We start from the raw sequence: 144,179 nt of genomic DNA on the forward strand, positions 1-144,179 counted from the left end.
ATAAGAAGAAATAATTTGTGAGATGCTTCTCCACAAGCTAAAGAATGCACTCATTTCAGGATGATAAGGTGAACTACAGTTTAACCTGTTCTATGTTTGCCTACATTGGCAATACCTATACACCATTCTCACATGACAGATCAAGGGATACATACTGTATGTTACTGTCCCATGGACTGCTTTCAGGCTATACACTTTTCTTTAACAAAGATGGAAAAGGTCTACATGGGAAGTTAGTTTTGTGGAAGTGCAGGATAAAGAGTTCAGTTTGCGTTTAGAAAAACATTCTACCAGAAAGATAACTAATATATTTCCCAGTGTTGTGCTGCTGAAATGTAAAACATTCTGTTCATGTTATGAGCAGTAGATTTTCTAAAGAGAAACAACATAACTGGTGAAGTGGTTAGCAGAAAGACCAAACCTGGAATTCTGTAAATTATTCCAGCCATTAGCCATAACAATGAGAAACAAAAGTTAACTTGTGATGACAAAACAGGGCATAAGAAACAAAAATAAATGTTTGCCAATAAAATAACTTTCTGGAATAGTTGTTGGCCTTCTGTCAGAATTCAGCATTTATTTTATACAAAAACAATGGGTCGGAAATTAAATTATAATTATGATAGCATAACAAATCCCTGTAAGTTATTTCTTGTAGAAATCTTATGAAAAGTATGGACCTTATTAAAATGTTATGCAATATACAACAAGAAAAATATCTTAAAAAATCAACAGTTACTTTGCATTAGTAACAGTTTAACCAAAAAGATGCACATTCATAGGTTCATAGGTTTATACTAGGCTATCTGCCCTAAGGCATTTATAGGCCTAGCCCAAATTTTTGTGGCTTACGCCACCCCTTATATGAAAAAATACTGTGCCTATTAGTTTGTTGTGCCTCTGTCCAGCAGTGAGACAGAGATGATTCTCGGGGTAAACCTACGATCTCCCATCCACAGCTCAAGATTTCTCTTGAACAGAGCCAGCGAGGTGCTCTGCCTCGCATGGACCGGGATATATATATATATATATATATATATATATATATATATATATATATATATATTCATATTATATATACATATGTAAAATACATATGTATATATAATATGAATATATATACATATGTAAAATACATATGTATATATCTTCATATTATATATACATATGTATTTTACATCATGGCAGGATTCAGAAAGCCTTAAATAAAATAATGCAACTTATTCTAAAGTTTATGGGGACTGGAGAAATTCTGCATATTTTCTGTCTGTTTGCAAATCTACTTAAGGAGTCTTATAACTGGAAATGCAGTGTTAGTCCCCCCCCCCCCCCCCCGGTTCCATATGACAACAATGAATATCATTCTGGGTATTCATTAACAAATTAAGATGACCAGTTTTCAGGTTAAACTTGAGCCAAATAATAAAAAAATATTTTTTTTACAAACATCTACTTGTGTGCCATGATAAATAGAGCTCACTATTATATAACCACACAAACTTTTATTCACTTAAACAAGCTTACAACTTTTGCAAATGCTTTCTCGAGTTTTTAAAGGATAATTTAAATCAATAAAATGCTTATATAAGCTATATAACATCATATGACTAAAAAGACTTCACTAAAAAATTCATATGAATAAAAAAATCCTTAATGAGTTAAATACTAAAGTGCCTTGTTTTTAACACTGGTTTTAATGTGATGGCAGAATTCAGATCCAGGTATTTATTAAGCTTAAATACATTTATCTATTTATATTCTTTATTTTCTAATAGTAACTTTGTATCACCACCTTTTATTCTTTTGTGTAGTACTTCTAATACAGCAAATTAAAATGTATGCTATTTATTATTATCTCTGTCTATAGAAGGCATTGCTTGTATTTTGCCTTCTAATATCTGATAAATTATCACCTATATGTTATTTTAACTTATATGTAGTCATACCAATGTAGAGTACTAGATACTGATCTGCAAAGATGTGGCCAATGGTCCCACTTCAGTGGGACACAGGTGGGAAGGTAATACATGCCAGTGTCACAATCACTGCAATGAACTCATATCATTAATACTATAAGCCAGGAAACCATTCGCAAGTAATAGAAGGCACTGACATTACTTTCAGTCTGCTACAAACACTTACTGAGTTGCACTAATGCTAGGTTTATTTGTGTGACCTATGGCATGGTATTAGTGCATGCGTAATTATTTTTTGAGTTTTAGGACTTATAATGGGAAAAAGCTGTGGTCTGTGCTACTCCATGGCAAGTACTGCACAAATAATAAGTGCATTCATTAAGATATGTTTGATTCTGAGCCAGTTCAGAACTTGTATATATTGTGTTAGAACAGTAACGTTCATGATAATTTTTGGAGGTGTCTTTTGATTTGCCAAAGTATGTTATGTTCTATACAGCCTCAAAAATTATGTTAAAAGCACCAGCATCCACTCAAAACCAAAGTCCAAGGTGCCCAAGGAAGCAGGAAACAAGCACTTTTAAAACACAATTTATTGCACGAAACCACAGCACATAGAAATCCCAATACACATTAACGTTTCTGAAATCTCAGCCTATACATTTTTGTTTGGTTTACTTCATCAGGTGTGGATTCCTTAGATAGTGACCTCCTTCGGAATTTGCAGGTTATCCAACCAATGTCAAGAATGTGCCAGGGGTAGTGACGACATATGCAGCTGCGCACAAAGCAGCCTGCTATGCTTGTTAGGGTTTTTTCTGTTATCATACAGGGTTAGCAGTTGCAATGTTTTGACTTATGTTCTATACAAATACTGCTTACATATTTATTTTAGAATGCTTCAGTTTTGTAAAATGGGTGCTGTCTACAGTTTGCAAAGTTGTATTTGTCATGAACATATAACAGTTGTTATAGCTCTGCTCTTTTATTTTTAACTTATGGCTTTCTGACAACATTCTTAGGATGTTGACACATCTGACATGTGAAGCTTGTGTATGTTAAAGTTAAATTATGCTGTTCTATATCTGTGACATATGTTTTTGTTCCATTTTTTAGTTGCTCTTGCCAATGAGGAGAGGGAAATATGAAGAATAATATCAGTCTTGCATAGATCATATTCAGTTATGCTATTATCATTTTAATGGTGATACCTGAATAATTCTTTTTTTGTTGCCCAGTGTTAGATCAGCTTGAATGTCCCAGCCCCTATTGTATGTTGTGTCTGATCTAGTTCTTTTTTATTTCACTACAGGGATAATGCACCTAAACCAATAAAGAAGGTGTCAATCCCACACAAACCTCTATTCTCAGATGCTGAGAATGAGCAAATTGTCCAGGCTCTCCATCTTTGTGAGGCATGGATCTGAGATTATCACTCAGCTGGCAAGCTCTTCTGTGATAGTGTCTGGTGGCAAGTGGTCAATGCTGTGGGTGGTCATGGGCATGGCTACAATGTTTTTAGACATAGGGCCAGTGATATGATCAAGAATGTTATCAACAGAGCCAAGGCTGCGGCACAGGAACAATGAGTTAGTGGGTGTGGGCCTGCTACCGAACCACTGCTCACTGAAAAGGAGGAGTTCCTGTCAACTGTAAGGGATCCAGGCAGATCAGAGTAGTTACCCAGGGTTGTCATAGATGTGGGGGCAAAAGTGGAAGACAGCCCTAGGGTGTCCACTACCAGTGCTCCACGTATGCCATTCACATATATCCAGCAGACATTGTTCACATTCAGGTAGCACCCTAACTTCTAGCCAGGGTCATGGAACTAGCAGTGCAACTCCTAGAAGAGGTAGTTTTCATGGTCATTGGCAGCAAAGATGAACTGAATCATCTACCATGCACAGCTCACACCTGTTTAGGATACCAGGGCATAGTGCTAGCACAAATGCTTTGCTTCTGTTCCTTCAGACCCACAGACAGCACATCTTACATTTCCTATGCCACCACACACACACACACACACACACACACACACACACACACACACACACACACACACACACACACACTCTTCTTTTTTGTCAGGTCTGCCCTTCTGTAACAGCTCCACCCTGTGCAAGTGATAATGACTGTGCTCTGCCCATTGCTCATTTATGTGACTTAAGGTTGCCTGTGACTGATGCACAGAGTGGACAGCTAGTAATTGCTTGGTTAAATGCTGGTTTTCATCAGTATAAGTACTGAGTTTCAGTTTGTTTTAGTCTGCTTAAGCTCAACAATGTTATTAGTTGTAGTATTCATACTTGCAATAGTATTAGTAATGGTACTAGTAGTAGTAGTAGCTGTAGCAATGGAAGTGGTTGTAGTAGTGGTAATGGTGGTAATAGTAGTAGCAGTGGTAGTGGAGGTAGTAGCGGTAGTGGTAGTTGTGGTAGTAATGGTAGTGGTAGTAGCAGTGGTAGTGGTGGTAGTAGTGGTAGTGGTGGTAGTAATGGTAGTGGTTGTAGCAGTGGTAGTGGTGGTAATAGTGGTAGTGGTGGTAGTAATGGTAATGGTTGCATCAGTGGTAGTGGTTGTAGTAATGGTAGTGGTAGTAGCAGTGGTAGTGGTGGTAGTAGTGATAGTTGCAGTAGCACAGATTATTACTTACGTATTACTGCTTGTTCAATCCCTTGTGCAGATAATGCTGAGATTGTCTTGATCCCTGTTGGGGTATCTGATTGGGCTACTTATGTCTGATGCACAATAGTGAGTAGGCTAAGCATGTCTTGGTGAAAAACTCTTCATTTGTGTTAAATAATTTTTTTTTGTAGTTGTGGAACTCTGTAATTATGCTCGATCAACTCCCTATGTGGATGATGGTGACACTGCCCTACATAGTTTGAGTTTGTTTTACATGGGGCTAGTTTGGCATGAAACACAGGTTATAATAAACATATGCAGAAAACATACTTTTGCTTCATTTAAAAGCGTCATAGAGGTTTGGTCTGTATGTTGCATATATCACTCATATATAATGACATTCCTGTATAATAGTCTGCTGTTACTGATGTGCTGTACATAATTAAAAGGTAAACATTTATCTGTTCATTACAGGTTCATCACTCACCTTTGTTACTGCTGCTGAGAATGTTGTTGTCTGGGGCTGCCTTAAGTCTGATGCTCCCAGTAACCAGCTAGTACATGAGGGATAAGTAAAGGCTGGCAGGTTTGCATGTACGGTATTTCTGTTGTTTGTATCTGCTTAGCTCTTTGTTTAATTGCACAGTGAGTGTGTGTGCAATTTGCTGCCTCTTAGCCAGTATCATAGAATATTGTACATGCCTCTGTCTGCTATTGTCATCCCCAGATGTGGCTTCCTCTTCTGACCCCTCATCTGTATCTGCTGGCCCAGACTGTGTGCTTAAATCTGCTGTCTCTGTATTGAGGGTCACTGCTACAACTGTTTTCTGAGTATGATGTTATGTAAGATGGCAAAGATGATCTGTATTTTGGCAGAGGTAGCATGGTCATACTGCAGGGCATCTCTAGATGTGTCTAGATACCAGAAACATGATTTGGTTAGGGCAAATGCATGCGCTGTGATATTTCTAGTCTGTGCATGTACATTGTTGTAATCTTGTTCAGTAGGGTTGTGTGGGTCTGTAATGAGAGTCATGAACCACAGTTTCAGTACATATTGTGCATCCCCATTAGATGTCTTTGTGGAAAGTCTCCCCTTGAAAACCTTAGGCATAGGTCACAGTTGTGCCATATGTGGGAGCTGTGAAAATTGCCAGGGTACCTGCACACATATTATAGATGAAGCCTTGTGGAAAGAAGACCACCTGACAGTTAATGGAGTGTTAGTCTTTCTTGTTTATGTACCTCCTTCCAGTTCGGCAGGTGAAGTTTTTATTCAGTGTTATGGCTCATAGAATATCAAGAAAATGTGACATGATATAAAAAATTTGCATGGTGGTAGCTCTCTTTTCTTTGCTTGGGTACATGGAAACCAAATATGCTCCCCCAAATGTTGCAACATTGCATTGAGAAATTGGTGGAGTATTCTAGAGGCCTGTGACACCCCCAACTTTATCTCTTGTGGGTGTTTGAGAAGTCTTTATAACAATTATATGTAATGCTACACATACCTTAGTTTCCAATGGGATGTGCTCTCCATGATTCCCGTGGGGCCTCAGGTAAGGATGAGAGATGTTCACTATTTGTTCTACATTATCCCTATCTACCCTATAATACTTATTGTCTATTTCATAAAGTCTATGGTAGGTCAAACATAGTCTGAACACCGTATGCCTTCTACGCCAAGGTCTAGCAGCAGCAGCAATACCACGTTGTATTAGAGCCTTTTGCACATACAGATTTATAATGGTTTAAGCAATCCCTAACATTTTTAAAGTTTCCTTGTGGCTGTACTCCAACATGTCTTGGAATTCAGGGCTAAAGCAAGCATGACATATAGGTTCCCATTTTATGCATTTTTGAATCAATCCACTAGAATTATTTGCTTCATTAGCATACATTTCAGCACTTTACTCATTGGCATATTCAGCCACTAACCCTTGTCTTACAGGTGGTAATGATATATGTTTCTGTTTGCTAAATCTTAAACAGCTTTCTCATCATGCAGAGTGGCTTAGCGGAATGTCTGGGCATTCATGAATCCAGCTCCATGTTTCTGAACATGCCTTCATTGAACCCAGCCAAATAAAACAAAAACTATCATAACCAATCTGTGTAAAGCAGCCTTTTCAAAGGTGTTTTTATTTCCCCTTATCAGCTGACCATCTGAGGGAATGTTGGATCAATGCCCTTTCATTCCCCATCCAGGCAAGAGAATTAATACATAATGCCCATCACCCAGACAGCCATTAGAAGTTTTCTCCTAGGGGTTTACCATTTCCTCTCTTCATGCTCCAGTAGTTCTCAAGAGGTGGGACTATAATGTGATGCATGAGAATGGTTAGCTACAGGTCATATATATTCATGTAGTTATATCTTTTTAAGTACTCAGTACCCATAAGGCTGAGTGCTTGCAGTGTGTCATGTGGCCTTCCATCTTTGGCAGCTGATTCTTCTGTGTGTCTTTATTATAATACCTCCATAATTGTCAGCTTTTATACAGAAAAGAAGCAACAGATATTGAGTGGTGTACAGCAGGGGATGAAGTAAAGCTCATGGCATTCAGAAGTGGTTCAGTTTAGACTGGAGCCAGTGACAGTGTTCTATATGGCTCTACTTTACTTGCAAAATGACCAAATATTGATGTGAAAGTGTTGCAACAGCTGGTGATGCTACACATTTGCAATCAACAAAAAGGAATCAGGATGAAAGTGTAACTTATAAGTGCCCCCAAACCACAAGGTGTAATTCAGGAAAGAATGATTTACATCAAAATTCAATGTGATGCTATCAAACAGTGTGAAGACAGCAGTAAATGAGCAGAAACATTTTTCAAAATACCATTTGTATGCTTAGTAACCACCAGAAACTACTCAGTAATAATGCTATTATCCAATTAATTTTATAGTTGTGATTGTGTTTTCAAGCAAATAATGCAAAACATGCCATTGCACTTCAAAACAGTAGACTGTCTTCATTATGGCAGCTGTTCTACCACCAAATTTACCAATGCCCTTGATACTTGATGGAAATTTGTATGAAAACTGGAAACAATAGCTGTAGAAATCAAAACTCTTGTGTGCTGCATCTGGCGTAACTGAGAAAAGCAAAGTAACTTAATTTCTGCATCTTGCTAGAGACGACGCATTAAAGGTATTTATCACATTTAATCTTACTAAAGATCAGCAAACTGACTTAGTGGTCATAAAAGGAAGATAAGGCACATATTAACAGTACCATGACTCTATGAAAAATGTGCTATAAATTTGTCATTTATTATTTACCCATGGCAAAAAATGAACTAAAATAAGCAAAAAGAGTTATAATTTGAAAGTATGTAAATTGCACGGTGTTAAAAAGATGTAATAGGAAACCAGTCCATGATGGTGCAGTTGAAAATAAAAGATTTGGACTAGGATATGTGACAGTGCTCCAAGTATGATTATAAGTACAGGGTAAGTCCTGCCCTACTTTGAATAAAAGTAGAAAGTGTAGTTTATTGAACTACTTTGAGTGTCCAAATCAATGAAAATGAAAGATACCCTCCAAAAAAATTGCAAATGATTGATGCAAATATAAGGTCAGTTTGTTTAGGTGTTAAGTCAGAAGCAGAGAGGGTTACTTGTTAATGTCATAGGTGTGTGTATGTGTGTGTGTGTGTGTATGCTTGTGTGCATTTGTGTATAGTAAATACGTCAGAAAAGTCAGAAAAACAGGAATGCTGTTATAAAAGGAGTCAGTGGAGAAAGAAACCATAGTAACAGCAAAAATGTTTATATTTTAAACCTGATTCTGGTGTAGGGCATAATATTTATTTATTAAAAATCTACATAGAGCTCAGAGTGTCAGAATTAAAAGGTAGCATGCTGTCAGTGAAGGCAAATATTTTAAATGTGTGAAACCAGTTTCATATTTGTGTAGTACAAAAATATCATGCTCAAGAAAATGTTTGCATAGTCAAGCATGATTTGATTCAACATTATTGGAAGATCAGATGATTCATATATTTATGAAACATGCAAGTTGTACATGGGCAGAACCGTTACAATGCAATTAGTTGCATAAAGCATAATGCAGGCAGCCAAAAGGAAAGAATAGTGCAGACAGAAATCTGTAATTTGAAGACACAACTTACGGTTTTAAAAGTTATGATGATTTAGTCTTTGTTGCATACCAGGTCATTATAGCATTAAATGAACCTGCTAGATTTTGCTGTCATTACAAGCACCAAGGGGAGTTTCTGTGACGTTAAAATAAGGAACTGAGAAGCAAGAATGGAATGGAACTGTTCGATGTGCTTGCAAAACAAGCAAACTTGGACTTAGTCAAAAGGTGAACAGTATGGTGACTATAGTTAAACCAGACAAGATTATATTCTGTATTGATCTGCAAGATCTGAACCGAGTAATTGTAATGGAGCATTACTCACTTACAACTCTTAAAGAGGTCTTATCTATATTGCCTAAGGCTAAATATTTTTCAATGTTTGATATCATGGACTCTGGCAAATTAAATTGTATCTGGACAGTTCAAAGTTATGTGCATGCAGCACACTCTTGAGAAAATACAGATTTCTGAGGATACCATTTGGTATTTTTTTTTGGCACTCAAGATATGTGAGCGCTGTTGCACAGATTAGTGAGAATATAGACGATATAAACATCACTGATAACAGTGGTTTGAGGTGAAGCCAAAGCAGAACATTGATAAAATAATGAGAAAATTGCTGGAAGGGCCATGACACAGCAATATCAGGCTGAACAAGACAAATGCCAGATATGTGTGACTAACATCAAATATACCGGACTTGTCTTGATGCATTAAGGTCATGGTGGAAAGACACTGGGAGAAAGAACAACAGAAATTTTTCACATTGCTAAAAATCAGTGATAAAATCTCCATTCCCATCTTGCTGTTATCGTGATATGACAAAGCCAGTTAATTTGCAAATGGATACCAGTCAATCTTGTATAGAAACAGTAGTACTGTAGGAAGATCAGCCAATCAGCTATGGTTTCAGAACAATGACTGTGGAATAGCCTAGATATGCCCAGACTGAAAAGGAGCTTCTAGCTATTAATATGTTATATTCTGTTGTAGGGAACATACCAGATTTTCCTGATTGCTTGCAGTAAGGCTAGGGTGAGCCCACTCCATTTGCCCTCGCTACACTCAGGCTCACTCTGCTCCACTACCCTACCCCCATTCCTACCCACACCCTCTTTTCCTAACTTTATACCTCACTGAACTCCTCCCTAACTTAATTACCCAATCAACAGCTCGTACTACCTACCTGTCCAACTGCTCACCGACTATTAGTAACCACTCTTTCCCAAGTTAGGCTTCACCGCAACTCCTACCTAAGTAATCTGGAACCTCCCTTTTTATTCCACCCAAAATTTCCATACCATCTCAATTAACTTAAAAGTCATCATGCTGGTAATAGCTCTCTTACCATTATTAGGCATTTTAACTCAAGCCATATCACTTACATGCCAGGTGCCTCCTTTTGGCATAAAAACCTCTACTCAATCCCTACTACAACAAACCCACAGTTAGTTTTTCTAATATTGCATCCTCCCCATTCAACCTTACCAATACACACTTTGCAAAAATTCAATTCTTACCCTACACCAGCAAACACGAGCTAACAATCCACATAGTTCCTAAGTATATCACTAAATCCAATCATTTCCCTCTTCTCTTAGATCTTCTCCTAAAATTATCCAAGTGCGGGGATATTCATCCCAACCAAGGACCTGTTCATCCATAAACCTCCCTCTGATCCCCCTCAACAAAAGAACTACTATTTATTACATTAAATACATATAGTATCTGCAACAATATTACTGAATTTCATGCATGGGTTTCACAATACTCCCCTGATATAATAGCTGTAAAAGAAACCTGGTTAAAACCTCATATTCTAGATACTAAAATGATTCTCCCAGGGTACAATATTTTATGAACTGATAGAAAACATAAAAGGTGGCAGCGTAGCTTTAATCTACCATAACCATTTAACAATAATCCTTACCTCTAAATCTGACCCATCTTTTAAAAATACAGAACTAATCATAGCAACCTTACAAATAAACAACTCTAAACAATTAAACATTGTAGCTCTGCATATTCCACCAGGCCACATCATCCTTATATTAGAAGACATTCTTTCCTGGACAGCCCAAAATTTAACCAAAGAAACTATCATTGTAGGTGATACTAACATTAACTGGATAGAGCTAATTTCTGACTCCCCTACAAATAGCATAAATCTGCATGGCTACACACAGCTTACCTCCATTCCTACACAAATGCAAAATAACCAACGCTGCTCAACCTTAGACTGGATCCTAGTCACAGACCCACATAAATATTCGGACACTGGTATCCTCCCTAACACCCTAAGTGATCATTCACCAGTATATACCTACAGAGCCCCCATTCATGAGATAAAACCTCATACTTACAAAATATCCAGAAATCTAGCTAACTTTAACAAACAAATATTCAATAATATACATGAACTGGACCCCACTAAAAACATTGCCTTTGAAAGAAGCAGTTAATTACTTTATTAAAGTCTTCTTAGATACCCATAACAGCCTAGTCCCCATCTGAATCAAAAGGGCTAAGTTAAACCATGCCCCTTAAAGCCAGTAAAGAACTACTATTCTCCAGAGACCAAGCCTGGAAAAATGGTACAAAAATAAAAATAAAGCCAATGAATATATTCAACTATGGAACATAGCTAAAAAACACAAAAACTTGCTACTCTCAAAATCTATCCAACCAAGCAAATTTTGGAAATCCGTCTCCTCACTCCTTAATCCTGGAACCTCTGAAAACCCATCACCAGTTGCAGACAAAGAACCACATGAAAAAGCTCAAATGTTTAATGCCCATTTCATGAACAGTATTCTAAACCTTATAAATTGCTCTCCACCTAATGCCCAACCTAGCCTCATAGACAATTCAAACCTTATAGATGTAGCAAAGGCAAACTTCCCTACAAACAACCCCCCTCCTACAGGAATCTCAAAAAACAATCCTACAGCCTCCTCTTTTCTCCCTACATGCAGTACCCACCTCACTAGTGCATAAACTTCTCAAAAAACTAAAACCCTGCTCCTTATCAGCAGAATATCTCAGGCTTGCTGCTGACGCAATAGCCTTCCCTGTCAGCATCCTCATAAATAGGTCCATCATAGAATCCAAAATTCACAAACTTTGGAAAAAGTCTATCAAAACTCCATTACACAAAGGTGGCAAAACCAAATAACTAACCAACTATTGACCTATCTCCATCATCTCCCCACTGTCTAAGCTACTGGAGAGATGTATTCACATATAACTAATAAAATATCTCAGCAAAAATAACCTCCTTGCATCAACACAACATGGTTTTTGTTCAGCATATAGCACCATCACTCATCTTCTCTCTTTCACAGACATTGTGAGCAAAGCCTTGGATTCTGGACTACTAACATCAGTAATTCTATTAGACCTATCAAGGGCTTTCGACACAGTATCACATCCCAAATTACTTCAGCAACTATCATTAGTAAGATGCTCTCAATCCACCCTCAAATGGTTCTCTAACTACTTTACCAACAGCAGTAATGTATCAGATAGCAAGGTAGCCTATCTGAATATCTAGCCAATAAAACAAGACTTCCTCAATGGTCTATTCTTGGGCCTCTCTTCTTTAATATTTTTATAAATAATCTGCATACACCTCCCTTTAAAGTATGCTCATCCAATATGCAGATGACTCCACCATCATCTCCTCCTCCAATAATCTCCAAAACCTACTAAGTATGACACACAATGCCTTTACACCCATAGACACCTGGTTAAATGAAGTACAACTTCTACTTAATCCTAAAAATCTAAGCTGTTGTTATTCTCAACTAAACCAGTCTTACAAGACTTCAGCATATAGTCACAAGGGGGTGGAGCCTAGATGGCCAACTGAGAGCAGTGAATTTTGAGAGCTCCATAAACTAGTATAATAACACAGGAAAATTTTATTATTTTCAAGTTTAAAATGTCAGAAACCTATAGATAATCTACTAAACTACATAAATATCAATCTTGGTGGAGATATACAAATTTTTTCCTGTCAAGTAACTTGGAGATATACTGAATCACTGAATATGAACAACTCAAGGAATTCTCATCCAGATGCTGCTTTGAAAAAAAGAACTGCAATCGATGACATTTACCTTACAGGAACTATCTTCGCAGATGGGTGGCTTTAAAAATGACTTAGCAAACTTCAAATTAAATTCTCAAAAACAGATTGATAGTCTTAAGGAGCTATTACATCAACACCATACAAAAATAACAAATATAGAGACTTCTCTAAATGACATTGAAGGGAGACTCAAAGAGGAAGAATTCCAAAAAGATTTTCTGCTTAAACAGAATACATGGCTGCTTAACAAAATAGATGACTTAGAAAACAGGGAAAGGAGAAACAACATAAGGATCTTTGGTCTGCCTGAAAACACTGAAAGAGAAGACATTACTTCATTCTTAACAACCTGGATTCCTGAATTTTTAGACTTGAAAGAGGGACTTTCATTTGGAATTGAAAGGGCACATACAACATGAGGAAACCTGCTTCTAACTCAACAAATACTCCACATAGATCCATAGTTATAACATTTCTTTCATTTCTGGACAAGGGACTAATATTAAAATCTGCTTGGAGAAAATCACCCTTAGAATACAATCAAAGCTTGATAAGGTTTGACACTGATTATTCTTCCAGAATACTAGAACAAAGGAAAAAAGTCTGGCCAATAATAACAACTTTTGAAATAAGACAACATTAAAGCACAGCTGGCCTTTCCAGCCAAGATAAAAATACTTTTTACCAATGAGATGCAAACCTTTAATGACTTAGAAGAAGCTACTGTATTTTCAAAAACAACACATAGTGTCTATCCCAGATGAAATGGAATGGATGGCCCCTACTCTTAAAAGAATAAAAGAAACAAATTATTGGACTGATGCTAGAAAGAAGAAACAAAAAACTGATTCCAAGATAGCGGTCCAAAAAAATAACTCCTACAACTACATCTCTCAAAGTATCAACTGATATGGTACATCACTTTTCATCTGTTTTTATTTTAAAAAAGGAGGGATTCTTAAACAACTGAGAAACAGTAATGATTTATTCAAAAGGTTCAAAGAGTCCAATAATTCTTCACAAACAAACGTAGGCCAAGATGGGTTACTATTTACATTATATATATAAGCCAAACAAAGCAACATATAATGCAAATATAGAAGTTTCTATTCCCCTACTTGAACTCAATGAATACTTATCTTGTTCATTTTTCATTGATTTTACTTATAATAATTTAAGTAATTAATTAACTAATTCAACAAGGTACCATTCATCAGTGTTCAGACTCAAATGTAACAAATTAACATCATATATAATAGCAGTAACAGTAGTGTGTAGTGTGTTTTGAAAAGAAAATGCTGTCATGGAGACTAATGCCTTCTTCAGTTAAAGTATGATTTAGAAATGTCATGTATATCCTGGTTAAATAACAGTAGCAAGCTCTTAGTACAAATGTCATCATTATTCTGTCTAAATATAGTTAATATCAATTATGGCAGGTATCACAGCTACGAGTGCTGTTTGATCAATCCTGATGTGGTGTGCATGGATGCAGCTATGTCTGGCAACTAGTACAGATTTCATTATTATTCTGTCTAAACATAGTTAATATCAATTGTGGCAGGTATCATAGCTTTGAGTGCTGTTTGATCAATCCTGATATGGTGTGTGTGGATGCAGTAAAAGCTGAAAAAAATCAAAATCATTTGGAGAAGAAAAAGAAAGGAGAAATATTAAATAATAACTACAACAAAATTCTAAGACATAAATTTAGTTTAGCTTTAGAAAAACTGAAAATGAATACATTGGCCACTTCTCCCAAATATCTACATAATTTATCCACAAAAATCAAAATGCAATCAAAAGCTAATAACATTAAAATTATCTTCCATGAACAGAAAGGGAAAAATGTCTCAGATATAGATGACATTCTTGATGCCTATAGAAATCACTATATGGAACATTTCCAAAAGAGAATATACATATTGATCAATTAAATCTAGATGAAAATGCTCTAATATAAAAAAAAATACCAGAAAAATTAAAACTAGATCTGCAAGCACCCATATCCTGCAAAGAAATTACAGATACAATAAAAGAGGGTAAAATAATAAAGCTCCAGATATAAATGGCATAATTATGAAAATATATAAACTTTTTCCTTCAAAGATACTATCCCTCTTCCATAAAACTCTATTAGAAATTCAGTCACAAGCTTTAATATCACCCTCTTGGAGATATTCCTTAATCACACCAATACTAAAGGAAAACAAATCCCCATACCTCTGTACCTCATATAGACCTATATCATTATTAAATAATGACTATAAAATATTTATGACAATATTAACTAACAGAATGAAAACACCACTATCCAAAACAATAAATAATGATCAAACTGGATTTATATATCATAGACACACACATGACAATATTAAAAGGATAATTTCTCTTATCGATTATGTTAATAAAGAAAATAAAGAAACACTTATAATTGGCTTAGATATAGAGAAAGCCTTTGATTCCCTAAATTGGAACTATATATTCAAAATTCTGGTGTTATTTTAATTTCCTCCTTCCTTTGTTCATCTACTAAAGTATATATATATATATATGGTTCCCATTCAGAAGCCTGAAACATCATAAGCCTGAAAATCAAAATCCTGAAACCAAAAGCCTGAAAATTCAGAATCCTGAAAACTCAAAATCCTGAAAGCCCAAAATCCTGAAAGACCAAAATCCTGAAACTCAAAATCCTGAAAACACAAAATAGACATACTGATGTCATTGTGGCTTTGCTATTGTTAGCCCTGTGGTGTTAGGTCATGCGTTGGGGTCAGGTAAGTGTGCGGTTGGTTTTATTTTAGGGTTAGGGGCGGTTTAAGTGAGTTAGGGTTAGGGCTGAGGTTAGGCATGTATGCAATAGTGACAAATATTGGGGTTAGGGGCGGTTTAAGTGAGTTAGGGTTAGGCGGGTCAGGTGAGTGTGCGATAGTGACGGACCTTAGGGTTAGGGTTAGGGTCAGGGTCAGTTGGTAGATATTAGTGTCTTTATAGTGACATATTAGCATTATTTGTCTTTTCAGGATTTTGAGTTTCAGGATTTTGGTCTTTCAGGATTTTGGGCTTTCAGGATTTTGAGTTTTCAGGATTCTGAATTTTCAGGCTTTTGGTTTCAGGATTTTGATTTTCAGGCTTATGATGTTTCAGGCTTCTGAATGGGAACCATATATATATATATATATATATATATATATATATATATATATATATATATATATGTATATACATACAAATAATTTAGCATATGTTAAGCTAGGTCCTTTCACCTCTGAATCTATACATCTAACAAAGGGTACTAAACAAGGATGTCCCATGTCACCGATTCTATTTGCTTTGCCTATTGAAATATTGGCAGATTAAATATATAACAATACAAAAATCAAAGGAGTAGATATTTATAAAAAATACAATTCTAAAGTAATGCTCTTTGGTGATATATTATTAACATTATCCGATACAAAAGAGACATTAAAAGAATTAGATATTTTAATTGACACATTTTACAGGACTTCAGGAATCAATTTCAATAAATCAAAATCAACATTTTTATTTTTAAATAAAACAAAAGAATTGCAAACAAAAGGGAATCACATTACAGGGAAACAAGAATCTACCTTAAAATATCTAGGAATTGAGTTATGCAAGGATAATAATGAATTAGTCTCAAAAACTACAATAATATCATCAATACAATTAAAATCTCTTTGGAAAAGTGGAGCAAAATACTATTGACATTTGAAGATAGACTAGAGTTAATAAAAATGGTTTTACTACCCAATATTCTATATATAGCTTTGGCAATACAACTGTTACCAGAAAGAAATATACTCAAAGAAATGAACTCATGCCTAATAACATGTTTATGGTTTCCCAAAATAAACAGAATAGCTTTAATACATCATATCAGACCATGGAAATAGGGAGGATAAAATTTCCCTGATATACAAACATATATAAAAGCATCAGTGTCTAAAACAATCTGAGATTGGATAAGTCCAAATTATTCTGCAAATTGGAAATAATTGCTAACTGTAATATCAATAAATGAATATGATTTACAAAAAAAATTAAAATAGATAAAAACAATTTACCATGGTGCATATTATGTATTAGTATGCAATATAACATAACTAAGCCCACTAAAACTTGTATGATTAATTATTACATTGACTTATTTATGAACGTTATTAATGCAAATATAGATTTAAAAATCTGGTTTGATGTTTTAACACCATTCATAGTTACAAAGAGCTATCCACATAAAATCTACAGAGAAATAATTAATTCCTGGGAACAGAAAGGATTTGTTTGTTGGTTTCAGTGTATCAAAGATCTAAATGTTCTGGATATGCAAACAACAGAAACAACATACAAAACTCCACAACAAGATTGGCTAACTATGCAAAGCATTCTGACGTATTTGCAAGATTTATGCAGAATAATTAGTAATTTGTCATTTAAAGACGTACCTAAACTTATGAAATACCTCTATGAAATCATATATAATGATTATGACATGGGAAATAGTATTTGAAATTTTACAAGATATTGATAAATTATAAAACAACACCCAAATCCTCATGTTGGAATTATATAACGAAAGGACACTCATTACAGCTAACTAAAGAAATAAAATCAAGTATTTTATTATCAATAAAACATACATCCTTTACACAATACTGGAAAGTTTTTAATTGGAAATGCTTGGACAGAACATTCTTAATTCCAGATAGAATTACTAAAATTAATTCTTCTACAAAGGGACTATGTTGGAGGTGTGAGCAAATACACAATGCAGATTGGAATAACATTTTTTTCGACTGTGTTAAAATTAAGCCATTTTGGAATGGTATTAAAACTTTTTACAAGCTTTATTTAATGAATCATTTAACTTATCTAAATCTCTAGTATTATTAAATGTGTATGAAGGTCCTCATTTGAATGAGTCAAATATGTATCTAGTATGGACAATACTTGCAATCCCAAGGGAGTGTATAACAAGAAGATGGAATATAAACACAATATCAACTTTGGAAGACTTCTACAGCCTACTGAAGACCACAGCACTGTTTAAAATTAAAATTAAAGAATTAAGGATTCATCTTAAGCCACTTATTAACAATCCAAGGGAAAAAGTCTTATCATTGATTGACACTTTTCAATAACTGAACATATACACTCTGATAACTGGATTGTTATACCTATAAAGTAATTGTATATATTGAGCTCAAATATTATGGAATTTATTTAACTGTATTTGAAAAATAAAAAAAAAATTGAGGGGAACATATAGTCACAAGAAAACACAAACATTGAAATAGTAACACACATACCAAACTATTAGGCATTACCATAGACAATAAACTTACCTTTGAACAACACATACTTAGTACAATAAAAACAACAGATGTTAAACTTGGCAAACTCTATAGACATAAACTCTACATGGATAAGCCCACCAAAAAGACACTTGCCAATAGTCTCCTGCTCCCATGCCTCTTATATGGGCCCCCCATTTTCATCGACCTCCACCAGTCTCTTAAAAATAAACTCCAGTTGTGGTACCATAAAAGTGCCAAATTTACAACTGCCATACCTTACCGATCACACCACTGTCAAGCCCTTGAGATATTAAACTGGCTTGAATTCCAGCACTACATTGATTCCACCTAACTCTAACTCATAAAATAATGGTTAAGAACAGACACCGCTGAGCAAAACAATGGAGGATTGCAGTCTCATTTAAATCACAAGTAGCTCCTAAATCCAATAGCCAATGATGTAAATAATCCAAGTGCAGGCGAAGTATGTAAAAAGCAGGTTTATTAATAAAAGGAGGTGAGCGCTTTCGCATAAGCTTCTTCAGACCTATACAACTAAACTGTCTATAAACATCAGTTTAAAAAGCCAAAATGGCACCAAAATCCTGTCCATTATTTAAAGGCACATAGCTCATTAAAAATATCAAGTAAAAAGTCATATATAAAATGCCTATACATCATTATAAAACAGGACGGCATTTCAAGACAAAACCATGTTTTATAATGATGTATAGGCATTTTATATATGACTTTTTACTTGATATTTTTAATGAGCTATGTGCCTTTAAATAATGGACAGGATTTTGCCATTTTGGCTTTTTAAACTGATGTTTATAGACAGTTTAGTTGTATAGGTCTGAAGAAGCTTATGCGAAAGCGCTCACCTCCTTTTATTAATAAACCTGCTTTTTACATACTTCGCCTGCACTTGGATTATTTACATCATTGGCTATTGGATTTAGGAGCTACTTGTGATTTAAATGAGACTGCAATCCTCCATTGTTTTGCTCAGCGGTGTCTGTTCTTAACCATTATCTTTGAGCTTGTTGTTCCGTTGAGCATTCACTCCACTGGTCCTCTTTATTCATTATTAACTCATAAAATAGTTTACAAACCAGAAAGCTGCCCGTCCCTACAGCATATCCTACAACCATATTCCCCATCCTGTAATCTGTGATCCACTAATAAATAGCTTTTAACTACTATCAATCCTAACAAAAGAGATAGTCAGAATCTTTACTCCTATGTCATTGATAGGATATGGAATGCCCTTCCCCCAGATATCACCCTCCTAGATTTATTAAAAATATTCAAACTATCCTTGAAGAAATACTTCCTCAACAATCAGATCTGTTCCTGTGCCCAAAACTATAGGCCACCATAAATTATCTTATATGTTTCTTCTTTTCTTCCTATCCCCTATTTTCTTTCTCTGTCTTCTTACCAACCTAATCACTAAATAATATACTTCCTCTCTCTCTCTCTTTTTACTTTACCGCTATACTAATATTACTTTTCTTTTCCTCACACTACATTCCCATTTTATATTTTTACCTTTTCTTACCTTCTATGCCCAATACCAAAATGTCTTAACATTCCCTTACTTTTATTTTCCTGTTTTACTGTTGTGCCACTACCTCCCACTGCTTTCTCTTAAACCTTTACAGTTCAATTGTTCCTATCTACTTTATCAACTCAAAAGTTCCTTTGAATCCACCATAATAAATCATATGATAATTTTATGCATATTGTGCCTAGTATATGTATTATATGTACATAGAAAGTCTGTCAATTGCCGATATATGTATATGTATATACAAATTCTGTTAATTTAATTAAGACCTGTTATACTAATTATCCTATATAATTTGGCTTTGTTAAAATGTTAATACCTCGAATTATGTATATCTTTAGTAGTGGAGCTTCTCTCCCTGGGCATCCAATAAAAATTGGTTCCTGACCCAGTGGACTTTCCCGGTCAACAAATGTCAATAAATAAATAAATATGATTGTGAGTTCTGTGAGTGTTTATGCTAGACAAGTCTGTGTTGAGACAGAACATAAGCCACTTAAGTGCATTTTTGCTAAAGATTCTACATAAAGCATGATTATTTCTACAGAGACTGCTGTTATATAAAAAACCAAGACGAGTGATTCACACTGCATATACATTGAACAAAACTTATCTGAGAAGACAAAAGCAGGAACAATTTAAACATGACTTCCAAGTTATTAAAATTGCTGTCTGCCTACCAACACTTGAGGAAAAATGTAAGAGTTAGATAGGTGTACAGAGCTTGTTAGAGAAATCAAACTGCTGAGAGACATAGCAATGTCAAAGATGAACGGATGAAAGAAAAATGTAGTGCAAGTACAAATGTAATACACATTTTGTGATAAGATCAGCTATGTGCAAGTTCTGTTGATTTAAATCTTGTACAATAATAGATTTAACTAGCTGTAGACCAAATTCTTGAGAGATGACATGAATTATATCTTGGTATTGTAAAGTATGAGGAAACAACATGAGACATTATGTTTTGGCTGGGCATGTCTTATCAGATCAAGATGATGGTAATGAAATGACAAGTATGAAGCATACTACAAAGAGAATTCCTTGTGAAAATATGAAAAGACCATATAGCAATCTTGCTACTGACTTTTTTCACTTTAAAGACTGTCATTATCTGATTTGTGTGGATTGCTATTCAAAGTATCCAGAAGTCATTAAAATGAGAAACACTTCATCCGAATCATTCACTGTGTTACTTTAGGCAATATTCTCTGAACAAGGAATTACAGACATCCTTATCTCAGACAATGGGTCTTAAGTGAATAGCTGTACATGTTTGCACAAAAGTTTGAGTTTATACATATTATTAGCAGTATGAGATCTGTACAGTTTTATGGTCAGTCACCTAAACTGTTAAAACCACCATGTGAAAGCATACTGCTAGAGCAAGCCAAGACTGTTTTCTTACTACTAGTGTAAAGAAAAACTCTGCTGCAACCTGTTGGGCTATCACTTTCTTAACTGCTGATGGGAGAAGACTTGTGGTGAAATTGTGTGTGTTTCCCTTGTTTTCAGTGTTAATCCCACAAGAAATGTACAAGAAATTTGACAAAACTAAAAAATATTGACAATTTACAGTGACAAAGAAGTAGAAGTCTTCTGCTCTTTGTCTAAGAAATATCGAGAGCGCAAAATCATATAAGCATTCAAAGGAGCAAGTCGCTATAGCTATTAGACCAGATATAACTCCTTGATCTTATATTGCTAAGACTAAAGTGGTCTTCTTACTTAATGTAAATGAAGGCATTTATAAAAAACTTCATTTCAAAGCCACAACAATTCAAACAGACTTGTAAATGTGGCAGAGCAATTCCAGGGGATGACCCTAGTACCAGATAAGACCATACTGGATTTGTAAATTATTCCGAATATGACTGAACTGGATTTTTCCTACCAAGACTGTTCAGATCATGACATTTTAACACCCAATAAGAACTCAAACCATTGTGAGTGTCACTAGCAGGCATAATACTAAAATCAATTGGATTTTGGAAACTAGTAAACACTCTAAAAATGCTATAATTTCATAACTTGCTTTGATGGTAAAAATTATAAAATGTTTTTCAGTTTCAAAATGTTATGATTTTGAAATTGTCTACCATAGGAAATATATAGCATAACATGGTTAATCTTAATGTAGGCTACAAATTTTAAGATTAAAGGAAGAGAAATAATTTAATATATATATATATATATATATATATATATATATATATATATATATATATATACATATATATATATATAGATATATATATATATAAATATATATATATATATATATATATATATATATATACACACACACATATGTATGTCTTTTGGCTTTTCCCGGTTAGGTCTGCTAATGATTGGCAGTGAATTTTTACAGTTCCAGATTGCCAGACCAATGCCCAACCTTCAAAGAAGGCACACCCATTGACACACACACCTACCTGCATATCTTTAAATATCACTTGACCATGGGGAGGACATGCAGACTCCACACAGAAGGCGCTCCAGCCGAGAATCAAACGGGAGAACCTCTTGCTATGAGGCAACAACGCTAACCAACCACTGCAACACCATGGCCCTTATATGTATGTCTATATATATATATATATATATATATATATATATATATATATATATATATATATGTGTGTGTGTGTGTGTGTGTGTGTGTGTGTGTGTGTGTGTGTGCGTATAGGTAGTATTATTTTAAGCACTCATTACCCATAAGGCTAAGTATATGCAATGTGTCAAGGGATCTTCCAACATCAGGCAGTTCTGTGCTGTGTCAGTAAACATTTCCGATATATTCGTATTGCTCTTCTGTATGTCTTTATTTTAACACCAAAAAACTAGATAGATTACAGAAGTAAATACATTTTATTTATTTATTTATTTATTTAACATTTGTTAACTGGGAAAGTCCGACTTGGAATGAAGCCAATTTTCAGAGGAGGCCCATGGAGAAAGGCTCCAGATGCATGTCTTTGTAATGCATGTAAAAGTACCTTTAAAAAGAGATATCATATTCTGATACTTTGAGTGGTGTAACCTCAAGAAGCCCTGCCTTCCTTGGGAAGCAGATGCAGCTGTACTATTCCCAGGCTGCACTGGTGACCAAGATGGGACATGTGCCCCTGGACTGTATATCCCCAGCTATGAGCATGTAAAAATTAGTCTTACTCCTCATCATTTCTGTCCTTAGAATGGTTCATCCAGTCCTGGCCCACTATCTATTTCTAAGTTAGCTGGGTCTCAGTCCAGACTTCTTCCCTCTGTGCTATGGACCCAGCAGAGTAAAAGTGGTCTTATTATAAGCAAGACTGCTTTTCAACAAAAGACAATGGATATCAATGTTTTTTTTTTTTAGGGGGGAGGGCAAAGCCCTTACACCACACATGTAGGGATATGCATTCCCCTACAGCCTACATAATCTAATCTGTTATATGACTGCAGTGGTGAGACTTAACTTCTCACAAGTCCCTCTCATCAAAAGTACTCAAAATCCTTCATGAATATGTATAACTCATGTAAGAGGTAAATCCATCCTTGGGAAGAAACATATTTCTTTAAAAAAAAGAATGTATACCTATATTAGCTCTGTAAAATGTGCTTTCTAATATTTCTTTATGTGGTGATAAATAAAACTCAGAAGAATGGTCTTGCAAATCTCTGCTGCAAAACAAAGTAAACAAGACAAAGAGATAGTGCTACTATTATTTATTCTAGGTGGAGTTCCTGTGATAAAAAACATTCAGTATTACTAAATAACAGAGTAACTGTTTTGCATTTATTTCAGTTGTAGCTCCTATGACAAACAAGGATTATATATTACTGAAAGGAAAAAAATAAAAGCAAATTAAGTAATTGATAGCAACACAAATTTTAGTCTTATAGCTTAATAATAGATAATAAAGAAAATAAAAGAAAACTAGGTCTAATAGTCTTGGTAGCTTTTATTTATCATTCACATCATCCTTTAGCTACACATTGGAAGATGCTATTATAATTAAAAAATGTGGATTTTGCGGGCTGGAATAGAGTCTAAAATAGATAACTCTGTAATTCTGCAAACATACCTCCACCATAACTATCCCTAACCAGAACAAAATACATTGTCCACTTATGTCATCAGCTGACCTGAAGCAGAGTGAAAACTGGTGTATGCATAGTAACACCCACAGGCATTTAGATTCCCCACAGTTTTCTGCTGTTCTGTTATGTAAAGTAGAATGAACAGTCTGCATTTTGGGATGCTAACTTCTTCCACTTTACACTTTCCATGGAGATCCAGTGGTTTTAAAGGAGTGTCATGCTTCTTTGATAACTCCTCTAATCCAAATAAAATAATTCAAATTCTGTAATAGCTGGTGGTGTTTGGGGCATCCTACACTGCCTTTGGCTCAGATCACCGACTCTGTGGTTTCCGATTCTCATTTTGCTCAAGCATATGATAATCATAAAGTCGATGTACAGTTCAAACGGGGTGAACATATCGGTTTCAGCAAGTTGTTGACCTTATTCAAACTGTGTGAACTAATAATGTTCAACCATTTTGGTGGGAAATTATAGAGATATTTGCAAACCTGGTTAATATTTTCCTCATAAATAGTTCCTTTGTTAGGAAAAGAAACTGCGGAAGAAGACAGATGATTATATCCGGGGGGTGTTATATAGTTTATTATTACATAGGGAATCATGGGGTTTTGCTATATAACATCACTGGTAGCTGATTCAATGAAGATGGTTACCTGGGTACAGCAGCTATAACTCATCACAGGATAACCTGCATGTCCCAGACCTATTGCTGAAGGTAGAACCACAAATAAAATGCTCACAATAACCACCAGACACAGCCAATTCTTCTTGCTGACATGTGTGCTGATGCAGAATGCCACTAAGAAGGTGTGTCAAAATTAATGTTTCAAAGAGGAAGAAACTCATATGAAAGGGCTCTAATGGCTACCAAATGAAAAAAGAACAAAGATATGTCTGGCAAGTTAGTAATTTATTTTCTTCAGTGCCTAAGACTGAAGGTGATGCCCTCAACATATAAGTTATAGGTACAAAGCTAGCATGTCAACTTTTGTTGTGGATGTGAGGTGTGAATGTTACACTGTGGTTGTGAGAAGTGTGAAAGTTACCTATAACATGAAGTATTTTTTTCAGTAAAAACAATGCAAACGTGTTAAACATTAACATTTGTACAGAACAAATAATTGTTTAATGTAAAATGCAACATGAAAAGTATACAGACTATGTAATTGTTTTACTGTACAGGAGGTTGAAGAGGCTGAAAGGATAAAAGTACTTGAGGTGCGGGGGGGGGGGGGAGATATGAGAAGAATTAGTACAAAGAGAAGCTCACCCTCTGCCCAGCGCTTGTGAGTATCAGAGGTGAAAGCCCAGCCCTGCAGGCCAAGCTCAGCACTAAATTGTTTTCTCAGTATAAAGAGGATGTGGATTTTGATTTATTTTGTAAACTGAAAGGATGTGTAAGCAGCAATGGTGAGGCTTTATCCTCTTTGTTAATTGATAAGTCAATAGGTTCATAGGTAGCAGTTACTAGACTTACAGTCCAGGGGACCCTTGAGGAGTCTAGCCCAGATTGCCAGTTTCCTCCCAGCACTGTCTGGTTAAGTGTATTGTTCAAGGTAACACAGTAGGCAAATGAAGACTTGAGGGAATCACACACTGTACCACAAGAACTATAGTTTACAGCCTCAACTACCTGTGCTAACTGCCAAACTAAAATTAATCAATGCATAGTGTTAGCAAAGCAAAGGAGGCTTATTGTTTTATTACCTAAATTTAAGCACGTTTTGCACGAACATTATAAATTAACATCTGGAGATGATAAGTAGAAGACAGTGGCAGTGAATTCACTGTAGAACTAAGCAACTATTTTAATAAATGGGTCAGTGAATGTCAAATTATTCTCTTTTAAATGTTGGAAGATGTTATGATAATGGAGTAAAACACTCAGTACTTTACCTGAGTATATGAGAATCTGGTTGATAGACTGGAAACATAACATAGCTGAAATGATGGGTAGAAAATGTTATTTCTATATAAACGTCAGAGCATAACTGAAGAGGAGGGGCTTACCTAGCACTACATATGAGTATAAGGGGATGCACAGGGGAATGTAAATAATCACAGCAGATTCCACTGGCAAAGGGGAAGCCACTTGTGTCTAGGATTTGGGGTTGAATGATTTTCATGTAACTAAGTAGGGCATAAATGTTCACACTGACAAGGTAAGGAACAAAACTCACACATGATGGGGCACCACTGTAATGGTAGGTTGTTTGGAGACATCTGATGCTCTAAATTACTGTAAGGGTATGCATTTTATCCTAATAATGGGGAAAGAGCGCTATAGCATTAGATCTATCTATTGTTAAGCTTGCAGTTGTTAAAAAGGAGCAGTACTTGCTTGGGCATGCCTGTCCAGCTGGTGTCATGGGGGCACTTTCCCAGGTAACACTAGCCAGACTACATTTGGATTTGAAGAGGGAGGCAAGAGAACATGCCAGAGAATGTATAGGATATCCCCACAGATGTTTTAATAGATTCAAAGATTCAAAAATTCAAAGAAAACTTTATTGCCACTTAGGAAACACAAGCGTAACCTAAATGAAATTTTGGGTATCAGCTCGTCATCAGAGTACAGAGGGAAATTAAGCATAAAAAGAATAAGACATGACGTATACACAACTATTCTAATGACTAATACACATACAAAATGCTCCTTCTAACCTATTTCTAGTCAGGTAAAACTACCCATACATATAAACCTAAACGTATGAACAAATAGTACTGTACACAGAAAAAGAGAGGAAAAGACAGTTTGTTAATATTGCACATGAGGAATTATTGCAATTGTACTTTTAAGAGAAAGATATTGCACTTCTGTAAAAATATATTAACTATAGTGGATTAAATAATGTATCACTTTCAGTGAAATATTACTAGTAAGATCACATTTGTAGGTAGGAGATGTCCAAGTTGATGTCAGAGTTTATGAGCTTTATTACTGTCGGATAGAAGCTGTTCAAGAACCTGGAGGTCCTACAGCAGATGCTGTGGTACCTCTTGCTAGATAAAGGTCTAGTAAACCAGCCAAATGCCGGATGTGATGTGTCTAACTATTTTGTATGCCCTCTTTATGCTTCTGGCTGTAAAAACTTCTTGCATGGTTGGAAGATTTGTGTCCATTTTCTTCTCCGCAATCCTCACCACTCTAAAGTTGCAGGTGAGAATACTTTTAATAGCTCCTTTACAGAAAGTGGATAGAGTATTCAGAGCAAGCTTTGCTCTGCTGAGCCTTCTCAGGAAATGCAGGAGTTGGTGAGCTTTATTAATTATCTGGCCTGTGTTCATGGCCCTAGAGATGTCTTCTGAGATGTGTACTCCCAAGAATTTTGTAGATGTACTCTCTCTACCACCTCACCATTGATCTCAAGTGGTGAGTGAATGGCTGGCCTTTTTCTGAAGTCAAGGATAATTTCTTTGATTTTGTTGATATTCGGATCCAAGTTGTCATTTTTGCACCATTTGATCAGACAACTGACTTCTTTCCTGTATTCCCTCATGTCATCATCCCTTATGAGACCCACTACAGTGGTATCATCTGCAAATTTTATGATATATTTATTGGGAAATTTTGCAGAGCAGTCATGGGTAAGGATGGTTAAAAGCAGAGGACTAAGTACACCCCCTTGAGGCGTACCAGTGTTGAGTGTAATGATATCTGAAGTGTTGTTACCAGCACGCCTTCTGTGGTCTTCCAATCAAGAAGTCAATGATCCAGTTGCAGAGGCTCTTGTTGATGCCAAGGTTAATTAATATGCCTGTGAGTTGCATCAGAACCACTGTGTTGAATGCCGAGCTAAAGTCAATGAACAAGAGCCTGACATAGTTGTTCCTCTCTTCAAGATGTTCCAAAGAGAGGTGCAGGGCCACTGAAATAGCATCTGCAGTGGATCTGTTTGGCCAATAGGCAACCTGTAGAGGGTTGAAGGTCAGCAGCAGAGCTTCTGACAGATGCTTTCGAAGCATTTCATGACATTTGAGGTTACTGGCACCCGTATGTAGTCATTTAAGCAAATAGCATTGGCTTTTTTCGGCAGCAGTATTATATTAGTTACCTTGAAGCATGCTGGCAAGTTTTCAAGAGCCAGGGAGGTATTGAAAATAGATTAGGTACAGCTGGTCTGCGCATTCTCTTAATACTTTGCCAAGAATGTTATCAGGGCCTGCAGCCTTCCTGGGGTTCACTTTCTCAAGTTGTTTTTTCACTCCTCCAGGATTAAGTTTGAGTACTGTCTCATTCTGACCAGTGGGTAGCTTTGTAGCCTCCAGGTTGTTCTTCCCCTCAAATCTGCCATAGAATGAGTTCAGCTTGTCCAGAAATTCTGTGCTGTTATCACATTGAACTGATTTAGTCTTGTAGTCAGTTAGATGCTGAATGCCTTGCCAGAGCCTCCTGTTATCCCTCATGTCCTCGAAGCAACATTGTACCTTTCTTCCATACTCCCTTTTGGCTTCTTTGATGCCCCTTTTTAGGTTAGCCCTTGCTTCACTAAGACCCACCTTGTCCTTGGCCCAGAATATCTAATTCCTTGCTGTCAGAAGCTCATGCACTCTACTGGTTAGCTAATGTTTTTCATTGGCTCTGATCATGGTCTTCTTGGTTGTAGATACATCCTCCACACATTTTGGAAAAAACTGATAGTTGGGGTCCTGACTTCATGTCAGACATGCTGACTTGTTTGTGGAAGTGTTTTTTTTTGTGTGTGAGGGGGTTATCTGTCTTTGCTTCATTCTGATAGCCATTCCAATGTCTTACATCCAACACTGAGTCTACTGGTCACTTCAAGTCCATCCCAGGACTTATACCAAATTTACAGCAAGGGTCAATGTGAAACATAAAGGCATCTGGGAGGGGTGCTGCCTACCATATGTGGGAGATTTTACTTTAAGTTGTATCCCTTTTCATCCCCCTACCTCCCTTACAGTTATGTGGATACGTTATGGGGATGTACATGCAATAGGAATATGTGGCATCTTGCTCCCACCTTTATGGAAGGCTCAACCAAGTTCCTACTCTAATTCCTCATAGACAACTCCCTCCCTTGCCCAATTCAGCCTCCATCAGGGATGTCCTGGAAAATGCCTACATAAATGTCCTCTCCCTTGTGATGGGCACACCCCCATCCCTCCCTGCCACTCCATCAGTTGGCCAAGCTCCTAATCAAACCCAGTTTGGCAGTGTTGTAATCAGGACTTTTATTCCTCCATTCCACTGGAGCAGTCCTTTGTTAAAGTGTTGGAGGTGAAAGCACCGATAGATGACCCTCTACCATCCACAAACAAAGGGTCTGCTGGAGAGGTTTTACTCTGCTCTTAAAACTGTGTAAAAAGCATTTGCAGATCAGTGTAAGTGGAATAAATATTTGCCCTGTCTCCTCTTTGCATATAGACAGGTATGCAAGAATTCAGAAATTTTTGCCATCTGAGCTACTGTATGGTTTTCAGATGATTTAATTTGTGATGAGTCTGTGGTAGAATGGGATTCCTACAATGAGTCTGTTGTAGAATACATCCTAAGTTTCAGGACTAGGCTTAGTGAATTGAATATGATGGCATAAGAAAACCTAGCCCAAGCACAACAGCAGCAACAAGTCTACTATGACCAGACAGTCTCATAGTATAGTGTTGGGCAAAAGGTAATGATGATTATACCTGTTTATGACAGAATATGCTGCAGGCAGAATAATATGGTCCTTTACCTGCTGTGTGGAAGATAAGTGATGTTGATTATGCAATGAAGTTGTCAGACAGGAGGAAGAAATGCACATTCTGCCACATTATCATAATAAAGTCGTATCACGAGAGAGAGAGAAACAGTGGTACTCCATATCTGTGTGAGCTGTCAGGAGGAATACAAGGGGGATCCTGAGAAAGATCTTGTCAGACTGGCTTAGTCTGGCACCTCAGTAAATGAGGTAGTATTTATTACAGGACATAACTTTTACTCAGGTTCAAAACATGATCCAAATTGACCCCAGATAGTTAGTTGGATAGCAAAGTGGTTGAAGGATAGAATCAATGTAGTCAGGGTGGTAGGTACTTTCTCAGAAAACATGAAAGTGACCAGTGGTGTTCCGCAGGACTATGTGTTGGGACCCCTACTATGGGGCATGTGCTTCACAGATCGCCAGAATTACCAGTGAGGATGACTGCAAACTTGGATTCATTCTGAAGTCTCACTCTAGTACACAGACACTCCAAATGGAAATCACACATGTCAACAACTGGTTAATGCTAAAGCATCATCACATTTGCTAAACAGTCCTTTTTCATTCATATTATAATGTAGACAACATCCTGCTCCAAAACTAAAATGTGCTATGAGATCTTGGAACATGCCTAGATGGTTCCATTGCCTTTGACCAGGATGTTGCACCAGTGGTTATGAATCCTTTTTTACATGGTGCAGTTGATTTCAAAAGGTATATTATCTAGAGCCAAGTACTTACCTCTCTGTGTTCTGCATTGATTAGACCTGTTATCAAATACAACATCCCTTTTGGGTGCATTTTATTAGGCATATCAAGCAAGCAGAAAGAGCCTGGAGCTGCCTAACTAAAAAATATCATAAGCTTTAATGACAAAAACTACTAGGATAGGCTGGAACCAATGTCCGTTTATTCAGTGTCCTGTAGACACATTATGGGCATGTTTTGCCTTGCCTTTGGGCCAATAAGGGCCCAGTAGCCCAAGACCTCTTATTGTTCCAAATATCAAACAGTACCGCTAAAATTAGAATCAGGGATCTAAACCTGCTTCAGCAGATAAACAAAACACTGTGGAGAGACAGATTTGTCATACAATGCTTATTCCTTCTTTGGAAAAGAAGAAAACTTCTTCTCCAAATTAAGCAATGTGACAAACTTTCTTCCTTCAAAATGGAGATAGACAACTGGATGGGTATCACCCCACAAATTCACCCCTGGTATGACTGATCTTTTTGCGCTTGAAAAAGGAGATATGGTCACAGTGGGTAACAGCAAGGTGTAAATGACCCTAGAGCCAGACTGCATTGAATTTTCAAAGATTTTCTATGATTCTATGAGCTAAAATCATTTGCTAATAAGTATAACACTCATTTATTTTTGAAAACTGCCGAATTTCTGCCAACAGGATAAATAGGAGCTTTGATAGATATAACAGGAACTAGTTAAAGAAGAAACTTGTTAATTTGTACTCAGTCTGGCTGCATGGCACAGAGAGATAAAGATCTTACTTTACCTATAGATGACCCAGGTTGACTAGCATTATGGGTGCTGGGGGGGGGGGGGGACCAGACTGGAGAGAGTAGCTGACCCCAGCTTGCCCATCTTGGGGGCAGGGTCAGAGTTGGATCAAAGTCAAATGGGGCCCTAGGCAGGATATGGATTGCCCCCCGCAGCATTCCAGTGTCCCATTACTTTGCTATTTCTCCCCAGTTACCATAAACACTGTTTAAACCCCTCAGTGTACACACTATTTTCTTCTTTACTTCTACAATGATTACAGATATTTGGATTTAATTTAAAATTTTATTTCAAATTTTATAGAACAAACACCAATAGACATTTGCTAAACAAAATAATACAGTCTCACAATGAAAACAGACTTAGCAGTAAAACTTCTCTGTCCTTGAAACTCACATTCACTGAAACATCATTGAAACCCACATTTAAAGAAAATGCATCTGGCCAATGGTGGATTAAGTTTACCTTTGGGCTGTTTTCAAATCATAGGCCCCTTGCACACATTTTTAGAATCATGTAAACATGTAAGAGTTCTTTGATTCACCTTCCTGGTTGTTTTAAATTATATTCCTTATATAATACAGCACCATTTGTTAGAGCGTGTTTTAAATGGTTTACCATCAAAATCTCAAATACCTTTATGTGAACTCTGATTGCCGAAAGGCAGTTTTCAAAGTTATCATAATGGTGATTCGAAATATGTCGAACCCGCAGCAGTGAATTCTAGTGTGCATTTGCTGTTGTGAGATCAACATTTTGACTGGAGATCACACTACAATGGGGAATGGGAACTTTGCCCTTTTCCTCACTGTAGTGCAATCTCAGAGTTGTAATATACAATTTTTAGGGGATGTGGGGAGCATGGGGGCTTGCCTCCCTGCAAAACATGTGCAGACTATCACTGGAAGTCAAGATATGTTGCGGAAATGTCAACAATGTTGACATCGAATAGTTGGCATTTTGAATGTGTCGTAAATGTGACTGTTCGATGTCATTTTACAACATTTTAATTTGCGTAAATAATCACTTGAAATCTTATTGACATTTTGATAGTAAACCATTTTAAATTTATAGTTTTGAACATTTTTTCCGGTAAACAATGAAATAAAATGTATGAACCAATGATGATAAAACTTCCCAGTTCAGAACATTTCAACCATAAAAGTCCACTCAGACTTCTGTCATTACAATTCACCAATGTCAGTCAATATGCACAAACTGCAGAAGTAAGTCATCTGAATACTTCCACATTAAATAATGTTGCTTAAGTTATATGATATATAGCAATATATGTGAAGCATAATGTTTGTTAATTTTAACTCGTTAATAGAGTTTGATTACTTTTATAAATGTAAATGTACTGATGTTCAATAAAGGTGTTTAAAAAAAAAAAGTTCTATAACTAGTGAAGACATTGCTGCTAGCAAACAACTTTATATTTCATTGTTTCATTTACCAATGCAGTGCCTGCTGCCCTTGAATAATAAATTATCTATGCTACATTAAAAAAATTGGAAAGCTGGTAATATTGCAATAGGGAATGGATGGCAAACTGAAAACAGGTTCATAGTTACTCGGCATCTCATCCAAAGGAGGACATACTCAGGGCTGCAGCAACAGACCCCCATAACACAGTATCAGCAATCCATCTACATGCTCTGGGAGTACAACCCGCAGCCTTCTGCATGAAAAGCAGGCAGCTGTTGTGTTACTAATACTGCTTTTAAATTCTATACCACGATAGTAATACCATTTGCTAAACAAAACAGTTGCACATTATAAACAGATTTAGCATAGCAGCAGTAAACTTATCTTCCCTTGAAGTTCACAATCCTTGAAAATGCACTTGAAACTCAGTTCCTTGAAAAATGCAACTGAAATTCAATTATTTTTGAAAAATGCAGCTTAGTAGTTGAGGTAGAGGATTCAGGGTCATTTCCTGTAACTAAGATAGAGGGTTTGAGCCTAAAAAATTTCTAACCACCTCCTGTCCCTAAGTAGTGTATTTCACTTTTACACACAGACACCTCAACCTCTTAGTGCAAGAAATCAGGACAAAGTGTAAAATAGATAGGGGCAGATTATAAATATTGCTCTCGTGAACTAAGAAAATTGCTAGAAAAACAGACTTTGTGTTAGTATGCATGTTTTCTAAAACACATGAAGTCTGAAACTCTGTCATTATTTAGTAATTCATTCCTTGTTATGAGGAACATAAAAATATGGGGCATTGCTTGTTCCAAGATGGTCGCCGGCTAGACTGCACTCTATTCACTGTGCTCCTCACTGCTCTACATTTACCGTTTTTTTAATCATCTTTCTAGAGAACTTTTTCCACAATTTTTTTCTTAGAAAGTTTGTAGAGCTTATTTACTTTAGTTTGATCTTATTTATTTTTGGAATTTCTACAAATTATTGACTAATTTACCACAACTATTTTTGGCCTCAACATTATCCTGTCACGTGCATCCAAGAAGTCTCCTCCTGTGACAAGTATCCTGATTTCACACCTTTTTCCTGGGCATGGCTGGCTACTCTGACTCCATGGAAACACAGTCTACAAAGGCCAAATTTTCTTCTATGCTTTCTCCTGAAAAGGAAACTGGCTCCAAAGACTAAGAACCACCAAACAAACTAATGAAAGCATCAAAGTAAGTACCAAAGATAAAAATGACTTTAATTTTCATCTTGAAGACTTAAAAACTGCTTTACAACCTATTCAAAGTGCTATTCAAAGTTTTTCTGAACAATTCATTGAGTTTGGCAAAACACTCAAGCATATTAATGATAGAATGGATTCACTGGAAAGCAATAATATAGCCATAGAACTAAAAATAGATTCAGTAGAAAAAAATCTAAAATCTAAAGATTCACTTATTGCTGAGCTACAAACCAAAGTTCTGGATTTAGAGGCAAGAAGTCGCAGAAATAATGTAATAATTAGAGGGCTACCTGAATCTTATGATAATCAAAATTTACTATCTGTTACTAAACAAATATTTGGAGCGCTTCTTGATTGTGAACTAAAGACAGATACCCTTATTATAGAAAGGGCGCACAGAGCCCTGAGAGCCCGACAAGATACTGCTTTACCAAGGCTTATTTATACAAGATTACTAAACTTTCAGGACACTCATAATATCCTGGAGGCTGCTAAAAGCAAAAAGCACCTAATTTGGAACAAACATAAACTTACATTTTCACAGGATTTACCCCTGCAAATAAAGCAAAATAGACAGAAACTGTCACCATATTGTTCGGAGCTGATTAAGCGCGAAATTAGGTTTCGTATGAGATACCCAAATACATTATCCTTTAACTACAATGACAGAAGATACACTGCATCTAATCCACAAGAGGCTAAAGATATTTTCCTGAACTTATTTAAAACTCTCCCAGTGTCAGACACACAAAAATAATGCAACCATATCAAGATACAGTCAGTCATAGATGTCGGACTTATACCACTCAACAAATAAACCAAATATAATTAAACCAATATTAAATTACGTCAAAAGGAAAGATCTCTAAACACAGTGTAACACAGAAGAAGTTATTTATTCTTTATTTCCAATTTTTTAACCCCAGGTTTGCCTCAGAAATGGTCTTTTTATCCATCAAAGTCCATTTACAAATACAAGAATACGTGTGGAACTATTTTCTCAAGTGTTTTACAAGAACTATGCCAGGTTGAGAAATCATCTTGTGAATGCAAATACTATGTATTATAACAACATCCCTGGTTAGCGACTGTACTTAAAAATAGAGTTTAATATATACTAACTTCATGAAGTTTTAGTTCTTCATGTTGTCATTAATCCTGGTGGGTTAATGGCATGCTTGGTTTGATAGAATTTTGTGCAGTTCGGAATGTCAGAGTTAAAACGTCCGTATGCAGCGATGGCATTGTTTACACTGCGGCTTCGTTTTGTGCTCCCTCAGATTCCCGCCTTCCAGTTACTAAGTTATCCTGTGAAAGTATGGCTTCTCTTCAGGATTGAGGTTGAAACACAGCGATGAGTTCTTATTCTTGATGGAGCGGAAAGTCGGGGCTGTGATATACAGTCACATGCCGTGATGTGAACGGAGGTATGGTTCTCTTTCCCTGATTCCTCTGTGGTTTGGGTTCCTGATATATGGCTTTCCTGGGGCCATATAGATTCATCTTGAGACTGAAGATTTATCTCTGCGATGGAGTCCTCGTTGTTATCAAGGTATTGGTGCTTACATGGCTGTTTCTTGGCTTTTAGACTGAAATTCAATTTGAGAGTGCTGCGCGATGTGTTACAGATGGAGGCTTGATAAACATTCACTCATAGATAAGGAAATCCGTGTATCTGATGCACGTTGGATGTTCTTTTATTTCAGTGAACTTTTCACAGTTAAATACTGTTGTACAGAAATGTCCTATGAATATACAGAATGTATTATTTTCTTTTCATGAAATGTTATACACAATCATATGCACACGTTTATGACTTAGATTATTATATTTAAAATGTATGGAATATTTATGTTCCTACTAAACAAAATACACTGAATAACTTAGTGGTTTGAAGATATTCAACTGAGCAAGGTGTGGACTCTTAGCATTTATTTTAAACAAAGCTGCATGGTCAGGTGGGGCTCACTAAAATGTTATAATGTGTAGGTTTTCTTTATATTAGCATACACCATTACTAATAAATATCACAATATCTACAAATGTTTAGGATAATTCCTGCTTAGTATTGATGCAATATACATCTATACATGTGTTAATTTAAGTCATACATTATATTACTTTATAATTTTACCCCCAATTTCTTAATAATTAGTGGGGCTGGTTTAATTCTATGGCTACTGTAACATATTAAACTGTATCAACTAAAGTTTTTTTTAGGATTGTCAAAATGTTACTCCTTTACTTTATAAAGGGTATTATGATATCTACCAGGAAGGACGGCCATACACTTATGTGAGCATATTATTAACTACACATTATTAAATGATATTTTGTAAGCTGGCATAGATTAAGCACTTTTATCATGCCATATCCTTCCGGGCTCAACACAAAAACTGATTTTTTAAAGATGAGAAGCAATATTTTACATCGGAGTTGTAATACTTGGTATATATTTATATGTCAGTTATAGATCCATATATTTCATGGCCAATACTATAACAGGTTAGAAAATTGTCAATTTTGTTAATAGATGCTTATATACCTGAGTTATACAAATCTTTTTGACAAGGATATGGATGTACAGAATACAGTAGACAGTTTGATTGTATAAATATTGTAAGACGATTGAATCTTAAATCTACGTGTAATTAGGTTAATTTACATAGTTATCCTAGGTGAGTTAACTAGACATATATTTTAAAAATGAAGACATACACACTTTTGTAATACAAGTTTTTATAGTAAGTTTGTTTGTACAGTGGCATTTAAATTTGTTATGTCATTCATTATACACAAAGGAGCGGTGGGGACTGAAGTGAATGGGGATTAAGTATGTCGGTCATCTTGTTTTTTGATAGTTTTATATATATGTTTAGATTTGTTAAATATGTTTTAGTCCTTTTTAGGACTTCACTTAAGATATTTTTACTTTTGTTGGATATATTGGTAACCAAGATTTCACATAGTTCATGCTATGACCTTTTTATTCCTTCTTTAGTTAAGGTAGGGTGGGTAGGCACTGGGGTTGGAAGGAAGGAATATCACGATAATACACGCAAATTTATCTTGAATGTTAGTGTTACACAAAACTACATTTTTTATAGGACCAAACTCTTTATTCCCATTTATATATCTATAATTAAAGAACATAGCCCATTCTTCTGATTTTTTTTTGAAGACTAATGACACATTTTTTAAATATTGACTCTTAGAATGTAAGGGGAATCCAGAACAAAGCCAAAAAATCTTTATTATTTCATTTAATTTTTAAATCTCAAGCGGAGATATGCTTTTTACAGGAGACTCATATTCCCAGAGATGATTGGCACAAAGAATTTAACAAAAAATGGATAAAAAAAATAATAGCATCTGGTGACATCTCTAACTCGAGAGGGGCTGCAATCATAATCAAACAAAAATTTCAAGGGACCATAATTGAAGAAAAATATGACACTAATGGCAGATGGTGTTACTTTACCACCATTTTACATAACATCGACAAACCTCTTCTTATATTTAACCTATATGCACCCTGCAATCATCAACATATCTTTATTTTCCAAATATATAATATTCTTTCTTCCTTCAAAGATCATTATATCATTATCAGAGGAGATTGGAATGCCGTTATTAACCCTGAGGTTGATCATTCTAGGAACACATCTTCTTATAATTATCAAGCATCCATAGCTTTAGAAGAGTTTATATTAGATCATAATCTTATAGACCCTATACAACTTACTAAATATACCAATAAAAAAGATAGATTTACTTATTATTCAAAATGTTATAACTCATGGTCTAGATTAGACTTTTTTCTTATATCTGCCCCTCTTTCATATAGGGTATTAGACTTTACTGTTGAACCCAGGTTTCTTTCTGATCATTCTAGAATTTTTCTAAAAATAGATCTGAACTTAAACTCTGGATATTCATATAAACAGAATACGTGGACAATGAATAATAACTTACTTAATCATAAGGAAATTACTAATTTAATTGGGGAAATAATACAGGAAATGGAGGGAGACCTGGACTCAACAGATATTCCATATGATATACAATGGGCTGCATGCAAGGCAAGACTGAGGGGTATGCTCATCAATAAAGCTTCCTATCATAAAAAAATATATAAGAATAAGGAATGCCTTTTAAAACTAAAGATTCAGACTCTTGAAGATAGATATAGATTAACTTCAGATCCTTTAACCTATAAGCAAATTTTGGAATCCCAAAAAGAACTTCTTCTCTTACATCAAAATAATCTCTCCATACTCGAACAAAGGCTGCTAGCTACTTATTCTGAATGGGCTCAAGTGCCCTCAAAAATTTTAGCAAGAATTATTAAACAAAATTTCGCCAGGCCTAAAATATCACCCATACAATATAAAAACCAGATTTATAACACTGATAATGATGTAATGCAACTATTTACCTTATTATATATGGATCTTTATTCTAAAACCTCGAATTCTATGACCAATTCATATATAAATGGATTTCTAAACCCTTTAATATTCCGTACTCTAAGTGATCAACAACAAAACATTCTTTCAGCTCCATTAAGCATTCAAGAAATTTCTGACTCTATTGATAGACTCAAGCCTAGTAAATCTCCTGGGCCAGATGGATTCACACCGGAATTTTTTAAATCCTTTAAAACAATACTTGCTCCCTTTCTTCTTAAAGTTTATAATTACATTAAAATAAATGGTATAACCGATCTTTACTGGAGCACCTCAAAAACTATATTTATTTTAAAAAATAACAAAAACAAATCAGATCCCTATAACTATAGACCCATCTCGCTAATCAACATAGATATTAAAATTTTATTCTTGCCAATAGACTTAAGAAGGTTTTACCATCAATAATTTCTCCAGACCAAGCAGGGTTTATGTCTGATAGGCATGTTTGGGACAACACTTTGACTTTAGAATCCATTATACACCTCTCCAAAAATGATAATAATCCATTATATGCACTAATCTTGGATGCATCAAAAGCGTTTGATCGTGTGAATTGGGATTTCCTTTTTCGAACCATGGTTTGTTTTAATATTCCTGATACATTTATAGATTTAATTAAAACTTTATATAAAGACTCCTATACCAAATTGTATATTAACAGTTTTACGTTGCTTCCTATAAAGATTACTAATGGCACAAGACAGGGATGTCCTTTATCTCCATTTCTTTTCAACTGATATATAGAACCACTACTTCTATATATTGCACAAAACACCTTACATAGAATTCCCAAGGTCTTGAACACTAATTTGCTTCTGTCAGCATTTGCGGATGATTTGGTCTTATTCTTTCAAACACTGAATACAGATCTTAGAAAATTGGTCAGTTCTATAGAGAAATTCTCACTTGCCTCAGACTATCATATTAACACCCAAAAAACATACATTTTCCTTTAAATCATTTGGCTCACAAACCACATCTATTCCCTGACTCTTCCTTTCATATTACTTATGAGGTTAAATATTTGGGCATCAATGCTGAACATAACAGTCTCTCCCCATTTCAAAATAATCTAAACAGGGTTTGGGCATCAATATTGCTAGATATGCGTAGATGGGAATTACTCAATTTATCACTTTTATCTAAAGCAGCAATAATTAAAATGAACATTTTACCCAAATTTCTTTTCCAGTTCAACTCCGCAGATCAAATTGTTTCAAAATCCTTCTTTGTAGAGTTAATAAAGAATTAGCCAATTTTTTGTGGTTTTCTAAATCTGTTAGGCTTTCATATTCCAACTTATCAACCCCTAAAGATAAGGGTGGATTGGGCCTGCCAAATTTTTATCTTTACTACTTAATAACCGAGGCTAATAAATTGTTATATATCTCTAAATTGAATAATTCCAATTATAATAAATATCCTACTTGGATCAGGTTTTGGCATCAACATATTGTAACCAAAAACATTAATTGTATTGCCATTCCATTTCTTTCCCTGGATATCATAAATACTCTTAAACTATCAAATTCCCTAAAGCAAAAGGTTAAATAATTTCATGAGTTATTACATTTGGTCAATCTAGAAAATATTTCCTATCTATTACAGCCTCTTCATTTAAATCCCAACATTAAGTTGAATGATATACAATTTAATCTTACAAATTATCCTCTAATTAAAAATTTGAATGTATGGGATTTATTGAAATATAAAGATGATTCCTGGGCTGATCTTCGGAACATTTTAAAAGTCAACAGCAAGTATACCACAATCTTACGTCAATTAAGGGAAATAATTAATGCCAAATTTGCGCATATTAAGCCAACAAAACAAGATATAAATAACTTAGACACGATATTGAAAACCTTGCTACTCCCAGAGAAAATGTTATCAAAAGCATATAACCTACTAAACAAATTAATACAAGACTCAAAGTGTCTTTTTTCCAACTTTTGGGATAAACACAATGCTCAATTAACTATGAATCAAAAACTGGCTGCTATCAAGATTACTCTAGAGCATTCCCCCTTCAAGAAATTATTTTATACCCAATTAATGATAAATAATAATGCTTATTGCACACCTTCCAAACTTAATAAATTCAATGCTAACAAATCCCCCTCTTGCTCGTGTTGCTCCTGTCCTAATGCTGACCTTTTACATATTTTTTGGTACTGTAATCACTCACACAAACTCTGGACTTCCTTGAAAATACGTTTACAAAAAATGGGTTACCACAAATCCACCCTATCCTGGGAAACAGCAATCTTACACATACCTATGATACATCTTTCTAAAATAGACATGAGGGTGATTATATATATTTGTTCTCTTATTAAATTCTACATTTCCAAAAATTGGCTAGATCACACTAAAATGAATTGGAATGGGTTTAGGTCTCTGGCATATAAGTATATCTCTGCACAAAAAACTTTGCTGAAAAGTCCTAAAAAATGGCTTTCAATAATAAAGCTTTAGAGAAGGTCATTTACATTATTAACAATGATTAATACTTGTCTTATTTTTGTCTTGTTAGAATATATGATGTATTTATTGAAATTTATCACTAGATTATATGTTTACATCTGATTAAGCTAACTGTTCCTTGGTTACCTTTTGTATATAGTGTATATAGTGTTGCATATCCTCATTTTCATGAGTAATGTTTTATGTTTCTTTTACAACCTGTGTAATTTACCTAATTCCTATATCTAGATGTTCAAAGGTCAATGTTACTATTGATATGTCATATTCTTTAAATTTAATATTCAATAAAGAGATTTTTGAGAAAAAAAAATATGGGGCAAAATATGGACATTTTGCAAACATCTGGACAGTTGAGAGGTGTACTACCTACCTACCTCTTACATACACTCACACACACATGCACCTACCTCCCTCTTACACACACACACACACACACACACACACACACACACACACACACACACACACACACACACACACACACACACACAACATACCTCTCAACCTCTTAGCACAAAAAAAATCTGGGCAAATCCAAAAATAAGAGGGGGACAAAGCCCCAAAAATATGAACAAACTTAAATATTGCTCTCACAAACTTATACAGTTGCTGGAATATAAGGTATTGTATTTTTGTTAATTTTCTGAAGGATATGAAGTCTGAAACTGAAATGCTTGCCATTTTTTAGTGAAATCTGTCCTTAGTGATTTGCCAGAATAAACCCAGAAAACCACACATTTTATAAGGCACAGACTAAAAATATGAGGCAAAAATCTGGACATTCTACAAAAATCCAGACAGTTGAGAGGCACCACCCTCCCTCTTTTACACACACACACACACACACACACGCACACACACACACACACACACACACACACACACACACACACACACACACACACACACACACACACACGCACCCCTACCTACCTAGCACACACATCTACTTCTCACCTGGCTGTTTGTGGGCCACATTTCAAATGTCTTCTGGCATTCAAATTCCATGTGCATGTGGAAGATGAAGACATAAACAACAGGTTGCACAGACGCAGAAGATGAAAACAAGTTGCACACACCTGTCATGGCTGTGTGACCGGACACAAAGGGTGCCATGCGAGTTCTTCTTAAAGAAGAATGCCCTCAAAAAAAAATTTTAATTAAAAAAAAAAAAAATCTCCTGCCAGCAGCCCCCTCCCAGCCAGAGGGGGTCCTCTCCCAGCCAGTGGGCCCTAGGTGCCTGCCTTGGTCACATTGTGCTGGATCTGGCTCTAGGCAGGGTAGCTTCATAGCCTTGTTGCAATAAAAACTATAAAAGTTGTACTCTGAGCAGAATACCTCTTGTTCAGGAGTGTATGCATGCAGTTCTCATAGGCAGCAATTGTGGAATTCACAAGGCTACCATAGGGTAGTTGAGGGTTAGGGGATACTGCCCAGAAGCATTATGATGCTTCACCAGTGTCCTTGATCTCCACAAGATCCCTGGACATGAGTTGCTGCGTTGAGCCTATGAAAATCTTACATGTGTCTAGTAGAGTAAGTGAATGAGAACAGGAGCTGATGACAGCTGATGGTCAGCTGCAAGGAGGGTGATTGAGAAAAAGACTTAATATGTACTCTCTGTGCAAACTAATAATTTCATTAAGTTTCATGTATGTGACAAAGAAGCAGCAAATCCAGACCATTTTAGAGTAGTTGCAATTTTCTTTTAAATAAACTTGTATTTCTTCTCTCTTTTTACTACACATTGACTTAATTGTTCATTTGATTGTTCATTTGTTGTAGTCCCTAGCCTGTGGTTCAGTTACCTTAATGCTTTGAAGTTATACTGAGGATATGTTATTACTGCCTGATGTGTTCTATTCTGATAACTTTCTGTTTTAAGTCCATACCCTCTCCATGCCATGAACAGCATAATGCTTATCATCTACTGTAAGTCCATACACTCCCCGTGCCATGCACAGCATAATGCTTATCATCCCCTGTAAGTCCATACACTCTCCATGCCATGCATAGCATAATGCTTATCCTGACACCTGCTCTCTATGTAGAGTTTCAATGTTAGCTCAAGTCCATCATTTTACTCATAGCCTTGGTTCTTCCAGGAGCTAGAACAGTGATTCATTTTACCATAGTTTTTCCTTATGTTCCAATATATCCTTCTCTTGTTACTGATTATCCTTAAGCAGAATATGTTAATGATTACTATTGGTGCAGACTTTACTTTCTCATCATTCATTCACCTCCTCCTTCTTGTTTATTTAAATGTATTTATTTATTTGCATCTTTTCCTGGAATAGAATACTTATCCAGCAATGACCAATTACAGACTCAGCCCAGGTTACATCATAATATAACAAAACTATGTACAGTACATAAATAATGGTTTATATTTGAGTAAGAATAGAAAATCCAACAAACAGTATATACACAGGAGATCTAATGCACCAAATATAGGTACAGGTATATAACAGGAAGAGAAACAAGAGAACAGTTAAAGTAGAAGTAGAAGAGATATGGGTTGCTAGGTTAGGAAAGCTAATAGAGACTCAAAGATGAAAGACGAGTGTTACTATGTGAGGTATTGCCAGCCATGCCAGGAGAAGTAGGGCAGTGGATGTGTAACAAATGCCAACATAGCTGGCTGGAATTTTGTAAAGAATTATATGTCATTTGTATATCAAACTGATTTGTACAGATGCTTGTGTTAAAAATGTATCAACAGTGTGTCCTGCTGGACAGAAGAAGAAATATACATGTATTATTTTAACTATTGAAATGTATGTATTGTAACAAAGGATACTGGAAGAGACGGGGTTAATCTCAGTCCTGCTAACTTTGAAAACAGTTTGAAATTAAAGTACCTGGCTTAGGCCATAAAGATTGTATCTTGTAGTTCTCAATGCAGCCAGAGACAAAAATTCTGTACTAGGAAGCTTTCTGTATTGCCCTTGGGATGAATTAATTGCTACGCTGGAAGGGTGGAGGTTTAAAATTGTTTTATGACTTCCAGAAGCTGCAATAGATCTTAGCAAGCTCTACGTGTATATATTATTGACACATACGTGCTAAATCCTGGCAGCATCTAGCCAAGGGGTTAGCATGGGAACAGTTTACTATTGTTTCTTTGAACGGAAAAACATTTTCCGTTCGGAAAAACGAATAGTAATACCGAAATGAAAAACAACGAATGGTGACAATGCCAAACCAAATGCTTGAAGCATTTGACTCGACATTGTTGTCAAAACCACAGCTGATGTAAATCAGACTCATATACAACAAATCACATTTTTGCAGGGGGCAAGCCCCCCCTGCACCCCCTACTTATATATTCTAACTCTGAGATTGCAATACAGTGGGGATGTGGATGAATTTCCACTCCCCACTGTAACACGATCTCCGTGCAGATAGTTGACTATCTGGTTCACAAATGTTTGTGCGCTTGACATTCTGATTTTTGGCACATTGCAGCCAACAGAATGTCATTCGCACAAACGTATGTAAACCCATGGGAACCAGAAATCAGATGACCAAATGTACATGATGTCATTCTGTAATCCATCGCTAAAATTATATTTTAATATTAGGTGAGACTTAAGTCTCAGAGTAGTCTGTTTTTGTAACCTGACAAAGAAGGATCTCTCACCTACTGCATCTTGCCTTGCTCTAGTAAGTAACCGGGGAATAATAATTTTTTAGATCACTCAGAAAAATATAGTGAGATTAGTTAAGTATTGTTTTTCTGTAACTGTGTGAACCAGTCCACCTGTGTTATTTTTAATATTTCTTGTCACTGAAACTCTGGTATTTATTGTAAATAGATATTTCATATTTTCATTTTCTTTTATTATTTATTATTAAATATATTTAAACTTTTCATTGTGGCTGGTTCTTTAGAGAATATTTAACCTTTGAGAGTACTCTTATCTATTTGGTGACTCTGTGGCCACTCCTGAAAGCCTTACTGCACTGGTCAAACACAATCATTTGGATTAATATTAATTTCACTCAGTATAATTGGGTACCCTTGTAAGAGCCTTACAGAAGCTGGCATTGGAGGCAGTGTAACTACCTTATAGTCTAGGCGGAAGGGGGCATAGCTAGTAAATCTTTGCCAGCCTTTCCCAGGAGTGTGTGTGTGTGTGTGTGTGTGTGTGTGTGTGTGTGTGTGTGTGTGTGTGTGTGTGTGTGTGTGTGTGTGTGTGTGTGTGTGTGTGCAGGTAAGTCAAATCTCAAAGAGTGTGTTTATGTTAGGTGCTTGCAGCAGGGCCACAGAGCACTGGTTTCATAGAGAGAGTGGTGGAGGACTTGGCATGGACACTTGGCTGAGGAGTCAACTCTACAGCTGTACCGGTGGGGAGTCTTACTGGGGACCTGGAGAGGGAGACAGAAACCCAGACCCCAGACTGAGTGTGTTCCCTGTGTGCTCTTAAGGGAAATTTTGCTTGATGCAGAGAGCTGCATCTGGAAATACAGTGTGTATCTATTTTTCTTCCATGTGAACATCCCTCTCCAGTCATAGTGGTGAGGATTATGGCTTCTTGATTACTGGCCCAGAAAGGGGATATCACAAGATAATTAGATTATGTGTAGGTGGTTTAGAGCAGTAATGTTGTGGTAAGCCGAATCACAATTTAGGATGACTGAGTTAATCAGGTGGATCAGGTATACTAAGAGTAAGAAACTAAGAGTAATGCTACTCAACGCCAGAAGTCTAAACCTCAAGATACACGCACTCAAAACTCTCCTTAGCATGGAGAACATCAATATCTGTGCAGTAACAGAAACCTGGTTCAAGGCTCCCGAGAGCACCCCAGCACTACCAGGTTATATCTCATACCATGCTTTTCGGCCCCAAAACTTGGACCGAACCACAAAAGGAGGGGGAGTATCAATATTCGTCAAAGATACCCACACCTCCAGGTTGGTGGCACAGCACGAAGCATCAGAGACTATCCATGTGCAACTAACTGTGGGTAAAACTGCCTTCCATTTTATAGCCTGCTACAGACCACTCTCCCAAACACAGGAACCCCACTCAGCCTTCCTGAGAATACTGGAAAATATGAAGGTCTCTCCAAACACCATTATATTGGGTGACTTCAACTACCCAAACATAGACTGAGAGCATTACTCTAGCTCCAACACCCTAGACCAAAGGTTCCTAGAATTTATAAACTCAAATGCTATGGAACAACTTGTTACCACTCCCACAAGAGGGGAAAACATACTGGACCTGATCATCACCAACATGGGGACACTATGCTCCAGACCAGAAGTGTATCCCTCACTGGTAAGATCAGACCATAAACTAATCTCACTGGATATTCACATCCCGACCCCACCCCTGCCCAGAAAACCACAGTGAAAAACTTCTCTAAAGCAAATTTCACATGCCTCAAAACCGAGGCGAAATCCTTCAAAGCCCCGGGCCTGTGGAAAATCTGGCCCAGACCAGAATCCTTTATAAGCATTCTATGAACACCTTCAGGAATGCATGGATCGTCAATCCCAAATAAAGCCAAGACCCAATCCTCCAAAGGCAGGCGTCCTGTCTGGTGGACCCCAGCCATAAACAAACTATACAATAGAAGGAGGAAGCTACTACATGATAGAGCAAAATCCCAAAAGGGAAGGCATCTCTGATCAGTATTAGCAAAAACTACGGGCACTCATAAAATCGTCTAAGGCCAGCTTGAGAGAAAAATTGCACAGGACACTAAGGATAATCACAAGGCTTTCTTTAGTTATGTTAGGAACCTGGGTGGGAATTCCCAGATATGCTCAGAATTAGTCCAAAATGACAAAAAATACACCGAGCCCACAAACATTGTCAACATCCTAGCTGACAGGTTCAGTGCAAACTTCTCCCCACCAAAGGGCAAATATCTATCCCAACAGAGTGCTGCCCCTGACATCTCAGATGCTCAGGTAAGAGCCGCCCTCTCCAAAGCAAAAAACACAGCATCAATGGGACCAGATGGTGTCCCGGGCTGCGTCCTACATGAACTCCAAGAAGAGCTAAACCCAAACATAAAACTACTGTTCAATCTTAGCCTTATTACAGGATATGTACCCAAAGAGTGGCGTACAGCAACAGTGGTCCCTCTCCACAAAGGTGGTGCCTCAACGGATCCTGGAAACTATCGCCCCATAAGCCTGACTAGCTTGGTCTGCAAAGCTATGGAAAGGATCATCATGGACCTCATAAATAAAGATATTGGGGACCTACAAACACTGGACCCTACCCAGTTTGGCTTTGTTAAGGGCAGATCCTACCTCTTAAACCTGGTCGATTTCTTTGAAACAGTCACCAAGGCCATTGACGAGGGGAAGGTGGTCCACACAGCCTACCTGGACCTCGCAAAAGCCTTCGATACAATACCCCACTCGGGCATTATAGATAAGCTCACCAGCTTAAATATAACCCCTATGTCACTAGATGGGTTGCAAACTGGCTCAAGGACAGAACCCACATGGTTAGAATTGCTGGAGCCATGTCAGACTCCAAACCAGTTACAAGTGGCGTCCCACAAGGCTCAGTCCTGGGACTTCTCTTGTTCGGTATATATTTTTTGGTACAGGCCAACACGGAAGGACTGTGGCTGACCAAGTTCGCAGATGACTGCAAACTGGGCGTCATAATCAACTCTCCAGCCGACACAAGCATCCTCCAAAAGGGCCTCATAGAAACAGACAACTGGTGCCAGAGCCATGGCCTCAAGCTAAACACCAAAAGTGTATAGTCATCCCCTTTGGCAAAAACAAAGTGCCCACAAATTACCACATAGGTGGTAATCCATTAAGTACAGAAGAAGTCATTAAGGACCTGGGGACCCAAGTTGATAGCAATCTCTCATTTGACAACCACGTGGCCAAAGTGGTTAGAAAAACATTTTATATAGCCCACCTAATCATGAAGGGATTCACATCTAGATCAGGGGAGGTCATCGTGCCTCTTTACTCATCCCTCATCAGGCCCATAATTGAGTACAATGCCCTTTTGGGATGTACCTTACCAGACACCTGCAGCAACTGGAAAGACCCCAAAAGTACCTCACCAAGAGGATCAAAGGGCTCAAACAGATGCCATATGCTGCCGGTTAAAGAAACTCCAGCTCTACTCAGTGGCATACCGCCTGCTCAGAGGCGATCTATGCCTGATGTATAAAGCCATGTCCAACCCGGAATTAATGGACATGCTGCACCTCAGAAAATCCAAATCCCATCGAGCTCGTGCTCGAGACTTGAACCTCAGCACTGAAACAAATAGGACATGCTGGAGGGACAGATTCATAACCCAGAGGCTCCCTTCACTCTGGAATAAAATCCCAGTCCAGGTTAGGCAGAGTCCCTCATTGACTCTCTTCAAGAGGAATCTTGATGAGTGGATGGGAGATCGTAGGTTTACCCCTGGTATCACTTCTGTGTCACTGTTAGACAGAGGCACAGTATACTAACCTCGAAAAAGGGCATAGCAAAATTAATTTAAAATGGGTGGTGAAAGCCAAACACACTCTGGCTAGGCTTATAAATGCCCTAGGGCAGATAGCCTAGTATGAAAATATGAACCTATGAACCTATATGAGAGGTAAAGTACTACACAGTTGGAGGTAGCTTATGTGACATGTCTTTTATATGGACAGTTACATTCAAATTGTTTTAGTAAGTATTGTTTGAACAGTGGCCTGAAGAGGGAGTAGTTTGTGTGATCATTTACATCAATATTAAGTGCCTGCCATAGGTATGGAGCCAGTACAGAGAAGTATTGGCTAGTAGCTGCATTTTGTGAGAACATGTTTGTGAAGAGGGACCAGATATGGATTCCCTTCTTAGGTTTTATGTTTAAGTGTCAGTAAAAAGTATGGAAGAAAGAGATGGGAGGGGTTATCTTTTTTGAGTATTTTGAAAAGTAATGAAAAGAGAAGAATTGATCTGGCCTGTACTGGAAGCCACTTAACATTTGAAAGGGTAAGGCAGTGGTGTTTATTCCATGGTGAGTTAACTATAAATCGACATAGTTCATTGGAGAGGGTTTGAAGGGTAGCAGTGTTTTTAACAGAGGCAGATACAAACAAGGGGAGACCATACTAAAGCTAAGCAAGGAGAATGCCTTTTCCTACAGCAGCTCTCTGGATGTGAGAGGAACTGAGATTTTGTTGGTCCAGAAGAGTAGACTGTTGATATTGGCTCTCAACTTTTCGTTGTACTCCTGGAAGTTTAGTAATTGGTTTTACCAGATCCCCAAACATCTAAAGGAGGTACTAGGTTCAATAGTATTGTTATCACAGACAAGTATAAGAAAGGACTGGTGGAATTTGGATAAGCTTTCATGGACATGGAATAACATGGAATTTGTTTTCTTTTACATTGATCTGCAGTTTCCTGGTGTTTAGCTAGTGCTGTAGATGAAGATGGTTCTTTTAAAGTTGAGTTTTATTTGTATGAAGTGAGGGGGTAGACCTAAACTATATCATCTGCATAATGAAGTGGTAAATGGTTCAGGTATGGTGAAAGTTTTTTTGATGAAGACTGAGAACAGAAGAGATCCTAGAATGGGGCCTTGTGGGACTCCAGAGTGAATGAAGGAACTGATAGAGTGACTAGGACCTATCTTTACCTGCAATTAACAGTTGGATAGTCTTTGAATCATGTGTTGTCTTCAGGGCTGATCCCAATATGTTGCAGATGGAGAAGAAGACTTGGGTGACTGCCCGTGTCAAAAGCATAAGTGAAGTCAATGAACAAATTTCCATCAATATTTCTCTTAACTATAATAGTTTATTTTATTTATTTTTTTATTCAAATAATTTTATTCAGAAAAACTTTTTTTAAAAACAATAAATAATAAATATAACAGATTAAATAAGAGTGAATTGAATGAACTATTTACAGAATATACAATGGCCTCAGGTCAGACAAAGTCAAAAGGAATACAATCATAGATACACAGACAAATAATAAATATTATTGTACAAGCATTAACAAATTGTAACTTGCATTCTTGCTTCCTCTTTTCTTATGAAGATAAAATTGTGTCCATTTTAAGAGTGTCTATTAGGGAGAAAACTTTCTCCCAAGGATTATTAGTCCATTTCTTCAGAAAGATCCTCATTTCCTTGACTTTAATTTCCAGCAGTGCTACTTTTTTCAATAGAGTGAGAAAATCATCAATTGTTGGGATGATAAAGGAGTTCCATTTCCTGGTGATGCATTTTTTTGAGACAGCCATTATAGTCCAAAGAAGATAAAGATCCTTCTTTTTCATAGTAGTGGTTTCAATTTTATTCAGAAGAATTAATGACTTTGACAAAATGAAAGAATCAGTAAAAATAGCTTGCTGAAATTCACCAATATCCTCCCAATTTTTTTTAATATGAATACAGTCAAATATAATATGTGACCAATCAGCATTACATTTTAGATTACATCTCCAGCATATTGCATCATTAGTATTTTTAAATCTAGCTATTTTATTAGGGGTGTAAAAGGCTCTATGCAAGAATTTCCATGCAAAGATTCTCCAACTTTGCATATTTGAAGTTAACTTAATAGAATATAGTATGTTTATTTTTGACTCCTTAGATAACAACAATGAACAATCTTTATTGATAAAATTCCAGAATTTCTGGATAGACTCTGTTTTGTAACTAATAATAATTTTATATAAATTTGAAGTTAAATTTGTCCAGTTAAAGTCTCTGTGTAATACTTCATATAGATAAAATATAAATTTAGGTATGGAGTTAAATGAAGAATTTTCTATTTTTCTACACATATCTTGCACATATGGTACCAGACTATTAAGAACCAACCAGTCACTACTTGATAGATTGAATGTATTAATTATCTGACTGACATTCATGACTGTCAGATTTTCTATACATTGATACCAACATGAGAAATTATTTCCTTTCCTTGAGTTAAGAGTATTTATGGAAATGTTATTAACAAAGTTTTTGTAATATTAAAATGAGTTAATAACTAAAACCATAATTTAATTTCAATATTATTGTTTATGAAGTTCCGGAAAGTGTTATAAATGTAATTTATATAATTTAGATTAGTAGCTTTGGTGAAATTGTATTGTAAGTTGATAGAGATGATATTCCAGAGTACATTGTTCTGTCCAAGCAGTTGTATATTTTTGCTAATTTATTTTCTTTCTGAAAAATACCAGTATGCAATGTTTTCCAAGCAGAAGAACTTTCTGGATCTATCCAATTTATAACTGTTTTAAGAAGAGATGCTTTAATGTAAGATTCTAAATCAGGAAAGTTTATGCCCCCCCCCCATTTCCCAGGGTCTAATATGGCTTAGGAAAGCAATCCTATTTTTTTGGGATACTAAAAGAATCTTAAAAGGATTCTATTTAATTATTTTAAAACTTTTTTACTAGGCATAATAGGTATTGCTAAAGCAATGTAGTTTACCTTTGGGAGAAGTACCATCTTTATTAACTGCAATCTGTCTTCAAATGTTAGAAACAATTTATTCCATTTCACTATTAATGATTTAAGTGTACCCAGAATATTATTATGATTTGTAGATAGAGTTAATTCTAACGTTTCACATAAAACAATTCCTAAGTAATGTAGAGAAGAAATCTTTTCAATGTCTAATGTTACTATTAAAGCTTCAGCTTTGTCTCTATTTAAGACATCTATAATGGTTAAAATTCTTTGTAGGTTGTCTTGAGTGTGTCTATTGTGAATAAACCCCTTTGATTCTCATTAATGACTTGAGTTGGAGATTTTTTAATCCTGTTAACCAGAATAGACATACAATTTTATAATCATTATTTAGAAGTGAAATAGGCCTGTATGAGCTACACAAGTTGAGATCTTTATTTTCTTTTAAAATAGGTGTAATCAATGTGTATCTCCATGAAGGTGGAATAATGCCTTGTAGATAAATTTCATTTAATGCCCTCTGAAGTACTCTTATGACTGATGATGAAAATAATTTATAAATTTCTATAATGATTCCGTCTATGCCTGGAGCTTTATTATTTTTGCCTTCCTTAAATTTTCTCTTTAATTTCTTTAAATGTTATTTGTTTCCAAATATTTATGTTTAAACTCTCTGGTATTTTATTTAAATTTGTATAATCTAGTCCTATATCTATATTGTTATGAGGAGAATCATTAATATTATAATGCTTTGTAAAATGGAATTTGAAGGCATCTAATATATCACCTATATCTGATACATTTTTCTTGTTTTCCCCTTCATGAATTATATTTGTAATATTGTTTGTATTGGAATGCCTTTTTAATCTCATTGCTAGGCTATGCATATATTTTGGTGAAACAGCGTATGAATTTAATTTTCATTTTTCCAATGCCAGATTGGTTTTATGCATTATAATGTCATTGTATTTTTTATTTAATTCTCCAATTTTTTTTTTGACCAAGTTCTCCACATCCTTAAGGTTAATTTCTATAATGCATTTTTGAATATTAACTAATTCAGACTCCCATTCTTTTACTTTATTCTTACAACAGGAAATTATTTTACCATAAAGATATGCTTTTAGTGAATTACATAAAATAACTACATTTACATCACCAGTATTATTCGCATCTAAATAATATTTTATTTCCAAATCTAACCAAGTCTTAAACTCATTTAATTTAGTAAAATATGCAGGAATTCTTTTAGTAAGTGTTAGTTTCTTAAAGTTCATTTGAATTCTAAGAATGAATGAATTGTGATCAGATATGGGGCAGGGAATTATGGAAGAATGTGATATTTTCATTTTTAAATCTTGGGATACATATAATTTATCAATTCTTGTTTGGGTATTGAATCTATAATCACTATGAGAAAATTGTAATGAATTTTCATTTTTAAGACTAAAGGAATGTAATAACTGTATGCTGTCTAACCATTTCTTAAGAGTTCGTCCTGTAGATGTTAAATGAAATGGCCGTCTACTTGTAGTCTCCTGACTATCTAAGATACAATTAAAATCCCCTCCTACAATTAGACTACATTTTAAGGTCTTAGTAATACGTTCTATGTGCTTCTTAATTGTTCCAACTCCTATACCTGGAATCCAATAAAGATTCACCAATGTCCAAATTCTATTACTATATCTTATTATTACTATTGATAAAAGGCCATCTTTGTCTTCATAATTATATATTATTTGAGGATTGGTAACACTTTTCCTCCACAATGTTAATACTCCTCTGTTTTTTTACTGTATGAAGAGCTAGAAAGCTTTAAGAAATCATTTGGATTCCAAATGAAATTATCATTAGCCTTAAAGTGAGTTTCTTGTAGAAATATTATTTGTGCTTTGTTTACTTTTAGATATTTAAGTAGGCTAGATCTTTTCCTTGGAATATTTAAACCATTCACATTTAGTGAGACAAATTCTATACTCATCCAGTTAATTTATTTATTGAAGAGTTCTGATAGGAAAAAATAACAAGTTATTTTGTTACTTATTTGCTGCATATCTTCCATACATATATTAATAATGTAGTAAACCTTATTTCCTTTTGATTTGTATAATATATATAGTGGAAGAGGCCAAAAGGTAAGACTAACAAGAGTACAATAGTTAATTTTATACACATGTATAAACAAATATTTAAAATTAACTTTTAACAAACATGGAATGAATATCATTCCTAATCTGAAAGAACTAAAATGTTCAGTCAGATTAACCCTCATTACTAACAATAAATCAAATAACAATGAGAAGTTAGAGGCTCCATTATATGTTATTCTGGAGATAATGAATAAGCAACTCCATCATATACTTCTAGTTTGATCCATGCACATAAGTATGCATTTATTATAAAATTAACTTAATATAAAATTTAGGCGATAACTTGAACAAATTTACTTTATGCTTAGTGAATCAAATATGTATATCAATCAAAATCAAATATTCATAAAATGTAAGTAAAAATGTCAAAACATATTTACTACACCAGTTAACTTTCAACTTTCATGAGTTTCTGTAAAGTGACCCATTCATTTAGTAATTATCTTATATGATATACTATGACCAACCTTGTAAGACTTAACTACAATAGTATTAACAATCTAGTGAGTCATAGTAAATCCACAAACCACCTTTTCTCTGATGCATTGGTTGTAGAATTCAAATTGTATCGTTCTAGACATGTAGTGTTTCAATACATATATAAATACTGCTCCAAACAGTACTATACATAGAAATTTAATGTAATAGAGCTCAATATCGTATTTGTACATTACTCTAAACTTCAGCAAAGAGCTCCTTTGTTACTCTTAATATAGAGCATTAAAATAGAGTAGATTATAAGTGATTGTTCACAGTTATACCTCATTATTAAACACTCAATACCATTCTAGGCATTATAAATTTAATTGAACAGCTACCATAAATGCTAAATAAATGATGCCAAATCTTAAAAATATAGGTAAGATAATCAATCTGTCAGGTTTTTGAAATAATACCTTCACAATCCTGAGCCTTTTCAGCAGTAAATTATTTTTGAATGCTATTAATAATTAGAATGATTACCTAGATGAATGAGCATGCACAAATTGCTCTTTGCATTCTGTCACTACTATATCAAGTAAGAAGTAATGTTACAGATATGGAGCTTCCGATAATATATACCTTTGTAAAGATCAAGTATCAGATAAGACCTCACACTTTCTTTTCCTCTTCTAATTGTGAAGTCAATTCCCAATTTTAAACTATCTTCTCTCAAAACACCACAAAATATGCAATCTACAGGTGCCTTAGAGTCTTGTTATTATTTATTCATTCAATAAAGAATGCAAGTTCATGAGTAATTTTGAAAAAACAAAGGTAGTAAAATGAGTCAAATGAAAAATGCTTCAACTACCCTCTCTATGTTTTAATGATTCCATATGCATATATCTTGCCGTTATATTTCATTTACCTCCCTTTTTTTAAATTTTGAGCAATGTTTAACGATTACCTTTTCCCTTCTTTTTTCATATGTGTCAGTACAGACCTGTACACAATCCTTCATGTTAACAGATTTCAAGAGTAGAATTAGAATGAATTTGTGCAAGTCTCAATTTATTACTGTAAGTGTGTGTCAACTAATACATTGCATGTATTGTCACCTGTTTAAAGTTCTACTAATCAAGGAATTTCAGGCCTCATCAGCATATATTCAGTGAACTTGCAGAATATGTTCTGTTAGTGTGCTTTTCCCATTATTACAGTTGCAAGACCAGAACTCACTTCCTTGTGTCTCATACTATAATGCTAATATGAAACTTTAAATAATGAACCATCCAACTTGCATCTATTGAATATAAACATTATGCAACTTACATATTCCTGCAGCTCACCTGTAAGTAGTTTACCTGCTATTTTCACTAGACAAACAGTCCACATTTTGTCCATCTTTAAAATAATTGTAAATGTGGTACAGAATCAGTATAAACTGATATTAGTACTAATTTCTACCATCATTGTTCTTAGAATTCTTTACTTGGATGAGCCCTGTCCACAGATATACCATTATAGGTGCAATCATTATGGGTGTACCTAAAATTATTCTTATGACATCAGTGCACCATAGAAATAAATAAATCAGGGTAAATTTTTGCATAGATGAATGAGAATGCACAAATTGCTCTTTGTTTGTATTCTGCCACTACTATATCAAGTGAGAAGCAGTGTTACAGATCTGGAGTTTACGATAATATGTAGCTTTGTAAAGATCAAGTATCAGATAAGACCTCATACTTTCTCTTCCTCTACTAATTGTGAAGTCAATATCACACTATTCCTCTGTTTAAAAACGGATCTCTCATACTTGTTGTTTGTGAATGCCATGTTTGTTTGCCAGCTATTGTTGTTTTTGAAAAGAAAGCATGAGCCCACTTCACACTATACAATTGCTATGCATTAGTATTGCTTTTGCGTTAATTGTCCCTAGAGTGTTTGTAGTAGGAAGTTGTGTGGTCAATGGGGCATGTGTAATTTAATTCACCTGCTCTAGGGCCACTTGCGAGTTAATATGTTCTGCAAACCTTGGTGTCTCACTGCTGTATCCATTTAAGAAACTGTATTTGCTGCCATTTGTAGTGTGTTACATGCTCCCCAAAGTGCCTCCCATATAGAAAAACAACCACGACCATGACCAAACATCGTTTGATGTCTGCACATGTGTCCCTGCTCCTCCACTGATACACTGCCCAAAGTCCCCTCCATACTCGCCATCGATGAGAAACACCCAGCCCTCCGGATGGGCAAGCCAGCCACACAAACACACACCCAGTAGCTCACATGCACCATTCCCAAGTGTAATCAAAAAATCCACTCAACTGCACAACTAGACTAGAATGGGAAAACCCTCCCACTAGACCATAAATGGCTGGGGACAATGAAGAGAGCCCCGCACTGAGCAACCACCACACATCAGCACCGAGACACAGTTGTCAAATACGAGAGGGCTGGCAGGAAACCAAATATGTTCTAACGGATGACAGATTGTTTCTCCACAGCATTCTTGCAATGCTCCTTAATGTCAACAACAAAGAAAAGAACTGGTCTGTACAGACATCACTGGGTGTTTTGGGAATAGTTTTTGCTCAGAACTAGAGGATTTTATGTTCTTCATCTGTGGGGAACAGGAATATCTATTAAAAACTGCAGTGCTGTTATGCTAGATCACTCTCGCATTTCTCTCTTGTGATTCCAGTAAACTCCCTATGAACCAAATCAAGCCCAGTTTGGGATTTTCCGTGTCTGTTATACTTTAGTATGTGAACTATGTGATTTTCTTCTAGTGAATACATAAATATTATTATTTTTTTTTTATTATTTTGAGACAAATGCGAGAAAATCTTTACAAAAAGTCAGAAGGAGTGACTTACATGCAAGTCAAAAATCTATGCAAGTTGTCATTGGCCACAAGGAACATACACTTCATATAAATGTCAACAACAACATTCTGTGTCAACTCTGACCCAAGCAAAGACAAAACAGGCTACTTTTAATATTCCTCCACTTTATACTATGGTGTTCGATAAGAAGACAAAATGAGATTCCAATCAGTGTAACGCTTAACAATTCAAGGCTTTTTAACTCCTCAAAACAAAAAAAAAGGAGGAGAAACATCCAAATAAACATTTAAATGTATTGAAAATAAATTCTAAGTGATTGAACTAGCTAGAAGGGTAAAGTGGTATTCATTTAATGTGTAGGATTTATAGACAGTTCGCAAATGTACTGCCAGGCTTGCGTAAAGGGAACTGAAGATTTCCCTGCAAGCCTCGTGCATTTAAAGATCTTCACTTCTTCGTTTTTAAAATAAATGTTCAACTGAAATCATGAACTTGTTAGCTATAATAACCTCCAGTGAATATACAAAGTCTTTGTATAAATTGATCATAAAACCATATCAATGACTGAGATTAGTCATAAAATACAACTAAACCCCACCCATTAACTAGCACCTAATATTAAGAAAATTAAATTAAATTAACTAAAGCATAGCTCTTATTGTACTAGAAAGTACAATGTATATTTAGCATTTCTTACTCAGTAAATCATTTCCTTTCCCCCATAAAATACTGTCATGAACAAAAGTAAACTAATAGAGTCAATTAAATTATTGACGTTAATATGTCACTTATGAACTAAACTTTAACTCTAAAGTATGCAATAGGTGTATTATAAGTTTATAACATAGAATTTACAACATGTTTAAAAGAAAGGACAAACAATATTAAATTGTTACCTATAGCATATATTTTTAGTTTTAGTTGATACTTTGAGAGAAGTAGTGGAAGAGATACTTTTTGAGTCAGTTCTTTGTTTTTATTTTTACATCAATCCAATTATTCTTTTCCAGAGATCTTTTCAGTGATGTAGTTAAAGCCCAGTCCATTTCCTCCAGAACTGTAGCTATATTAATGTTTTTGACAAAGGTTACTGCTTCTTCAATGTCATTAAAAGTTTTTATTTAATTTGAAGTAAAAATACTTATTTTGCAGGGTATGCCAGTTGTGCCTTTATTTTATTTTGTTTAAGTAATTTTACAAGTGGCCAGGCTTTCTTTCTTATTTCCAAAACTCTAGAGGAAAAGTCATTGTCAAATCTAATTATATTTTGCTTGTATTTCAGTGGGGATTTTCTCCAAGCACATTTAAGGACAAGTTCTTTATCAAGATAAGAGAGAAATTTAACCACTACTGACCTGGGAATGGATGATGATGATGAAGGGATAGGTTTCTCAATGGCTCTATGAGTTCTTTCTATACCATAAGAGAATCCTTCTTTTAGATCTAGGATTTTGGGTAACCATGAATTAAGAAAGGAAATAATATCATCTCCTTCAGATTTTTCTGGTAGACCAAAAATTCTGACATTAGTCCTACTTTCTCTATTTTCCATGTCATCCAACTTGATAATCCATTTATTTTGCTGCTGAAGGACATCTCATAGGTTCATAGGTAGGTACTAGGCTATTGGCCCTAGGGCCTATACACGCCTAACCAAAAATGTACCCTGGCTTTTGCCACCCAAGAACATTATTTTCCTGTGCCCCTGTCAAGCAGAACCACAGAAGTGATCCCCGGGGTGAATTTCCTATTACCCATTCAATCATCAAGATTTTTCTTGAAGAGTGCTAATGAGGAGCTCTGTTTGACATAGATAGGTAGTCTGTTCCAGAGTATGGGAAGTCTCTGGGACAGGAATCTATCCCTCCAGCATGTTCTGTTTATTGTGGTGACAAGGTTTAGGTCCCTAGAGCATGTAGCTCGGCGGGATTGGGATTTCTTTAAGTGCCGCATGTCCAACAGCTCTGGGTTTGACATAGCTTTGTATGTTAGGCAGAGATTGCCTCTGAGTAGGCGATATGCAACAGAGTAAAGCTGGAGTTTTTTGAGACGGTCTGCGTAAGGCATCTCTTTGAGGCCAGTAATCCTCTTTGTGAGGTATTTTTGCAGCCTTTCCAGTTGTTGTAGATGTCTTGTGAGGTACATACCAAAAGGGACGTTGTACTCTATAGTCTCCCTGGATTTCTTCCTCTTTGAGCCTTCCATCTATATCAGATAAAGACTCTTCAATCCTTAATATTTTAGTTTGATGCTGTTGAAGTAACTCTTTAAAAGATTCAGTTTGTTTATGACAGCTTTCTCTCAAGTTTTCTAAGTTGTTATTGAAGCTGTCCATTTTAATAGATAGTTCTTGTAAAGTAGAAGACATCAACTGAATTTCTTTCTTCAAAGTAAGTTCTGCAGGTAAGTTCTTTGAGCCACCCATCTTCAGAGAGCAGTTTTAAACTCCAGATATTTCTGACAGGAAATTTTTGAAGAATATATTCCAAACTCGATATAATGATAGCATAAATGTTAAAGAACAATAATTAACTGTGTTTTCTGTAAAAACAAAAAACAAAAAAAAAAAAAAACGATTATTTCCTGTTATTTGAAGTATTTTTGAGGAGCTCTAAAAAAGTGCTGCTTTCAGAGTGCCATCTAGGCTCCGCCCCCAACTATAATAGTTTAGATGTTATTGGTCAGTATCCATGAGCAGTCATTGTTCTCCTACCAGCCCAGAATCAGTACTATTTGATGGAGAGCAAGTGGTACTTTTTTGGGTAAGAGGCAGGTTTGTTACATATGATTTTTCAAGAATTTTACCAAGGGTGGTGTAGATCAATATGTATGTATGCCATTAAGAAGCTTTCTAGGGACTTGCAAAAGTGTATAAATACTGAGCACTTGTGAGACTGACTGCCTTTTTGTAGTAAGCTGCTGAGATGTAAGCATGTATGTCTGTGTAGTCTGTCAGCTAATCAGTTTTGCTTATATTTTGTACTGCTGCAATCCACCCTGATGTGTTTCTATGTAATAAAGCATATAAATGAACTACCCTGCCTGTTCATCATCTATACTAGACAGAGACAAGTGACATGGTGCCAGAATGGATACAGATTCTCTAGATTCGAGACCGAGAGGCACTCAGTTAAGACTGGAGGAACATACAGGAATGAATCATCCCTACTGCACGTATAACTTGCAAAACAGGTCAGAAACAAATTTTGGGTATTAAAACTTGCTCATAGGTAGGTACTAGACTATCTGCCCAAAGGCATTTATAAGCCCAGCCAGAATGTACTGGCTTTCGTCACCCCCTTAAATTAGTTCCCTGTGCCTCTGTCCAGCAGAGCCATTGAAGTGATCCCCAGGGTAAACTTTCTGTTTCCCATCCACTCATTCAAGGTTTCTCTTGAAGAGGGTTAGCGAGGAGCTCTGCCTAATGTACAGTGGCATCTTGTTCCAGAGCGTGGGAAGTCTCTGGGACAGGAATCTATCCCTCCAGCCTGTCCTATTTATTGTTGTGGTGAGGTTTAGATGTGGCTCGAGGGGATATGGTTTTCTTTAGGTGGAGCATGTCCATCAATTCTGGGTTGGACATGGCCTTGTATGTACAGCTGGAGTTTCTTCAGTTGAGCTGCATAGGGCATCTCTTTGAGGCCAGTGATCCTCTTGGTGAGGTACTTCTGTGGTCTTTCCAGCTGTTGCAGGTGTCTTGTAAGGTACATACCAAATGGGATGTTGTACTCTATGATGGGTGTGATGAGTGATGCGTAGAGGGGCACAATGACCTCTTTTGATCTGGATGCAAACCTTTTTGTGATTAGGTGGGCCACATAGAAGGATTTCCTAACTACTCTGGCAATGTTATTATCAAAGGAGAGGTTACTATCTACCTTGGGTTCCCAGATCCCTTATTACGTATTCTGTATTTAGGGGGCTACCACCTATGTGTTAGTTTGTGGGTACTTTGTTATTTCCAAGGGGGATGACTATGCAATTTTTGGCATTTAGCTTGCGGCCATGGTTTTGACACCAGGTATCTGTCTCAGTGAGACCCATTTGGAGGATGTCTGTGTCTGCGGGAGAGTCAGTTATAGCCCCTAGTTTGCAGTTGTCTGTGAACGTGATCAGCCACAGTCCTTCTGTGCTTGCCTGTACCTCTGAGAAGTATATGCCAAACAGGAGGGGTCCTGGGACTGATCCCTGGGGAATGCCACATGTAACCAGTTTAGAGTCAGACCTAGCTCCCGCAACTCTTACCATGTGGGTTCTGTCCGTGAGCCAGTTGACAATCCATCTCATGACACAGGGGTTTATGTTCAGGCTGGTGAGCTTGTCTATAATACCTGAATGGGAAATGGTGTCAAGGGCCTTTGTGAGGTCTAGGTAGGCTGTGTGTACCACCTTTCCCTCATCTATAGCCTTGGTAACTGTCTCAAAGAAGTCCACCAGGTTTAGGAGGCATGATCTGCCCTTGACAAAGCTGAACTGGGTAGGGTCCAGTGTTTGGAGGTTCCCAATGTCTCTGTTTATGAGATCCATGATGATGCATTCCATAGCCTTGCAGACCAAGCTAGTCAGGCTTATAGGGCTATAGTTCCCAGAGTCTGTTGTGGCTCCACCTTTGTGGAGCAGAATAACCATTGCTGTGTGCCACTCTATGGGCACACAGCCTGTGGAGAGGCTGAGTCTGAACAGTGTGTTTAGGTGAGGGGTTAGTTCATCTTTGAGCTCGTGTAGGATGCAGCCTGGGACACTCTCTGGTCCCAATGATGCTGTGTTTTTGGCTTTGGAGAGGGCTGTTTTAACCTGAGTATCTGTGATTTCAGGGGCACTACATACTTCTGGTATGATTATGGGCCCTTTTGGGGGTGAGAGGAGGGTGAAGTTTGCACTGAACCTGTCTGCCAGGATGTTGGCGATATCATTCGGTTCAGTGTATTTTGTGCCACTCTCCACTAACTCCAAGCAGATCTGAGAATTGCCACTTAGATTCTTGATGTAGCTAATGAATGCCTTCTGGTTATTTTTGGAGTCCTTGACAATTTTTCTTTTGAAGCTAGCCTTATATGATTTTATGAGGGATTGTAGTTTCTTGCTGACACTGATCAGGGATGTCTTCCCTTCTTGGGATTTTACTCTTTTCTGTACTAGTTTCATCCTTCTATTGTATAGCTTGATTATGGCAGGGGTCCACCAGACTGGTTTCCTTTTCCTGGAGGATTTAGTCTTGGTTTTGTTTGGGATAGCATGATCCATGCATTTTTGTAGGTGCCCGTAGAGTGCATTAATAAAGGATTTTGCAGCTTGGACAGCATTATCCTTTGGCATGGGGGTTTTGAAATTTTCCACCTCGGTCTTATGTAACGTGAAGTTTGCTTTTGAAAAGTTTTTCATGGTGGTTTCTTTGACCAGGGGTGGGGGTGGAATGTGGATATCCAGAGTGATTAGTTTATGGTCAGATATAACTAGCAAGGGGTTGACCTCCGGTGTGGAACATTAGTCACCCATGTTGGTGATGACCAGGTCCAATATGTTGTTACCTCTGGTAGGGGTGTTGACCAGTTGATCCAGGGGATTTGATTTTATAAATTCTAGGAAATTTTGGGCAAGGGAGTTAGTACTTGAGTAGTTCTCCCAGTTAATGTTTGGGTAATTGAAATCACCCAATATGTTTCCCAGTGTTTACAGAAATGTGGAATGGGGGTCCTGGGATATGGTGGGTGATCTGTAGCAAGCTACAATTTGAATTGCAGTTTTTCCCATTGTTAGTTGCACGTGGATGATCTCTGAAGCATCGTGCTTTGCCACTAACCTGGAGGTGTGGGTATCCTTGATGAATATGGATACACCCCTGCCTTTTGTATTTCGGTCTGGGTTTTGTGGTCAAAATGTGAGGTATGAGTTGTAGCCCGGTAGTGCTGGGGGTGCTGTCTGGAGCCTTAAACCAGGTTTCTGTTACTGTACATATATCGATTTTCTCCATACTGAGGAGTGCCTTGAGTGCGTGCATTTTGAGGTTTAGACTTCTGGCATTGAGTAGCATTACCCACAGTTTTTTGTTACTTGTGCTATTTATGGTGGTGGGTTTGTCTTTTGAGCCTTGCCTAAGAAAGGCACTATGGGGGTGGCAAGCACCTTGGCCAGTATTTGAAAGCCTATGGGTGACAGGTGAAAGCTGTCTCTAGCAAAGCAGCATGGCTTGTCAAGCATGTCATCCCAGGCTGACAGACACTGGATCCCCTTTGAATGACACCAGAAGCTTAGCCAATTGTTGAAATTGATAATTTTTTCTTTATACCGTGGTATCATTCTTGGTGAGGGCAGGATGCTATTCAGGGTCAGGGTCATACTGGCCTGGGCTCCTACATGTCTCTTTTCATGTAGTCCAGGGAGGTACGGCTCAGGTCATTCACACCAACATGGACAATGACAGAGTCATATTTGTACTTGTTCTGGAGTAACCTGAGTTCTTGTGTTATGTGGCAGATCTTGGCACCCGACAGGCAGCTAACAGTAACCTTCTCCTTGTTCAGCCTAGTGACTGGGACATCAGTGTGCCTGACTATAGAGTCACCTATTACTAGTGTGCTGGGTATGTTATTTTGTCTTATAGGTTCATAGGTTCATAGGTAGGTACTAGGCTATCTGCCCAAGGGCATTTATAAGCCTAGCCAGAGTGTGTCGGCTTTTGCCACCCCATTGATTAATTAACTGATCCTCTGTCAAGCAGAGCCAATGAAGTGATCCCAGGGGTGTATTTTCTGTTACCCATCCACTCATCAAGGTTTCTCTTGAAGAGTGTTAGTGAGGGGCTCTGCCTAATGTAATTTGGAATTTTGTTCCAAAGCATGGGGAGTCTCTGTGACAGGAATCTATCCCTCCAGCATGTTCTATTTATTGTTGTGATGAGGTTTACCTCACTAGAGTGCATGGCTCACAGTGGCTTGGATTTCTTTAGGTGGCGCATGTCCATCAATTCTTAGTTGGACATGGCTTTGTAAGTCAGGCAGAGATCACCTCTGAGTAAGCGATTTACCACTGAGTACAGCCGGAGTTTTTTCAGTTGGGCTGCATAGGACATATGTTTGAGGCCAGTAATCCTCTTGGTGAGGTACTTTTGTGGTCTTACCAGCTGTTGGAAGTGTCTTGTGAGGTACATCCCAAATGGGGCATTGTACTCTATGATGGGTCTGATGAGTGATGAGCAGAGGGACTCTATAACCTCTTTATTTCCAGATACGAACCCTTTAGTAATTAGATGGGCCACATAGAAGGCTTTTCTAACTACTTTGGCAATATGAATTTTCAAAGGAGAGATTACTATCTACCTGGGTCCCCAGATCTCTTATTGCCTCTTCTGTATTAAGGGGGCTGCCACCTATGTGGTAATTCATGTGTGTTTTGTTTTTCCCAAATGGGATGACTATGCATTTTTTGGCATTTAGCTTGAGGCCATGACTTGAACACCAGGTGTCCATCTCAGTAAGGCCCTTTTGGAGGATGTCTGTGTCAGCCGGAGAGTAAATTATGGCTCCCAGTTTGCAGTCATCTGTGGACTTGGTTAGCCATAGTCCTTCTGTGCTTGCCTGTACTTCTGAGAAGTATATGCCGAACAGTAGGGGTCCCAGGACTGAGCCTTGCGGGACACCATTTGTGACTGGTTTAGAGTCGGACCTGGAGCCCACTATTCTTACTGTGTGAGTATTGTCTGTAAGCCAGTTGGCAACCCATCCCGTGATGTAGGGGTTTATGTCCAGGCTGGTGAGTTTTTCTGTAATACCCGAGTGGGGAATGGTGTCAAAAGCCTTTGTGAGGTCAAGATAGGCTGTGTGAACCATGTTTCCCTCATCTATGGCCTTGGTGACTGTCTCGAGGAAGTCAACCAGGTTTAGTAGGCATGATCTGCCCTTAACAAAGCTAAACTGGGTCAGGTCAAGGGTTTGGAGGTTCCCAATGTCTTTGTTAATGAGTTCCATGATGATGCGCTCCATAGCCTTGCAGACCAGGCTAGTCAGGCTTATGGGGCAATAGTTACTAGGGTCAGTATTGGCCCCTCTTTTGTGGAGAGGAATAACCGTTGCTGTGCACCATTCTATGGGCACATAGCCTGTGCAGAGACTGAGGTTGAACAGAGTGTTTAGGTGGGGGTTTAGTTCATTCTGTAGTTCATGCAAGACGCAGCCTGGGACACCATCTGGCCACATTGATGCTGTGTTTTTGGCTTTTGAAAGGGCTGTTTTCACTTGTGCGTCTGTGATTTCTGGGACACTACACTTTTCTGGTATTGTTGTGGGCCTTTTTGGGGGTGAGAGGGGGTTGATGTTTGCACTGAATCTATCTGCCAGGATGTTAGCAATATCAGTAAGTTCAGTATATTTTGTGTTATTTTGCACTAGTTCAGTGCATATCTGCGAGTTGCCACTTAGATTCTTAACATAGCTAAAGAAGGCTTTGTGGTTATCTTTTGAATCCTTGGCTATTTTTCTTTCGAAGTTAGCCTTGGATGATTTTATGAGGGACCTTAGTTTCTTACTGATACTGATCAGGGATGTCTTTCCTTCTTGGGATTTGCTTTTTTTCTGAACTAGTTTCCTCCTTCGATTGTATAGCCTGTTTATGGCAGGGGTCCACCAAACTGGTTTCCTTCTCTTATAGGAGTTAGTCTTAGTTTTGCTAGGGATGGCATGATCCATAAATCCTTGTAGGTGCTCATAGAGTGCATTTGTAAAGGTTTCTGCATATTGGGCAGCGTTATCCTTTAGCATGGGGGCTGTGAAACTTACCACCTCTGTCTTAAGTAAGGTGAAGTTTGCTTTAGAAATGTTTTTTACTGTGGTTTCCTTAGTTGGGGGTGGTGGTGGGGTGTGGAAATCCAGAGTGATTAGATTATGGTCTGATCTAATCAGTGATAGGTTGACCTCCGGTGTGAAACACCTGTTGCCCATGTTGGTGATCACCAGGTCCAATATGTTTTCACCTCTGGAAGGGAAGTTTACCAGCTGATCTAGGGTGTTTGAGCTGATGAATTCCAGGAAGCGCTGGGCCTGGGAGTTTGTACTTGAGTAGTTTTCCCAGTTAATGGTAGGGTAATTGAAATCTCCCAATATCAGGGTGTTCAGTAGGACCTTCATGTTTTCCAGTGTCTCCAGAAAGGTGGAGTGGTGGTCCTAGGTCATGGAGGGTGATCTGTAGCAGGCCACAATTTGCATTGCAGATTTGCCCGATGTTAGTTGCACATGGATGATCTCAGAGGTATCATGCTGTGCCACTAACCTGGAGATGTAGGTATCCCTGATGAATATGGATACCCCCCTCCTTTTGTGTTTCGGTCCGTGTTCTGTGGCCGAAACGTGTGGTATGAGTTGTAGCCCAGTAGTGCTGGGGTGCTCCCTGGAGCCTTGAACCAGGTTTCAGTTACTGCACAGATGTCGACGTTCTCCATACTGAGGAGTGCTTCGAGCGCTTGCATTTTGAGATTTAAACTCCTGTCACTGAGTAGCATAACCCTCAGTTTTTTGTTAAATGTACTGTTTACGGAGGTGGGTTTGACTTTTGAGCCTTGCCTAAAAAAGGCACTATGGGGGCAGCAAGAGCTTTGGCTAGTATTAGAAAGCCTAGGGCTGACAGGTGCAAGCCATCTCTTGCGAAGAAATGTGGCTTGCTGAGCATGTCATCCCAGGCTGACAGACACTGGATCCCCTTTGAATAACACCAGAAGCTTAGCCAATTGTTGAAACTGATAATTTTTTTCTTTATACTGAGGTATCATTCTTGGTGAGGGCAGGATGCTACTCAGGGTCAGGGTCATACCAGCCTGGACTACATGATCAGAGAGCTCTTCCATGTCACTTTCCATGTAGTCCAGGGAGGTACGTCTCAGGTCATTCACACCAACATGAACAATGACAGAGTCATATTTGTACTTGTTCTGGAGTGACCTGAGTGCTTGTGTTATGTGGCAGATTCTGGCTCCAGACAGGTAGCTAACAGTAACCTTCTGCTTGTACAGCCCAGTGAGTGGGACGTCAGTGTGCCTGACTATAGAGTCACCTATTACTAGTGTGTTAGGTATGTTATTTTGCCTTAAGGGCTGTGATTGTGCGGCACACTGATTTTGTGTTTTATGTATTGTCTGATTTGTGACAGGAGGTGCAGGTTGTTTGGGTGTCTGCTTTGGAGGTCTCTGATGCTTTTGCAGATTTTTATTTAGAGCCTCCGAGTATGATTTTGTGTATTTATGTGAATTTTTGCCAGTGATGTTTAGTAGGTCTATGTGTCGCTGGATGTGTGGTGCAAGCATTAACCTTCTCCTCTTGACTGTCTGTTCCAGTCTTGGGTGGAGACAGCTTAGCCTCCAGTTTGGCTGTATAATTGAATCTGTCGCATATGTTAGTGTTTTGTGGTAGTAGGAGAGGGTTGTCTGTGTACATTAGGCAGTTGTAACATTGCCTCAGGATGCCCAGATTCACCAGCTGGACTGGAGAGTACACCTGAAATTTTCCTTTGGTCATGCCTGAATAGTAGGGTGAACTGCTTAGTCACTTGGTTGGTGAGGGGTGAATAAAGAGCCTTGCCCTGCTGGGCAATCAAGTGTCTGGGTAAATTAGTGCTTGCTATTAGGTCTGAGCAAGGATGCTTTTTGAGTGCTTAGATTGAGAGTTAGACTAGTTTCAAGGGAAAAACTGAAGAGAAGACTTAGTGGAGCCGGGAATAATTTAACCGCAGCTAACCGGCACTGCCTGGCGCGTAAAACCTTAAGGGCTGTGATTGCGTGACACACTGGTTTTGTGAAGTATGTGCTTCATGGTTTGTGTTCGGGGGTGGAGGTTGCTTGGATGTCTGCTTTGGAGGTCTCTGTTGCTTTTGCAGATTTTTATTTGGAGCCTCCGAGTATGTTTTTGTGTATTTATGTGTGTTTTTTGCCAGTGCTGGTTTCATAGGTCTATGTGAGACTCGTGGTGTGATTCAAGCAATTCCCTTCTCCTCTTGACTGTCTGGTCCAGTCTTGAGTTGAGAGAGCTTAGCCTCCAGTTTGGCTGTATAATTGCATCTCTTGCATGTATTAGTGTTTGGTGGTAGGAGGAGAGGGTTGTCTGTGTATATGAGGCAGTTGTAACATTGCCTCAAAATGCTCAAATTCACCAGTTGGACCAGAGAGTACACCTGAAACTGCCCTTTGGGCATGCCTGGATAGGTACAGTGAACTATTTTACTGATTGGCTGGTAAGGTCGAATAGAGAGCCTTGTCCTTCTCTACAGTATAGGGGGGTCTAGTGCTAAGGTTTATTAGTGCTTGCTATGAGTTTTGAGCAAGAGCCGAGCTGAAAAATGAATGGTTTGAGTGCTTAAGTTGAAAGTTTGTCTAGTTCCAAGGGAAAAATTGAAGAGTAGACTTTGTGGAGCCGGAAATAGTTATACCCTAGCTAACCGGCACTGCCCGACATGCAAAACCACGCAAATGCGGGTTTTATAGCAGGGAAATGAGATAGAAATTAGCCCAAAAAAAACAATAAACTACTAATTTCTGGGCTGAAACCACTCCTCCAGGGACAGATAGGCTGCTCAAAGCTCCCCTCTCTCACAGGTAAACAGAGAAACTTCCTTCTATCCAAGTAAGGTATGGGCAAACACAGAAACTTGTAACACAGCCCTGAATTAAGCACTAACCTGAAAACTGGACTATACTAGCTTAGAAAGGTGGGAAAACAAGTATTTTTGTCAGAAAATAAAGCAGATACAATCAAAAAAACACTTTAAATGCACAGAAATGGCTATCACACTTGAGTGTGTAGCCTACAACAGTTAAACAGGTAATTTAAACACAAAAATGACTTTGTTAAAATGCAGGCAGTAAAATAAGTACAATATGTAGCTGAAACAAGCTTTTTAAATCACAGAAACTTTAAAACAATTGGCGTTTTAGGCGGAATTAGCTAAAGGCAGTAAGAAAATGCAGAAAATTCATACTTAATCACTCCAAAGTCTCTCTTTTGTCTCTCTGCTGCTGTAGAACTCTTCAGGGCACCAGGTAGGAGCTTGCTGAGCTGTGTACAAGTGCAAACACCTCACAAATGTGGGTTTTATAGCAGGGAAATGAAAGAGATAGAAATTAGCCCAAGAATGGCCAATAAACTACTAATTTCTGGGCTGAAACCACTCCTCCAGGGACAGATAGGCTGCTAAAAACTTCCCTCTCTCACAGGTGAAAAGAGAAACTTCTTTCTATCCATGTAAGGTGTGGGCAAACACAGAAACTTGTAACACAGCCCTGAATTCAGCACTATCCTGAAATCTGGACTATACTAGCTTAGAAAGGCGGGAAAACAAGTATTTTTTTTGTTTTTTACAGAAAATAAAGCAGATACAATCAAAAAAACACCTTAAATGCACAAAAATGGTTATCACACTTGAGTGTGCAGCCTACGACAGTTAAACAGGTAATGTAAACACAACAAAGACTTTGTTAAAGTTCAGGCAGTAAAATAAGTACAATATGTAGCTGAAATAAGCTTTTTAAATCACAGAAACTCTAACAAAATCAGCATTTTAGGTGGAATTAGCTAAAGGCAGCAAGAACATGCAGAAAATGATACTTAATCACTCCAAAGTCTCTCTTTTGTCTCTCTGCTGCTGTAGAACTCTGCAGGGCACCAGGCAAGAGCTTGCTGAGCTCTGTACAAGCGCCAAAACCTCACAAATGTGGGTTTTATAGCAGAGAAATGAAAGAGATAGAAATTAGCCTAAAATGGCCAATAAACTACTAATTTCTGGGCTGAAACCACTCCTCCAGGGACAGATAGGCTGCTCAAAGCTCCCCTCTCTCACAGGTGAACAGAGAAACTTCCTTCTATCCAAGTAAGGTATGGGCAAACACAGAAGCTTGTAACACAGCCCTGAATTCAGCACTAACCTGAAAACTGGACTATACTAGCTTAGAAAGTTGGGAAAATAAGTTTTTTTTTTTTTTTTCAGAAAATAAAGCAGATACAATCAAAAAAACACTTTAAATGCACAGAAATGGCTATCACACTTGAATGTGTAGCTTACAACAGTTAAACAGGTAATTTAAACACAAAAATGACTTTGTTAAAGTGCAGGCAGTAAAATAAGTACAATATGTAGCGGAAACAAGCTTTTTAAATCACAGAAACTATTGGCGTTTTAGGCGGAACTAGCTAAAGGCAGCAAGAAAATGCAGAAAAATTATACTTAATCACTTCAAAGTCTCTCTTTTGTCTCTCTGCTGCTGTAGAACTCTGCAGGACACCAGGCAGGAGTTTGCTGATCTGTATACAAGTGCAAAAACCTCGCAAATGCGGGTTTTATAGCAGGGAAGTGAAAGAGATAGAAATTAGCCCAAAAATGGCCAATAAACTACTAATTTCTGGGCTGAAACCACTCCTCCAGGGACAGATAGGCTGCTCAAAGCTTTCCTCTCTCACAGGTGAACAGAGAAACTTCCTTCTATCCAAGTAAGGTATGGGTAAACACAAAAATTTGTAACACAGCCCTGAATTCAGCACTAACCTAAAAACTGGACTATACTAGATTAGAAAGGTGGGACAACAAATATATGTTTTGTTTTTTTGTTTTTTTACAGAAAATAAAGCTGATACAATCAAAAAACACTTTAAATGCACAGAAATGGCTATCACACTTGAGTGTGTAGCCTACAACAATTAAACAGGTAATTTAAACAGAAAAATTACTTTGTTAAAGTGCAGGCAGTAAAATAAGTACAATATGTAGCTGAAACAAGCTTTTTAAATCACAGAAGCTCAAAAAAAATGTGTTTTTTTTTGGTGGAATTAGCTAAAGGCAGCAAGAAAATGCAGACAAAATATACTTAATCACTCTAAAGTCTCTCTTTTGTCTCTCTGCTGCTGTAGAATTCTGCAGGGCACCAGGAAGGAGCTTGCTGAGCTCTATACAAGTGCAAAAGCCTCACAAATGCAGGTTTTATAGCAGGGAAATGAAAGAGATAGAAATTAGCCCAAAATGGCCAATAAACTACTAATTTCTGGGCTGAAACCCTCCAGGGACAGATAGGCTGCTCAAAGCTCCCCTCTCTCACAGGTGAACAGAGAAACTTCATTCTATCCAAGTAAGGTATGGGCAAACACAGAAACTTGTAACACAGCCCTGAATTCAGCACTAACCTGAAAACTGGACTATACTAGCTTAGAAAGGCGGGAAAACAAGTTTTTTTTTTTTTTTTTTTTCAGATAATAAAGCAGATACTATCAAAAAAACACTTTAAATGCACAGAAATGGCTATCACACTTGAGAGTGTAGTCTACAACAGTTAAACAAGTCATTTAAACACAAAAAGTATTTCTTATTCACAAAATATGAAACAAGGCATTCAGAACTCTCTAAACAAATTTCTGAGTAACAGAAATATCTAAAACTGAGACATATTAATAGAAATATTTGAAATAACTACGGAAAATGTTTGAAATAAAGTCCAAATTGCATAAAATGTATAAAATACGGGAAACAGCCACATGTTTTCGCTAAGCACTACTTTTTTGTATTAATCAAAGCTATTTGAGTTGTCCGAAAGGTATAAAGTGTTTGCATGTTTGTGCAGTATTACAGTACAGTTATTTCACAAAATACAGTCATTTCAAAGCATATTTCCCAAAGTATAGTATTTCAAAGATTTTATTGTGCATCTGAATGTTATTACAGGCAAACATAACAGGCTTGTTCATATATAATTACAAGGGCCATATTATTACAGTGTATATGGGCATAATTTGTTGGCATGGCAGACGGATTTCGAAAACCAGGTCTATTTGTGTTTGACAATAACATTACAGAGAATTGGAGATTGAGCAAGAGTACAATATTTTCATACAAGCTGCATTTTCTGATAAAGATGACCATACAAAGCCATTTATTCTGCTTAATTTAACTGTGTCAGAAGCCATAGAAAGAGAGCATTCATTTGTATATGCACCTGCTGTCTTTGCAGGAGAGAGGAAAAAACATCATATAGTTGTACAGACTGAATCAAGGGAAGACCCTGAATACTTAAAATATAAATTTAGAGAAATGTGTAATCCCCAAATTAATATTACAGTGGAAAGGCACTTATTTTACACAAGGGATCAAAAGTCTTATGAATCTTTTGCAGCATATATAACTGATTTGAGAAACAAAGCTAAAACATGTAGATTTGGTGATTTAAGGGACGAGTTGATAAAAGACAGACTTGTGTGTGGTATTAAAGATGATACTGTGAGAGACTTTGCTTCATGACAGTGATTTAACTTTGTATAAGGCCGTTGAGATTTGTCAGATATATGAGCTTACAGAAAAGCACACAAATATGCTCACAAATGAGTGACACATGCTTCCAGTAACGTCTAAGGCCAATGTTGATAGTATGCAGCATGTGGTAAAAAGAAACAGGCCCAAGCACATGGCAGCAACTATAAACCCTGTAATACTCACTGGGAACCCCTGTAGCTTTTTAGCAAATTCCAGAGTATGCACAGTCTCAGTGAAGCATAAGAGTGAGTCAGCAAACTCAAGGAATGGGCCCCCACCCAGTTTTATTGCCAACTGTCATAATTGTGGTGGAAATCATAAGCGTAAAAGGGAAAAATGTTTAGCTTTTAATCAGGAATGTCACAAATGCAATAAGTGGAATAATTTCAAATGGTTTTGTAAATCAAAAGGGGCACATTCTTTTATTAAAAGGTAACATTCAAAGAGACAAGTCGATCAATTAGAAAGCAGTGACCCTACTTTTTATGTTGATGGTGTGTCTGTGCTTCATGAAATAGTCAATGCAGTAGATTTATGAGCAAAGAATGAAGTATTTTGTACTGTCCGGATAAATGGAAGACCCATAGAGCTCACAGCTGACAGAGATTCAAAGTGCAATGTTATGTCTGCAGAAACATTTTTCCAGAGTATGTGCTGGTGAGAAGCTTGATTTGGTAAAGTGTGAGAAGCTTCTTGCTTATGGTGATGAAGAAATTCATACTGAAAGCTCAGTAGTACTTTCATGTTGCTCTGCTGGGAGAAGCTACAACTTGTTATTTTATGTGGTCAAAAGGCATGCACAGTCATTATTAGGGCTCAGAGACAGTCTGAAAATGGGACTCCTTTCATTTAATAAGGAAGTCCATCATGTTAGTTTAAAAGACCACTGTTCTAATTTCACCCAGTATATTTTCTCTACCTATGCTGATCTTTTCGAAGACAAACCGTGGCAAGCTTCCAGTTGTATACTCCATGAAGTTAGACCCAGAGGTCAGCCAAGTTGTCAGGCCAGCCCGGAAAGTTCTAGTAGCTATGCAGAACAGAGTGACAGCTGAGCTAGACAAAATGGTGCAACAAGGTGTAATTTGTCTAGTTGAAGAACCAACTCAGTGGGTAGCTTCCATGGTGGTAGCTCATAAGAAAAGCTCAGATGATATCAGAATATGTATTGATCCACAGGATTTGAACTATCTAGGCAAGTTCATTCCAGATTTGAGCCAACTAACAGCATCGCTTAGAGAGCTGACACAAAAAGATGTATCCTGGTCATGGCTGGAACAACACCAAAGAGCATTTGATGCCCTGAAACAGAGAATTGCCAGTCCACCAACTCTCAGATACTATGATGTTTACTAACCGGTTATGCTTTCCTGTGATGTTTCAAAATTTGGTCTTGGTGCAGTCATTTTTCAAGAGGGTCAGCCTGTTGCCTATACATCCAGAACTCTAACCCAAACTGAAATGCAGTATGCTCAGATATAGAATGAGCTCTTGGCAATTGTATTTGCATGTTCAAAGTTCCATGATTATATTTATGGTCGACCTATCCAGATCAAAACTGATCACCAACCTCTAGTCACTATTTTGAGAAAGCCTATGCATATAACTCCAGCCAGATTACAATATATGATGTTGAAATTGCAAAAGTATAATTTCAATCTTGTCTTCACAAAAGGCAAACTTGTTTATCTTGCTGATACATTATCAGATCGTAGAAATACCATCAAACAGCATGAGAATGAACAACTTAATTTTGAAGTCATGAAAGTGAGAAATGTTTCTTCCATGTCTTGATGAGCTTAGAAGTCATACAGCCTCAGATCCAGTTCTTCAGAAGCTCAACCACTTTATCAGTCGAGGATGGCCATCAAAGCAATCTAATTTACCTCAAGAAGTGTGGCCTTATTTTCCTTTTTTTTCATCAAAAAGCCTCCAAGTAAGGTATGGGCAAATACAGAAGCTTGTAACACAGCCCTGAATTCAGCACTAACCTGAAAACTGGACTATACTAGCTTAGAAAGGCGGGAAAATAAGTTTTTTTTTTTTTTCAGAAAATAAAGCAGATACAATCAAAAAAACACTTTAAATGCACAGAAATGGCTATCACACTTGAATGTGTAGCTTACAACAGTTAAACAGGTAATTTAAACACAAAAATGACTTTGTTAAAGTGCAGGCAGTAAAATAAGTACAATATGTAGCGGAAACAAGCTTTTTAAATCACAGAAACTATTGGCGTTTTAGGCGGAACTAGCTAAAGGCAGCAAGAAAATGCAGAAAAATTATACTTAATCACTTCAAAGTCTCTCTTTTGTCTCTCTGCTGCTGTAGAACTCTGCAGGACACCAGGCAGGAGTTTGCTGATCTGTATACAAGTGCAAAAACCTCGCAAATGCGGGTTTTATAGCAGGGAAGTGAAAGAGATAGAAATTAGCCCAAAAATGGCCAATAAACTACTAATTTCTGGGCTGAAACCACTCCTCCAGGGACAGATAGGCTGCTCAAAGCTTTCCTCTCTCACAGGTGAACAGAGAAACTTCCTTCTATCCAAGTAAGGTATGGGTAAACACAAAAATTTGTAACACAGCCCTGAATTCAGCACTAACCTAAAACTGGACTATACTAGATTAGAAAGGTGGGACAACAAATATATGTTTTGTTTTTTTGTTTTTTTACAGAAAATAAAGCTGATACAATCAAAAAACACTTTAAATGCACAGAAATGGCTATCACACTTGAGTGTGTAGCCTACAACAATTAAACAGGTAATTTAAACAGAAAAATTACTTTGTTAAAGTGCAGGCAGTAAAATAAGTACAATATGTAGCTGAAACAAGCTTTTTAAATCACAGAAGCTCAAAAAAAATGTGTTTTTTTTTGGTGGAATTAGCTAAAGGCAGCAAGAAAATGCAGACAAAATATACTTAATCACTCTAAAGTCTCTCTTTTGTCTCTCTGCTGCTGTAGAATTCTGCAGGGCACCAGGAAGGAGCTTGCTGAGCTCTATACAAGTGCAAAAGCCTCACAAATGCAGGTTTTATAGCAGGGAAATGAAAGAGATAGAAATTAGCCCAAAATGGCCAATAAACTACTAATTTCTGGGCTGAAACCCTCCAGGGACAGATAGGCTGCTCAAAGCTCCCCTCTCTCACAGGTGAACAGAGAAACTTCATTCTATCCAAGTAAGGTATGGGCAAACACAGAAACTTGTAACACAGCCCTGAATTCAGCACTAACCTGAAAACTGGACTATACTAGCTTAGAAAGGCGGGAAAACAAGTTTTTTTTTTTTTTTTTTTTCAGATAATAAAGCAGATACTATCAAAAAAACACTTTAAATGCACAGAAATGGCTATCACACTTGAGAGTGTAGTCTACAACAGTTAAACAAGTCATTTAAACACAAAAAGTATTTCTTATTCACAAAATATGAAACAAGGCATTCAGAACTCTCTAAACAAATTTCTGAGTAACAGAAATATCTAAAACTGAGACATATTAATAGAAATATTTGAAATAACTACGGAAAATGTTTGAAATAAAGTCCAAATTGCATAAAATGTATAAAATACGGGAAACAGCCACATGTTTTCGCTAAGCACTACTTTTTTGTATTAATCAAAGCTATTTGAGTTGTCCGAAAGGTATAAAGTGTTTGCATGTTTGTGCAGTATTACAGTACAGTTATTTCACAAAATACAGTCATTTCAAAGCATATTTCCCAAAGTATAGTATTTCAAAGATTTTATTGTGCATCTGAATGTTATTACAGGCAAACATAACAGGCTTGTTCATATATAATTACAAGGGCCATATTATTACAGTGTATATGGGCATAATTTGTTGGCATGGCAGACGGATTTCGAAAACCAGGTCTATTTGTGTTTGACAATAACATTACAGAGAATTGGAGATTGAGCAAGAGTACAATATTTTCATACAAGCTGCATTTTCTGATAAAGATGACCATACAAAGCCATTTATTCTGCTTAATTTAACTGTGTCAGAAGCCATAGAAAGAGAGCATTCATTTGTATATGCACCTGCTGTCTTTGCAGGAGAGAGGAAAAAACATCATATAGTTGTACAGACTGAATCAAGGGAAGACCCTGAATACTTAAAATATAAATTTAGAGAAATGTGTAATCCCCAAATTAATATTACAGTGGAAAGGCACTTATTTTACACAAGGGATCAAAAGTCTTATGAATCTTTTGCAGCATATATAACTGATTTGAGAAACAAAGCTAAAACATGTAGATTTGGTGATTTAAGGGACGAGTTGATAAAAGACAGACTTGTGTGTGGTATTAAAGATGATACTGTGAGAGACTTTGCTTCATGACAGTGATTTAACTTTGTATAAGGCCGTTGAGATTTGTCAGATATATGAGCTTACAGAAAAGCACACAAATATGCTCACAAATGAGTGACACATGCTTCCAGTAACGTCTAAGGCCAATGTTGATAGTATGCAGCATGTGGTAAAAAGAAACAGGCCCAAGCACATGGCAGCAACTATAAACCCTGTAATACTCACTGGGAACCCCTGTAGCTTTTTAGCAAATTCCAGAGTATGCACAGTCTCAGTGAAGCATAAGAGTGAGTCAGCAAACTCAAGGAATGGGCCCCCACCCAGTTTTATTGCCAACTGTCATAATTGTGGTGGAAATCATAAGCGTAAAAGGGAAAAATGTTTAGCTTTTAATCAGGAATGTCACAAATGCAATAAGTGGAATAATTTCAAATGGTTTTGTAAATCAAAAGGGGCACATTCTTTTATTAAAAGGTAACATTCAAAGAGACAAGTCGATCAATTAGAAAGCAGTGACCCTACTTTTTATGTTGATGGTGTGTCTGTGCTTCATGAAATAGTCAATGCAGTAGATTTATGAGCAAAGAATGAAGTATTTTGTACTGTCCGGATAAATGGAAGACCCATAGAGCTCACAGCTGACAGAGATTCAAAGTGCAATGTTATGTCTGCAGAAACATTTTTCCAGAGTATGTGCTGGTGAGAAGCTTGATTTGGTAAAGTGTGAGAAGCTTCTTGCTTATGGTGATGAAGAAATTCATACTGAAAGCTCAGTAGTACTTTCATGTTGCTCTGCTGGGAGAAGCTACAACTTGTTATTTTATGTGGTCAAAAGGCATGCACAGTCATTATTAGGGCTCAGAGACAGTCTGAAAATGGGACTCCTTTCATTTAATAAGGAAGTCCATCATGTTAGTTTAAAAGACCACTGTTCTAATTTCACCCAGTATATTTTCTCTACCTATGCTGATCTTTTCGAAGACAAACCGTGGCAAGCTTCCAGTTGTATACTCCATGAAGTTAGACCCAGAGGTCAGCCAAGTTGTCAGGCCAGCCCGGAAAGTTCTAGTAGCTATGCAGAACAGAGTGACAGCTGAGCTAGACAAAATGGTGCAACAAGGTGTAATTTGTCTAGTTGAAGAACCAACTCAGTGGGTAGCTTCCATGGTGGTAGCTCATAAGAAAAGCTCAGATGATATCAGAATATGTATTGATCCACAGGATTTGAACTATCTAGGCAAGTTCATTCCAGATTTGAGCCAACTAACAGCATCGCTTAGAGAGCTGACACAAAAAGATGTATCCTGGTCATGGCTGGAACAACACCAAAGAGCATTTGATGCCCTGAAACAGAGAATTGCCAGTCCACCAACTCTCAGATACTATGATGTTTACTAACCGGTTATGCTTTCCTGTGATGTTTCAAAATTTGGTCTTGGTGCAGTCATTTTTCAAGAGGGTCAGCCTGTTGCCTATACATCCAGAACTCTAACCCAAACTGAAATGCAGTATGCTCAGATATAGAATGAGCTCTTGGCAATTGTATTTGCATGTTCAAAGTTCCATGATTATATTTATGGTCGACCTATCCAGATCAAAACTGATCACCAACCTCTAGTCACTATTTTGAGAAAGCCTATGCATATAACTCCAGCCAGATTACAATATATGATGTTGAAATTGCAAAAGTATAATTTCAATCTTGTCTTCACAAAAGGCAAACTTGTTTATCTTGCTGATACATTATCCAGATCGCCCAGAAATACCATCAAACAGCATGAGAATGAACAACTTAATTTTGAAGTCATGAAAGTGAGAAATGTTTCTTCCATGTCTTGATGAGCTTAGAAGTCATACAGCCTCAGATCCAGTTCTTCAGAAGCTCAACCACTTTATCAGTCGAGGATGGCCATCAAAGCAATCTAATTTACCTCAAGAAGTGTGGCCTTATTTTCCTTATAGAGATGAGATTTTGTTTAATAATGGTATCATAATGAAAGGTCCAAAAGTAATTGTAAAAAAGTCCTTGCAACCTGATTATATTACTATCTTGCATTGTGGCCACCCAGGAACTGATTCTACCAAAAGAAGGGTGAGAGAACTAGTATTTTGGCCTTCTATGTCACAAGATTCTGAGAGAGTACTTTCCTCTTGTTCTGTATGTAAAAGTAAAAAGCCACATCAATAGAAGGAACCACTTCAGCTAAACCAGATTCCTGAACTATTTTGGTCGACAGTATCCACTGACATTTTCGAATGGAATGGTCAACATTACTTGGTGTTAGTAGACTCTTATTCCAATTGGTTAAAGATTGACCTACTTCCTAATCTAGCATCCAGTACTGTAATTACTAAGATGAAGCATAATTTTGCAGTCCATGGTAGTCTGCACAAAATTATTTCTGACAATGGTACAAAGTTTACTAGCCAGAAATTCAAAAGATTTGCCAAAGAGTGGGACTTTATCCATGTTACAAGTAGTTCTGAGTACCCACAGTCAAATGGTTTGGCAGAACATGTAATTCAAAGTGCAAAACAGTTACTAGAGAAGTTGAAATGAGACAATAGTGATGTTTTCCTGAATCTCTTGAATCTCAGAAATGTTTCTTGAGATGAACATCTTGGCACACCTGCACAGAGAATTCTGTTGAGACAAACCAGAACCACATTACCAATCAGCAGTATTTTTTTGGTTCCAAGTGCTAAGAATAACAATCAGCGAAAGCCCATCTGTTAAAAAAGTGCCTATTCCAGAAGTCTTCTTATGACAAGTCCAGCAAACTGCTCAATCCATTATTTGAAGGAGAGACAGTGAGAATGCAAATGTGCAAAGGTTATGATCAGATTAGAGTCATGAAGAGTATTTGCCCATAACTGAGACCATTTTATTTATTTATTTTTATTTTTTATTTAACATTTGTTGACGGGGAAAGTCCGACTAGGTTCCACAGATCCTGTTTTCAGTGGAGGCCCGGGGAGAAATGCTCCAGAAGCATGTCTTTAGAATGTGAGAGGAAACCGGAGTACCCGGAGGAAACCCACGCGAATGCAAGGAGAACATGCAAACTCCACACAGAAGGCACTCCAGCCGAGAATCGAACCGGAGAACCTCTTGCTGGGAGGCAACAGCATTAACCGCTGCACCACTGCGCCGCCCATTCAATCCAATCATCCAATCGTACATTGTGGAATCACACGGAGTAGAGTTTAGGTGGAATTGGAAACATCTGATGCCAGTGTCCAAGCCTGTACTGCAGCATTAAGCTTGTGAGAAAGACTGTTTATCTCAGAGTGAGTTGTCCAGCATTCCAGTTCCAGAGGAATGTTCTAGTAAATATCCCTGCTCCTGAAATGAATCCTGAAATTCCTGATATGAGTTGTTCACCAAAGACTGTCCCTGTTGCGAAACCCAGCTCTGATTACTATATTACTAGATCAGGTCACATTTCCAGACCATGTTACAGATACACAGCGACTTGTACATGAACATTGTGTTTTTTTCTCTAATGTCTATATTATTGCATATCTTATTCCAGTGTAATTTCATTGAGGGCAATATATCTAAGAGGGAGGATGTAGATCAATATGTATGTATGCCTTTAAGAAGCTTTCTAGGGGCTTGCACAAGTGTATAAATACTGAGCATGGGTGAGCCTGACTGCCATTTTGTAGTAAGCTGCTGAGATGTAAGCATGTATGTCTGTGTAGTCTGTCAGTTAATCAGTTTGTTTATATTTTGTACTGCTGCTACCCATCCTGATGTGTTTCTATGTAATAAAGCATATAAACAAACTACCCTGCCTGTCAAGGTTACCATTTTGTTACAGGACCTAAACTGAGACACTTGAGGGCCGCCCCCGGGAAGCCAGGTCTGCAATCCCATTCTCCCAGCCCCCAGGGAGTGGAGATAGGGCAGCCATATCATCTCGCACTGGGCAGGCAGGTTGGCCATCCATCCTTCACCAGGCACTGTGGGGATGCCACTCTGTGAATAGCACCACCCAGGAGGCAAGAGGCCACATGCCAGGAGGCTTGAAGAATGCACATTCATCGGCACCTGGCACCGTAGGGATGAGAGACTGACGTGTGCTGCAAAAAGTGCAGAGATGGGGGGATCCAGGGCCATTTCCCCTGTGAGTTTGAAAGCCCTAGGTGCAAGGCAAAGTGGAGAACCAGTGTCATGGAAGTCTGGATGAGGGACTGTTTGGGGTTTCATGGCCCAGCAGAGTTTCATGAGGCTAGGAAGATCCCCTGAGAGGCTCCAAGAGCATGCATGACACTGCATAATTTGGCAGCAATTAGGAGATATGTAACCCTGGAAAGGAGCTCTCTCTCCCAGGTAGAATTGGAACCCTAGAAGGGGTCAGTCCTGATGGAAGTCTGGAAGGGAGAGAGAGAGGTGGAAAGTGACTGGTACAGGGAAGCTCTCACCTGGGTGAGGGGCTACAGACCATGCCCCCTCTGGGACAGAAGGCTGGAAGGGGGAGAGATGCAGATAGTGGCAAGTCTGGGTGAGCTTCTGCCTGGGTGAGAGGGGTCAGGTAGAGCTCCCCACAATTAAAGTCCTTAAGGGAGCATTAGGGCAGGCAGAATTGGGGCTTGGAGAGCTCCTGCCTGGGTGAGCGGGATCAGGCACAGCCCCCTCATGACTAGAAGTCCTTAAGGGAGCAACTGGTGGACAGTGGTGGGCCTGGAGAGCTCCTGCCTGGGTGTGTGGGGTCAGGCAGAGCGCCCCATGATGGAAGTCCTTGAGGAAGTGCCAGACTGAGCAGACAGGATCAGAAGGAAGCTTCCCTGACTGGGTCCGAGGCCATGAGTGATCCGGAATGATTTGGCAGCCTGCAGGAGACCTGCAGGTGGTGAAGTCTCCTGACAGGGGGGGGGGGGGCACAGCTGGGGAAGGTCTCTTGGCCAGGGCGAAGGGGAGGACTATGGGGTTTGGCCCTGACAGAAGTCAGTACAGGAGTGCCAGGCAGATGGGTTTAGGCCCTGGAGAGCTCTTGCCTGGGTGATTTATTTCAGGCAGAACCCTCCATGATGGAAGCCCTTGAGGGAGTGAATGACTGATGGCAGCAGGGCCTGGAAGGCTCCTGCCAAGGTGAAGGCATCTGACCTTAACCCATACCCAATCGCATCCCCGAAAAATCACAAAGTCCCCAGAGTTGCTTAGGATGGGAAAGCAGGGTGACTGGCCACCCTGGGAAGCTAAGTCATCATTCAGACTGAGCGGTCTAAACTGGGACATTTCTGTGTCCCAAAGGCAATGTTTGGGATTCCGGGACAGAGATTTCCAAACTGGGACTGTCCTGGAAAAACTGGGACCATTGGTCACCTTGCTGCCTTTTTGTCATCTATACTAGAGAGAGATGAGAGACAGGTGGGTAGGATAGAGATAAGGTGGAAGTGTCTGCAGGAAGAGAGCTTTGGTTCTTTTGGTATTGGTCTGACAAAAGACAATTTTTCTTGACTTCGGCTGAAGTACAATCCTGGATTTTGGACAAACTCCATAGGAGAGGGATACCTTAATAATATTTCCAAAATTATACTGTTCCTCCTGCTTGACAATGTCCATCCAGCCTTGGTCAACTGACATCTTTTGGGAGCATATGTTTATGAAATGTCATTGAATGTTTTTATGAGTTCCCTGAATGATACTACTTTGGCTGACCTCAAGAGTGTGATTCTTCATTCACAATAGCAACAGGAGTGTGCATTGTACAATGTCTAGTCTATAAGCAGTTCACTTCATTTAATAAGCTGACTTCCTAGGTCTAGTTGATACCCAATTTAAACTGGTCTATATCACACCGTCAAATTCTTTAAATGTTGAATGCCTCTTCATCGAACCCTATGTGTCGAAACTTCATCCATCGAATAGCCGTTTCAGGTAAACTGTTTTCCACAGTAAGTAAAAAGTTGGCCAACCTACTGACCATAACATAAATGGCATTTTTAAAACCCACCCTGGTGGGGGTCTGCACCCCGCACCCCCTAACTAAGTTTACCAACTCTGAAATCGCACTACAATGAGGAAAAGGGCAAACTCCCAATAATGGCTTATTGGCTACTTACCATGGGTAAAAGTTCACTGAAATGATCGTTCGACAGATGAAGACTGACAAATAGGGTTAATTGAAAAGGTATTTGACATTTAGAGTGTTCGACAATGTGATATAGACCCAATTTAAACACCACATACTAAACTTAGAAATTCAGTTCATGGTGTTTATCTGCATATGGCCTGACAAGAGAGAGAGTGAAAACAGTGGAAGAGGCAGTTAATTACTAGCAACTCCTTGTTGAAAGTCTCACTTTCCTTTGTAATCCCTGGATGTAAAGAGCAGGAGAGTCATCTTTGCCATCATTAACTTAGGAGACTAAGACTTTGGTCATAGGTTCCATTTACTACTTCCCTGAAGACTCAAGTGAGTTGTCCATTCGACTCATGGAAACAAACCTTGTCTGTCAGTTATTTAGAAGTCTTGCTTTTGGAGGACTCCACTGTCATAGGTTCATAGGTTCATAGGTTCATACTAGGCTATCTGCCCGAGGGCATTTATAAGCCTAGCCCATCGTTTTGTGGCTTACGCCACCCCTTTAGTATGGGGAACTATACCCATTATTTTGCTGTGCCTCTGTCGAGCAGTGACACTGAGGTAATTCCTGGGGTATATCTGCGATCTCCCATCCTTTGGTCAAGATTTCTCTTGAACAAGGCCAGCGAGGTGCTCTGCCTCACATGTACCGGGATTTTGTTCCACAGCATAGGGAGTCTTTGGGTGATGAATCTATCCCTCCAGCATGTCCTATTAATAGCCGTGTCGAGGTTTAAGTCTCCCGCCCTTGTGGCTCTGATGGATCTAGATTTTTTGAGGTGAAGCATATTCATCAAATCTGGGTTTGACATGGCCTTGTATGTTAGGCAAAGGTCACCTCTGAGCAAGCGGTAGGCGACTGAATAGAGCTGGAGTTCTTTCAGTCGGGCAGCATAGGACAGATTTTTGAGACCCTTTATCCTTTTGGTGAGGAACTTTGTGTCCTCTCCAGCTGCTGCAAGTGTCGGGTCAGATACATTCCGAATGGGGCATTGTACTCAATCATTGGTCTGATGAGTGATGAGTAAAGGGAGACTATGACCTCCCTTGATCTAGATGAGAATCCCTTCATGATAAGGTGGGCAATGTAGAAGGACTTCCTAACTACTTTAGCTACATGGGTGTCGAATGACAGACTACTATCAACCTGGGTCCCCAGGTCCCTGATAACTTCTTCTGTGCTCAGTGGATTGCCACCTATTTGGTAGCTAGGGGTAACCTTGTTTTTCCCAAAGGGTATGACTATGCATTTTTGGCATTTAACTTTAGGCCGTGGCTCTGGCACCAGTTATCCGTTTCTGTGAGACCCTTCTGAAGGATATCTGTGTCAGATGTGTTTTCTACTATGGCCCAGTTTGCAGTCATCTGCAAACTTTGTCAGCCATAACCCTCCTGTGTTTGCTTGTACTTGGAAAAGTAGATGCCAAACAAGAGTGGGCCCAGGACTGAGCCCTGTGGGACACCACTTGTGACAGGCTTTGAGTCTGACATGGCGCCAGCAACTCTGACCCTGTGGGTTCTGTCACTCAGCCAGTTTGCAACCCATCTTGTGATGTATGGGTTAACATTTAAGCTGATGAGTTTTTCAATGATACCCGAGTGGGGTATTGTATCGAAGGCCTTAGCCAGATCGAGGTAGGCTGTTTGGACTGCCTTTCCCTCATCAATGGCTTTGGTGACTGTTTCAAAAAGTCAACCAAGTTTAAAAGGCATGATCTGCCTTTGACAAAGCCAAACTGGGTTGGATCCAAAGTCTGCAAATTCCTATGTCTTTATTTATGAGGTCCATTATGATCCTCTCCATGGCTTTGCAGATAAGGCTTGTCAAGCTAATGGGCGGTAATTTCCAGGGTCTGTGGAGGCACCGCCTTTGTGAAGTGGGACCACAGTTGCAGTGCGCCACTCCTGGAGTGCGTATCCAGAGGTAAGACTTTGATTAAACAGCTGTCGTAGCTGTGGGTTTAATTCCTCATTGAGTTCGTGGAGCACACAGCCGGGGACACCATCGGGTCCCATGGATGCTGTGGTTTTTGCTTTGGAGAGAGCAGTTCTCACTTGGGCGTTGGAGATGTTTGGGGGGCTGCACTCATTTGGTATAGATATCTCTCCTTTTGGGGGGGGGGAGAAGTTTGCACTGAACCTGTCAGCCAGTATGTTGGCAATGTCTGTAGGATCAGTAATCTTCACATCATTTTGAACTAGTTCTGAGCATATCTGGGAGTTTCCTCCTAGGTTTCTAACATAGCTAAAGAAGGCCTTATGATTGTCTTTTGAGTCTTTAGCTATTTTTCTCTCGAAATTTGCTTTGGATGATTTTATGAGAGCTCTTAGTTTTTTACTTATAGTGATCAAGGGTGTCTTACCTTTTAAGGATTTTGCTCTATCTTGTAGTAGCTTCCTACTTTTGTTGTAGAGTTTGTTTATGGCTGGGGTCCACCAGACTGGACGCTTGCCTTTGGTACAAAGAGTCTTTGTTTTGCTTGGGATTGCCTTATCCATGCAGTCCTGCAGGTGCTGGTAGAAGGCGTTTGTAAGTGATTCAGCGGCTTGAGTATTGTTTTCCGCCGGCTCGGGGGCCTGAAAGGAGACCACACTAGTCTTTAGAAGTGTGAAGTCGGCTTTTGAGAAGTTCTTTACTGTGGTCTTTTTTATTTGGGGTGGGGGTGGGATGAGGACCTCCAGCGAGATTAGTTTGTGATCTGATCTCACCAGTGAGGGGTATACTTCCGGTGTTGAACATTGTGCTCCCATGTTCGTGATGATGAGATCAAGTATGTTATCTCCTCTTGTGGGGATGGTGACTAGTTGTTCCATGGCATTTGAGTTTATGAATTCCAGGAACTTTTGGGCTAGGGTGTTTGGGCTTGAGTAGTGTTCCCAGTCTATATTAGGGTAATTGAAGTCACCTAGTATGATGGTGTTTGGTGATACATTTATCCCCTCTAGTGTTTTCAGGAAGGCCATGTGAGTTTCCTGAGTTTGTGAGGGTGGCCTGTAACATGCTACAATTTGCAGAGCAGTCTTGCCTATGGTTAATTGCACCTGGATGGTCTCCGATGCATCGTGCGTTGCCACCAGTCTTGAGGTGTGGGTGTCCTTGATGAATATGGATACCCCCCCTCCTTTCTTGGTATTGTCTGGATTTTGGGGCTGGAACGCATGATATGAGGTAAAACCTGATAGCGCTGGGGTGCTCTCAGGAGCCTTGAACCAGGTTTCTGTCACAGCACAGACATCGATGTTCTCCATACTGAGAAGGGCCTCGAGTGCGTGCATTTTGAGATTTAGACTTCTGGCATTGAGCATCCATCCATGTCAGCTGGGGAATCTGCTTATCCTTGCTTAGGAATTACGACCATGTTTTGGAACTTATACAGCTACCAGTTACATTGAGCTGCAAGACTATATGCTACTGTATCAACTGACTACATCTTATTTAACTCCATTACTCATGTTGCTTTAGGAGATATGGTGACCAAACCCCTCAGTTATGTCACTATTGCTTTCTTTAGTCTTCTGTAAACTTTGCTGCCTAGAAATCACCAACATTTTTTACCTGAAGCTACCAACCTGGCTGTCCTTGGGAAAGTGGATTGCTCATCAGTTCACTTTCACACCACAGCTAGTAATGTAATTTTTTCTAAACAATTGCCTCAGGTATTTGGTTGATTAGTATCAGTGTTTAATGCTAGTACTAACAATTCAGTCAAAAGCTGGTTCTATGAGTACCTATTGCTGATGTAAAACAGTTACTAAGGCAAAAAGCTGGAATTGGAAGAATGCATAAAGCTCTTCAGCTCATTCAGAGTTTTCATACATAAAGAAAAGTCATATAGCTGTGCAGATAATGCTTGTTGGTCATTTTGTAGTACTATTACTTGGAAAAATGATGAATGGACACCCACTTGTCCTAAACATTTCTGGTATGACATTTGTGTTTGGAAGACTGCAGGTGATACCTACATGTTACGCAGCTCAAGCTGGTAGGTACCTAGTATGACAATGATCTCTTTACCTGTTCTATAAAAATAAATGCCCACGGTTAAGGAACTGTGTAGATTAACCAAACAGCTAACTGAAAAGGAGATGCCTGGCTAATCTTAAATACATTTGCAACGCAGTGCTATAGATATGCATTTACAGACCATTACATGGAAGTGACAGTCAGTCAGTCATTCATTTCACATTGCGCGGTGAAGAATGGGGGGATGGCATCTGCTAAGCCATCCACCTGCTTTGTGAGTTTTTTTAGACACTAGAAGAGCTACCAGCAAGCCAAAACTCTCTTCAAATCAGTGGATCACCAGGGGAAAAAAAAAAACAAATAAAAAAGACAATGCCAGGTTGATGGGGGTCTATCAATGGGCCATTTGAATTCAGAAAAAAATCACTATGTGAGAAACAAAGGCTAGGGTAAATGGAGGAGCTAATGGCCATCTTAGGATGATTTGAAAGTGGAGAATGTTGACTGTGTTTCAGGTATTTTTAATTTGTATTTTGCAATAGGAAAAGTTCATAGAACATTTGCATGGCTGTTTTTGTTTCGCTGCTTGAATCATCCATCTTTGATTTGGCTGAACTTTGGTGGCTCAAGCAAGAACAATAATTAAACCCCTTCAGCTGTGAAATTAATTGTTTATTCATATAATGTTCAGACAAACTCCAAATGGTTAGAGCAGTGGTAGAAGTAACATCTGCTTTATCCCTAGACATTGTTTCCAGCTGCTACCACTTCCTTTCAGAATATTCCTCATGATGTTACCTTCTTTTTCTGCTACTCATTATGTGAACAAGTCTTTTGCTTCTCCTTCCCCAATCAGAAAAACTTTGTTAGCTGAGGCTCCTAAGTTTCTTAAAAGTATAAAGGTAGAGGTGCCATATGTAATGGCTGACCTTTTCCTCAATACCGTAACATGGCAGACAATGTAACTCATAGGCCTATACAGCAGTTGTAGTCAGTCATTCAGTAAGGGAAAGCTTACAGGGATGGGAGGGTGGCCTAATGGTTAAGTTGTTTGCCTTACAAATACAAGGTGCAGGGTTTGAGTCTCACAAGGGATAATTGGCTAGGCTTACAATGGCTCGCAAGGGCAGTTAGCTTAGTACTAACCTATGAACCTAACAAATTTTAAAGTTGTTTTGTCATAGTCCCCATGTAAAGGTTGTGGGGGGTTTACATCCTGGAGGTATATAAGCTGACCTACACTTTAATGCCTACATTTAAAGATCAAGTGCAAAGTTTTTTTTTACCACTTCTTTTTGCTATAATTATGTCTTCATCTTGTAAATTGGCCTTTCTTATTCAGAAAATGTGTACTTTTACTTTAGTTACTTTAGTGGATCTATATTTATTAAGTTTAAGAAACTGGTGTTTCCTGTTTCTGTTTACTGTATGCTGAGCAACCATCCAATTACTTCCTGAGTCAATGTCATCCAGCTGCGTTTTCTGAGGGGTGAAACAGTTCTATACTGGGATGCATGTTTTCTGTAGTCTTCAGCAGATTTTATTACAAAATAACCATAATGCAGCACAATCAGTTACTCAGTCAGACGGTAAATCAATAAATAACTTCCATTTGAATATAACTATATTTAACAAAATTAAGATGGAACAGGATTTGATTGTTATTAAGGTGCTCAGTGCTTGGTATACAGTGTAATAAAACAGAAGTAAAACTAATAAATCTGTCATTATCTGTACTTAGCCTATTCATACCCTGTAACCCTCTGACTTGCTAGCAACTCTCACCATAGCTGTGGAAATGGAGCTAAAACAGGCAGCTCTAACAAAACTCTCTGACCATATTCTGCAGAATACAGACTAATATCAAAGTCTTGCCATCTTAGTTGTGAAACTTAAGCAAAACCCAAGTGATTAGACGCGTTATATCACGTTATTGAAAGATGAAAATAGCCAACGCTATTTCATCGGCCCCAAAACATCTAAACATGAAAATATTGAACATTCAGAACAGCGAATTTTTTCCCCATGGAAAAAATTTGCTGCTCTGAAACACATACACACAACACAAGCACATCAAACAAACAGCAACCACACACATACACTTAAATTCCTACATCTAACGCTACACTAAACTAAACATACATTACTATCTACCCACTTACCTTAACCCAAACCCTAACCCTAAGGTCTGTCACTATCACTCACCTAACCCGTGCCCTAACCCTAACTCACTTAAACCACCCCTAACCCTAAAGTCTGTCACTATTGCACACACACCTAACCCGTGCCCTAACCCTAACTCACTTAACCCGCCCCTAACCCTAACATACAAACAATCGCACACTTACCTGAGCCCAACCCGTAACTTTCCACCACAACGCTAAGAATAGTGAAGCCACAGAAACGGCCAACCAAATTCTTTCCCGAGGAAAGAATTCGCTGTTCTGCAGCTTCACTATTCTTAGCATTTGCTGAATAGTGTTTGATATCAGAACATTCGAAGTTTTAATACTTCGATGTTCTGATATAGACCCGATTCGACTGCAGCCTGTAGGTTCACTAGCTAGAAGGTACTTGGTCTTAGAAATACACTATTACCAGAGGGGGTCCCCTCAGGAATTTGCCATTGCTCTACTGTTATTTTAAGGCATTATAACTGAAATGTGGTATCACAGCAAGCCCTTCTGTCATGCACAAATAAGACAGTGTAACTGTTTTGTGCAGAAGTGCTGGAACTATCTAAGTCAAACTGCAAAAATACTTTCCTGGACTGAAGAAATGGGTCAATATTAACAGCTTATACTTAATTAATCTGAGACTAAAGCAACATTCATTAGAGAAAACAGGTTAACTCTGTTCAATGTATATGTTAAAGGTAGTACTGAAAACCTAGAATGAGAAGAAATGCAAGTTTTTTAGTATATGGCTGTGGAGCTTGCTTATTATTCCTGTGTCTGCAACAATATCTGTAAGGTACATAAGGATATGGGACTTCCTTGCATCTTGTTATTGTAAGAATTTTAAAGTTTTTCATCATAATCCCAATAAAGGTAATTTATTAACATCAACCACTGTTCTTATGGTGGTTGATGGTAATAAATTACCTTTATTGGGATTGTGATTAAAAATGTTAAAATTCTTACAATAACATTGCTTGGCTCAATACCCAACACAGATAGATACCCTTCATACTTACCTCTGCATAGATTATTGCTTAATTTATAAACATTTGCAAATATTTAAAATGGGTCTATATTATATGAATCAAACGCTCTAATGAGTGAAACACCCAGACGTCGAGCTGTGTGCTGTGGGATTGCAGTACAGTGAAGACTGGAGTATTTGCCCTTTCCTCACTGTAGTGCAATCTCGGAGTTGGAATATATATTTAGTGGGGGGTGTGGTGGCACAGCCTCTGACAATATCGTTTTTGATTTCCATGATTTTCCCTCATTAGACCGTTCGATTATATGAGCTTTCGTTCATATAATATAGACCCATTTAAAATGACTTATTCCAGAATGTGTGCCCCAGTTATCCATTCACTTACAGACTGAAAAACTCCAGGAGGTCATTTGTTTTGCACCACAAATGGGGAGGAGGGAGTCTTTGATATCTATCTATTTGCTGATAAAATGTCCCTCCTAGAATATAATACATATATATGTATATATATATATCTATATATATATATATATATATATATATGTATATATATATATATATATATCTATATATATATATATGGGATTGGTACTGATCCCCGAAGAAACTTTTCACTGAAACACAAACAGCCAGGCATACTTCCACGAAAGTGCTTTTTACTGAAAAAGCACTTTCATAGAAGTATGCGTGCGGGTAGAGGGAGTCGTGGGGGAATGACTGTTGCAGAGATCGTACTACAGTGCGGATAAAGGGATATTCCCTTTTCCTCACTGTAGTGCGATCTTAGTATGAGAATATTAAAGTAGGGGGGTGTGGGGGTGCAGGGGGGCTTGCCCACCTGCATAAAAGTAGATTTATCGTATTTTTTAATGCACTTTAACAAAAGCGCTTTTTTGGTGAAAGCGCTTTCGTTAAACTGTGTTTGGTGATTGTGGATTCAGACTATTGAACTTTCGTTCAATAGTCCTACATCTATATATATATATATATATATATATATATATATATATATATATATATATATATATATATATTCCCGCCTTGTTTGCAATGAAGAGTGCTAAAATTATTTTTTTATTTAATTTGATATAATTTGTTAATTGGTGTAGAAAGTTGATCCATTGGACCTTTTTCAGGTTCGTTTCAGGGTTACAATAATCACTGAGGTTAAATACTTCATATGTATTTTGAATCTGAGAAATGTAATCATGATTAAGTAGTGTTAATACAAATTTAAGTAAAGTTATGCAAACTTCAGTAATGTTAGGACTTTTCTATGTATAGTTATATTGAGTTAATAACAAAACATCCTGCTAAGAAACGTCACTTGCTTATTTAAATCATAGTGAGATACATTACACTCCATTATCTTTCACAGTATTTACCAATGTGCATTATATGGTCAAAATAGGAAGAGAAAATTTATGTTTGGAAAGAAGGAGGGGGAAGCAAGGATAGAGGAATTATGAAGAATGTGGTTGGAAGGGGAAATGGAGGGAAAGAGTTGTACAGATCTGCAGTACAATTAGGTATAGTGTCTGACCAGTGAGTGAGAATAAGGCAATGGTGCAGAGGTTTCACGTACTATCCTTAGTAAGGAAGCACGTGCATTTAAACTTAAAAAACAGGAATTTTTAAATTCAAGTTTGAACTTTTTATAGCAGTTGATTGACTTTAGGTTTAGTGGGAAGGATTCCTCAAATCTTAGGTACAGGTATAAAGAAGGAGTGATTTCTGGAGAGAGGTTTGTTTTGTTAGGTTAGGAGGATGGTTGTGTTGTGGGTACCTGAAGTTTGGATGAATGGTTCTTGTTTTGAGACTGCTGTCAAGGAAGGAAATGAGTTAAGCTAAAGGAATCTGAATAGCAGAAAAGCCAGAAGAAGGGTTGATATATGTACTAGTGGCAGCCATTTAGCTTTACCTAAGAACACACTTTGACTAGAGATATGGAAATAAATCTGCAGGTGCTGCTATTGCTGCTTTGGAAGGAATTCCTTTTTAAGGCATTTGCTATTAATGGAAGGCTGTAACCAAGGAAGAAGTTCAACTTTCTCAGTGGTAGCTCTACATGAAGGGGTGAGGAAGTGCTATATTCTTCTTACTCAGTTTATTCACTTTGGTTTTGATGATGTGAATGTGTTGCTGAAAGAGATTTGTCTAACCAGGTGCCTCAGTGTTTAAAGCTGCCTGCTGTTTTGATTTATCTTAAAGGGGTAGTGGAAGTGAAGGGGGTTGAACTGTGGAGGTATGGCACTAGTGTTACAAGACAGGAGAACTCAGTCAGAAAGTCAAGTGGAAATAGAAACCACTGGAGGTAGGGGTGGTGTTCCCATTGGGCAGGTTGTTTGGGGTTGATCTTTCTGTAGTCTTGTTGACTAGCTTGGTCCAAGAACTTATTTGAAGATATGTGCAGGGAACTTTGGACATTGTGCAGGGCCATAGATTTGTGCCTCTTAGTGGCTTTTTTGCCTAATTATACTAGGGACAGAAGTCTATCCTTGTTGTGAGCAGACGAAGAGGAGGATTTCCACTAGTGCCATACTTAATCTCTAATGTGTAGAGTGCTTTTGATTTTGTTTTTTTGGTGGGCTATAGATTATACGGGAGGGTTTGAGAAGTCTGGTCATTTTTATGAAGGATTTTTTTCTGGAGGTGTAGGACAGTACTAGTGAAGACAGTGGCAAGAAAGGTGGAGTATTGAAATGTTAGGAATGGCTTCCAGCTGGCATAATAGAGCTCATAATAAGTCTTTAATAGGATTATAGATTCATAAACAATACCAAGACCTGAGTCTCATGACAATTCTTGCCTTGTCAGTACTTTCCCCCACCCCAGGCATGACCTCTTTTTTCCAGAGGGGCCATACCAGCCAATCCGGGAATAAATTTGTGGATACCCATCCAATCATCTAGTTTATGTTTAAAGGAAGATGGTGCTTAACATGCAGGGTTAGATTATTCTAGAGGTTTGGGAAGTATTGGGTTATAAATCATTTCCTCTACTATGTTTTATTTATCTGTTGGTTAAGATTTAGGTCCCTGTTTCTAGTATTGGTGGAGATATTGAATTTGCAGTAAAACAGGAGGTCTGGGACAATCAGCTCTCTAACTGTAAGTGAGACCAATATCTCTCCTCAAAAGTCTATAAGACACTGAATAAAGGGATGCAGCTTCCAGATTTTCTTTGGTTTGGAACCTCTGGGGTCTTTCTAATTGTGTGATGTAAATAGTGAGATACAGCCCTCAGGGGGCGCTGTACTTGATAACTGGCCTGATTAATGCTGAGTATAAAGGAGTGACAACCTCTTTAAACCTTGATGATAATCCTTTGAAAATTAGCTGGGCTAAATAAAAGGATTTTCTGGCAACCTTTGTTACATGATGGTTAAAAGAAAGGGCGCTATTAACTTAAGCATGTAGATTCCCAAGTACATTTTCTTCACTGTAGTGTTTCTATCCAACTTTAGTCTGAAGGTATTTAGTGTGGGCATGTTTTTTTATGTGGTAATTTACCTGTTAAAGTGAGGGGGCAGTGGTCAATGATGAAGGCTGGCAGAATTTCAAGGTTATAAATAGGGTATAGAATGTCTATTATTACAAGGACAAGGAAAGAATGATCTCCTGATTTCACGTTTGGCCTAGCATAGGTTCATAGGTTCATAGGTAGGTACTATGCTATCTGCCCTAGGGCATTTATAAGCCTAGCCAGAATGTGTTGGCTTTCACCACCCTTTTAGACTAGTTTCCCGAGCCTCTGTCCAGCAGGGCCATAGAAGTGATCCCATGAGTAAATTTACGATTTCCCATCCACTCATCAATATTTCTCTTGAAGAGGGTCAGTGAGGGGCTCTGCCTAACATGAACTGCGATTCTATTCCAGAGCGAGGGAAGCCTCTGGGATATGAATCTATCCCTCCAGCATATCCTATTTATTGTTGTGCTGAGGTTTAAATCCATGGAGCGTGTAGCTCTAATGGATTTGGCTTTCTTGAGGTGGAGCATGTTCATCAATTCCAGGTTAGACATGGCCTTGTATGTCAGGCAGAGATCGCCTCTGAGTAGGCAGTAAGCAACTGAGTAGAGCTGGAGTTTCTTTAGTCGAGTAGCATAGGGCATCTGTTTGAGGCCCTGATCCTCTTGATGAGGTACTTTTGAGGTCTCTCCAGCTGCTGCAGGTATCGGGTAAGATACATCCCAAATGGGGAGTTGTACTCAATTAAGGGCCTGATGAGCGATGAGTAGAGGGGCACAATGACCTCTCTTGATCTAGCTGTGAACCCTTTTATGATTAGGTGAGCTATATAGAAGGTTTTTCTAACCACTTTGGCAATGTGGTTGTGAAAGGATAGGCTACTATCTACTTGGGTCCCCAGATCCCTAATTACTTCTTCCGTACTTAGTGGATTACCTTCTATGTGGTAGTTTGTGGGCACTTTGTTTTTCCAAAAGGGATGACTATGCACTTCTTGGCATTTAGGTTAAGGCCATGGTTTTGACACCAGGTATCCGTCTCTGTAAGACCCTTCTGGAGGATGCTTGTGTCAGCTGGAGAGTTGATTATGGCTCCCAGCTTGCAATCATCTGCGAACTTGGTCAGCCACGGTCCTCCCGTGCTTGTTTGTACCTCAGAGAAGTATATACCAAACAAGAAGGGTCCCAGGACTGAGCCCTGTGGGACACCACTTGTAACCGGTTTAGAGTCGGACATGGCACCCACAACTCTGAACATGTGAGTTCTATCCCTGAGCCAGTTTGCAACCCATCTTGTGACATATGGGTTGATATTTAAGCTGGTAAGCTTATTTATGACGCCAGAGTGGGGTATTTTGTCGAAGGCCTTTGCGAGGTCCAGGTAGGCTGTGTGGACTACCTTTCCCTCATCTATGGCTTTGGTAGCTATTTCAAAAAAGTCAACTAGGTTTAGGAGACAAGAGCTGCCTTTAACAAAGCCGAATTGTGTAGGGTCCAGTGTCTGGAGGTTCCCAGTATCATTGTTTATGAGATCCATGATGATGCGCTCCATAGCCTTGCAGATCAGGCTAGTCAGGCTTATGGGGCGATAGTTCCCGGGATCCATTGTGGTGCCACCTTTGTGGAGTGGCATAACTGTTGCTGTACGCCATTCTTTGGGTACATAACCTGCGGTAAGGCTGAGTTGGAACAGTGAGTTTATGTGAGGGTTTAGTTCTTTTTGGAGCTCGTGTAAGACGCAGCCCAGGATACCATCCGATCCCATTGATGCTGTGTTTTTTACTTTGGAAAGAGCTGTTTTCACCTGTGTTTCTGTGATGACTGAAGGACTGCATTCTTCTGGGATAGACACAGGCCCTTTTTGGGGGAAGGGGGGGTAAAGTTTGCACTGAACCTGTCCGCCAGGATGTTGGCAATGTCCTTGGGTTCAGTGTATTTTGTACCATTTTGCACCAGCTCAGAGCAGATCTGAGAGTTGCCACCCAGATTCTTGATGTAGCTAAAGAACATCTTGTGATTATCTTTAGAGTCTTTGGCGATTTTTCTTTCGAAGTTAGCCTTCGATGATTTTATGATTGAGAGAAGTTTCTTGCTAATACTGATCAGGGATTCCTTCCCTTTTTGGGATTTTGCCCTATCATGTAATAGTTTCCTCCTTCTGTTGTATAGCTTATTTATGGCTGGGTCCACCAGACTGGTCTCCTGTTTTTGGAGGAGTGAGTCTTGGTGTTACTTGGGATGGCATGATCCATGCATGCCTGTAGGTGCTCATAGAGTGCATTTGTAAAGGCTTCTGCTGTATGGATAGCATTTTCCATTTGCCCAGGGGCTTTGAAACTTTCTACTTTGGTCTTAAGACGTGTGAAGTTTGCTTTTGAGAGATTTTTCACAGTGGTTTCCTTGGCTGGGGGTGGGGTCGGGATGTGGATGTCCATTGTGATTAGTTTGTGGTCTGACCTTACCAATGAGGGGTTTACCTCTGGTGTGGAACAATGATCCCCCATGTTGGTGATGACCAGGTCCAATATGTTGTCCCTCTCGTGGGAGTGGTGGCCATGGCGTTTGAATTTATAAATTCCAGGAACCATTGTGCAAAGGAATTGGGACTTGAGTATTTTTCCCAGTCAATGTTTGGGTAGCTGAAATCTCCTAATATGGTGTTTGGTGAGACCTTCATATTCTCCAATGTTCTCAGGAATGCCGAGTGGGGGTCCTGAGACAAGGTGGGTGATCTGTAGCAGGCTACAAACTGAAAAGCAGTTTTGCCCACTGATAGTTGCAACTGGAGGGTCTCCGATGCCTTGTGCAGTGCCACTAACCTGGAGATGTGGGTATTCTTGATGAAGATGGATACTCCCCCGCCTTTAGTATTTCGGTTTGAGTTCTGGGGCCGAAAAGTATGGTATGAGTTGAATCCTGGTAGTGCTGGGGTGCTCTCTGGAGCCTTGAACCAGGTTTCCGTTACTGCACAGATATCGATTTTCTCCATACTGAGGAGTACCTCGAGTGTGTGCATCTTGAGGTTTAGACTTCTGGCATTGAGTAGCATTACCCTTAGTTTTTTGTTTGTGGTATTGTCTATGGAGGTGGGTTTGTCTTTTGAGCCTTGCCTAAAAAGGCACTATGGGGGTGGCAAGAGCCTTAGCCAGTATTCGAAAACCCAAGGGTGACAGGTCCAAGCCATCCCTGGCAAAGCAACGTGGCTTGTCGAGCATGTCATCCCAGGCTGACAGACACTGGATCCCCTTTGAATGACACCAATAGCTTGGCCAATTGTTAAAATTGATCATTTTGTCTTTATACTGTGGCATCATTCTTGGTGAGGGCAAGATGCTACTCAGGGTCAGGGTCATACTGGCCTGGGCTGCATGATTAGAGAGCTCCTCTATGTCTCTTTTCATGTAGTCCAGGGAGGTACGTCTCAGGTCATTCACGCCAGCATGGACAATGACAGAGTCATATTTGTACCTGCTGTGGAGTCACCTGAGTGCTTGTGTTATGAGGCAGATCCTGGCATCCGACAGGCAGCTTACAGTGACCTTCTCCTTGTTCAGTCTGGTGAGCGGGATGTCAGTGTGTCTGACAATAGAGTCTCCAATTACTAGTGTATTAGGTGCATTATTTAGCCTTAAGGGCTACTTCAGTGCAGCACACTGACTTTGTGAAGTATGTGAGATGTGAAAGTTGTTGTGGGGTAGTGGTTGCTTGGATGTCTGCTTTGGAGGTCTCTGCTGCTTTGGCAGATTTTTATTTAGAGCCTCCGAGTATGTTTTTGTGAGTTTATGTGTCATGTTTGCTGATGCGATTGGTCTATGTGAGACTGGTTGTGTGGTACGAGTGGTTTCCTTCTCCTCCTGACTGACTGTGCCAGTCTTGGTTTGAGAGAGCTTGGGCTCCAGTTTGGCTGTATAGTTGCATCTCTCACATACATTTGAGTTTGTTGGAAGGAGGAGAGGGTTGTCTGTGTACATAAGGCAATTGTAACATTGACTCAAGATTCCCAGATTCACCAGCTGGACTGGAGAGTATACCTGAAACTGCACTTTGGGCATACCTGAATAGTTAAAAAACTGATTTATTGATTGTCCGGAATGGACGAATAGGGAGCCTTGTACTTCTGGTAGTAAAAGGGGGTGTAGTGCTATAGTTTGTTAGTGCTTACTGAGGTATTTGAGAAAGTGCTGGGCTGTAGAAGGGAGGTAGAGTGCTTACTTAAGAGTTAGACTAGTTCTAAGGGAAAAATTGAAGAGCAGACTTTGTGGAGCCGGGAATAGTTTAAAACAGCTTAACCGGCACTATGCGATGTTGCGTGATGCGCAAAATCGTGCAAAATGGTGCAAATGCAGGTTTTAAGGCATGGAGTTTGAAAGAGATAGGAAATAGCCCAAAACGGCCAATAAGCTACTAGTTTCTGGGCTGAGACCACTCCTCCAGGGTCAGATAGGCTGCTCAAAGCTCCCCACTCTCACTGGTGAACAGAGAAGCTTCCTCCTATCCAAGTAAGGATATGGGCAACACAGGAACTATACCACAGCCTAGAATTCAGCAAGACCTGAAAACTGGACTACTCTAGTTCAGAAAAGGTGGGAAACAAGGATATATATATATATATATATATATATATATATATATATATATATATATATATATATATATATTTTTTTTTTACAATAAAACAACAGAAACTAGGCAGAAAAACATTGTAAATGCTTTAAGTCATCTAGCGCACTTGAGTGTGTAGCCTACAACAGTTAAACAAGGCAAAAACGACTTTTGAAGTGCAAACACAGAAAAAATGCAGAAAACAATGCTTCACAGATCTCAGATAGCTAGAAAACTCACGTTTTGGTGAGAATATGCAGTCGCAGGTAGGAAGGCAGAAAAATATACTTATAATCTTTTTAAAGTCTCTCTTTCGCTCTCTGCTGCTTGTAGAACTCTGCATGACACCACAAGGAGCTGTGCTGAGTCTGATACAAGTGCAAAGCCACGCAAATGCAGGTTTTAAGGCAGGGAGTTTGAAAGAGATAGGAAATACCCCAAAACAGCCAATAAGCTAATAGTTTCTGGGCTGAGACCACTCCTCCAGGGACAGATAGGCTGCTCAAATCTCCCCACTCTCACTGGTAAAAAAAGAAGCTTCCTCCTATCCAAGTAAGGATATGGGCAACACAGGAACTATACCACAGCCTAGAATTCAGCAAGACCTGAAAACTGGACTACTCTAGTTCAGAAAAGGTGGGAAACAAGGATATATATATATATATATATATATATATATATATATATATATATATATATATATATATTACAATAAAACAACAGAAACTAGGCAGAAAAACATTGTAAATGCTTTAAGTCATCTAGCGCACTTGAGTGTGTAGCCTACAACAGTTAAACAAGGCAAAAACGACTTTTGAAGTGCAAACACAGAAAAAATGCAGAAAACAATGCTTCACAGATCTCAGATAGCTAGAAAACTCACGTTTTGGTGAGAATATGCAGTCGCAGGTAGGAAGGCAGAAAAATATACTTATAATCTTTTTAAAGTCTCTCTTTCGCTCTCTGCTGCTTGTAGAACTCTGCATGACACCACAAGGAGCTGTGCTGAGTCTGATACAAGTGCAAAGCCACGCAAATGCAGGTTTTAAGGCAGGGAGTTTGAAAGAGATAGGAAATACCCCAAAACAGCCAATAAGCTAATAGTTTCTGGGCTGAGACCACTCCTCCAGGGACAGATAGGCTGCTCAAATCTCCCCACTCTGACTGGTAAAAAAAGAAGCTGCCTCCTATCTAAGTAAGGATATGGGCAACACAGGAACTATACCACAGCCTAGAATTCAGCAAGACCTGAAAACTGGACTACTCTAGTTCAGAAAAGGTGGGAAACAAGGATTTTATTTTCTTACAATAAAACAACAGAAACTAGGCAGAAAAACACTGTAAATGCTTTAAATCGGCTAGCGCATGTGAGTGTGTATCCTACAACAGTTAAACAAGGCAAAAACGACTTTTGAAGTGCAAACACAGAAAAAATGCAGAAAACAATGCTTTATAGTTCTCAGATAGCTAGAAAACTCACTTTTCGGCGAGAATATGCAGTCGCAGGTAGGAAGGCAGAAAAAATATACTTATAATCTTTTTTAAAGTCTCTCTTTTGCTCTCTGCTGCTTGTAGAACTCTGCAGGATACCACGAGGAGCTGTGCTGAGTCTGATACAAGCGTAAAACTGCGCAAATGCGGGTTTTAAGACAGGGAGTTTGAAAGATATAGGAAATAGCCCAAAACAACAAATAAGCTACTAGTTTCTGGGCTGAGACCACTCCTCCAGGGACAGATAGGCTGCTCAAAGATCCCCACTTTCACTGGTGAACAGAAAAGCTTCCTCCTATCCAAGTAAGGATATGGGCAACACAGGAACTATACCACAGCCTAGAATTCAGTAAGACCTGAAAACTGGACTACTCTAGTTCAGAAAAGTCAGAAAACAAGGATTTTTTTTTTTTTTTTTTTTTACAATAAAACAGCAGAAACTAGGCAGAAAAACACTGTAAATGCTTTAAGTCATCTAGCACACTTCAGTGTATAGCCTACAACAGTTAAACAAGGCAAAAATAACCTTTGAAGTGCAAACCCAGAAGAAATGCAGAAAACAATGCTTTACAGATCTTAGATAGCTAGAAAACTCGCTTTTTGGCGAGAATATGCAGTCGCAGGTAGGAAGGCAGAAAAAATATACGTATAATCTTTTTAAAGTCTCTTTTCGCTCTCTGCTGCTTGTAGAACTCTGCAGGACACCACGAGGAGCTGTGCTGAGTCTGATACAAGCGCAAAACTGTGCAAATGCGGGTTTTAAGGCAGGGAGTTTGAAAGAGATACGAAATAGCCCAAAATGGCCAAAAAGCTACTAGTTTCTGAGCTGAGACCACTCCTCCGGGGACAGATAGGCTGCTCAAAGCTCCCCACTCTCACTGGTGAACAGAGAAGCTTCCTCCTATCCAAGTAAGGATATGGGCAACACAGGAACTATACCACAGCCTAGAATTCAGCAAGACCTGAAAACTGGACTAATCTAGTTCAGAAACGGCAGGAAACAAGGATATATATATATATATATATATATATATATATATATATATATATATATATTTTTTTTTTATATACAATAAAACAACAGAAACTAGGCAGAAAAACACTGTAAATGCTTTAAATCGGCTAGCACACTTGAGTGTATAGCCTGCAGCAGTTAAACAAGGCAAAAAATGACTTTTGAAGTGCAAACACAGAAAAAATGCAGAAAACAATGCTTTACAGATCTCAGATAGCAAGAAAACTCACTTTTCTGTGAGAATGTGCAGTCGCAGGTAGGAAGGCAGAAAAAATATACTTAGAATCTTTTTAAAGTCTCTCTTTCACTCTCTGCTGCTTGTAGAACTCTGCAGGACACCACAAGGAGCTGTGCTGAGTCTGAAACAAGTGCAGAACTGTGCAAATGCGGGTTTTAAGGCAGGAAGTTTGAAAGAGATAGGAAATAGCCCAAAATGGCCAATAAGCTACTAGTTTCTGGGCTGAGACCACTCCTCCAGGGACAGATAGGCTGCTCGAAGCTCCCCACTCTCACTGGTGAACAGAGAAGCTTCCTCCTATCCAAGTAAGGATATGGGCAACACAGGAACTATACCACAGCCTAGAATTCAGCAAGACCTGAAAACTGGACTACTCTATTTCAGAAAAGGCGGGAAACAAGGATATATATATATTTATATATATATATATATATATATATATATATATATATATATATATATATATATATATATATATATATATATATATATATATATATATATATATATATATATATTAATTACAATAAGACAACAGAAACTAGGCAGAAAAACACTGTAAATGCTTTAAATTGGCTAGCGCACTTCAGTGTGTAGCCTACAACAGTTAAACAAGGCAAAAACGACTTTTGAAGTGCAAACATAGAAAAAATGAAGAAAACAATGCTTTACAGATGCTTTGACCAATTAGATTAATCCAAGTTGAAGTGTAGCTGGTTCAATTAGCACACTGGGCTGGTGCTATGAACTTGACCATGAAGAGCAAAAAAACAAAAAAACAAAACTACACTATAATAAGGCATAAGTGATCGGCTTGTTATAGTTAGATATATGTACCATTACAGCACATTCCCCCTCCAGTTTAAAAAAAAAAGGACTTTCCTGCTACTGGCACACAAACCATAGGTTCAAAGATTAGTAGTAAGCTAACTGCCCTTGCGAGCCATTTTAAGCCTAGCCAATTATCCCTTGTGAGACTCAAACCCTGCACCTTGTGTTTGTAAGGCAAACACCTTAACCATTAGGCACCCTCCCAACCAGTCGACCAGATGTATGACATGCCCGCTCCAGCCCCAGCAATTCAGTTCCTATTTCTGTGCCCCGCCCCAACCCTCCTTTAACATATTTTATTAAAAAACAAAAAAGCATTTTTTCTTTTAAAGTGTAGCAAACAGTTGCTGCAGTTTACACCTGCCTGCACGGAGCACTTCAGCGCTCATGCTCTATTTAAAAAAAATAAATAAATTCTTCTTAAACTGTAGCAAACTGCTTGCTACAAATGTAGCAAACAGTTACTACAGTTTATACCCTGCCTGCATGGAGTGCTACAGCACTCATGTTTTAGTTATTTTTTATTTTACTATTAACTGTAGCAACTGTATGTCACTATGTAGATCACACAAAGAGCAGTATAGCACTCTGGTTTGACCATGACCATAAATGCAATACTGGGTTTTAAAAGCCAAAATTACATTAAATAGTGACTGGAATTTGCTGACTGCACCCCCAACACTTTGCTCTTGAACTATTGCCCCCTCTCACCCTGCCCTAGTTACTACTGAATCCAAGATTTAAGTGGAAGTGTAAGGTATCCTAGTTTGAGGGGTTAAGGAAGCTTTAGCTAAAGTCATCAAGAATTATGATGTCCCTGTAGAAAGTGCATGTGTTAAGTGTGTCAGAAATTAGAGACACAAATGTGTTTATATTAATGGACGTTAGTAGGCTAAACCAAGGACTAGATTTGATTGGCGTTTAATGGGAATTTATATAGGCAAACTTGTATGGTTGTGCTCATTAAGAGCTGCTCGTTGGGCTAGGCTGGTGTATTTGATACTAGAGTTTGGGAGTAGAAAGGTGCCTCTGCCAACCTAGGGTGAAAGTTGTAGGTTTAGTTATAAACTGGGAAATAGACTTGAAGGTGAGCTTGAAGGCTGGGTGTGTCTGTTTCTTCCCAAGATTCAGATATAATGAGAATGTCTAGCTATTGCATGAATAGGAAAGGCTAGAATTGTTCCAGTCTTTTAGTATGTTGGCTGCTTTTAGTGATGCAGTTTTATGACTGGGAGGTTGGTAGTAAATGTTTTTAACCTGAGAAATTCTTCACAAATGATTCAACACAGGAGCACATGAGAAGGATGCTTAACAGAGGAGTAAGGTGTACAGCGAACTTAATGAAGACTGAGGGAGAATTTGGGCATTTGACATGGTTGCTGGGGTAACAAAATCATATTCTGAGGTTTGAGGTTTAAATGGCAGAGTGCTCCATGAGTGTCCTAGATGTAGTTAGGTTGAAGAAGGGGTGGTCTGGGAAATTAGAATGGGAGATGCCACTGTGGAAGGTTTGATGTGGTGTAATAGATTCTTGGTTTGAAGGGAGAGAGAGGAAGATGATTTGGTGCTGGGGAGGCAGAAGAATGATGTTAAAGAAAGATACGTGAGGTAGATGTACACAAGTACAGGGACAAATAGACTGAGGGGAACAGCGAAGTCAGGGAGACTGTGTTGTGAGGAGAGGTTCTCAAGAGAAAGGTAAAGAAGAACTGGGTAGGTAGTTGATGTGTAGCACAGAGAGATAAAACCCTGATTATGTTGCAGGTGACCACAGTTCAGCTAGTGGCACTGGCACCTGTAGGAGTGGACAATGGAAGATGGGAGTGAACAGCAGCTGCTGGCTCACCCATCTTGTGGGGCAATAGGTGACTCTGACTCACCACATGGGTAACACCTAGGTACCTACTCCATGGAGCTTAAGTCTGTTGCTCTGGCACTTCCATATGCAGGTTCACTCTGTGAGCCAAAGGTAATTCAGTGTGTGGAGGCATGTTTCTCCTTGGAGGCCAGGTACAGCAAAGGTCAAGAGATCAACCACATGGGTGGGGGGTGCTCTGCCAGGGAGAAGATAAGCTAGTCTGTAGGACCAGCAAAGCTGTCCCACTCTCTACCTCCTGACTCTTACCATGAGTGGATGAGCTCATGGATGATTTCTGAGCAGGAATGAATGGGCTACATAACTCTCATGTACTTGGGGATACCTGGCTGTCCTGACCAGAGAACAAATGAGCTGATTGGGAGCAGATAGACATGTCACTGCGCTCTGTCCTGTGGTGATGAAATTAAAAAATGAATAGCAAGGGGAGGGATGAAGGGAATGACTAGAGGTGAGAGGTAATTTGTTAAATGGTACCAGATGGATGTGATAATTCAAGCAGTTGTGACAGTGGAAGTTTTAGTAGCTGAAATTAGTGGTTGTGTACTTAAAGAGGTCTGTTGGTCACTGGTGGATGGTATAGTTGGACGGTTAACGTAAAAGTTAGCAGGCTGGTCACTGTAAATATTATTATTGAAGATGAACTGCTGTGCCAGTTTTAAGTAGAATTGCTGGTCAAACGTTTGCTTATCTAAATTTTTATATGTCATCAGAACTTCTTCCAGTACAACTTCTTTGTGTTTAATACTTAACATAGTTAATGTTCTTATTTGTATTACTCTCAAGTTCTACAGTGATTCGACTTTGCAGTTTTCCTATGTTTTAATGTTTTCAGCAAAATTTGAATTAACATCAGATTACTGCTATCTTGTATTTATTGTACTTGCACATAATTTCTTCTAGTTTCACTTTTCCCCAGATTTGTCATGCAAAAGATATTACTTGGTCCACAAGAAAGGACTGGTCATTAAAACATACACAAAATAAATAAGTAAAAGTATTTTTAAAGAGTGACTGCTTTAATTGACTTCAGTAAGATATGAATAATTTACCAGTGCTTGTCACATGCTGGGCTTTCACACAGGTTACTTGAAATGAGAGGTATTTTTAAAAAGGTGACAGCATTTTAACAAAAAGTTTAGAATACACTAAGAATGTTTATAATTTGTCTGCCAAACTGCTACAACTTCTGATAAATAGATGAAGACTTAGGATGTCTCAATATGGGAATTAAATGTTGTACCACAGAGTTATATTTGTGACAAAATGATAGATTATAGATTAGGTAGGAGGTGATGTGTAAAAAACAGTCAGCTGTGATGACAGAAGGCACTAGTATATATATTTTCTGTACTGCAAATTGAGTCAAAGTTTGTTGCTCTTTTACATGGTCTGTTATTAAGGATAATAACCTCAATAATGCCTGCCCTGATGAAACAGGTGTAATTTTAGGTATTTCAATGGCCATCCTGCTAAATCTGTGAAAGACTTGTTTGGAAGGCAGAGTCTAAAATGAATATTTTATTGTTGGAACTGAACTGTAGTGAGTATGAAGAACTACATTTGAAGAGAGGGTAGCAAAATTAATAATCACACTGGGTTTATCATAGTTAGCACATTTAACAGCATAAGAGGGTCTATAGCAAGTTTAGCAGAACTGGAGGCTCACTTAAGACTGATAGACCTGGATGCCCAGCAGAATTAAAAGTGTGAGAGGAACAATAAACTGGATTAAAGGTATTAGAAGTTTCCAGTTGGTTTGACCGTGTCTGTGGTGGGTAAAATAAAATTAATTACTGTCTGTTATCTTAAATATGATTAATATAGTAAGTGGGTGTCTACAAGGTTCTCTGAGTTAGGAGACCTACTTGTGGTTAGTTACATAACTAATTAGTTTTGCCCTATAGGCTTGGTGTTTTCTAGTCTAATGATGTGCACATTGAATTTTAAGTTGATAATACCAGTACTGGCCATAAGGCCCTATCATTCTAACATATTCATTGTTATCTTCAACTTAATACAAACAAAAAGTCCTTCTTATTTTTGTTGGTTTGACAAACTTGAATAAAAATAAGTATGATAACTTCTCAGTATGTACCCTCCTCAGACACAGAAACTCTAAAAAATGCAGGGTTCCCTGGTGTCTAAAACAATTATGTACACAAAAAGATGGGTACTGGATCACTTCATTGATCTGACTTTCATACTGTGAGGTGTTAATAATTTCCTGTCTCTTTTAATTACATGTTTAAACCACACTATTAAGTTGTGCAGCTTTTTTTCACTTAAGGTTTATTTTCCATTCACATTTTAAATGCCTCTCACATTATCCAGTTTAGGTTAGTGATTATAGTCTGGCTCCTTAACCACATGTGCGTAGAATTAATTGATTTAATTAAATGTTGTTAAATGACCAGGATATGTTGCAATTTGTATTTGTAAACATGTATTTACTTATTTACTAAATTAAGAAGTGGACTAATACCAACTAGACCTCTTCAGCTTTGTCTTGTTCATACCAGTTTTTGCCTCGTGTTTTTGGTCTGTTCCTCATATAATATGTGGTTTTCTGGCAAATCACTGAGGAGTGAAGTCATTAAATACTATCATACATTTGAGTTTCAGACTTCACATCCTTCACAAAATGTATGCTAACATAAATCCTGTTACTCTAAGTTGATAGAAGCTGTATTTAAAATCTGCCCTTATTTTGGGCCTTTGTCTCTCCATTATTTTAGGCTTTGTCCAGATTTCTTTCATGAAGAGGATTAGAAATATGGTTTGTTCATAATCGTAAGGACACAGTGTTCATTAATTACGTACTAAACATGATGTGCTCCAGAGTAAAAACCATGCGTGTGTAACAATATAACTTAAAAAGTTCCCTTTGAGTTTATATGCTTTGCATTAAGTAATGTAGTAATCCTGTACTTTCCCTGCACATTCCTGAAACAAAATGTTAATTATCTGATGCTGTAGTTTTTTCTTTTTCCTTTTTAGTAGCCTGCAGGGATAAGGAGTCCTTTTGTACCATTACAAACTATTAAGTGGGTGTCAACTTCCATTTTTAAATTGAAAGATTATGCTGATCATGTTTACAGCCTTTAAAACTACGATGAGACATAAGGAAAGATAATGAGTATGCCAGTAATCTAGCATAAAGTGCTTAAATGTCCGATCTCTGAAAGATGAAATTGTCAACATACCACAAATCTGAGCACTTCCTTTTCTGTGGAAAGGGTTATAACACTCTGACAGTCTCATGTTTTTCTCCAATTTAAGAGTCGTATATTATTCTTGGCTAGACACGTTTTTTGTCTTCTGTAATTTATCTTGCTATCCATCATGTTGCTTTAGGGGATATCAGATCGATCTAACCAGCATCCATTTTCTACTAACAGTTCCACATTCTGTCTGTAGTTCGACTCGTACCTCACACTAACATTTCTTGCACTGGTAAGAATAAATTGCCTTGAATCACTCATGCACAACTCTTCATTTTGTAAAAGAAATAATTGCATCATATTTCCCACTCTACAGCCTCAGAGGTATACAACATTCATTTTGCGTATTTCATGACACAGAAGTACCTGTAATGTAACAGCCATACAACATTCTTGGGCTAAACAAAGGAGTTGTAGTATAAAATCTGTTTTACCAAAATCTGCCAGCATCCTGTCATTAAAATTCACATATAACTTCACTGGTATGCCACATATATATTTTCCTTCATAAATATTTATTTTGGGGGAAAAGGTCTCTGCATTGTTTAATATGACTTATGTTAGACCCAGTACTGCTGCTTCTGTCAACCTTACCATACTCTAGTATTAAATATTACCTTTTCCTAGAGTCAGAGAGCTTGGAAATTACCATTGTGAATCATCTCTAATAATTTGCTGTGAGAAGTTACTTCAGTGGTCGTATTATTATGAGAGAGAACTTTTACATTTTATTTTTTCGTGAGAGAGAGATTTGGGGGAAAAATGTTTTTTATGGGTTGTGCATAAGGTGTGATTTACAGAGCCATGTTTTAGTGGCTGTTAAAGCTTCCTGAATAATTCTTTGGAGATGTGCCAAGTTGTCTGATGTGCAAATGACCGTGGAGTTATCTGCGTCTTGTATAAGGGAGGCCTCTTGTGTGGATGGTGTCACTGAGAATGTTAAAGAGGAGTGGACCAAGGATAGAGCTTTGTGGTACATCAGTGATGATTTGGAGGTATGGAAAGATGGTGGAGTGTCATTTTACTGACTGATACCTATTGGACAAATAGCTTTTGAACCATTGAAGGGTGGGCTGAGATATACCTAGTGAGGACATTCTAAGTAAAAGTTTGATATGACAAGCTCTGTAAAAAGGCTTTAAACAAGTCTAGAAATAAGGAGGAGACTAGTTTGCCATTATCTATAGCTTTGTTAACAGTATCTGTAATGGTTAGAAGCACAACATTAGTACTATAGGAGGGACAGAGGCAGTGCTGTGTGTGGGATAGGAGTTCTTCTTGCATGAGATTGTTTAACATTTGTTTTTTAACACATTTTTCAAGGATTTTGGAGAGGGAGGATAAGATTGCTGTAGGTCTAAAGTTAGTGATATCTGTTGAATTTTCTCCTTTTTGTAGAGGGGTAATGTGTGATTTTTTTTCAGAGAGAGGGAATTTGAGATTTCTGGATTGACCTATTTATAAGGATTGAGCTGGGATAGGGAATGCTATTGACTGCTGTATTTCTGGTATTTGTTTGGAAGGTTCATGGATGAAGCAGAGCATGGTATGAGTTTAAGAATAGTTTTATATAGGATTTGGGCACACTTTTGAAGGTAGAAGTGGATGTGGTGATACATGGCTGTTGGATGGGGTTGGGATTAGATTTGGGGGAATCCTTGGTTAGGGATGCTGTACTAGCTGTGAAATAACAGATTAATTCTGTGGCAATTTTGAGTGGTGAGTTAATGGGAGAGGGGTGAGGGCTGAATTTTTGGCCAGAATGTAAGATGATTTTTAATGGTTGACCAGAATTGGTTAAGATTGTGTTTACTAATGTTATGAATTTTTTTTGTATTCATTTATTTGCATTTTAGTACAGTTCCCTGGTTTGAGTCTTGGATGGGGTACCTTCCATGTGGGTTTCCTCTGGTTGCTCTGTTTTCTTCCACATTCCAAAGACATGCAGTAAGTGGATTGGATACCCTAAACTGGCCATAGGTGTGAGTACGAGTGTGAGTGTGTGGTGTGGAAGAATAGCCATGGAAAGGCTAGCCACCTGGCGGTGTAAACTTTGGCTCTAGGTGATTGTCACAGTTGAAGTGACACCCTGACCCCATGTTTAAAATGGGAAAAAGGGGTTGGGGTGAATGTGGATATGGATGGAATGGTTACGACTATCAGGCTCATCTATAAATCCTCAGATCTGCATTATAGAGCTTTAGTATCATAAACCAGAGTATGATAATTTTTCCATACCTTTTGAAATCTTAGGCTAGGTTAGTGTCATCTTTTCTGTTTTCAAAACTTTTTTATTCTTTGATGCTCTGTCCATGAAACTTGGTCCATGTGAACTGTGCTCTGGTTATGCATATTTCTGTAAATGGTGTGTTATGCAGATTCCTTTGTTGTCAAGGTTTGCGTTTCTTTGAATTAGAATCATCTTGTGTTTGTTTTTTCTATGATAATAAATATATATATATATATATATATATATATATATATATATATATATATATATATTTTTTTTTTTCTATGAAATCAATCATCTATTGATAATGTATAGTTATTTAGTAACCAACTTACAATATCTAACAGAATGTTATAACTAGAGATAGACCTCTGTTTCTCAACTATCACAAATGCCTTACATTATTTTTATGACTGGATACAATTTTATTTAAAAAATAAAATAAAAAATAAATAAATAGACTGGAGTTTGCACCAGACAAGAAAACATTCTGTTTTCAAACTTTGGAAAGCTATTGTTCTCACGGTGTAAAAAAAAAAAAAGTAAATACATAAAATGTCAATAAAAAGTAATTTCACAGCATCACAAGTATGAAATGTTATAAATGCTCCTTTACTATAGTTTGGGTACCTACATTAGCTTCATGTCCTTCTCCCAGCCCCAACCATCTTCCTTCACATCAACCACATCCATAGTCCTTCCTGGACACACAAAATCCAGTAAATGACATCGGGGGGAATTTAATAAAGCCTATATAGACTTTTTCCATGTAGGTATCATGTCACACTGCTTACATGCAAGTAAGCAGGTTTGCGATCCAGTAAGCATAGCTGGGTGGTGCGCATGCATGCACATGCCAGCACGGAAGTATCTGTAGCATGCAGATCACCTCATAAGCAGGTGAATTGCATGCAAATGAGGGAAATAGAGTGATCCAGCAAGCAAATAGGCAGTCCTTGAGACCCTGTGTTGGTATCCATAGTGTACGCAAAAAGATTCTGTGTACAGGATTTTAAACAGAAAACAGGGGCTGTAAAAGTGTAGTTAGATGGGCAGAAATAGCATAGCAGACACAGATATGTGCTACATTATCCACAGTATATCTAAAACCATATGGGAAATAATTTAAAATATTTTTTTTTTAATGATGTGAGTATGTTTGTGTGGTGTGCCACAGTGCGCAAGCATGCTTTTATAAAAAAAATAAATAAATAAAAAGGAGTGTAAAAATCAAATGTATTAGTATGTGATAGTAATATATTATAGGACCCTGTGTGGAATATCTACAATGGTGGACTGGTGCTGTTGCCAATGAGGCAGGGCCTGGACTCATTTAGTTTCCAGGTTGTGTGCACAGATACCTATGCAAATGAGCTTGGGTTATTGAATAGCACAAATGGGTATCCATGTCTGCAGATCCCATCTATGTAGGCACAGAACCATGTTGGTGTCCAGAGAAGAGGTAGCTGACATCAAGGGTGTGTGTGTCTGAGGACTTGTAGGCTCATTAGAGCTCAGCGGCACCTGTTTGTGTGGCATGGTGCTCTGCTGGGCAGGGTGTGTGTGCAGTTTCTGCTAACTTTTGTTTACCTTTGGGGTGCATGTTTCCATGTGTTTGCACATATTTGCATGGCATGCTGCTGTGCTGAATGTGACCTTTTATGGGTGTGTGCAGAGACTGCTGTGTAGTGTTTGCCTTCACAGTCAACCACAGTGCTGAGCAAGGAAGACCGTCCAAAAAAAAAAAATTGGCTGAGAAATCCAATGGTATATTAATTACTGATGACCCCTGTTTCACTTAAACTAGGGCCATTAACAGTCCATTATGATGTACTTGGACATTTGGAATGCATCATAGGTAGCCAATCACACAGGCTGGACCATCAGCAGAGCAATATAAAGGTTGCATACGCCCTACAATCTGATTTCACTCCCATACTCTGTACCAGTGGGTACAGACTTGGGATTTGTAACTGAAGGAATGCTAGGGGCTGCTGCAGGTATGCTACATCTGTATATGCTAGATGCTGAGATCAGTGCTGCTGCTGTGGCTGACAATAGGCCTAGACTGAGAAGGAGAAGAGTGTTCAGGCACAGTGTAACCTTCCAGGAGCTACATGAGCTGGAGATTGTACAGTGCTACAGGGTGGACAGGGGCATTCTACAAGAACTCACTGAGCTCTGCCACCCTCAACTAAGACCCAGAGCCAACAGAGGGGAACCCATCACAGTGGAAACAAAGGTATGTATAGCTGTTAGGGTACTAGCTACAGTTACTTTCCAAAGACCAACTGGAGACATGATGGAGGTCTCGCAGGCATCAGCATCCACGGTACTCCACCAGTTCCTGGATGCCATGGTACCACATGCCAGTGAACACATTTATTTTCCCCAAACCCATGAGAAGAGGGCCAGCAGTATGCAACACTTCTACCATGTAGCACACTACCCTGAGATACTGGGTGCCATAGATTGCACTCATGTACACATCAAGGCACCACCTGATGAGGAGGGTAGAATCTATGTCAACTGCAAGGGGTATCACTCCATCAACTGCGAGGTCATGTGCAATGCCCAAGGCATTATCCTGAATGTGTGTGCTAGCAGCCCTGCCAGTTATCATGACTCCCATATCTGGCATGCATCACAGCTGTACGAGATGTTTGCTGGGGAGACATCCCACACGGCCATTTACTGGGGGATGCTGGCTACACACTGGAACTGTGGATGATGACACCCATCAGAAATGCACACACACCCATGGAAGAATGCCATAATGAGGCACACACACAAACTAGGAACATCATAGACCATATGTTTGGGCTGTTGAAGTCACGGTTCCAGTGCCTTGATATATCTGGTGGAGCCTTGCAGTACTCTCCAGCCACATGTGCACAGATGTTCACAGTATGTCCCATGCTATACAATATGATCCTGTGGAAACAGCTGCAACAGGATCAGCAAAGGGAAGGGATACACAGCCCCCACCAGTGCCAAGGTACCCACAGCCACACCCACAGGGGGACTCGGAGGAGGAACCCCTGAAGATGTCCCTGTAGGCAGACGTAGGCATGCCCAGTATGACCTGGCCATGGGCAAGAGACAGCATATAGAACATGCACTGACAACTTAGGGCCCTAGGGACTGATACCTTACTCTGACTCGCATATATATATAAGACAAATGATGCCAGGCAACCCATACAACCTGTACATAACCATGTATTGGCTGTGTCCTGCATGACACTGCTGCATTCGCAAGGTAAGCCACTCACCTACACACCATTTTTAAGGAGTACTATTACATGTTATCATATGCATGGACCTGCTGCATGTATGCAAGGTAATATAATGGGCTATTTGGAGGAATGTAACATCCACATTGGACTACAGATACCCAATCTAATAGTATGTGTTCCTTAATATTCACTAGGCCTCATGGTTGGAATATTCACCACAGCAGTCAATGGTGATGTTAAACAGTGGGGTCACATGATATTTGGACTACTGTCTATGCCAGCAGATCATGTGTTATTCTTCCCCACCCCAACACATCAGTGTATCCATACAACTGCTGTAACAGTTAGTATGCACTAATATATTAGCAGACCAGTCAATTCCAGGGCTGTAACATAGAACCTGGCCACACATTGTATGTCTCATGTAATGCAGGGGTGACAATGTATGTCTGTATACTGTTGATTGTGTGAGGAATGACACCTCTCTGTCTGGCGGCTGGTGTGGCTCACTGGGCTAGGGATGTTAGCATGGGTGATGGTGTTGATGGTTTGAATCTGGCAGCATCTACATCTTTTGCATGTGAGGTACTCATATGGTGGTATTCCCATAGATTGTCATACCCCTCAATCTGTTACTGCAAGAAAGTTGGACAAAGTCAGAGAGAATGGGGGACAAAGGGCCAAAACTACAGACAGACATTACACATGTTCTGATGAACTTAGAAAGTGACTAGTATAACAGCAGGTTGCAACAAAACAAAATAGCTGCAGGATGTAAAAGGCATCACTTAAATGTGTCAGTAGTTAGTACAATTCAGTAACGGCATATGGGGTGAAATGCTGGACATTCTGCAAAAACATGTACAGTGAGAGGTATTCAGACTGTCACCCTGTATGTGGTGTTACATTGTGTACCACAGTCACATATTAAGTACAGCACACAGCTGGGGAATGTCTTGGACAATTTTAGGGACATGCTGAAACAGGTGCAGCAGCCAATGTGTGCAGTAAACAGAATCTCAGACAAGAGTACAGATAGCTCTGGCCTGGCATCATCTTGTAAGTACTGACAGTCCCACTGTGCATGCTGCTAGACTTATCTAACTTGAGCACAAGTCTGTTGCTTCTTCCTCACAAAGACCTGCTATGTAGAAAGAAATCTGTACATACAGACATCTATGTATACATATTTGTCTGTCCCCATCCCCTCACACTTGATTAGTGTATCTATCAGTATGTATCCCATATACATATGGTATCTATATATATATATATATATATATATATATATATATATATATATATATATGTGTGTGTGTGTGTGTGTGTGTGTGTGTGTGTGTGTGTTTGAAGATGTAGAATGTCCCCACGTACCCTCAGAATGCTGACATTATCTGCACTTACACATCACAACAGTTGTCCGAAGGAACCAGACCAAGGCCGCAACAGTACATAAACCACTCACTCACAGACTCCTGTGCCTGCAGAATGTCACCTTGTAGACTGACACAGATGAGAAGGTGTTGTAATGTACAATGATTTCAACGCATGACTTAGACAGGCCATATTGTCCCTGGTCACATATTTGCCTGTCTAACTGCAACCAGCCACATATGACCATACTGTACAGTTGTACACACATAGCAGGGATATTAACAGGTATCCCACTCATAGGACACTAGATACAATAACAGTACCAAGCAGTATCACTCTGCAGGCCACACATGCTGTCTAACAAAAGGCCACTTTGCATACTCCACAAGCACTGTGCTTGGAATAATATGTACAACAGATGTAACATGTGGCGCATACAACCAGTACTCTGAGCTATAGTGTGTAATAGTAGATAGGCAGGGGTTCTAACCTCGCATCAGCCACCTGTGTGTGTGTGTGTGTGTGTGTGTGTGTGTGTGTGTGTGTGTGTGTGTGTGTGTGTAAATATATCCCCTTGCAACACTATGCAATGGTTATGCATTTTATGGCCCTGTGATTAGCTGCTGGCCTCTACATTGCTCTCCTCTACAAGGCCTGCTGATGTCACCCACCTTAAGAGTGCTGGCAGACAGTCTAATATCAGATAAACTCCATGGTCCATGTGATAAGTAATGTGAGCTGTAGCATGGATTAGTGGATAGGTAGGGGTTCTAATCTCACATCAGCCAATTGTGTGTGTGTGTGTGTGTGTGTGTGTGTGTGTGTGTGTGTGTGTGTGTGTGTGTGTGTGTGTGTGTGTGTGTGTGTGTGTGTGTGTGTGTGTGTGTGTGTGTGTGTGTGTGTGTGTGTGTAAATATATCCCCTTGCAGCACTATGGACATGCCTATATGGGCTATCTCTGTGCAATGGTTATGCATTTTATGACCCTGTGACTAGCTGTTCACCCTAAATTGCCCGCCTCTACATAATCATAACTGATGTCCACCACCTGTCTGACCAGAACACAGGATATTTGTAGATATGTCAACTCCATCACCATACCTTCTAGATTTGTAAGTTCAGAAAATCCAGGTGACATGTAGCAAGGGTAGCAAACCTTATCACAAAGTATGAATGCATGATTACCCTGACTGCCCCCATTGTCCCTGATACACTGTTCTACACATATGCACCTAGGGAGCCATGCACATTTACTGCCGTACCTTGATGCACTACACAAGCACATGTCAAGTAATATAGACACCCTGTGCATCAGACACATAGTAGCATTTCCCTGCATTGATGGCACAGATGGCAGGGATGTGGCACACATATCATGACATGCACAGGGTGTGATGTGGGGTTGCCAGAGACTTAGGCTTTGCCAAACAGTTGACAGCATGTGTGTGAGTCAAGAAGAGGTGCAAGTTAGTTGGGCCATGGAGAGGTGCTGTGTGTGTTGGTGACCTGCATGTGACAGTGGTGTTTGAGTGTGTGCATGTACACAGTCAAGCCCAGTGCTAGCCCTACACGTGTTTATATTGGACAGCTGTGGACTGTACATGGCAGAGTGGACAGTTCACTATCTCTGGCCATGAACACAGGAACTAGCTCCACCAGGGGTAACACTGGCACCGCCATGCCAAAGATCAGATGCGGTGCTAGTACCTGACGGTGACTACTGTCTGCTGGGGCTGTATCCCCATGGAACTACCCAGGACCATGTGCCCAAGGCCTGCCACATTGTGGTGTGGACAGCACAATTCTCTCTGTAGTGCTGGAGGTACTACCACTACAGGAGTGTGACTGTGCACGGCCACGTGGCCACTTAGCAGATGGTGTTGATGACCTATGTTCATATGTCTGATGTCCAACTCCAACCAGATGTTCCAGCACAGATAATGTACAGTCCAAGACAGACACTGCCTCAGCCCACCATCTGCCCACTGCATCAGTGAATCAATACAGGATGTCCCCAGTGCGGTGGAGGCAGTCACCGGTGTCAGACTATGCTGTGTCCATAACGCTAAGCATTGATCTGGTGTTACATTCAAAACATGCCTATGCCTCCATAATGTCCTGAAACATGCACTGAGTGACTTGTAATGTGACTCCTGTAACAGGTGGTGGATGGACAGCAGGCCTCCTACGAGCATCCCTGTCAATCCACCTGTGTGGAACCTCGCCAGCTCTCTGGCTATGGCCAGTATCTACACTCACTGACACCATAGTTGCCACACTGTCCTGTTCAATGTCACCAAACTCTGAAGGTTCAATATCTGTGGCCTCTGGGGACTGGATATGTGTGGGCATACTGACTGTTTGTGGTGACAATGGGAGCAGAAGAGGGATGTCAATCTCTGGGACAGATTCAGCCCCAACAACCCCACCTGTGCCTCATTATGGCCACCATCATGATCAGAGTCTGATGAGACACTGACATCAGGTTGTGAGGGGGACAGACTCCAACCCCCCTGGTCACCTGTGAAAACCAAGCAGTACATTACTACCTGCACTTTTGTGTATGGTAATCCACACAAACCCATACAAATGAGGATCAACAACTGCATTACCAGTCTCACATCTTCTCATCTCTGCTGCCATGCACAACAGACAACCTCACAACATATACAGACAAGTCAAGCCCTTTATAACATGCACTTCAGCCACATCCAGTTAAAGTTTCCAGTACAATCTGCTTGTACGGTATGCAATATGACACTATACGTGATAGAGCTACACATAAAACCCAGTACACCTGTCTTGAGAATAATATGCCAGTACTAGGGTCACTGCCTCAGGTATGTACCATCTCCCTTTTGTGTTTGAACAGGCATCTTGGAGTAATTGCCTCATGTATGCCAGGCTGTGTAGTCGCTCATAACTATAACTGCAAACTTGTTGATGGTCGTTCAAATAAGCACCTGTGATTACCCAGTCTATGAACCATAGTTAACTGTTCCAGAATGGAACATACAAATATACTACTCTAACTAAACACAAAATTTGTACTTTCATAGGGTATCTCTTCTTCTTCTCTTTCGGCTGTTCTCATTAGGGGTTGCCACAGTGGATCATCTGTTTCCATTTCTTCCTGTTCTCTGCATACTGCTCTATCCCACCAACCACCTGCATGTCCTCTCTCACCATATCCGTAAACCTTATCTTAGGCCTTCCTCTTTTCCTCTTACCTGGCAGCTCCATCCTTAGCATCCTTTTCCCAATATACCCAGCATCCCTCCTCAGCACATGTCCAAACCAACGCAATCTCGCCTCTATCTGACTTTGTCTCCAAACCGTCCAACCTGAGCTGACCCTCTAATCTACTGATTCCTAATCCTGTCCATCCTTGTCACACCCAGTGCAAATCTTAACATCTTTAAATCTGCCACTTCCACCTCTGACTCCTGTATTTTTGTCAATGCCACCATCTCCAACCCATACAACATAGCTGGTCTCACTACCCTCTTGTAGACCTTCATTTTCACCCTTACAGGTACCTGTCTGTCACAAATCACTCCTGACACTCTTTTCCACCCATTCCACCCTGGCTGTACTCTCTTCTTCACCTCTCTTCCACACTTACCATTACTCATAGGGTATATATGATCTGTAAAAAACAGTATCACACTTACCAGGTACAGGACCATGGACTTGGGCCACACCTGATGGGCCTATGAAAAGTTGAGGGAGTGGTATTGTCAGCACCACCAAATGTTGCAGCACTACAAGGTAATATGTGCATATATCCACATGTACAGTAGCTACTGTGATACTGGCTGTATTGCTGACATTTTGAGCATGTGTGCACAACTGAGTGCAAACCCCAGCTCCCCCACAATGAGAAACATCTGACACCCATGTACAGGTATGTACAGCCTGCCACAATGACTAATACAATATTACACTGGTGAACACAGTATGCTTACCTGGACACTCCTCTGATGTGGATGCTGTGGCATCCACCTCCAGGATGTATGGTGTAATAGATGCCTGGGATCTGTTTTGTGTTCCTAGGTTCACCAGGAATTCCTTTGTGGCCAAGATTGGCTGTTCAATTTCAGGCCCTCCACTGGTGGCAGCATGATCCCTGGCAACATCAGCTACCCTTCATCATGCAGCATTCAGCATGTCTGTGGCCTAGTGTCGGACCTGCTCACAGGTCCTGTCCTGTTGGCCAATCTGATTGACGTCCTGCACAAGGTCTGCCTACAATTCTGCCCAGTGTTAATGATTATACCTCCCCCTGGACAGCATGATCTGATAGTGCTGTCTCAGTCCATCCACTATGTCATTCTCCACATCTGAGAAGGGGGCATGTCTTCTGTGGTACATGGCTCCTGAAAGACAACAAAAGGGGAACACATTACAGGACCAGATACATGGACGTCCACTATGTACAGATCCAACACACCCATAATGGCCTGCACTAGCCACTGCTCCCTCACATGTCATACCCCACAGTCTGGCAACACACTAAGCTCATGGATACCACCAAGATAATAGCAATACTGGGCTATGTCCCTGTGTGCTGTGACAGATTCTGCTGTATGATCCTACACCCAGCACTGCAGTCTATTGTGGTGTGTCCCCTATGGGCATACTCCCAATAATATGTCATACAGCCACTGCCAGACAAATAGCAATGTGCTATTACAACTACTATATGGGGACAGTCCAGCAACACCAGTGTGCCACAATAGGAGACAACAATGCAAACCTGCTGTAGTATATATTCCCTGAAGGCATCATACCTCTCAACTATACAGATGTTTGTAGAATGTCAAGATGTTTGCCTCATAGTTTTGGTCATTTTTACACAAAAGTGTGGATTTCTGACAAATGGTTGGCCAATCATTGATGGTTGCTGTCAGAGAATAAAGACAGATATGTGAGTTTCAGACGTCATACCCTTCACAACACAGTTATGCTACTGTAATATCTGTTATTTTATTCACTTTCTTACTTTGTACGGGCAATATTTAAACAGTGTCACTAGGTTTGGGCCTTTGTTCCCCCATTAAGTATGGCTCTGTCCTGATTTCTTACTTTAAGAGATTAACAGGTATGTTAGGCATAGCTCTGAACCAAACAGGGACAAATGACAACAGAATCAGGGACTTAGCCAGAGTATATCAGGGACATTCAGGGACACTGTTAAAATGTAGAACTATTTATGTGAGACACTGACAGAATGAGAGGAGGTGTCTTACAGTATATCATTTGACATTGCAGGAATGTACATCCTTACGCATTGTCACTATGTATTACTTGTAATCCACTAGCTTTCCTATGACAGCCAATTGTTGTAGGCGGGATTAACAGGGACAGAGCTAAGATGCAAGTGAAAATCAGGGACAAGATGAGAGGCATACCTGTAGGTGTAGGACAGCAGAGTATCAATGACATTTCACCACCATAGATCTAAGACAGGTTTACTGCTGTAATCCCTAATCCCCATACCTCCATCCTCCCATCTGTATCCTGTTATATGGAGAACTCTATTATATTCAGTACTACTTTGCTGAACTTTGCTTCCAGTAATCCTTTGCAAATACACTCTCTGTGTGAGTGAAGTCTCTTACAGACCTGTTCCCCATAACCAGCTGGCTGCTTTTTGAATATACTGCTCATTAGCAGGTAATTGCCTCTGCAACAATCTGTCTATCAGATTTGCTAATTGTAGCCAAAACAGCGGTAATGATAGTGCATATCATTAGCCAATGACATACCACCACAGTGCAATATATAAAGTCTTTATGTAGACCTGGGCCCCTTTCTTAGTTGTTAGGATGGACATTACTGAGGTGTAGAGACTACAGCATCACAGAGGATAGGTACCATAACTGTCAACTGTAGAGATTTATGCAGTATGTCCACAGTTTCACCTTATATGTATGATCAGTGTCCCATGACATTATGGTCATCTGGCATTTCACTGTCACACATTGTGAGTTGTGGTCAGTAATGAAAGACAGACATTTGAGTGTCAGACTTCATACTCATCAGAATATGCCTGCTAATGCAGTTATTATATCAACTTACTATCTTTGTAGGAGCAAACTATTAAAGATGTCCCTATCTCTGAGCCTTTGTCCCCCATTACCTATGGCTGTGTCTGGATTCCTTGTTCTAGGGGGTTGGGAGGTATGGTAGGTCTGTAGCAGCTACTGTTACATACAACTGTGTGTGCTACAGTCTCCAGCTGCTGCTGCAGCCTAGAACACATAGGGGGGAGTGTGAACACTTTGGAGGACAACAAGCTGTACATGTAACTGTGTCGGCCCTGTTGTTACTGCAGAGCCAGGGGAAGGGTAAACTTTGCAGTCCGGTCGAGGCATGTGATTAAGCTATGTCTGTTTTGCAACAGTGCCAATAACAGAGTAGTAGACGATATATAGTTAGGCTATGCGGATATGAGCAGTGTGCCCATACCTGCAGGCCTTTGACTTGCAAAACTAGATAGCAGTTCATTAATTATCAGTAAGCTGTGCAGATAAAGATTTCATGACTCAGTCATTACTTGATGTCTTCACAATCATGTACTTGAACTGCAATACAAACTGAATTTGAACCCAGGACTGTGTGTGGCAAAATATACTGCATGCAAGACATTTAACAGACTGAGCTACTGAGTCACTGTTGCAGTAGGTATATTTGCAAGGTATATGTGCAGACATGCAGTCTGTGACATACATTGTCTGCATCCATCAGTATGTGAATAGTTTTCTATGTCTGTATTTCTGCACCAGGGTCCCAGTTGAACATGTACTTTGCCATTGATGCCTTAGCAGATGTGGTAATACATGTTGCTGATAAAAGGGCATATTTGTCTGCAATCATAGGCTTCACTTACATCCATTATTATGTCTGTGGCTGTCTCGTGGTGTATTATTGCATCAGAGTCCAAGGTACATTCCCATTTTTTCCCATTAAATTTTATTTCAGTTTGCACGGTGCAGCTGAGACATGCCCAATGACTGTAAGGGGCAATCACTATGTTTTGCTGAAAACACCTATTTTAATTAAGATCTGTGTGGCATGGTGGGTTAATGCAGTGTACTATAGGTGTGAGGGATTCAGGTTTGAAACATGCCAGTGGTGTTTATTTTGCAACATGTATCTGGCAATGCAATAAACACATATACATTATTAAAGCTCCATTTAAGCTCAGCAAAATGAAGAGGTGTAGTGAGCTGCACTGCTCCACGCAGGTCCATGCAAATGCACGCTAAAAAAATATAAAGAAAAGAAAAAGGGGGTGATAGGAAAGTGGTGAAATGGGGGCAAGCAGGGGGAAAACATAGTGAAAGGCAGGTAGGATGTGCAGGAAGGATGTAGGAAAGAACCATAGCTATCCATTTCTTGTACAGCAACAGCTGTGCACTTTGTCAGAATTTGTAGATGAATTTGGACTTTCAAACTCCAGAGAGATGGGTGAGGACAACATAACTGCATTGTCAAGCTACGTATGAGGTGATATTCTTTTTTTAGGGACAGGTGCGCATTTTTTTTATTAAGGTGAGAGTGGAATATTGGGGAAGGGACATATGTGTGGGGAGGTAAGTTGGGTAGGAGAGGATACTTTCACAGACAGACAAGACAGCAGATGGGTGGTGTGTGACACATGAGGGAGGTAAGCACCTTGGATGGGGAGGGTGTTGTGGAATCCAAATTGCACATGCCTTCAGACAGCAGCAACATGACTCACATCCCCACACATAGGGCTGTTGACACTGCTCCTTTACTGCCCCAAGGGTAGCTGTGCTGGAGGCTGGGTGCCAGACTGAGGGTGCCCTTCCAGGTTGGGCAGCATACCCTCAATCAGGTGCAGGTGGTGTTCATAGTTCTGATGAACAATCATGCACACCATGACCAGTAGTTGATTTTGGGTAACAACGGCCCCTCCACCACCACTTCCAGGGGGAGGCTGGGCCCCGTCCCCTGAGGCAGTCCTACCTGATGTCACAGGTGGTACAGGGGCAGCGGAGGGTCTCCTCCGGTCTGGGTCCCAGACTTACCAGGACTGGTGCCACTGCCAGTTGAGGCAAGGTAGGTGGATCAGCTGGACCAGCCTACCCTGACATACTGTGGTAATGGAGGTATAGCAATAAGTATAGGTTAGTTTTGTACAAATCATTGCTATGAATAACAGTATGGCAGAACATTGGAAATATCCCATTTACATATCAATGCATATTATGTGAAACACAAGAATAAATAACAGAACAGCCAGTATGTTAACAGCATGCCAGTAACAGTTGCAGCATAAGGCCAACAAAATAGGTAATGTAACAAGATATCGGTTAGGGGACACAGTGTAGCAGGACAAAAGTGCTTGTGTTATTGTGCAGTAAAGATTTTATTCTTTACATGCTGCCTTTGTCACTGTGTGCCCTAACCACTTTCTTTTGGTTCTTGGTACTGGTTTTGCATGTTTTTTCCTTGGTTCATAATGTAACAAGATATGTTATTATGCAACCGTTATAAAACAAAACAATAATACAAGACACGTCCCAAAATACAGTTATTGTAACAACATATGTTAATAGTAAACTATAACCAATGAATAACAATAATAAATAAATGAAGATAAGGGGTAGAGAGACAGAGAAAAACAGTCCATTAGTAACATTTCCGGTTACTTCTTTGACAACAGTACTACTATTTACTCTACAAGTCTGTATTTTGTTTATGTGTACAGTGACTACAAGTCTCCTATAGCTGATGTAGCACATACATACCTCTCAAGCTATTTGCATGGGACACTATGGGCCAAGCAGTAGCAACTGCTGGTACACAACTACACAGAATACTTGCATATCAGGTGGACATGTATAACTACTAAGGTGTTCTGTGGGCTGATTTGGTGATACTTTGCAATCTAGGAAATCATTTCCATGCTAATCCTGTGACAGATAGATTATGCACTATTAATTACATAACATGAAATTGTGACACTTGAGAGACATGTATGTGTACAGTACAGACACTAAACAGCTGTCATGCCTTGGTTGGCAGCATGGGAATAGAACCCAATAGCAGTGACTGCAGGGGACACCTGCACAGAATGTATTAATTGACTGCAGCAACTTTTAACAGACACTCCAGACATACATACCAGGGTTACACATTTTATTTTTGACTGAACATTGCTGATGAACACATTCTTGCTAACAATTTAAGCAGTCTGTGACATCTAAGCACACAAGTATCTACTCATAATATGGGCTACCTTACCCATTTACCTGTAGTTCCTGTGAAGAGTACCTCTTTAGCCCTCTTTATGAGGAACCTGGATGACTGGATGGGAAACAGAAAATACACTCCTAGGCTCCCACCTGTGTCCCTGCTGGACAGGGAAAAAAGGGTGCTGACTTTGAGGGAACATGGGTGAAATTCTTGGCTGGGCTTATAAGGGCCTCCTAGCCAATAACCTAATATTATCCTGTGAACCTATGAGAGAGAAACTGTGAGCATTACATGACTGCTACTGTAAAAATTACTGCTACATACCACTAGATTCAAACCCTGGACTGTGTGTGGCAAAATGTACTGTACACAGAGCATTTAACAAACTGAGATACTAAGTCACTGCTGTTTACTGACTGACTGATATTTGCCTAGAGCTCATCTGGAGCCAAAATGTGACCTGGTAGTACTACCACAGTGTTATACCAGACTGCAGTGACAGTAGAACTCCCATGCATGAAATACAAACATAATACAATTTCAGTATCATATCTGTGAAGTCAACAAACAATATCAGCTCATGGAGAGGGCTATCTCACCCATGTATTTTTATTACCTGATGCGTGTGGATGACAGAGCATTATGTGACCAATATTGGCCTAGAGACAGCCTTGAACTGTACTTGTATGAGTTAATCAATACAATTTGCAGCCATTAGATGTGCATTCTACAGCTATTACAGGGTTATACTTGACTGCAGATCCTTACCGTACAGCCTTATGCATACAGCTCTACTGCAATGGTTACAACAGCACAATCCTGATGTACACCATTTTCAATGGTGTTGTTGGTATTGGTTCATGTTTTTATTGCAGTACAGTTGGCATTATTTGTTTATTGCAATACAGCTCTAATTCCACATTTATTGCACTGCACATTTTACTGTATATACTTTATTGCATGATGCTTTACTCTTTCTTGCTTATTTCATTACAGTTAGCATAATACATCCATACTCAACACATGGCATAACCTGGCCAAGCACCCAGAATGTGCCTCGACATTGTGAGCCCTCTCAGCTGCAGCTGTTGGGAGAGAAGCACAACATTATGCATACCAGTTTTGCAGACATTCAGAGTACATATTGTTAAAATAGAGGAAAAAGTACTTAAATACTTGTGGAGCATTCCCCTGCCTTTGCTTCTTGGACCCAGGTGTCCAAAAGTCCCCCTTTTCCATCTTTTCAGGTCATTATGGTGGTGATGACACTGCTCACCTGTGCAGGGGATACCAGTGACACTGGTGAGATCTCCAACCAGCTGGCCCCAGGCCTCCGCTTTAAACTCTGAGCCTTGGAAACTGCCCTGCAGCAGCCTGTCATCATGGTTTTGCATGAGGAGCCCAACCATGACCCTGGACTCTAGAATGTCCCAGTGCTGTGCCCAAAAGCATGCATCTTCACCACTGCTAAACATAGTATACTGTCAGTGACAGAATTCCAATAGATTCTGCTGTATTCCTGCCTATTGGGCTTAATATAGGCTATTTTCCTTTACATGTCATTGGGCAACATTCATAAAAGCTCTGTGTAGCTTAGCCCCATGCAAACCTGCGCAGCTGAGCTGAGAAGCGTGTAAACTGGTAGAACTGTAGTCTTAGCAGCGCTTAGCAGCACGCAAACCAGCCAAGCAGAGCCAAGCAGCGAACAAATATTGGCAGCCGTTACCATGTTTATGTGGTGATTAGCAGGTCTAAGCATAGTTGAGCAGAGCTTAACAGAGTGCAGTGGGGACATCTTCTATAAAAAAATGCATAATATGTATATCAAAATTAAATACATATTTTCCCTTCCATCTATTCAAACTCTGGACCTACTGCACATGAAACTATAACTCTACGCATTTAGCTATGAGGATATTAACAAATCCTGTATACTTTCATATATACCACTGAGCTATCTATAAGCAGTGCTGAGCATCGTGCCACGCCACGCAAACATGCTTAGACATACTTAAACACACCTTTAAATAAATAATTAATTACATCCAGTTTCTATTTATAGATGTCTGCCATCTTATATGTTTGTGCAGCTTGGCATTGCTGTGCTCTGCACCATGCAAACATGCTTTATTTAAAAAAATAAAACTAAGGAAAAAAATAAAATAGAAATAAAACAATGGACATTGCAGGGAGTCTTATGCTCATTTGCAGCCACGGTTAGCACTACACCTCTCCCTACACTGATTCAATAACTGTGTTCCTTGGCTGTCCCTCTGCAATGTGCCATCATTAATATGCATGGCAAGTTGCAGATGGAGAACAGTGACCACAAACATGGATACATTCAATGTAGGCCCTACACGGTGCCTACACGGATTTTATTAAATCCTTGGGATCATCTATAGCAACATCACATATTGCACAACTGTAACACCATGTTCCTACATACACCATTTTAACCTGAAGGTACTGGTAAATGGTAAGCAACCTGAGAAGGGCTAGGAAGGAATGAAGCTTTGTACCTGGCATGCAAGTTAGCTGTTATTCTTTGTCCAGGTGAAGGGTGGGAACATTGAAACAGGGTAGGCATGATGCGGGGTGCAATGAGAAAAGTTTGAAATTAGAGCATGAAACCTAAAGTCAGATAATTTTATGTTTTGATACTATGAAATGAACCATAAGATGGTTATTTACATAGTTTTATTGCTGTGAGATAAACCATAATTGTTGCATTTAAGAAGACATTTGTGAAGCATGCCTTCATATTTTAAGATTACTTGCACTCAATTTTCTTAAAGACACTCATAAATCAATGGCTTAGCTTGCAGCGTTTCATATCTGGTCCCCAGGCCTTTTATAATACATTTGCTTGTTGACAGCATATGCCATTAATGCCCATATGGACTGGCCTTTGTGGTGTGGTACACAAGGTCATATACACACATACAGAAAGTCCACATGTACTTTCACTGGAGATGGTATAAGACCCAAGAGCACAAGTGTTGTGTCTCACACCACCTACAGGTCACAAGCTGTGACAGTTCATGCATTGCTTACCATCTGGACAGCTTGTCAGTGGCCTGAATCTCATCTTATACAGATATGGCATATGGCTGAAGATCTTTGTCATCCAACCTTTTCACCCTTTTTATGCCTGTAAGTTTTACATAACTGAAATTGTAAGGGTTAGAGTGCAACTAATATTTTTTTTTTCATTTATGCAAACCCATACCCCTATCTGCTTCCAACAATGGTAACATTATAAGGTATGTATGCATATGTATTTTTCAGACATGTCAACTATGGTAACATTATAAGGTATGCATTTTCACATTATAAAATATACATTTATATCTCAGACATGTCCAGTTCTTTGAGTGGCAGAGCTGCACTCATATCTTTATACTGAGTGGCAGTCATTTTGGTACCTGCCATGAGAAGGTTATTGGGGTGGCAGTTGTGGTATCAGACATGTCCAGTTCTTTGAGTGGCAGAGCTGCACTCATATCTTTATACTGAGTGGCAGTCATTTTGGTACCTGCCATGAGAAGGTTATTGGGGTGGCAGTTGTGGTATGTGTTGCAGAAGTATGAGAGTGTGTCAGCATTAATGGTTTGCATTTATTGTTTCGTTTGTGGCAATTTGGTGTGTTGCACCAGTGAAAATGCACATTTGTGATTTTATGTGTTGCAGTGTATTTTAACGGTGTACAGGATGATAGTTTCCATTTATAGTGTGGACCATATGGGTATGCAAGTGAAGAAGAGGCAATGAAGACCCATGATTATACTAATATTTCTGTATTTGGTTGCACTGTGCTTACTACCTAAGGGTGCCATGAACTGGTGGTTACTAATTGGAGATCTCCTTTATTGCAAACTGTAGCAGAAACTGAGCTAGGTGTAATATTAAGGGGAATGCTACAAATGGTCCTATGCATTTCCTGATGGATGTGAAGAGCCCCACTAATGGAAGGACCACCCTAGAATGGATTTATATGAAGGGTTATATATCTGTGGGGGTGGACATAGAGCACAGATGAGTTTGACCCTCTCTCTTTTTCATGTGACCCTTTCTGGTTGGTGTCATCATCCTAATGTTTCAGTTTGTGTACGTACTGACAGTTTGTTGGTTACTTGTCTTTTGTATTAACTGGTATTGGTCAATATGCAAAATGTTGATTAATTTGGTCTCATGGAACCCTTATAAATCCATATAACTGAATGTAGTTCATTACAATATAAACCTTTAGTCATTTTGTAATTTTTGTTTTGAGAAGTGTTAACCCATTTACAGGTGCAAGTGACACGATAACAGGAAATTTAGGCCATGTATACCATCCCTAAAAATGGCAGATCAGAAATGCATGTGTTTTTTTGTGGCTTACTGTGTCAGCTTTTCCAGAATGCATGCCCTCTTATACTCAGCAGAAAGATTAATGTTTCAACTTTTTGGTGTTTTGTATAGGCCTCTGACCTCCTATGATATCTTACGAAGTCAGCTTCCACTTTTGTATGCCCCAGAAAACCTAATCCCAAACCATGGATCAGCTTCCGTTTTACCTTTATATATCTCACTAAAGATATTTTATGTATCAAGCTGTTCTATTTGGCAGAAACTCTAATGGTAAAGCTTTCCATTTTTTATTTTACTTTTAGCTAATGAGGTAAGAAGAGATTTTTTTTGCCTTTATTAGTATTAGTAAACCTAATGTCTAAAGTAGAAACCAGTTTGGACTTGTGCTGCGCCGTGAAAGTCTACATGAGGTCAAATCTATATAACTTGCAATTAAATGTCAATAGTTTCAGCTTCTTTAATCTTTTCTTGTATTCCAACTATTTGACCAAACATTTTGTTTCAGTGAATCTCCTCTCAACGTTTTCTATGGTTAACACATTGCTAACACCGAGCAAGCAAAACCATCTACCGTATTCTTATACTGGTCTAAGAGTATTGATGAAGTGTATTATCAAGACTGCAACGCATGTCTAACTGAAAAGGCTTAGTATCACATACATGATACCCTTTCCTCACCTGTAGATTAACATGTTGGATATAGTCCAAGGTATGCGAGACTGTTACACTCAGTCACAATCTGAAATGAGCTCATCCACTATGGTGTAAAGATAGAACATATTACCTTTAGTAACACTGCAAAGGCTTACATTTCTTTACATTAAACACAGCTTTGTTTTGTAGTGTCCACCTATATAGTCTATCAGTCTATAAAATTCTGCCTGTTCATGTACATTGATTACAACCCTAGCTGTTTTGAAGTCCTCAGCAAACTTTGGATCCCTTGGAGGTGTACACATAAAGATTAAAAACAGAGAGGACAACAGTACTGACCCCAGTTGCCCTCCTCTTTTTTATATTTTATTTATGAGATATGACTCATTTTAGTTTTACATGTGATTTCCTGCCTCACAGCCAGTTGTTAACCCATGAGCTAACTTACTAATATTGTATTGTCACATAGTATTTAGTATGACCTTAAAGGGGACAGTGCTGAATGCCAACATCCACTGATTGGCCCATATCGATTACATTTGTAACTCCTGAGTAGAAATTAATCAAGTTTGTTTCACAAAGCCATGTTGATGTGTATTAGTTAGTTTAGGGTTTATAACATTTTCCAGAAAATGTACTAAAGTAATTTCAAATGTTTTGCAAATAACACAAGTCAAGTTGATTGGTCTATAATTATCAGCTTTGTTCATTCTACTATTCTTATACATAGGTATAGGTTCCTTCATATAGGTGGCACAGGTGCAGCATGTTTGATCATACATTCGTTACATCAAATGTTTTGTTAGGAAGAGTGTTTTGTCAAACTCTTGGTTCATCACAATATGCCTGCATTTGTTTTGTAGGATAGCTACACAGTGGAAGTGGGACTGTGCCCTTTCCCACTGTTTTGTGATCTCAGAGGTGGTATATATTATTAGCAGGGTGTATGTGTGAGTTCAGCCCCCCCCCCCCCCACCACATGCAGGATGCAGGGGATATGACATTTCTTTTTTTACAGTTAATTGAATTTTAACTATTTGTGGTTGATACAGTATATACCAATTTAGTGATTCAGCTATGTAGAGAAACATTATTAGGTGGCACATAGCTCATTTGTAATGTTTGCTCAAATTGAAGTAGGGATGACAGACAAGCAACGGTACTGTGCTTAATCATGGATCTCAGGTATCCACTGATCTCATCAAGATCAGAAGCAGAATCCTTTTTGATCTTACTAAGAGCTTCTTTCACCCATTCCTGTTTGATTTTTTGATATGTACAATCTGGTGGTGGTATTTTCTCTAGGTTCAACAGTCCCTCAGTTTAAGAGACTCAGAGAACGTCTTAGCAAATTCCTTAACATTGTCCACTGTATTACATGTTATCTTATCCTTGGTACTGGGGATAATGCTATGTCCCTTCTTGTTGTTACAGTCCTTAATGTGTCCATAGAGTGAATTTATGTTCTCAGTAACAAAATTGACTAGGTTATATTCATACTTTATTTTGCTGTCCTTTGCTGTTGACTATCCAAGACCATAAAAAAATCAACTGAACATAAAATAATGATCCTCACTCCTTTATAGAAATGGTTCATGGAAGTTGTGTCATAATAACAGAAGATTCTCTATGCATTGTGTTTCAGTGTAATGTAAATCTATGGGGATATTGTAAAGTCTGAGTGCAAAAGCAGCACTACCTGACAAAGAAAAAAAATGATTCGATACCTCTCAGAATAACATGATATACTTCTCTTGCACATCATCTGAAATGCTACCTTCTAGGTTTCAGACAATGGTTGCACTGTACACTGAAATCATTAGAAAAGTTTAGCTGCTTTACCGTTTATAAGAATGTTACTGGTGCCCACAATTGTCTTCCTTAGGTGAAAGTTAGACCACCAAAAAATGAACTGACTAGTTTCAGATAGTTGGAAAAAGTGCTAACTATTTAATACTCACAGTTCCCTGATCTGACTGTCTTCACTTAAAATATCACCACTAATTGCATATGAATTATAGCAATTTGATTTGACTTAATTACCTCCACCTTGGGCAGTCCCAGTCTGGAAGGATAAAACCAGACCTTTGAGCCTTTGAGACAAAAAGGTGTCCCAGATACAAAATAGTAGATTTTTTGCTAACTGAAGGAATATTTGTTTAGCAATGAGATGCTTGCTGCTGTACTCCAAATATACTCCATAAAGGTTGCTATTGTAGGTTAGCTCCCAAGAGCAATGCTTGGTCACCTGATTCAGGGAAAATGTCCCCTTCTGTATTCCCAACAGACGCAGTCATTGGCTCTGCTCCCAGTCTCTCTAATTCTTCTTCTGGTTTGAGAGGAAACCAGTTTGTCATCAGACAAGGCTGCTGAGAGTAGGCCAAAGGGAATTGGTTGACTTCCCTCATTTGGCACTGCTTTTCAGACATGGGAGATATAGATCCATGTTGGAGGCCCTTCAAGTCTAAAGGCTGTAGCTGTAATGAGGGGCATCATCAAGGTTGGAGGGCGTGTCATCTGGAGAAGGAATTAACAAGTACTCAATCTCCTGGGTTAACATCATGCATTGCATCAGGCTCAGGCTGGAGCTGGGCAGAGATTACTAGTGAATGAAGATGCTGCAGAACAGAAATAAAATGCTTACAATAAGTAAGCATTGTCTCATTAACTACCTGCAGATCAAGATTTGCAGGTAGGAGTGTGGCTGGCATCCCCATAGGGCATCCCATGAGGATTTCATGAGGGAGAATTTTCTAGGTGCACTGACTTCACAGCGGATAGTAAATAAAACTAAGGGCAAGGCCTCTGACCATTTTAAACCCATTTCTGCAGTACGTTTTTCTAACTTAGTTTTCAAAGTTTGATTCATTCTTTCTACAATGCCTGAAGCCTGAGGTCTGTGTAGATAGTGATACTGCATCTGTAGAACTTTACAAATTTGTTAAATAAACTAACTCATAAAATGATTACCTCTGTCTGACTAAATACAAAATGGTACCCCAAAATGGGGTATAAAGTCATACAAAATCTTCTTGTTCACTGAGACAGCATTATTTTTAATGCAAGATTATGCTTCTACCCAACCAGAGAAGACATCAGTCAAAATTAGTACACATCTAAATTTTGCACATATTGATGATGTTGTTGTTGTGTCTTTCAGCTTTTCCCGGTTAGGGGTCACCACAGCGGAACTCCGGTCCGCTAAAGATTGGTAGTTGATTTTTACGTGCTGAGTTACCAGCCCTGATGCACAACCTTCAACGAAGGTACACCTATTCACGCATGTCTCCACGCAGAAGACACTCTAGCTGAGAATCGAACTGGACAGCGTCTTACTGTGAGGCGACAACGCTACCACAGCACTATGAAATCACACTGTATACAACAAAAAGGTCCCCACAGCTTTTTAATATGCTGTCTTGAAACAGTTACAGATTTAGAAATATTAAATGGAAGACATATATTATGTTTGTACAAGATACTGAACAACTTCTGAAGTATAAGGGGCATACCAGTCAGTCAAAATCTGTCTTATTAAAGCATTTTTCCCAGATAGGAAGGCAAATGGTAAACCCATGCCAATTGCTACAAAAGAGTTTGTGATGCTACTAACCTTCCATCCAGATGGCACCAACGTGAGACCAGGGGAACAACAGCAGATGCCACAAATCCACTCTACCCTTTCAGAGTTGTCAGCTTGGTTCTGAAAAGACAACATTTTCTGCAAAGTGATAGGCACATTTTCAACTTGAAGAGGCCGCAAAAAAAGAAGCTTGAACAGGATTTAACAAAGCAGCCTGTCTTGCCACTTTATTAACAAAGATATTTCCTACTGTTTCAAATGGGTTGTCTGACCTATAAGCAGCATATGTAACAACAGCTATTTCTTTAGGGAGTAGTAGGGTATCTAATAATTCATTTACACAGACTGCATTTTTAAGTTTTTGCCCCTGCAGAGGTCAAATAACCTCTTTCTCTCCAAAGGTTACCAAAGTCATGAACTACTCCACACACATATCTTGGATCACTATAGACAGTAACAGTCTTTCCCTGTGCTAGCTTGTAAGCTTCAGTAATAGCTACAAATTCATCTACTTGAGCTGAAACATTTCCCTGCAATTGTCCAGTCGATAATACTTTATCAATACTACAGACTGCAAAAGCAGCTGTCAATGTTCTGTCTTACCTTCTGATACATGATCCATCAATGAACAAAATTAAATCAGGGTTCTGCAGAGTATCTCAGATATCAGGTCTAGGATAGGGTGACCAAATCATGAACTGGAAAAAACAGGACACACCCAAGGAAGATTTGGGGGATACCCTCCAGCTAAAGAGGGGTCCGGGAGCCTCAGGAAACTATTTATTGAAATATGCTCATTTTAACTATTTTGAGACCTAGAAATCTTTTTAAATTTACCTTCACTTTTGTAATCTAATTTAAACACTGAGGCATATCATAAACGAAAACAATAATTTTGCAGTGAATACTTATCTATTTATACATATTTTACAACATAATACAACACAACAAATTAAATTTCACTAGTCTAGGATTTAAATTGAGGATATTTGGCTGTTGTCCCAGCCATTGTTAAAACCTCCTTCTTATCTAATATAAACTTGTAAAACTATAACAGTCCATTTCGAAATTGTAGAGAACTTGCAGGATTGCAGAAAGGGTCTCCACTCTCATCTTGTTTCTTTCGTCCGTCCATTGAATGTTCATGAGCGAAAAGATTCTTTCAGTATTACCATTATGGGCAGGGATCGCAAACACATATTTGCATATCTTCAAAAATTCAGAGTTCTGTTCTGGCCTAGTATGGGTTTTGAAAAAACAAACCCACTTTTCGTGACACTGAGGTGTTTTTTTATCTTCATCAGTCCACTCTTTAATATTTACAAAATCCACTAACAATGCCAGTTGATCAAATAGCAAAGTATCATTTATTTCAATACTTTTTTCGAACTGGACAGCGTCTTACTGTGAGGCGACAACGCTACCACAGCACTATGAAATCACACTGTATACAACAAAAAGGTCCCCACAGCTTTTTAATATGCTGTCTTGAAACAGTTACAGATTTAGAAATATTAAATGGAAGACATATATTATGTTTGTACAAGATACTGAACAACTTCTGAAGTATAAGGGGCATACCAGTCAGTCAAAATCTGTCTTATTAAAGCATTTTTCCCAGATAGGAAGGCAAATGGTAAACCCATGCCAATTGCTACAAAAGAGTTTGTGATGCTACTAACCTTCCATCCAGATGGCACCAACGTGAGACCAGGGGAACAACAGCAGATGCCACAAATCCACTCTACCCTTTCAGAGTTGTCAGCTTGGTTCTGAAAAGACAACATTTTCTGCAAAGTGATAGGCACATTTTCAACTTGAAGAGGCCGCAAAAAAAGAAGCTTGAACAGGATTTAACAAAGCAGCCTGTCTTGCCACTTTATTAACAAAGATATTTCCTACTGTTTCAAATGGGTTGTCTGACCTATAAGCAGCATATGTAACAACAGCTATTTCTTTAGGGAGTAGTAGGGTATCTAATAATTCATTTACACAGACTGCATTTTAAGTTTTGCCCTGCAGAGGTCAAATAACCTCTTTCTCTCCAAAGGTTACCAAAGTCATGAACTACTCCACACACATATCTTGGATCACTATAGACAGTAACAGTCTTTCCCTGTGCTAGCTTGTAAGCTTCAGTAATAGCTACAAATTCATCTACTTGAGCTGAAACATTTCCCTGCAATTGTCCAGTCGATAATACTTTATCAATACTACAGACTGCAAAAGCAGCTGTCAATGTTCTGTCTTACCTTCTGATACATGATCCATCAATGAACAAAATTAAATCAGGGTTCTGCAGAGTATCTCAGATATCAGGTCTAGGATAGGGTGACCAAATCATGAACTGGAAAAAACAGGACACACCCAAGGAAGATTTGGGGGATACCCTCCAGCTAAAGAGGGGTCCGGGGAGCCTCCCAGGAAACTATTTATTGAAATATGCTCATTTTAACTATTTTGAGACCTAGAAATCTTTTTAAATTTACCTTCACTTTTGTAATCTAATTTAAACACTGAGGCATATCATAAATGAAAACAATAATTTTGCAGTGAATACTTATTTATTTATACATATTTTACAACATAATACAACACAACAAATTACATTTCACTAGTCTAGGATTTAAATTGAGGATATTTGGCTGTTGTCCCAGCCATTGTTAAAACCTCCTTCTTATCTAATATAAACTTGTAAAAACTATAACAGTCCATTTCGAAATTGTAGAGAACTTGCAGGATTGCAGAAAGGGTCTCCACTCTCATCTTGTTTCTTTCGTCCGTCCATTGAATGTTCATGAGCGAAAAGATTCTTTCAGTATTACCATTATGGGCAGGGATCGCAAACACATATTGGCATATCTTCAAAAATTCAGAGTTCTGTTCTGGCCTAGTATGGGTTTTGAAAAAACAAACCCACTTTTCGTGACACTGAGGTGTTTTTTTATCTTCATCAGTCCACTCTTTAATATTTACAAAATCCACTAACAATGCCAGTTGATCAAATAGCAAAGTATCATTTATTTCAATACTTTTTTCGAACTGGACAGCGTCTTACTGTGAGGCGACAACGCTACCACAGCACTATGAAATCACACTGTATACAACAAAAGGTCCCCACAGCTTTTAATATGCTGTCTTGAAACAGTTACAGATTTAGAAATATTAAATGGAAGACATATATTATGTTTGTACAAGATACTGAACAACTTCTGAAGTATAAGGGGCATACCAGTCAGTCAAAATCTGTCTTATTAAAGCATTTTTCCCAGATAGGAAGGCAAATGGTAAACCCATGCCAATTGCTACAAAAGAGTTTGTGATGCTACTAACCTTCCATCCAGATGGCACCAACGTGAGACCAGGGGAACAACAGCAGATGCCACAAATCCACTCTACCCTTTCAGAGTTGTCAGCTTGGTTCTGAAAAGACAACATTTTCTGCAAAGTGATAGGCACATTTTCAACTTGAAGAGGCCGCAAAAAAAGAAGCTTGAACAGGATTTAACAAAGCAGCCTGTCTTGCCACTTTATTAACAAAGATATTTCCTACTGTTTCAAATGGGTTGTCTGACCTATAAGCAGCATATGTAACAACAGCTATTTCTTTAGGGAGTAGTAGGGTATCTAATAATTCATTTACACAGACTGCATTTTTAAGTTTTTGCCCCTGCAGAGGTCAAATAACCTCTTTCTCTCCAAAGGTTACCAAAGTCATGAACTACTCCACACACATATCTTGGATCACTATAGACAGTAACAGTCTTTCCCTGTGCTAGCTTGTAAGCTTCAGTAATAGCTACAAATTCATCTACTTGAGCTGAAACATTTCCCTGCAATTGTCCAGTCGATAATACTTTATCAATACTACAGACTGCAAAAGCAGCTGTCAATGTTCTGTCTTACCTTCTGATACATGATCCATCAATGAACAAAATTAAATCAGGGTTCTGCAGAGTATCTCAGATATCAGGTCTAGGATAGGGTGACCAAATCATGAACTGGAAAAAACAGGACACACCCAAGGAAGATTTGGGGGATACCCTCCAGCTAAAGAGGGGTCTGGGGAGCCTCCGCGGGAAACTATTTATTGAAATATGCTCATTTTAACTATTTTGAGACCTAGAAATCTTTTTAAATTTACCTTCACTTTTGTAATCTAATTTAAACACTGAGGCATATCATAAACGAAAACAATAATTTTGCAGTGAATACTTATTTATTTATACATATTTTACAACATAATACAACACAACAAATTACATTTCACTAGTCTAGGATTTAAATTGAGGATATTTGGCTGTTATCTAATATAAACTTGTAAAAACTATAACAGTCCATTTCGAAATTGTAGAGAACTTGCAGGATTGCAGAAAGGGTCTCCACTCTCATCTTGTTTCTTTCGTCCGTCCATTGAATGTTCATGAGCGAAAAGATTCTTTCAGTATTACCATTATGGGCAGGGATCGCAAACACATATTGGCATATCTTCAAAAATTCAGAGTTCTGTTCTGGCCTAGTATGGGTTTTGAAAAAACAAACCCACTTTTCGTGACACTGAGGTGTTTTTTTATCTTCATCAGTCCACTCTTTATTATTTACAAAATCCACTAACAATGCCAGTTGATCAAATAGCAAAGTATCATTTATTTCAATACTTTTTTCGAACTGGGCAGCGTCTTACTGTGAGGCGACAACGCTACCACAGCACTATGAAATCACACTGTATACAACAAAAAGGTCCCCACAGCTTTTTAATATGCTGTCTTGAAACAGTTACAGATTTAGAAATATTAAATGGAAGACACATATTATGTTTGTACAAGATACTGAACAACTTCTGAAGTATAAGGGGCATACCAGTCAGTCAAAATCTGTCTTATTAAAGCATTTTTCCCAGATAGGAAGGCAAATGGTAAACCCATGCCAATTGCTACAAAAGAGTTTGTGATGCTACTAACCTTCCATCCAGATGGCACCAACGTGAGACCAGGGGAACAACAGCAGATGCCACAAATCCACTCTACCCTTTCAGAGTTGTCAGCTTGGTTCTGAAAAGACAACATTTTCTGCAAAGTGATAGGCACATTTTCAACTTGAAGAGGCCGCAAAAAAAGAAGCTTGAACAGGATTTAACAAAGCAGCCTGTCTTGCCACTTTATTAACAAAGATATTTCCTACTGTTTCAAATGGGTTGTCTGACCTATAAGCAGCATATGTAACAACAGCTATTTCTTTAGGGAGTAGTAGGGTATCTAATAATTCATTTACACAGACTGCATTTTTAAGTTTTTGCCCTGCAGAGGTCAAATAACCTCTTTCTCTCCAAAGGTTACCAAAGTCATGAACTACTCCACACACATATCTTGGATCACTATAGACAGTAACAGTCTTTCCCTGTGCTAGCTTGTAAGCTTCAGTAATAGCTACAAATTCATCTACTTGAGCTGAAACATTTCCCTGCAATTGTCCAGTCGATAATACTTTATCAATACTACAGACTGCAAAAGCAGCTGTCAATGTTCTGTCTTACCTTCTGATACATGATCCATCAATGAACAAAATTAAATCAGGGTTCTGCAGAGTATCTCAGATATCAGGTCTAGGATAGGGTGACCAAATCATGAACTGGAAAAAACAGGACACACCCAAGGAAGATTTGGGGGATACCCTCCAGCTAAAGAGGGGTCCGGGGAGCCTCCGCGGGAAACTATTTATTGAAATATGCTCATTTTAACTATTTTGAGACCTAGAAATCTTTTTAAATTTACCTTTTACAGATTTAGAAATATTAAATGGAAGACATATATTATGTTTGTACAAGATACTGAACAACTTCTGAAGTATAAGGGGCATACCAGTCAGTCAAAATCTGTCTTATTAAAGCATTTTTCCCAGATAGGAAGGCAAATGGTAAACCCATGCCAATTGCTACAAAAGAGTTTGTGATGCTACTAACCTTCCATCCAGATGGCACCAACGTGAGACCAGGGGAACAACAGCAGATGCCACAAATCCACTCTACCCTTTCAGAGTTGTCAGCTTGGTTCTGAAAAGACAACATTTTCTGCAAAGTGATAGGCACATTTTCAACTTGAAGAGGCCGCAAAAAAAGAAGCTTGAACAGGATTTAACAAAGCAGCCTGTCTTGCCACTTTATTAACAAAGATATTTCCTACTGTTTCAAATGGGTTGTCTGACCTATAAGCAGCATATGTAACAACAGCTATTTCTTTAGGGAGTAGTAGGGTATCTAATAATTCATTTACACAGACTGCATTTTTAAGTTTTGCCCCTGCAGAGGTCAAATAACCTCTTTCTCTCCAAAGGTTACCAAAGTCATGAACTACTCCACACACATATCTTGGATCACTATAGACAGTAACAGTCTTTCCCTGTGCTAGCTTGTAAGCTTCAGTAATAGCTACAAATTCATCTACTTGAGCTGAAACATTTCCCTGCAATTGTCCAGTCGATAATACTTTATCAATACTACAGACTGCAAAAGCAGCTGTCAATGTTCTGTCTTACCTTCTGATACATGATCCATCAATGAACAAAATTAAATCAGGGTTCTGCAGAGTATCTCAGATATCAGGTCTAGGATAGGGTGACCAAATCATGAACTGGAAAAAACAGGACACACCCAAGGAAGATTTGGGGGATACCCTCCAGCTAAAGAGGGGTCCGGGGAGCCTCCGCGGGAAACTATTTATTGAAATATGCTCATTTTAACTATTTTGAGACCTAGAAATCTTTTTAAATTTACCTTCACTTTTGTAATCTAATTTAAACACTGAGGCATATCATAAACGAAAACAATAATTTTGCAGTGAATACTTATTTATTTATACATATTTTACAACATAATACAACACAACAAATTACATTTCACTAGTCTAGGATTTAAATTGAGGATATTTGGCTGTTGTCCCAGCCATTGTTAAAACCTCCTTCTTATCTAATATAAACTTGTAAAAACTGTAACAGTCCATTTCGAAATTGTAGAGAACTTGCAGGATTGCAGAAAGGGTCTCCACTCTCATCTTGTTTCTTTCGTCCGTCCATTGAATGTTCATGAGCGAAAAGATTCTTTCAGTATTACCATTATGGGCAGGGATCGCAAACACATATTGGCATATCTTCAAAAATTCAGAGTTCTGTTCTGGCCTAGTATGGGTTTTGAAAAAACAAACCCACTTTTCGTGACACTGAGGTGTTTTTTTATCTTCATCAGTCCACTCTTTAATATTTACAAAATCCACTAACAATGCCAGTTGATCAAATAGCAAAGTATCATTTATTTCAATACTTTTTTCGTTGAAGTAACAAATAGTTTCTTCAATTTGTTCCCAACTGGGGATGTCCTTCAAAAGCATCCATTTGAATTTTGAGAAGGTAGAGAATGGTACACTCCATTTTTTAAGATATTGTAGGCAGGTTTCATAAAACTCGTTAACTTCATTTTTGAAGTTAATTTCGTCTTGTTGCGTAATATTGGCCCGTTTAAGAATGGATTTTACACTAAAAGATAAAAACTGTTCCTTTTTTCTTCTGGTCAAAGCTTTGAGAGTACATTCCAATACATCACTGACTTCCATAACACTTTTTGTACTTCCTTCAATCTTTTTAATTCCTTGGTGAAAAATACTGAGTTGGCTATGGATAAACCATAGGTATGCCTCACTTAAAGGATTATTAAAAAATGTTAACAAAATCTTTGGAGCTTTTTTCTCGTTTAAAAAGAAATCCTTTAAAGCATCAAACAGCTTTAAAATTTGTTCTATTGCAGGCATCAAAGACAGCCAACGAGTTTTTGAATACGCCAAAATAGTGCCAAATTCGACTTCGACCATTTCACAAAATTCTTTTAGCCTCTCTGTTCACACCGTGTATATAGAAAAATAAGAGAAGAGTTTGACAACAATACCTTCAATGTCACAGCTTAATCTATCAGCTGCTGCACATATGCAGTTATGTAGTACATGTGCAGGACAACCCACACCTTCAATACCACCATGTAAATTAGTTGTTAATTTTGTAAATACATTGTTTTTTCCCACTCTGTTCAAACCACCAAAATTTGTGTTGGTATTGTCACCACAAAACGCAATGCAACTGTTTTTATTTAACTTGAATTCATCAATACAGTCCAAGCAGAAACTAGATATCTCATCTGACGTTTCACATGGCAAGGAAGCTACTTTCAGTAACTTTGACTTTATCCCTTCATTTATGTCAAAAAACTGAACTACAAAAGGAAACATTTTTATAGCCTTGTGATTACTTGCATCAGTTGAAATGCCATAAAAGGGGATTTATTTATCTCTTCAATGCTAGTTTTCATGCTGAATGGAGCTAAAACACCAGTTATCAGGGCTGATTGCTTTGTTCTGGCAGAGCTAAACTTTAATGCAATTGATGAGTCACTAAACATAACGCTGTTTAACTTGTTGACAGTCATTTGACCTAAAGCTGTGATGGTGCTTTACCGTATGGTAGGCCTGAATTAGTTCAGCAGCTCTAACTTTCGTTTCTTCATTAGAATCGTGTTTTATAAAATAATTGTTAAGAGACATACTGCTGCTTGGGGCACTCAGTCTGTTCCTATGTTTCACTGATGTGATGTGTTGTTTTATATCTGAACGTACACCATGACCAATACTAAAAACACTATTGCAAACTGTGCACTCGGCTTCACTGTCATAGCGTCCCTTTTTAATATAGTTCCACTCTTTGGAATATTCCTCCATAAACTTACATTGACACTTGGGCATAATTATTGTCTATATGAGATGATAATATAAAATTAAAGAATAAAGTTCAACACCCAAAACAAACACCTGTCACTCTGACACGAATAGGCCGGCAGGGATCACACATAAGACTAACACATTACACGCTGCTTCAGGTCTGTCTATATGGCTATGCTTACTTCTAAAAGTTTGTAGCACTTAGACTAGAAGTGCTTAGCGGAGCCCCTGACTTGATATTTGCTGGGGGCCCCCAAAATGCTAGCACCAGCCCCGGTTATACTTTATTGTCTTTGCTCCTCAGCTACAGTGTACCTTCTTACGTTCTCCATTGTAGAGTTCCTTTGGCCATCTCTTCCTTGCTCTATGTTCACTTTAAATAATCGCTCGCGTCCAGTAGCCATAGCAACAAGGTCTCATGTTCTTTACGCTACTCAAAAGTCTAAAAAATGAAAAATATTAAAACAAGATCAGTTTCGCATACAGACTGACCTTAAAGTTATCAAATTTACATACATAAAAATACGCAGCTGGTATCGCCAAATAAGTTTCACATAACACTCCAAAACCCCAAATTACATATTTTAAAAAAGTAGCTTTCAAGAAATTGTGAAACATCTGATATGATGCTGTAAAATATATTTTTCAAACTTTCCTTCAGATACCATTCATTTCAAATAATTGCAACAACACACATACTCACCTTCTTCACCACCGTTTATCTACCATAACCTGCCAATCAAAACAATGAGGTGGGATTTAGTTTACTTGACACGCACTTTACAAAAGGGGAGGATGTGCTATTGCTTTTCGCGATGCATTGTTGGTAGTGCAGTTTTTAACTGCTCATTTCGTCATATTAGCTACAGAAATAGAGCTGTAGTCCCTGTAGCAAAGGAAATAGTAAAAATGCGGCGTGACTCAATATTGACAATGTGACACTGACAACTTCAGTTATGTTGAGTTTCGATTTTTATTATCAAAATTTATTGTGTGCTGTGTGGTAAATGAAGGAAACGTATATCACAAGTGTGTGTGGTGGAAGAAGCCACTTTTTTATTCTTAAAATGACCTGCTTTTGTCTTAGAAAAGTTCAATGGGCACTTCAACCCCTTATATACAGATGTTGCGGTTGACATGTAGAATATGCTTATGTACACAATCTTTCTTACCACTATCAGTTGGTCCGTCATCATCATCATCAATGAGGAGTAATAATGGTTTGAAAACTTGTGTTGAAGCACTTGTGGGTTCGGGTGTATGGAGGGACAGCACCAGTCTGCATTTTATTACGAAGCGCAGCATTTACACACCCACTCAAAATTATACGCAAAAGAGAACGAGCAAGTGTCTGTATGGAAAAAAGCTGCTCCTCCCTCATCTGTTTCTCAGAAAGGTAAACAGAAAATACCTGTTTATTTTTGCAAGCTTTTCAGAAGTAGCCAAAATATTACTTGAAGTTATATAATTAGGAAGTTTTAGTGATTTGATAGAAACGGGACATTTAGGCATCCCGAGAGACTTTTTCGGGACACTGGGTACGATCGTGAAAAAACAGGACAATCCCTTTTTTACAGGACGTTTGGTCACCCTAGTCTAGGAGGAAGCCCATTGTTAAAGACAAAAACACAATCATGAGGTTCACCTTCATCAGCAGTAGAAATATCAGAGGCTGGATTCAAGGGAGGACATCTAATAATTTGCAAAGAAGGATTATTAAGTAGAGCTAGATCATATCTGGAAAGTCTAGAGGCACAAAGATGTGTTTTAGTCTTAATAACAAAGCATTAACAACATGTGGAACTGCAGCAAAAGTATCATGACCAAGAGTAAGTGCTGCTGCAATATCAATTAACTGGGCCATTGCAGCTACAGCTCTAAAGCAGGGGGGAAGTACGGGTGCACTGGATTAAGATTTGTACTGTAATAAGCAGCTGGTCTAAACCCACCATTTCTTTTCTGTGCTAATAATACTAATGTTACCTTATTGGATTCACAACAGAAAAGAAAGAACACTTTTGAATAGTCTGGCAGTCCTAATGCTGGGGGATTTGAAAGACGTGATTTTAACTGAGTAAAAGTTTATTTATGGCAGAGTTGCCAATGGAGGGGTTTGTGGGTGTCCTTTTACCATAGTTCTAATAAAGATTTAATTATTTAAGCATAGTTGGATATCCACTGTCTACAATAGCCTGCTAAACCAAGAAATGCACTAAGTTGTTTTAGAGTCTCAGTGCTGTCTGTATAGCTACAATGCTAGAGGGCAAAATGTGTCATGCATTTTCAGAGATTAAATGTCCTAACTACTGGACTTGTGGTTACCAAAGCTAAATCTTAGATCAGTTTACTTTAAATCCTAACTCAGCTAGTTTAGTTAACAAGAAAACTGTATCAGTCAGACAGTCAGCTAAAGGATTAGATGCTATGAGAAGATCATCTACATACTGTACTAAGGAAGACCTGCAATGTAACTATATTTTATCTATCTGCTTTTTTATTTCACTTGAAAATAAGGTGCACAATTGTACATATCCTTAGGTAAGCACCTTCATGTGTATTGCTATCCTCTATATGTAAATGCAAACAAATACTGACAATCAGGGTGTATTGGGATAGAAAAGAAAGCTGAGGAAATATCAGTAACTGAAAAGGAGGTAGCAGAAGGGGGAATTGAGCTAAGAATAGTTGCTGTGTTAGGAACTATGGGAAAAGCAGGCACAACTACTGCAATCACAGCTCTTAGATCTTGGACAAATCTGTAAATGTCTTTAACAGGCTTTTTTACTGGCACAATGGGTGTATCACAAGAACTTCTATTAGGAATAAGTATGCCTTGTTGCAGCAATGCTGAAATAACTGGTTCAATTCATGCTTCTGCTTCTGCAGAAAGAGGATATTGTGCTACAATGAGCAGAAGATCATGAGGTTTTAAAATAATTTATACTGGTGTAGCATGTTGTCCATAGCTGAGAAGAAACTGTATTTAGTAATTCTACATCTGATAGCTGTACAGGTTCTGTGTCAGTAAGGAAAGAAAAGAGCATTTCCTCATCCAAAACACCTGCAACAACACACATCTGCATCATTGGGAACATTTAAATATATCCCATCTGGTGTACAGCATATTTTACATTGCACCTTACAGAGAAGATCCTGACCTAAAAGATTAAGAGGTATAGGGGTTCCAACTAGAAAAGCATGTTGGTCTGTCAACAGTCTCAACTGAATGGGAACTGAAACTGTCTCAGAGTAGTCTAAAGAGACTCCTGATACCCCGACTCCTCGCACTGAGTTGTGGGACAAAGGGAGATTCTTGGTTGTGGAAGCATTTAACGTTGATCTAGTAGCTTCAGGGTCTATTAGAAAGGGAATATTGCTCTCTTGAACTTTAATGTTAATGAAAGGTCCTTTCTGGTGCACAGGTATGAAAGACAATAACTGTGATTCCTGTTCATGGCTATCCTGTTTATCTTGTTGCCAAGCTGGTGGCTGTCAAGGAGTATTCCACTTAGGAGGTTGTTGCCTCTCATTTTGTTGGACATTCTGTTAACCTCATGGTGGATTCTGATTATAAAATGGATTGTTAGACTGCACTGGCACATCTACTGGCTGCAGGAAAGGGCAACTGTCCCTCTAACGACTGTTTTGGTCACAATTAAAACACAGGTTTGAGTCTGATCCCTGTCCCTAAATCTATCATGTCCCCCTCTTCCTCCTCTATTCTTCCCTCTATTTCTGGTGAACTGTTGGAGAAGTGGGTTTAATAGTTTTTCTTGTTGTTCTCTTGTTGCTATCATTTTTCATGAATAAGGGTTTATGCTAAATATTGAATCTGATTAACAAGTTCATGAAGCCCCAAACTTGACCAGATTATACAAACCTTTTTTATCTGGTCTTGAATGTGTGTGTGTGTGTGTGTGTGTGTGTGTGTGTGTGTGTGTGTGTGTGGGGGGGGGGGTAGTAAACCATTGACAAAAGCAACTGAAAGACCACTTGCTGCTAGACCTTCAGTAGGTCCTGTATAACCTGAGAAAGCTTCAAAGGTGTCAGTCATATACTGTAGATAAGATTCAGTTGACTCATTCTCTCTCTGTGTGACTGCATTTATCTGGGACCAGTTAGGTACCAGTGGACATACTGCAATAGTAGCCTGTAATAAATTAATCCTACCTGCCTAAATAGCCTCTATGTCTGTATGCTGGGGAATGGTATATTAGCATGACCCCAGATATGTTTAAATAGATTAGGTGGAATGGATATATCCATCACTGCACTGAGATCCTCTAAATTAGTATTTTGCAACTGAACATGACCCTTTCAGATTCCTGCATATTTTGCTGGATTTGTTCTGATTGATGGGAGAGGGTCCAAAATAGCTTGGAAATCAACAGCAGACCAAGGCCGGATCACATTTATAGTAGAAGGTGCTGCTTCATCTCTGTCATGTGCTGGGTTCAGGACTTGTCACAGAGGATGTAAGTGGGTGGTTAGAGTAATTACACTATCTCCCTCTACCTCCAAAGAGGAATCAGAGTCATCTTTATCTGTATTGAATTTATCTGGACCAAAATAACCACCCCATCTATAATTATGGGGAACTGAGTAACAAATTTACATGAATGTAGCTTGTGTCATCTATGAAGAGAAGATAATATCCCTTTGTACATTGCCTTAGAAAGCTAATAAACATTTGAAGTAATTTAGATCAGGTACAGTCTGAAACAGAAAAAGAGGAAGAAGTTTTAGGTTGGCTAGAGGAAGGAAGCAACTGAGGAGGGTGAGTCATGTGGCTA

The sequence above is a fragment of the Protopterus annectens genome, chromosome 1.part0 (assembly GCF_019279795.1).
Source record: "Protopterus annectens isolate FY-2018-M chromosome 1.part0, PAN1.0, whole genome shotgun sequence".
NCBI lineage: Eukaryota > Metazoa > Chordata > Ceratodontiformes > Protopteridae > Protopterus > Protopterus annectens.